The following is a 144,179-nucleotide window of genomic DNA, read 5'->3' as shown; positions in this document are numbered from 1 at the left end:
TACATTATACTCGCAGGGTGTAACCTCCTTAGTTTTAGAAAGGTTTAGCGAGCGTTGAGCCGCAGGGCCATGAATACAACGAACTAGTATATACTATGAATGAATTCGAGGTGGTTAAAGGGGGGAAGCAGATACGAAGCGCAAGCCGTAAGAAATTAAAAGCTGAGTCCTCCTGTCTCTCATTTCACATTAGCAGCCACTGGCATGTACATTGAGCACTATCTGACAGGAAAAGGCTGCTACGTTATACTTGCTGGGCGTAACCCCCTTGGTTTTAGAAAAGTTTAGCGAGCATTGGGCCGCAGTGCCATGAATACAGTGAACTAGTATATACCATGAACTCAAGGTGGTTGAAGGTGGGAAGTAGACCCGAAGCGTAAGCCGTAAGAAAGTGTGCGTGTGCCACCTCTCGTTTAGTCCTTGGAATGTCCACTGAATGGCGGTGCTTCTATATGAGGAATATATGATAAAAAGGTGCGAGATGGTGGGACTTGGAGTGTTCAATAGATGGACTAACGGACACACAGACAGATGCATGGATGGACGCATGAACGGACGCAGGGGCGGATGCATGAACGAACGCAGGGACGGGCGCACGAACAGACGCATGGACGGACGAATGCTTCGCCCCACTCTCCATCATTCACTCCGTGGATATGCTGCCATTTTTTTATTAAAACGCTTTTTATGTATGTGTGTATGTATGTATGTATGTATGTATGTATGTATGTATGTATGTATGTATGTATGTATGTATGTATGTATGTATGTATGATTGATTGATTTGTGGGGTTTAACGTCCCAAAACCACCATATGATTATGAGAGACGCCGTAGTGGAGGGCTCCGGAAATTTCGACCACCTGGGGTTCTTTAACGTGCACAAGTATGTATGTATGCAATGTATGTATGTATGTATGTATGTATGTATGTATGTATGTATGTATGTATGTATGTATGTATGTATGTATGTATGTATGTATGTATGTATCCTTTCCTTGGTCAGTTTATTTAAATTAGTGTGAGCGATCATTTTGAGAGTCTACATTGGCATCTACTCCTACAGTGGGTGTGAGCCACAGTGACTGGGTGAACAACAACAAGGTCAGCTTGTTTTTCTGTGCGTCGTGCATATTCTGTTGTAGCGTCTGCTGTAAAAACGAGGTTGTATTTGGAGCCCTTGGTATCGTCACTACATGGTCAGCCGCATGGCACACAGAACTACGAGCAGAAGTGATGGCTGGTTGACGTTCGTGCTTCTCGTACTGTGGCTGGCGTCTCCTGGTGCTTTGGAATACGCGCAGAACCAGACCATCGGCAACAGCAGCATCATGATTGAGGCGTACAGCGACGACGACTCGGGTTCCTCGTGCCTTTTCATGTCCGGCATCGGTAGCAGTATTTTGCGCGGGATCACCGACTCGCCCGACGACGCCTACGTGCTCGAAGAGGCCGTTGATAACCCGGACGCCGGGGCTGTCAAGGAGCTGGTCACGTATCACCAGCGGGGTGTGAACGTTTTTCTCACTGTCCTCTGGGGTGTGGTCATTTTATTCAGCATCTTCATGATTGCGGCCATCATACAGGTCTTGTTCATCTTGTGTACGGGCACGTTTAAGCACTTCGTGACTGAGTCTAATGAAGGCGCTTACATTTTCTGCGTCATCATCGTCGCCATCCTGCTCATCGTGATGATTGTCCTTTTAGTCTTTCTCATCGGATGCCGCGGTGCTCTCGCCTACAGCACGGCGGAAAAAGTACCGGCCGTCTACGTCTTGACTTTTGACAACCTGCGCAAGTTTGTCCGCTTGTCGGCGACGGAACTGAGCATTGCCGCCGACCGGAAGCCGAAGGTCGAGCGCGTGCTCGGCGATGGCTTTAACCAGGCATTCGGTGATTTCGTTGCGAAAATTGTGAATGCAGACGGTGGGGTACCATTAGTTCGTTTGGTCTCTGAGTGCATACCCAAGAATGTGCGCTCCAGTGAGGCACAATTTGCCGACGTTGGCGTTTGGCTTCCAGAGGAATCGGGCGCGCTCTCCGAGCACTGTGCTCGTATACGTCATACGCAAAGGCAGCTTTTTGATAAAATGGCGAGGAAGGTAGCAGCCTCTACCGCAAAGTATCGTCGAGAACTTTCGGAAATTTTGAGTGAGCTTACTTTCGCGGTTGATGCGAGTGATGAGAGTGCGGTGCAACCTTCCGTTGAGAGCATCGATCGGCTTCAAAAATCTGTCGACGACTACGAAAGCAGCAAGGGTACTTTCAGCACACTTTCTGGGGAAGCTCGCGATGATTTTTTCTGGCTAAATATATTCCTTTTAGTTTGCTTGATCGCCTTGATGGTCACTTTGCTAATGGGTGCCGTTGTTCATAATAAGAGAGTAAAACCACAGCGCAGGAGCAGTCTGTCGCACGTGATCGGTTTTTTGTTTGTTATTACAGCTTTCCTTTTTGCTGTGTTTGTCGTCATTTCCATATTCACCACGATGTACCTGACTATAGTTAGCACGCTCGGTTACTGTTACCTTTGCGCGCCGTATATGGACGAAAAATATTCCGTTCTCGATGATGCTTTAGAACGGCTGTGGCCGTCAAGTAATCGCAGCTTTCTGTTGTCTAAGATTACACCTTCCAAGATAATGGGGAATTGCGAGAATGATTCTATTTTGAGTATGATTATAAGTCCCAAACTGGCTCGCCGGAAATATCGCGCTTTGTCGTCAGTCGTTTTCCCAAACCTTGGAGCGGTAAAGCAACTGTACACTAAGTACGAGTCGAAAGAAAACTCACTTCGGTCCAACCAAGACACTTTTGTTGATGATGTGGACATTGTTCCGTTGAACAACAAGGCGTGCGTTCCAAGCGCACCGTTGTCGAACCTAAGGTCCGTTAGACCGTGTAGGAAAATTTCCAGGAACAGTTTAAGGACTTGGTTGAGCATAGACTATGCCACTGTTCGACCAAATAGGGCTGACGCAGAAAACGCTTTACTTCGCGCGTCACCGCTTTATTTTGGCCGATTCGTGGAGCAGATAACGAACGCAGTAAATTCGTTGTCAAGCACAGGAGGTGGACGCTGCTCCACTCTTCGCTCCATCCTATCATCGTTCATGGATGTGGTCTGCGCTTACGTTCTCGAACTAGTCGGATACTGGGCTTCGCTAATGCTTGTCACTCTGGCTGCCATAATCGTCATACCATTTTGCTTCGCGCTGTCCAAATATTTCTTCCGTACCGGGAGAAAAAGGCCAAAAGAGCGTCCAATCGAAGAGTCGAGCGCTGTGGCAGAGTCATTTGCCGCAGAAGACGCGTCGGGCGGGTTTAGTGAGTCCCAGACGTACACTACTCAACAGGAAACTACACCCGAGGTCACACGTCGCGTGATGTACCAGTCTGAAGCAACGCGCACCTACAGTCCTGTCACGTTCATCACTCCAACTATTTCACGCCAGACTTCCTTCACGTCGTTTTTGTCAAGAATCCCACTGCAGCACATTCACAGAATCCACTCAGAAATGAGCTCCAGTCCTGCTCCAATGGTGTTGCCCGCGAGTACAGTGTGCCACCATCACCACAGTCACCAACACCACTACCATCCGCAGCTGCCCGTGATGACCGCGCCGGTGCACACACCGTCTTGTATCTTGAGTGTTCCCACTGCCCCAGTGATACTGCGTGCCCCTCGCAGTTCTCTAACGGTGAAAAAAGTGCATTCTCACACAGCTGTTGGCCTGGACCAGCGTCGTCATTCATCCGGCGCCGCAGTGGCCTCAACTCACCATGTAGGGCCTTCGCCTTCGGTCGTGCGGACGGTTTCTAAGACGGCTGTTCTTGCGTCACCCCCCACAACGGTTCTGGTACAGCCACCAACTGTTGTGACGCCGCCCCCTGCGGTTGTAGCACCGGCTCCGACCGTCCTCACGCAACCAGCAACTGTCCTGGCGGCGTCACCGACCGTAGCGGTGCAGGCGCCAGCTGTGCCGTTGGTCGTGCAAACGCCTCCTCCCACACCAACGGTAACAATGTTCTTTTGTCTTTTTCTTCGGATACAGAGGCGCACGTCTTGTCTTAAGTTAAGTTAACCTGCAGTTTGCTTTGCTTAGTCTGAGTCTTTTACAATATTTCGCGAAAGGCTCACCCGGCGGCCAGTTTACAAGAGTGGGGAGGGTAATGTAAAAACCAGAAAAACACTGTTTAGTCCAATGAACCTCTGCTGTGTGTGTGTGTGTGTGTGTGTGTGTGTGTGTGTGTGTGTGTGTGTGTGTGTGTGTGTGTGTGTGTGTGTGTGTGTGTGTGCGTGCGTGCGTGCGTGCGTGCGTGCGCGTTTTCTGTCGCTGAATCTCCTCTACTTAATGACAAAACCACAAGACAGCAAGCGTGAACTGGTGGAGTACGCGGTCCTGTGTCTGACGTGTGCTTCAGATCTCTGTCCTCATTAAAGCGGGTCTTGTAAACATTTGTTTTTGTTCTGGCGTTAAAGCTGTACCCTATGTGAAGCTAAGTTCTGTAAGCATGAACATGTCAAAGTGAAATATAAAACACACACTCTCTCTTTCTCCTCTCTGTGCATGCAGTATTAAAAAAAAAACAGGAGTGTGCGGAACACCTCGGTTGTTTCAACCATACAAATTGTCGCAATAAATACCCCGAAGGTCAGGCTAAATAATAACTTCGCTGCAAGTTTCATCCAATCAAGACAAAAGGTGGTCCTGTTTGTGTAGAGATTCGCTCACCTGATAGTGCGGTGCATTGGAAAACTTTTTATGATATCATTTTATTACTCGTGACTTGTGCAACGTCGGTTTTTTTTTTCGGTGTTGCTGAAGCGTGCAGCCACACTAGCGGTGCACATTGTCTAAATCGCACTTGTCAATAGTGAAAGAGTGGCCACCTGCGTACAGTGAAAGCGTCTGTAGCTGCTGCCTCTCAGCAGATGCTATGTTCCACAAATATTTGCCTGTGATGCATCCATGGGTCTATAGCATTGGGCATGTCCATTTATGGTCTAGTTGCGCCATTCGTCTGTATATTCCCGTTTTTAAAGAAGTGTTAAGCGTCAGCTCGAAAAAATCTAATCGTCTGTTGAATCAATCAAGCGGCACGCAGTTGCGAACGAGAACTGGACAGAACGGTTCTCGAAAGAAGAAAAGGACGGAAACAGTGAAGCTGCATTGTCAAGTATATAAGCGGACGCATTTCCCTGGTAAGGAGATTAATCGACGTCTGGCGTCCGTGCTCTCCGTTATCTATGTACAGGGTTACTCCACACCAAACGTCCCGGCCTTTCCTTTACGCGACCACAAACAGAAGTTTACCGACGGTGGGATTGGAACTTTAAGCCTTTATTACTGAAGCCTGTACAAGTGCACATGTCTTATCGGGATGAATCGATCGGCTTTTTTTTTTAATTTCCCACATGCAAGCCATTGAGACGATAGGCGCGTTTTCGAAGCGCGGGCAGTTTTCCACCGGTCTCGTCTTGTATACATACACCACTGAGTTGCGAGATCTTCACCATCACTGACGGCACTTTTGATCGCTCATGGACATGTTCGCCCTTTCATAGGCAATGGCCACTTTTTTCCGCTTTCTGGTACTCGACCTCTTCAAAGCCTCATGCCTCGAAATAATGCTAACGCATTTCTCACGCAATCATGCTAAATATCCGCGTTCAAATTGGAGTCTGAACTTGGCTATCTTCAACGATAGAACGCTATCTAGTAAGGCTGGTCTAGCTGCCCTATTCGAGGAATTAGATGGTGTTCAATGAGATATAATAGGGCTCAGCGAAGTTAGGAGGATACGTGAGGCTTATAGAGTGCTGAAGAACGGACACGTCCTATGCTACCGTAGATTAATTGACAGAAAACAACTAGGGGTGGGGTTTCTTATACACAAGAATATTGGTGGCAACATATATATCTATAGAGACATACTATAACATCAGTGAGAGGGTGGCAAGTATCATAATTAGGTTAACAAAAGGCACAAGATGAAGGCGGTACAGGCCTTCGCACCTACGTCAAGTCATTATGATCATTTGGTTGAACGCTTCTATGAAGAGATAGAGTCAGCCATTAATAAAGTCACAGTATACTATTCTGATTGGTGACTTCAATGCCAAAGTAGGCAAGAAACAGGCTGGAGACCAAGCAGTGGGTGGATATGGTGTGGGATCTAGAAATGCCAGAGGGGAGTTATTAGAAGAGTTCGCAGAACGTAATAATTTACGGATATTGAATACCTTCTTCAGAATACGGGCTAACTGTAAATGGACGTAGCGAAGCCCTAATGGCAAAACAAAAATTAAATAGCCTTCATTCTGTGTGCACATTCATTGTACAGGATGTAGAAGTAGTTGTCAAGATCCGATGCAGGGACCATCCAATGGCAAGAGCTCGTACTCATCTAGATTTAAAGAAATCAACGACAAAAACTTATAGCAAGAAGCCAATTAATGAAATAACGGGGAGAGTGAAAGTACAGAAATTCCGAGTTTCACTTCAGAATAGATTAGAGGCACCAAACGAGGTAACCGACGTTAGCTTTGACACAATGAACAATAATCTTACTGGTATCATCAAACAGTGTGCAATGAAAGTCGGAGCTACAGTCACTAGACAAGACACTGGCAAACTATCTCAGGAGACGAAAAATCTTATTAAGAGATGACAAACCATGAAAGCGTCAAATGCAACCGACAAACTAGAGCATGAAGCTTTCGAAGTTAATCAATAGGCGTAAGGTAACCGACTTCAGCAAGCATAGCATGGAGAGAATTGAGGAGGCTGTAAGAAGCGGCAGAAGCCTTAAAACTGCGAAGGCAAACTTGTGCACAGGAAAAAATCAGATGCTATGCAATAAGGAGCAAGGAAGGCAAAGTCATAATCAATATGGATAGGATAGTCGAGGTGGCAGAGGAGCTCTAAAGAGAACTCTACACAAGCCAAAACAACCAGGATGATATCGTGAAAAACAATAATAGTCCAGAGGAATACGACATCCTACCAGCAACGATAAGGGAAGCAAGAAAAGCCCTAGAAGGAATGCAAAGAGGCAAAGCCGCTGGTGAGGATAAGGTAACAACGGACCTTCTGAAAGATTGCAGAGAAATTGTGTTAGAAAAGCAGGCCACCGTATATAGGAAGTGTCTCTTGACGGCAAGAGTACCAGAATCTTGGAAGAACGTCAACATCATCTTAAGCCATAAGAAAGGAAACGTCAAGGACTTGAAAAATGACAGGCCGATCAGCTTATTGTCCGTTCTCTACAAACTATTTACAACTATAATAGGCAAAAGAATTAACGTGACATTAGAGTTTAATCAACCAAAGGACTAAGCAGGATTTCGTACAGGCTACTCCACAATAGACCATATTCATACTATCAATCAGGTAATAGAGAAATGCGCTGAATACAACCAACCCTTATACATAGCCTTCATAGAATACGAGGAGGCGTTTGACTCAGTCGAGACATCAGAATTAATGCAGGCGCTGCGGAATCAGGGCATAGAAGAACCCTGCAGAAGCATACTGAAAGAAATCTACAGTGGGTCCACAGTCGACGTAATTCTCTATAAAGAAAGCGGCAGAATCCCAATAAAGAAGGGTGTAAGCAGAGAGACACGATCTCTCTAATGCTATTCAGCGCGTGTTTTCAGCACCCTAGATTGGTAAGAGTTAGGAATAAGAGTTCACGGAGAGTATCTTAGTAATCTGCAACTTGCTGATGACATTGCCTTGATGAGTAACTGATGACATTGCCTTGATTATTACAGAACTGGACACGGAAAGTAGAAAAGTAGGTCTGAAAATTAATCTGCGGAAAACGAAAGTAATGTACAACAAGCTCGGAAGAGAACAGCGCTTCGAAATAGGTAATAGTGCACTTGAAGTTGGAAAAGACTACGTCTACTTAGGACAGGTAATAACCACGGAGCTGAACCACGAGATTGAAGTAACTAGAAGAATAAGAATGGGGGGAGCACATTCGGCAAGCACTCTGGAATCATGACTGGTAGATTGCCACTGTCCTTCAAGAGGAAGGTATATAACAGCTGCATCTTGCCGGTACTTAGCTACGGAGTAGAAACCTGGAGGCTTACAAAGAGGGTTCAGCTCAAGTTTGGGACGACGCAGCGAGCGATGGAAAGAAAAATGATGGAAGTAACCTTAAAAGACAAGAAGAGGGCCGAGTGGGTAAGGAAACAAACCGGGATTAAGGATATCATAATTGAAATCAAGAAGAACAAATTGACATGGGCCGGGCACGTAGCACGAAGGTAGGATAACAGCTGGTCATTAAGGGTAACTGACTGTATTTCCAGAGAAGGCAAACGCACGAAGGGGAGACAGGAAGTTAGGTGGGCCGACAAGATTAAAAATTTTGCAGGTATAACATGGCAACGGAAACTACAAGACAGGGTTGATTGGCGGATCATGGGAGAGGCCCTTGTCCAGCAGTAGGTGTAGTCAGTCTGATGATGAAAAGGGCGGAATTATCACCCTATATAAGCGCGATTCATGTTGCGCAGTGTACTAAAAAACTTGCGCAAATGAACCCAAGAATACAACGTTTTTGTTTACTGCGGCTATGTGCAGGTCGCCACGAGTCCCATAGGTACGGGTCCAGCCGAGAACCAGCAAGCCGCCACAGCACACATGACCATCAACTTCTACGGCAGCCCAGCCGGCGGCACCTTCGGGATTCCTATGACTGGCTACCCAGCGAACTACCTAACGGCCGCTGGCCAGCCCTACTACTACGCCGCTACCCCCGCTGCTACACCAGCTGCCACACCGGTGTTAGCACAGCCGGTCGCATATGCAACAGCTGCCCCTGCGACCCCCGCTCCAGCTAACACGCAGACGGTCACATACGCTGTGCCTGCCAGCCAGGCGACTGTGCCGTACGAGTATGTGTTCGCCTTGTCGCAGCAGTCGATTTCGACGGCCAGTGTGTCCAACACACAGTCCGTAAGCATGCTGCCAGCAACTGTGCTGAGACCGGCGACTGTGGCGACTACAGCGGTGGCGAGCGCGCCTGTTGTAGTGCAGCCTTCTTTGCGCGTTTCTTCACTGACGAAAGTGCGAACAATGCACCCCTAGATAGGCTGATGGCTCTGATTAAGAAAGGGCCTTTTCTATATAAGTGAACGAGTTCTTTTCGGCAACAAGAGAGTGCGAACGTACATGAACGATATGAACAAACGTGACTTCATGAAGGTGACCCGTACATTTAATAATATTGAAAATGTGGGCACTGGTTACCTCTGACTGCGCTTCATTGAGGTTCATCCTGCGAGTTCTTTACTGTATACAGTTCTGCGAGAATGCCATTGACGTGTTATTCAATCCTGCAGGATGGTAAATTGCGTTATAACTGAGAAAAATACAATGTCCCACGCATTTCATTTTACTGTTTTTTTTTATTTTTGTGCTTTAGGACCTCAAATGTGTGGAGCCGAGGAAGCCTCTGTCTGCGTAGCGTTTTTTATTGACATCTAAAGTGTAGTTAACAATTTATGCTAAAGTCGAACTCGCTTTCATGTCATCGCTGAAAGGTGCGCATTGTCGCACTTGTTCGCAACTATTTCACGAAATTTTATTCCTTTTAGGTAGACTTCCGCACTGAAACTTACTATGCAGGGTGTTTCAAGAAGTGTGTCTAATATTGCTTGAAAATCAGAGAAGCATGATATTTGGTCGCTGTCTGCACAGTTTCTTTTTCCGTAGCGGTAGGCATATTAAGAGGGTTGAATACATTATCTGGAACAGTAATTGGGATAGTTAAATTGAGTAACTTCTTAATTAGTAAAGGTGGGCAGTCAAGTCAAATGAGAGAATTGAAGTCCTTGATGCGAAGAACCAATTGCCGCTTTCACATTTTGTAAAATCTGCCTCTAGCAATAATTGCGGACTAATGAAAGTCTCCTAAGTTCTGCGGTGAAACCGAAACTAAAGTACCGAAGAGCGCAACAAGCAGAGGACTACAATGACTTCACTGTTCAAAACAGCGGTTAGAGGGCTGCAGTCCTTCCCCGTTCACCCACACAACGAAGTCGGTTGATGGTTGATGTAACAACGCTCCCCCATTTCAATTGTGCTCATTCACGTTTCGGTTTCGCCACGGAATCGGGAAGAATTTCATTATTTCGCACTTATTACTAGAGGCCACTTTTCGAAAACCTCGAAGCGGCAATCGGTTCTTCGCATGAAATATTTCTGACTTAACGACCCAACTCCACCCATTAAGAAGTTAATTATTTAACTCTCCTAATTACTATTCCTAATGGTGTAGTCAAGCCTCTTAAAGTGCCTGCCGCTACAAGAAAAAGCAACTGTCATGACAGAGAGCAAATGGCGTCATTTTCTGATTTTTCAGCAATATTGGACACATTTCTTGGAACACCCTGTGTGTAGCATTTCAGATACTTTTCTGCACTTGAAGCTTTGTCACATCAATAAGGTTATTTTTTTTAATGCCAAATATGCAAAGGCGAAAAGAAATTCGCAACATATACCTGCAAAGATGCACTGTGATATCAATCGATGATATCCCAGCTTTGAAGATAATATTCGATATATCATTAGATGATTCGAAGATATCATTCGATGATAACCGAAGCTTTGAAGCTTGTCACATTTTTTTTTGTCATGTGTCTGTCCGTTCTCGTCAGCACACGCTTTTTTCGCCTCGGTTCTCAAAAAAGGCGACAAACTTCAAAGCGTGACAGCTCTGAAAAAAATACGAATAGTCGTTTCATCTCACGTCCACAAAGTTTCGCTTATATAGGCTGAAAAACAACGACCAGCGCGCCAGTGTGCGCGCATTTTTCTCGGCACCATGAGAAGCGGCAAAAGCTGTGAAAATAAGTCAATGTACCTCGGGCTAATATTGCACCATTTCATGTCACGCACAGTTTATTTTTCGACCTATCTATCCTACCATAGTAGTATGTCACTCGATGCTACTGAAGTCGAGACAAGGTGCACTGGCCTGTTTGCGGCTGCACCTCACTATTTGATCAATGCGTTTTAATGGCACATCAAGGGTCCGAGTTATCGAAACAGAAGCAGTAGAAATTTACAATCCGAGCTTCTTCTATCGAATTATCACAACATGAGTGTTTTTACCTGCCCTAGCTCTATGGCAACCATGTGCACATGCTTTACGCAATTAAACTCGTCTCCGATATGACTCGCTTTCTTTTCTTAAAGGAGCTCTGCAACACCTTTCGAACACAATGACAAAAACGCTGCCGGTCGGTGGTCGAGGCTCCTGTGAACATGATTATGTCGGCGTCGTTACACAACTACGAACAACCGGTCATACATATATAACGTATGCCACTGTTCAACGTGTGTATTTGCGTACATTTATATATCAGCGTCTTTCCTAACGTTTTGCTCTAGAAATTACAGCGCAGACATCTTCCGACCACATGCTCCACATAACAACGATTCCCATGGTACGTGATATCTGCCGAACTTATTAATTTATTTATGAAAAAACTCCACCTGAATTTGCATGGCCTAAAATTGCCGCGCATGCACTATTTATTTATCTGCTTTATTTTAGAGGACTAGTGTTGAGCAGTGGGGTTTGCCCAATTTCTGTGGCTCATACACCTGTTATTGTTGACGAGGCAACTGTTTACGGATTTAATTAATTTACGTTCTGTCTACCAGGGCCATAGCTTCGTCAGCCAATTTGATCAGTTCGCCAGCTGCTGTTTCAGCCCAGTCTGGGTGGCCACAGTCACAATTTTCATGTTTGAAGGTAAAGACCGTCCACGATGATGATAACTTTTCTATTTAGTAGGTAACTGTTCAGGGTGTCACGAATGGCCTTGGCATATGCAGTTTTGCGGTAAAAACTGTAGTCATATTGAATAATGATGAAGCCCGGCAGCTCAGTTCGCACAAGTACTTCATTCCCACCAAAGTGTTAAGTGGCTAAAAAAGAGGAGGAAGTTTTTCGACAACATGTCGCTGCCCTGGCGTCTGTCGCAACTGGAAGCCCGAGATTTGACGTGAGCAGGACGGCGCAGCCGAAGGCCGCTGCTGCGCGCCATGTCGCCAGGCGGTATCGGCCTGGCGCTACTCTCGGCGCTTGTTCCATCCGTCTGGGCTAACATCACAGAAGCGGACTACAACTTGACCACCAGCGGCGGCAGCAGCAGCGAAAACATCGAAGCGTACAGCGTGGAAGAGGAAACTTCCTCACCCGTACTGACCGACATTGGTACCGGTATCCTCGCAAGACTCGTGAATCCACCGTACGACGCATCATTGCTTGAAGAAGCCGTTGCTACACCCACGTACGACGCCGTCAAGGAGAACATATCCTACAATCAGCAAAGCATAGGTAGCTTCCTCACCTTCCTGTGGGCTGCACTGGTGTTCTTCTGCATCACCACCATTGTGAACACGTTGAACCGCTGCATGGTTTTCTTCTCCGGCGACTTCAGCCAACGAGTGTCCTCCAGCTACATGACCGTATTTGTGTTTCTTCTCGTCGTGTTGTTCATTCTATTCGTGCTTATGACGCTGTTACTCGTGTCACTTGTGAGCACGCGCGACAGCATGGTCGACAGCGTAACGGAGAAAGTTCCGGCTGTTTTGACGTCCACATTCCAAGGCCTTCGAGGATTCGTCAACGTGACGGTGGCTCAAATAGCACAAAACAGGAAGACCGCGCGCATGCCGGATGTAGGAAGCGTCTTAGGAAAGGGGTTCGACACTGCCTTCAAGTCCTTCGTCGCCAATAGTGCAGCGACCGATGTCAGGATTCCGTTGAATCGCGTGAGTCAAGAATGCGCGAACGATTTACGGTACCTCGGTTTTATAGAAAACACGGGTGAATATGGCCGGTTGGACGCAAACCTCAGAGCTGGTGGAGAGAAATGTGCCCCGCTCCGTCAGTATCAGGAACAGCTTTTTGACGATGTATCTCATGCAGTGGCCACTGTGACAAGCAAGGATCGCCAAAAAGTTTTCGAAATCATAAGTGACTACGCTTCTATGATGGATGAAAGCGATTGCAACGTGGTACCGTCGCACAACAGCATCAACCAACTCGAAAAAGAAGTGCATGACTTTGAAGACAGCAGTGGTGCATTCAAGTCTCTGGCAAATTACGTTGAATCCGATCTATTCTGGATTGTCATCGTGCATGCTCTGAGCTTGTGTCTTCTCGTCGTGGGACTTCTCACAGGCGTGTGCACACACAATAGCAACACTGAACCGCATGAAAGGAGTGGCTTATCTCACCTTATCGGCTTCGAGCTCACATTGACAGCGTACGCTTTCACGTTGTTCGTTATACTTGGCATATTGGTGTCGATATTCATGACTATCGAGAGCACTTTGGGGTATACCTACTTTTGCGAGCCTTATCTCGGTAATAATTACGTCATCTTGGATGATGCTTTAGAAAGGCTGTGGCCAGCTAGCAACCGCAGCCATTTGCTGTCCAGAATTGTACCTTCTGAAGTTATGGAAAACTGCAAAAATGATTCAGTTTCTATTCTCGACTTGGGTCCGAAACCGAGCCATGGAAGGATTTCTCGCCGACAAGGCGTTTTGCTCCCGCGGTTAAATTTGAAGTTCGTGTTACAAGAATTGTCTTCCCAGCCTGAGCACAAGCGTGCTAAACATTCATTTTCGCTTGCTGGAGACGCTATTCCATATTTTCAAAAACCTTTGTCTGGTGAAGCCAAGTTTTTCACCGAGAATCGAGTGGACACCATGAGTTTTCGGAGCAAATCGTCTGACCTCTGGAATAAAGACAGTGACCCAATAATAAACAAAACCGTCGTCAAGAAGATAGTGCTCCCTATGATTCCTTCGTACTACAACCATTTTTTAACTAATCTAGTGAACCTGGCTATTCAACCGACCGGAAGTGCAATCGCCGGACGGTGTTCCATTCTGCGTGCTCTTTTTAAGTCTTTCATGGACGTTGTTTGCTACACCTACGTCCTCGAATTGGTAGGCTACTGGGCATCACTTCTACTGGCTATATTTCTAGCCATGCTGGCCATACCATGCTGTTTTATGTTAGCCAAGTATTTCTTCCGCACTCAGCGACCCATCCGTGTAATCCGAAGGTTCAGAAAACCCAATAAGACTACACGCTCTCTATCTGAATCACTAGAGCGGGAGGAAACTCCCGAACAAGACGAGGGTCGTCAGTTACATCCGCTTGAGAGGCTTCTGCAGATGTACGCAAAGAGCGAGTTGCCACCGGGCATGACGCGAAGAATCACCGCCATGTCGACCAAGAACAGATCGCTGTTGCCGCCACTGGGGCCGCTTATGCATCAGATGGCCTCTTTCTCATCGCGGTTGGCCCAATCGCCGCACCGACTCCATGCTGTACACTCTTCAACGAGCATCATCGCCACAGGCGGTGGTGCACCAGTGATGGCTGCAATGCCTGCTATGAATGTAGGGGTGACCGCGGTCTCACAGCCGGCGATGAGCTCCATTCCGTATAGACATTTAGTCGCTAAAACCGTAAGCAACGTGGCTTCCTCCTCGGTGCATCGAGCTGACCCTCTTACGCTTGCCCAGCCACACTACCACGGCCAAGTGTACACGAGCGTGGCATCGTCGTCCCACCAGGCTCTTGTGCCGCAAGTCCACGCACCGCCGATGTACAGGGTTCCTGTGGCTTCGCCTCAATCACAACCTGCTCTCATGGCGCAACACATATCTGTGAGTCGTTGATTCTATCGCATGTGACGTTACCAGATACGCTCGCAAAGATAATGCACTTGGGGTAGGTTTTCATACATGCAAGATCCCTCTTTACGTAAGGCAGAGGCACTTTCGTTTGTTGTCTTACTGAAAAAATGGGACTTAGGTGCCCTTTAATAGCGTTCTTTTTTGAACACTGTTACAATAAGAAAAGCAGAAGTATTAAACTGCGTCTAATTTTATGATTTTAGTTATTATTGACATAAGTTCCCCGCTCGCGTGCCTGTAAGCTTTCAACGTTTCCGTTACACAATAGGTTAGCGCTTCTTGGCTATCACATGCATACAGTGCGCGAAGTCCTTTCAGGCTAGAGGTATGCAAGTACTACATGCAGTTGCAACAAGCTTGCTAAGTAGCGGAATTAAACGAAGATATCGCTCAAGTTTAAAAACTTCATTTGATTTCAGATAAAGTAGGGAAGGAAAAGAGAGAAGCCGAAAAAGGGTAGTGTCAGGCGTTGAATCTCTTGGGTGGAAAAAAAAATGGCAGATGCCATGTACCTTGGGAATCGACGTTATGTGAAACATACGGAGGAAAGGTGACTGCGTTGTAATCAGCGAAATGTTACGAAATGACGCTAAAGATATGTACAAATGTTGTACGCACAGACGTATGTTGAACAGTCGCATTTTCACGCGTGTGTGCTTGAAGGCGCTTATTGTGAGGAGGACGGGGTGCGTCGTCACCAGAGAAAGTACATATATAATAAAGGCGAACCACGAGTCAGCTGATGTCAGTTTGTCGATTTCAGTTATGGCGCATGCGATCACTGTCGCGCGTTGAAACGCTACTTTTGCGCACAATGGCGGTAAATTAACAGATAATGTGAAGTGATCCTGTCTGATTGTTTCGCAGTTTTCGGCCTTGCATCGCTGAGCCGTGGCTTAGTGGTGGCCCAACAATTTTGCGTTGCAAGCATGGCGACATGTATTCACGACTGTCTCCGATAATCAGAAAAAGGGGAACTTGAGACAAGACAATTTTTGATGAACAGTGATAGTCGTGGTAGACGTCAAAAATTGTGCAGTAATGACCGAATAAAATTTTAGCATTAAGGTTTTAATTAACGACATGAGGAAGCACGACAAAATGTACACTTTAATGCAGTACGTGCACTGTAAAAAACGGTTAGAAGGGCAAGAGTGGGGGCTAGTTGGTTGAACATTGTTGAGACTCACACCGCGCTGGAATTAAACACACAAATAAAAGACACACTGAAGCACAGGTAGGACACACACGAGCGCGAACTAACAACTGTTTATTCGATGGAAATGTGACACACACATATATAGGTTGAAAGGAGAGAAAAAGAAGAAAAAGAAAGAGCGTGAACATGCGCACTGCCCACCAAGATAAAGCGCCCATCAGTGCTAATCAAATCCAGCCTTGTCAACTATCTAAAATGTCTACGTAAAAAAGTATATTCATTGTTTGACAAATGAATAGATGGCACACTAACACATTTGTCCTCACCAAACCTGCGCATCATGAAAGCTTCAATGATTTCTCTTTCCCTTTTGTCTTCTGATCTGGATAAAACAATGGTCTTTTCAAAGTTCGGCTTACAATGACACTTCATGCAATGGGTAGCTAAGTTACTGGGGTGACTGATTTGCTTGCAGTTATAATCATGCTCGCGTAAACGTGAGTTAAGGCACCTACCAGTTTGCCCAACGTACCAATTTCCGCAAGGCAAAGGAGTACCATATACAACATTTGTTTCACATGGAACAAATTTGTTAACATGCCTAACCGAACATATGTGGTTGTTCCCTTGGTTGCCGCTGTTTACTTGGTGACAAAGCGAAATTAATTTGTGAGGTGCCGTAAAGGTCATGGGTATGCCATGCCTACTTGCAATTTTTTTCAGTCCATGCGAAATGCCGTGAACGTAAGGCATAACAATAGGCCTCTCCTCTGGCTTCTCTTTTATTCCTACGTTCGTGTTGTGCGTGCTGCCGATGGTTTTTAAAAGCCTCTCGCCCAAGGCTGTGATTAAGGCATCAGGGTAATCACTGTCCCTAAGTCTATCAATCTGCTTCATCAAACTACGTGCAACCATGTGGTCACACGACTTTTGGCAGCTGTTTAACATGCACGCATATGCAACACTTCTTTTCACAAGCTTGGAGTGACCCGAGCTGTAGCTTCCCAGGAATAGGAGGAAGTCACCCAGTGTCGCATCGACAGGGCACATCAACGTTTCTGATGTAGAGCTACCACAAGAGGTACGGTCCATTCTTGACAAAGGTCCAAAATTTGCGATACAACCTTGTTGCAAACCTTCAAAACTTTTGAGCTTCGTTCACGACGTGGCACGCAGGGTTCCAGAAGATGTGAAGAATGCTTGCATTGTAGAGGGCATCAAGTGTGTAAACAAACACCCTTTGCGCAGACCGAGAGGCGAGAATGTGAAAAACGTGGTAAAATTTTTAAAAGACCAAAATTTGACGCTACAATTGTCGGACAAGACGGGAAGATTTGTTGTTATGGCGGTAGACCGACACCTGGTTAAGGCTAGAGAAGCGGTTGAAAAGAACTTCTCAATAGTGGATCTCGATGGCGCATCGTTGCAGAATGTTCACAAAAAAGCCGTTAGCTTGTGTAAGCGACTGGGACTACAGAAGCTGGAAAAGGACCTTAAGGGTTGCAACGGGACCACATTGAGACCCTTCTTCACTACCAAAACGCACAAGCAAGACAATCCCTTCCGGATGATCGTGGAAGATAAAGGTACTTGGCAGCACATTTTAGCTAGATTTCTCAAAGGAATGTTGGAACTCATCGCAGTGGAAGACCCTTTTGGGGTGAGCAACTCAAACGGTATTATTGAATTCCTAAAGAAGGGACAATCAGTGACGTGCATATCTATAGACGTCAAGGACATGTACTACAACATCCCACAAACTGAGGCCATTACTACGGTGCAGGAAGGCATTGACACTTACGGGGTTGTTAGATTTCAAAACGAGTGTGGGATTAGTGTTCGTAGTTTTTTGGATTTGCTGCGCCTTTACCTTCAGTCATTGTACGTGGAATTCAATGGATCCATTTTTGTTCAGAACGACGGTATCTGCATCGGCTCGTGCTTGGCGCCGATCTTATCGAATTTGTACATGGCGAAAGGAGATCGTGAATTGCAACCCCGATTGCAAGGGTACGGCGTTGTGGCATGTTTCCGCTACGTTGATGATTTTTTATTATGTTTCCCTAGGTCGAAATGTGCCAACATAAAACCCGAAGTTTTTGTCGCGATGTTTAAAACAACATTTCGTGGTCTTGATTTCACTTACGAGTTGCCCACAAGTTCTGGCATAAAGTTTTTAGACATCATGATTTCGCAAGGTGAGGGACACATGTGCTGGGAATATGACGTTAGAGGTGATAAAAGTTTGTTAAGCTACAGCTCGGGTCACTCCAAGCTTGTGAAAAGAAGTGTTGCATATGCGTGCATGTTAAACAGCTGCCAAAAGTCGTGTGACCACATGGTTGCACGTAGTTTGATGAAGCAGATTGATAGACTTAGGGACAGTGATTACCCTGATGCCTTAATCACAGCCTTGGGCGAGAGGCTTTTAAAAACCATCGGCAGCACGCACAACACGAACGTAGGAATAAAAGAGAAGCCAGAGGAGAGGCCTATTGTTATGCCTTACGTTCACGGCATTTCGCATGGACTGAAAAAAATTGCAAGTAGGCATGGCATACCCATGACCTTTACGGCACCTCACAAATTAATTTCGCTTTGTCACCAAGTAAACAGCGGCAACCAAGGGAACAACCACATATGTTCGGTTAGGCATGTTAACAAATTTGTTCCATGTGAAACAAATGTTGTATATGGTACTCCTTTGCCTTGCGGAAATTGGTACGTTGGGCAAACTGGTAGGTGCCTTAACTCACGTTTACGCGAGCATGATTATAACTGCAAGCAAATCAGTCACCCCAGTAACTTAGCTACCCATTGCATGAAGTGTCATTGTAAGCCGAACTTTGAAAAGACCATTGTTTTATCCAGATCAGAAGACAAAAGGGAAAGAGAAATCATTGAAGCTTTCATGATGCGCAGGTTTGGTGAGGACAAATGTGTTAGTGTGCCATCTATTCATTTGTCAAACAATGAATATACTTTTTTACGTAGACATTTTAGATAGTTGACAAGGCTGGATTTGATTAGCACTGATGGGCGCTTTATCTTGGTGGGCAGTGCGCATGTTCACGCTCTTTCTTTTTCTTCTTTTTCTCTCCTTTCAACCTATATATGTGTGTGTCACATTTCCATCGAATAAACAGTTGTTAGTTCGCGCTCGTGTGTGTCCTACCTGTGCTTCAGTGTGTCTTTTATTTGTGTGTTTAATTCCAGCGCGGTGTGAGTCTCAACACTGTAAAAAAATTCGCGCGTAGCAAGCGCGAGTGGGAGTGGTTTTTTTTTTTTTTGCACGCTTTGTTAGAACGTGGTGTGCTTTCATGCTAAGCAAATCAGGCTAGTTATCTGCGACTGGCAACTTTTCTCACGCTTAGATAAGGTGTTAGAGAGAAGTTTAGTTACTTCATGCGGTAGCTTCCTGCTACTTTAAATGCATTTCTGACCGTTAGCAGTCCTAAAGAATGAAAGTGGAAAGCAGATTGTTTTTAGGCTATGGGCTTGGTGCCTGTTTGGAGGGTGTATATATGCTCGGCATTGGCTAATAACGAATATTGACTTTCACTTTCGATCTTTTATGTGTGTGAACTATAAAACGCTACACTGTGGCAGCAGGAAATGAGCTTGCTAGCCGCAATATAATTAAGGATATATTGTTATAGTGCAGATAGTCACCAAGAAATACGAGGCAAGCTGTCATTAACTCACTCGCTACTCTTTCTGCGTTGCACCCAACAGCATATATTGCGTGTCTGCGCACAGCTCAAGATCGGCAGAGCGTTTTGTGCTTATGGTGCAGCTAGCAAGCTCGCGTTAGACTGTCGCAGTGTAATGTTCTATAGTTGACACAAGAGCAGGATGAAAACTGAAAGCCTATTTTTTTAGTTAGCTAATTCATACTGGAAAACCAGTATATTAGAGCCTTCAGGCAACCGCCAACCGATAACAAATAAACCACTACAAATATTATCTTCTTTCAGTTTCCCTTTTAAACACTTTTTGACAGTCATAAACACATGTTATGGGAGAATCTGGCATCAAGTAAATAAAAATTAACTTTTACACCTAACTAAGCACCAGGAAGGCCTCCAGTCACTGATCGAAAAGCCCCGAACGGCAATTCTGGCGTTACATCTTCGTTGTGCACCGTGCAAAACTGAGTAGAGTTGGTGGAATGAAAGCGTTATGAATTCTGTCTGAAACTTCACCAGTCATACATCAAAACGCCATAGAAGGCAGTGCAGGACGAAATTTTATACAGCATTTTGCACAAGTGCACCTGGTGAATTTTACAATTAAGCCACTGATGTATATTCTTTCGGTGCCATTACTTATACACACGGTCGTCAAGAAAATTGAGTGAGGGATTTAGCGTGAAGTGCTCTGAGGCTTTACAGTTTCTGTCAAATTAAGAATTCATAAATGTAGTTAAATAAAACGAAAATTTCGGGAATGTTAAATTTGAATGAAACTTTTTTGTTTTCAATAACTTACAAGAAAGGTTCTTTTTATAGATGAGCAATTCTAGAGAAAAAAACACACAGAAACTGTAAAATTGGCGCTATAAATAAACTTTTGATGGCACTTTGAGCAGCACGCGAACTTTGCTCTGCATTTAACTGAAATGAAGCGTAGTTTCATGAACGAATCCTGCCCCCTTTTTTTTTTCCGCCTACGGAATTTCGTTGATGCCGGCACATTTACCGCCTGCTTGAACGAAGCCAAGCAACTGCGAAAAGCAGCCCGATACGCAAGGTCCTTTACGTAATACACACACAAAGCACCAATGATTTTTTTCAGCGACGTGCCTGGTTTTAACTTCAGGGTTTCCCTCTTTGCCGCATACCAGCTTCTTCACTTCACCGCGCACCGCCGCTGACCCGCAGGTCACGGGATCGAATCCCGGCTGCGAAGGCTGCATTTTCGATGGAAGCGAAAATGCTGTAGATCCGTGAGCTCAGATTTGGGTGCACGTTACAGAACACCAGGTGGTAGAAATTTTCAGAGCCCTCCACTACGGCGTCTCTCATAATCATATGGCGGTTTCAGGACGTTAAACCACACATATCAATCAGTTCACGTCACCGCGCGCAATGCACCAGCCAACAGTGTCTACGGGTTAAACCTGGGAAAGATAAAAATGAGAAATCATTTTTGCACCTGATGGAATGGACCATTCTAAAATTTCACATCGTACAAACTACAAATTCGTGGCAATGATTTTGTCGAGAAAGCTCACATTGCGATTTTGATGTTAAATCTCCCAATACCAGTCCATATGCTGAATAGTGTTAGAGGAATAAGAATGTTTTAATCTGTCTCTGACCTTGCCTCTCACAAGGTATTTTATTCACCACTGAAATTGGGGTCATTTTGCGAGCCTCCAGTGTCGCCCTCCCGTGTCACCACTGCAGGTAGAAATTCCTTTAGGTGTTTGACATTCTCCTCGAGCGTGCTTGAAAATCTCAATTCACTTTCGAAGGCACGCTGAAAGAGAACACGTGGAATTAAACTTAACGAAGGCAGAATACAGCGCACAATGAGCAAAACTTCGTGGCTCTTTGTTAGTTAAGTTATACAGGGGCATTGGGGGCCAGCAAAAACATGTATCCGAACGAACCTTGACGTTTTACTTCAAGTACATTAGAACACAGCTTGATACTAATGTGAAGTTCGGAGATCATTGCAGGTCTACACAATACACTAAGAACATCACTGTTCAGAAAATAGATGCAAAATGTATAAAGAGATATTTCGAATTAATTTGCTTACCCGGGCATTCCAAGCGGCCGTGAAAGGCGGGCGAGTACCCACAGCACGCAGTTGGCAGAGTCGCGTCGTGCAGCGCGAGGATTCCGGGCAGTCGCATTACGTGTTCTTGCATCCACCGCGGAGGAAACCACACAGGTCAATCCATGTCAAGCTATTCGTAAAACTGCTCCTCTTTCGCCACGTCTCAACCTCACAAAGCGAGCCCGCCACACAGCACACGCTCGAAGGGGAGGCAGGCGCTTGCCAGAGACGGCGTACAAAGCACCTGCTAAGTCAATGGATCCAACGGCTCTAACCCCGTTTTTTTTTTTTTCGCCTACAATATATACTGAAACGAGCGCCGCCTTTGGAAGGCGCAGAAGAAGAAATAAATGGAAGGAGGCGCAGGTCACAGCAGCCAGTCCCGCAGAAACGTATAGCGGCGACATCACATGTCTGCCTTGATTGTAGCTTCGACGCGGTGGTCTAGTGGCTAAGGTACTCGGCTGCTGACCCGCAGGTCACGGGATCGAATCCCGGCTGCGGCGGCTGCATTTCCAATGGAGGCGGAAATGTTGTAGGCCCATGTGCTCAAATTTGGGTGCACGTTAAAGAACCCCAGGTGGTCCAAACTTCCGGAGCCCTCCACTACGGCGTCTCTCATAATCATAGCGTGGTTTTGGGACGTTAAACCCTACATATCAATGAATCAATGCCTTGATTGTAAGCGTGGCGAGAAAATGTGCGATCGGCGGCGCGGACTTTTGCTTAGCGTGAGTTTTTCGTTTCTCACGCGTAGAGCCCCGTATCACGCGTAAAATAAAGCGAATATTCGTTTCCTCGAACAGCGTCACGCTTGGGTGGTGCAAAAAACCACGCGTAATTTGGGTAAATGGTGCTGAAAATGAATTTTACACCGCCGAGGAGCGCGTTTCGCGCTTACAACGCACGAATTTTTTTAAAGTGCACAGAGCAAGATTTGTTTACGTTGTGATGACAACTTTGTAACACAAATTTCAGCAAGAATAGACCCAAAATACTAAACGAAGAGCACTTCTCTAATTAACTGATTTTCTTACAGTACGTTTTTGCCTTGTTTTGTTTTCATACTACGAAAACAAACTATTGTCCGCTGTTGCTTAGTCAAAGCTAGCTAGTCTCCTACCCCGTATATATTCGGTAATGCGACACATACATCGCCGCCGCACGCGGTATTTTGGCGGGTTTTCTCCCAAGCTGGGAACCGGTAAATAGAACTCTTGTCTTGTGCATTTTCGCCGGCTTACTGTCGCAGGCTGTCTGCGTTCCCGTACAACCAAGTGTTTCCGTTCAAGCGGGCGTGCCTATCCAGGTCAGCGCGCCTTCGGCCAGGTTGCTGACGCACACCGCAACCGTGTCAAACTCTGTCGCGCCGCCAGCCGCCAGCATGATGGCCGTGGCCCAACCACCATCCACCGTGGTCTACCGCGAAGCATACCCAGCTAAATCTTACGTTTTGCGGTCGCGGGGCTCCATGGGGCCTTCGCTAGCGATGGCAGCGCCACCTGTGTACGCGGCACCACCACGCCTCCGAACCGTGTCTGTGCTCAGCGTTTCGACATCCAGTAGCAGCGGAAGCGTCACGGCTGTGCAGGGAACCATAGAGCCCCGAAGAACCGTCATGTTTGCCCGACCGCTGAGGACGCAGTCGGCGCAGGTGATCGAAACCCGCATGCACCGTCGCTTGTAGCATCCTTCAAACACCCACTGACCGCAGCGGTGTCCACCAGACACAGCTAGCCGCGCATACACAGCCGGACACCTCATCAAACGAATGGTTATCGAAGAGGCTGTTCCTGAAAAGAACCTGAACGATGAGAAGCCCTGCCACCACATTTATCCCACGTTGTGACGCTATCGCGGCTGTCTTCCTTGTTGCCAATGTCGCCTTTCAAAGAGTTGTCCTTCAGAAGGTCAGAGATACGGTCACCATGCGGCAATAAAACTGCCAAAAGCCACGCGCGCGCTAACAGCATCGGTACAACCGCGTTTTCACGTCCAGTGAAAGGGTATTCATTTCAGCAGTGCAAGTGAAATTCTCCACAACGTCAACGTAGAAATTCGAGTGCTCAGCACATTGGCGAAGAGCTCCTTCCATTTTCAGAGTCATTTCACTCCAGCAAAGCAATGCCCCTTAACGCGACAACATAACCGTACCCTATACTGTATACGGACAACCGCACATGCTTCTGCCGAACGGGCAAACTGTTGTTTCTAGCTCACATAAATGTGAAACGGAGTACATTTCAACTCGTACTGTAGGTATATGGATGCAGTACATATATAAATTTTACCAGATTTGCATATTAAATCATCAACACGAACAGTTTACGACCTCGTTTTGCATCATTCTACCATGGTTTTGCCGGATTCAGCCATTATTATTATTATTATTATTATTATTATTATTATTATTATTATTATTATTATTATTATTATTATTATTATTATTATTATTATTATTATTATTATTATTATTATTATTATTGAAAAGACAACCAAAAGCACTAAATTTTACTCTGCGAAATGTTAGCCAACACACCACTATTAGCGTGCATGACACTTTCCCCACTTTATTTGCATATTGTTTTGAAGCAACTACAAACAAAACCGAACTGCTATAGCGCAATCCAGTGTTTTCTTTTTAATGCTTTCGGCACTCTTACGACGCTTCCAGCACTTTCCAGTATCTATCTGCTGTTTGTAAACAAACTGGCATGCATGCGTCGAACGGTCTGCCCAAGAAGACTTCTGGTGCGGCACTTCCGGCAATGCATTTAGAAGGGTTCCCGCAGTATTTTGTCTAGTTGTTTGAGTTTTTGTTTCTCTCCTACTTCTGCCGCATTCATTCAGATGTGTTTAGGACGATGAGGGGCTCGACTACGATGCATGAAAGAGGTACAAGCAGAAATTGAAGTGGCCAGGAGAAGAATAGCCTTATCCACTGAATAGGGAAGCTGTAAAATTCAGCTTTTCGTTGAAGATAAAGACCTGCATTTTGTCACAGCCGCGGACACATTTATGTAGTTTGGTCCAGCCACATAATTAACATCACAATAAAACGCTCAATATCGCGCCCTTGTAACACCGGGTGTTTTGACCGGCTCCGATCGGAATTGGCTGCACTCATAATTCAAAGTGTCCTGTGTGACTGAAATAATTTAAACATACTCATTATTATGTGACGACTTGGGGGGGGGGGGGGGGGGGGCTGAGTCACTCGTACTACTCTGGCTTACTCACGAGTACACTCTGCTTAATAAAAATTTCTAGCTTGCCCAAAAAAGCAAAAAAAAACACCCGTTTGTAGCACGAAGCCACAAGAAAATCCGTGCGGATTTCTCAGAAAGAAAATCCTATTAGTTGCCGAAAAATTCGTCCTGGTCCGGGGTTCAAACGCGGGACCAACGCCTATCAGGTGCGGTCGCTCTGCCAACTGAGCTAACCAGGAAGATAGCAATCGACAGCGCGAGTACGAATTCATCGACAACTCGAAGCACATGAACACAAGTAATGCGAATGAGTTCTGCGGAAACCTGCAAGGTGGCGGAAGGGTTAAGAAAAAAAAAGACAACCACCTGTTTGTAGCACGAAGCCACAAGCAAACCCGTGCGAATTTCTCGGAAAGAAAAGCATCTTAGTTGCCGAAATAGTCGTCCTGGTGACTTCGTGCTACAGAAGGCTTGTCTTCTTTCCCTTTCATAACCCTTACGTTAGCTTACGGGTTTCCACAGAACTCATTTGCAATAATTAATTAGGCCACCTACATCTACAGTACACGCTCACACCAAATTATAAATTCGTCCGAATGCGACGACGTCATTTGGCGGCAAAACGACACGCGATGAGTCATTTGCTCCCACCGATGCGAACCCATGGCACTCAACGTCAAGAGCAGCCAATTTTCGGCCTTCGCACCGGTTTTTTCTACTATATCCGGATAATTGTTACACGGGTGGCTGCGACACATAGTATGGATTTTTCGATGCCCACTTTATTGCGTAACTCGCACGGGCTGGCCTGAAAGAGCTTTCGAAAGTGTTCAACCACGCAATACACTGAGCTACGCCTGTCAGATTAAAGATCAAGTGTGGCCGAGTGCACGGCAGCTCATCGACAACAAGTGATCACCAGGCCGCCCACCGCTTTAGAGTACAGTGTCGAAAGACAAGAAGTCACCCCCGAAGAACTCTCGGGCGAATCCTGGCAGGCATCAGGCCTCCGCTCCCAAAACCAAGTCCGAGAAGCCTTGCGCTTGCCGCCGCCACAGCTAAAGGCACGTGACACGACACTGACAAAACCCCGACGAAAACACGAGGCAGACGCAAACCATCGGCCGACGAGTCGCCCGCCGACGAAGTCGCCAGGCCCCATGGTCACACTAGGCCGACGACGACGCCTCTAAAGACAACATTTCATCGTAGTGTAACATTACTAGACTGAAAACATTAGCAAAACGCATCCGCAGACTTATCGTCGGCGCGTCTTCGGGAGATCGGTGGTTGAGCGAAAATTTGTCCCATATGCCTGCTTCAAACGACCACAAAACGGGCATTCTTGGGGGAGTTAACAAATGCGAGGCTTCCGCGGCGTCTAAATAGGCAGCTCGAGCAGCCAACGGAAGTCTTTTCTTCGCTTCCCTATTGTCCCCCCCCCCCCCCCAGTCCCTCGTTACCATGGATTATGACGGGGGCTGCGCCACGTATAGCCGAAGAGGGACAATGACAGAGCAGGAAGCATGACTAAAGATGAGGTGCAGGTGTGCAAGTTTTGTCGGTGTCGCTGTGTGTGCCTCCGATCTGATAAACAGACGATAGTTATAGCGCGAGAACAAAACGACGACACAGAGACAAGAAGGACACGAAAGACACGAGCGCTCGTGTCCTTCGTGTGCTTCTTGTCTCTGTGTCGTTATTTTGTTCTCGCGCTATAACCATTATCATGCCATACCAACTAGCCCAAGCTGCCACACTTCTGACTACAGAATTGGCCAACGAAAGACTGTGAGCACGACAAGGTGCGGGCGGGATCTTCGAAAGACCACCCACGGGCTGTTTGTGTCTTTGCAGTGTACATAGGTCGACGACAAGAGAAAAGACACTCCTAAAGACAGCCCGCAGACCAAAATCAGTGTCGTGTCTCTTTAGTGTAAACGCGCCTTAAGCCAACTACCACGCCGACTTCCCAGCCGTCATCGTCGCCGTCATCGTCGCCGCCACCGAGGCGAGCAAGTGTCTCGACTCCACAGCCTCACCGCCGCGCTCCACTTCCCTGTCTCCCGGCCGACGCTATCCACATCGTTGGCCGCCCAAAAAGTCCTGTGGAACAAGCTCCAGCCTTGACACTTGTACACCATCTTGCTGCAGCAGTGTGCCTCCAAGAGGTACCGCCAACACCTCGCGACACGTGCCGCGGGTCCACTCTGTCAACAAAACTTTTGCGCTCAGCGTCACGGACTCTGCTCGCGCTCAAGCCCACCTTCGCATAACCTCAATCAGCGGTGCATTTATACACACCTCTTAAATTCGACACCACGCGGTGCTCCGGCTCGCTCTCGGAGCCACAGGTTGTTGTCCTAGAGCAAGAAAACGCCTTCCTCTGAAAGCAGCGAACTGCACGAAGTGCTCCTCAGGAAGCTATAGCAGCTCGCTCACGACGTCAACCTTTTCTTACTCACCAACCCCACGCTACTAACGCGCATCGGCGACAGCATCTGCCACGACACCACCCCGGACCCCACGTTCTTCCGCACCGTGCGTGACGCACGCTGGTACAACACGCAGCAGTCCCTCGACAGTGACCACTATGTCCTCACAATTCAAGCGATAACCTCCCTCTGCAAGCTGCGCCAACACGCAGCCCGCCACACAGGTTGGGACGCGTTCCGAGATCGCCGGCTGCACTTCGCCCCCTCCAACATCAAGGTCCTTTCGCGATGACCCATCAGCTGCTAGCGGATGTTGACGCGGTCACCATCACGGAGCAAGAATTCGTGATCACCATCTCGATCCCCACCATGGTGGAACATCCAACAATCGACTCCCGCCTCACCTACCCGTGAGCTGCCGCACGGCACTCGCCAACCACTGGCATGCGCAACGTCACAACCGTCATTTACGCCGCCAAATCGCATACCTCGATCGTACGATTCAGCAACACACCACCGCGCTTGACAATGGGGACAACTCTTCTCGGAGCTCTCCGGTTAGTTGAGCTACAAACAATCCTGACATCTACGCCACCTCCTCGACCCTGTTACCGCCAAATCGGACGCTCAGCAGCACTACGAGTGGTTCTGACAATACGGTTACCCATATGCATATCAGCCATGGTGGGGGGGGGGGGGGGGGGAAGAACGTGAGGTTTTTCCTCACTCAGAAAAGTTGGGAGGGGTGAGCCACGGCCGCTGGATGAAAGAGCGCTCATCCAGCGGCCATGGCTGAGCACCCCCACTTTCTAAAATGCTTACTCTTGGCTGCACGCTGGAGAAACCAACAACTAAGGCGAAGTTTTCCGCCACAGCAGCAATCACTCAATTGTGTTCTTACGGGAGATTGAAAATGTATCGAGGCAATGTTACAACATAGTGAAATTTCGCCAACATTTCTACTGTGACGATTTTTCTTGTAGGCTCTTTGCGGGGCGGGTCACCTATGCGATGCTTGCGCGCCTTGCGCTGTAGCACTTCAGAGTAGGCAAGCGATGAACAGGGGCCCTATAACATCACATCAGTTCATGCTTTTATTCTGCTTTGACTTGTCGATGCAGCTATGGATGGAAACGAGCAAACTTTGTATGGACCAGTCAAAGCATTTGCTGCTTCCGGAAAATTATTTTCTTTCTTCGAGAAGGATATAGCATCACCGCAGCTCTGTCGACGCTGTTGTGAAGCGATGAGTGTGACGAATCGTTTTTGATGTTCAGGTTTTTTTTTTTTTTGTACTGAAACGCCAAAAATTGTTTCCGCTTTAGTCTCTGATAAACCTGATCAGCCTTGCTTATGGTAACTAGGAGCCATGGTGACAGCTTGCAAAGTGGCCATGAATAAAGCATTGGACTCGAGCTCAGTGGGAAGCCCAGCTTTTAAGCTTGCCCCACAACTTGACCCATCGAACCAGGGAGAAGGTGAAAAATCGTGATTTTTAGCACTACGGAGGCTTAGTTAAGAGTCGGGCTAGTTGGTTTTCCCTCAACTTTAATTGTCTTTTACATCTCAAAATACACCTCGGACAGCAAAGAAGCACACACGTGCAGTGCTGCTTATTTCTCTTTCTCTCAGCAAGCATAAGCTCGCAGAGAGGTATACACGCACAAACTATTGAACTCCATTCTGAATATTTTATTATGCTCATAATACATTTCGCCAGCTGCTATAAGTAGCCCCAACTTATATGATTGGCCGCTAGCCTACACTTGAATTACAGAAGGAGACGCTCTTCGGCTTCGTGACATCATGTAACAAGCAGGCGATTTTATGGCACACAGAAAATTTCGAATGCCGAAGTACCAATGGCAAACAATATGCAGAATCGAAAATAGTTCATTCTCTTATTTTTTTACGCGGTCGTGCATAAGGGCCATTACGCGATAAATCATTTTCGCGTCATTCGTTCCCTCGCGTAACAAGCTGGTGCTGTGTGCATGATAAAGACTGTTTACACCAATCATGCACAGCTAACGGCCATTCCGAAAAGAAGCAACGAGGGTTAGTTTATTGTTATAATCGCCCACATTTTGTTCTTTCAAAGAAAATTTTGTTTTTACCGTTTGTATTAGCTTATTTATGCAGGTCCCTGGGGGCCCTTCAAAAAATGTTGTCATAATACAAATACAATGAGTAAACAATATTTAAGCCCCTAACACCACAAATCATACCTTTTTTAAAGAAAAGGGTTGAGAAGTTGATAATAACAGTAACATATTAATAGCAATACTATTATAATTGCACGCTCCAGAAACAGAGTTCTGACTATTAGCAAACAAGGTCAATTATAATACACACAAGCCTAAATATATGCAAGAAAGTGTAACACTTATTATGAAAAAAATATAAAAGCAATCATTGTCTAAAAAATATGGTTGATACGTCCATCATAGGATTCGGTATATAGCACGAAAGTAAAACGCGCCTTTACAGGGGTAATTAAACGTTTACTGTACATTGATAAAGGAGGGTTTGCCGAATGTTTGTTTTGGTGTTTGGCAGCTATAGCCCCATCCAACATGGATGTATCCTCGTTGACGCTTGGTACATCTCCATCCCGACGACTAACATCCATGATAAATTTATTAAACCATTATGGTATCTGTAGATGTTAACCGCCAAAGCAGAATCAGACAAATAGGCGCGATTGCAAGATGAGCGCCGCATATTTGACGCAGAAATTGCTACTGGCGCCATTTCTCGACCTGTTAAAGTGCGAATGAACTTAGTGGTATCCAAGAAAGCACGTCGCCTCACCTCTGTAGCCCGGCCGCGGTGTTTCTCGGGGCACGTGTAAACGAGGAACGCGCTATTGCATCTCCGTGGGAAGGCGCGTGTCGCAGGGCTTTTTTTTTTTTTTCGTTTTTATGGATGCTATGAGTGATACCAACGCTTGCGCTAAGGTTGCCCCCTCGCGGTGCGTTAAAACATTGACAAAATCGCACTTGTACTGAAAACTCGCCGCATGGAACTGACGCGCGTGACCGTTGCGCAGTAGTAGATAGCGTGCTCGGACCTTGGGGTGGCAGATTGAGAAGTCATCGGTTCGATGTCCACTAATGGAACTTTTTAGAGACGATAGTCTTTCTTGGGGACCTTCGACACAAAAATTTTTGTCTGTCTGTCTATCTGTACATTTGTCTGTTTGTTCGCCATAACGATACCTCAAATGGCCAACCCCATCCGCAGTGCCCACCAATATTGCTCGAGTTTCAGCGCTCATACGTGTGATACTGTCAATTAAAAATCAATTATTGCGCATATCTGAGGCACCATAACAACACGTCAATATTTTTTATGTGTGGCTTTATACTAGAGAAGGCATGCATAAGTAATTCTAAGGCAATAAACAATTGTATTGGGCCAGTTGGTAAGGATCCATCTTGCTAGGAAGCGCAGCCACTATTACAAAGAACACACAACACAAGCGCTTAACTTCAACTAACCGTTTATTACACACGTCAGAGTTTATAAAGGGGATGAAAAGAGAAAAAGAATGAAAAAATGAATAAAAAAGAAGAAAAAAAAGAAATAAGATAAAAAAAGGTAGACAACAAAAAGCACACGTGCCAGTCCCGTACATTACTATCCGTTATTGTCTATCACCCCATCCAAAAAACATAGTTCTTTCAGCGTGAGCGAGATAGAGGGTGCACTAACACAATCAAAATAATCGCGTGTCATTTCAGCCGCTTCTGCTATCAAACGGGTTAACAAATCTCTGTCTCGATACAGCACGCACGTGTTATCGAAATAAGGCACACAACCGCACTCCTTACAGTGGATCGCCAAGTGACCATCAGTACTTATTGTGGTGTTCTTTTAGCCTTTCATTAATGCATCTTTCGGTTGTTCCCACATAAACAAGACCACATGACAAAGGCACTTTGTAAACAACCGACTGTGCACACTCAACATATTTATTGCGATGCTTAATTTGGCAACCTTTCTTTTCTTTTGAAACAGGACAAGTTTGGCGACATATTCTGGACAGTTTTTCAGGAGCAGACATAACCACTCGGACGCCCACCTTATTACCAATCTTTTTAAGATTGTGTGCCACACTATGGATATAGGGGACAACAGCCGTTTCACGCTGCTGCAGGGATCCCTATTTTGTTTCTTTAGGTCCCTATGTAGCGATTCAGCGACGCTTATAACCACTCGTTGCGGGTAGCCTGCTGCCTTCAGTCGCAAAACCTGTTGCTCAAAGCTCTTCTTCATGAGGTGACAACATGACTTCTTCAACGAATTAAAAAGGCACATTCGTGCAACAGACCTCTTCACTACTTTGGTATGGACAGAATAGAAAGGCAACAATGGCTTTTTGCTCCTGACCTCATAAAGCCAACAAACGTGGTCATCTTGAAATTGCAACGACAGATCTAGGAACCTGAGCGTATCACCATAGGGCACTTCATGTGTGTTCCAGCACGTTTCGAACGGTTTCTCGTCACCTGGAATTTCCATCGCTGCAACGAAAAATCAACAGGAAAGTATGTTTCTGAATATGCGCCGTGGTATTGCTTGTGTAGCGTACGTAGTTGAAAGTTAACGTGTTGTCGTACGCAGGCAGTGTTGCCGACTATGCCTTCAGTGTTTCATGAACACTGAATGCATTATAGTCCAAATATACTTGTGTTTCCAAATATACCTGTGTGTCGCGGTATTGCATGTGTAGCGTTAGTAGCTGCTATAGTTGGCGTACTTCGCGGGTTGCGATGTGAATAAAATCATACCTTGAGTGTTTCATGTGTTAGTCACAAAGAAGTGTGTAGTGCACGTGTCAAGCTCTTAATCACAAAAGTTTATTTTGCTTGTTACTTTGTAGTGTCGTACTGGTGTTCTGATGTCACAATTTATTTCCCAAAGTCATGTTCGAAAAAAGGCCCGTTGTGAGGTCGACATTCTGTTTGAAACTTCAGCAGAGTGTGACTCTGTAGCGTCACATGCACCGTATCTCCAGCGCCAAGCACGAGACGAAAGTTGTGGCAAAATACGCAGCACTCGAGTAACTATGCCTATGCAGTATTCATTGGGAAGCGAATCGAGTGAAGTAGGATTGAAACTCGGTAGTGGTGGTGACATTGATAGCGACAGCACAGTGTCGGTGAACTGGATCGATGGAGGCCTGGAACATCAGGATAGCGTTGGGCAAGGAGAGTGCAACCTTCTCAATGTCTTTCCTGGATCGAATGCTTTGGAATCACGAGGAACAAAAGATTGTGATGTCAGCAGTGATTCACCTACCTTTGCGAAAAGTCTGGCCAAGTGGGCAGTGGAACATAACATAACTCAGCGATCATTGACGCCTCTCTTGCGGCTCTTAAGGTCACATGATTGCTTCAGTGGCTTACCAAGAGATGCTCGTAGCTTGTTGGGAACCCCCCGTAACACTGCTGTTGCAGCAGGTATTGTACAACTGTCTCCTGGAACATACTGTCATTATGGGCTCAGGAAAGGGCTGGAACACATTTTGGGCTCCGCAGAGTGTGTTCCAGATGTATTACCCCTTTGTTTTAATATAGATGGGCTTCCTTTGGGAAAGAGTTCGAAGCAGCAGCTTTGGCCAGTGCAGTGCTGTGTCTGTGGTCCAGACTTGGCTGATGAGTTGCAAAAACCTTTTCTTGTAGGCGCATTCGTGGGTCCTTCAAAGCCAGATTGTGCTAATGACTTCTTGAAGCCATTTGTTTCCGAGCTGAAGGAGCTGCTTCAGTCTGGTATATCGGTGTCTGGGAAAGCAGCAGAAATCAAACTCAAAAGCATCATCTGTGATGCGCCGGCTCGAGCTTTTGTATTCCAGATTAAAGGACACAGTAGTTACTATGGTTGTCCAAAATGCACAGCAGAGGGTAGCTTTCATGAGAAAGTAGTTTTCTCTGCAACAGTTGGTAGACCTAGAACTGATGATTCATTTCGTCAGCAGGAGGACATGGATCACCATCTGGGAGTGACAATCTTGACTGAGCTTCCAATAGACTGCATCACTTGTGCACCACTTGATCCAATGCATCTGTTGTATCTTGGTGTGATGCGTAAACTTGTGAACCTGTGGTTTTCAGGACCTCTCAGTGTTAGAATTGGGCCACTAAACCGAATAGAAATATCAAAACGCAGCTGTTCTCTTGAAAAGCACGTTCCCCAGGAGTTTGCACGTAAACCAAGGTCATTTGATGAAAAAGACAGGTGGAAGGCCACTGAGTTCAGACAGCTCTTGCACTACACTGGACCTGTGGTACTTGAAGGCAGCCTTTCTGCTGCTGCCTATGCTAATTTCTTGACACTGCACGCAGCATCAAGTATCCTTAGCACACCTTCTCTCTGTCCTGAGCATGCAGACTATGCACAAACTCTTTTGGCGCATTTTGTCAGAGGCTTTGTGGAATTGTATGGCGCGTCAAATGTCTCGTACAATGTTCACTGTCTTTTGCATCTTGCTGCGGATGCGAAGGTGCATGGTACTTTAGAATCTTTTTCAGCATTTGCTTTCGAAAACAATTTGCAGATGATCAAAAAGCTTCTTCCCCGGTCAGGCTGTCCCCTTCACCAATTGTACAACAAGTTAAAAGAAAGTGACAACCTACAGAGCTTTTCCTCATCATGCACTGTTGATGGATATGAGCTGCTTGGTAGCCATGATGCAGCTGTTACACCTGCAGGTTGTATGAACCCTCAATATAAGGCAGTCAAGTTTCATTCTTTTACGGTTACTCCTAAAGCAGCCAACAACTGCTGCAAAGTTGGAAATGCGATTGTCCTTGTTGGTGCTATAGCACACAGTAGCCAAGATGAGAACCCTTGCATTGTAGGAAGGCATTTTCTAGAAGTGAAACCACTGTACACTTAACCGTTTGACTCTACTAGGCTCAGTATTGCTGTTGTTGACGGGCTTTCAAATGTCCAGTGCTGGTCAATCACTGACATTCAAAATAAGCTGGTTATCCTTCCTTACCATGATAAGTGGTTAGTTGTACCTTTACTTCATACGAGCTAGCTGGAACACCGTTCCTATGTTGGAAGAATAAACACTGTTTATGTTCTAGCTCCTGGCTAATTTGTTGAATGCAGGCTACAGCAATGAAGAACTGAAATTTGTGCCAATATTCTGATAGAAAGATATTTTTATCTCTCCTGAAAAATGCATTCAGCATAGCGATGTTTCTTAATGTTTCCATTTAAGTGAGTGTATTAAAGGGACACTAAAGCCAACTATTAAGTTGATTGTTGAAATAGCGGTTCATAAACCTTTTAGTGCTATTTTTGTGCCAAAAAAGGGCTTATTTTGAAACAAAATTCAGTTTTAGTCACCCGCATCAGGTTAGAGCACCTCAAATTATGCGCCTCAAAAACAGAACCGACTTGCGTCTCTGTTGCCGTGTACAACAATCGCCCAGCTTTACTGTGCAGTCGCCGACACGAGTAGACAGAAAGAAACCAGTGGGATCCACAGCAGCAACAACGGCCATTGATAAATTTACTGCAATTGGCTCTGGGACGGCAGATGTGCTTGGTTTAACTGCGCCCCGATAGATGGCACGACCTGTCCAGTTTAACCACACAAAAATTGATTTTTCGAACTACTCGCGCCACTCTCTTTAGTAACATCTGGCGTTCTTTTTTTTCATGAATCAAACAAAAACGAACAAGCAGCATTTTATTGCGTCTCTTGGTGCATAGAAGGTTCTTTGTTTAGTGCAGCTAGATCGATTACTAGTGATTAATTTTAGGCGGTTCGTCTGACGTCATTGGTATCATTTTGAGAATGTCCTTCTGTGGCGTTTGTATTCTTGTGCATTAACCTTAATTTTACAGTAAGTAGGGCACTGCTGTTGATATTGTCGATTTAGAGGTTGTCATACATTGAGCTTTCACTCTGATGTAAATTGTTATTTACTTTAGAGTCCCTTTAATGCTGGAAGTATTTAATAGTATTTCAATAAAAAAAGGTCATGCTGCCATTATGTCATGTTGTAGCCTCTGCTACTAAAAATTTCATACCACATTTATGGTTTTGTTACTCTTTGTTGAGGTTTGGCAGATGAGAATTTTCTTATGTGTCCACTGAAATCTGAGAACACACAAACAAAAAATGGAAATTATCGCATGATCTTTAGAAAGAAAATTAACTAGTCAATGTTTATGTTCATTTTTTGTCTGAGAGTGGTCACAGACAATTTTTTACAGATGCGCTTTTCCATTGTGGAGTTTACTGAAGAGCAAGCAGTAGCTGTTGTGCCCAACATATGGATCGTTGGTGGCAAATGCTATTGGCCACCAGGACCTGGCTGCAAGATGGCAACTGTTCAAAAAGCAAAAGCCCCCAAGAGAGACTGGAAAAGTTACAGCATTGTGGTGAAAGCTACCTACAGTACGTTTATTATAGATAGCTTTAACTTGGGTATAATGCATTGTTTCTCTGAATGTGTGGGTTCTTATAGGCACATATCAAGAGGCTCATAGAAATCTGGATTAAGCTCAGTATTCTGATGTTGAATCTGGGCACCTTCAGAAACGGAAGGTTAGACTGACCTTTTGGCTTACCATCGTGCTACCCGTATTGCATTTGTGTTTTTTCCCCACTCCTCAAACCTGCTTTGCAGTTTTGAGACAAAGCCCACAGTCTGTTGTTCTGTCTTTTTAATAAGGTGTCAAAGCCAAGTCGTTACATCAGCGATGATGAAGTGCCTACTTTTCATTCACGCTCCGCTGGTTCAACTAGGCCGTCTGTAGATGAACGTAAGTTATCATACAAAGAGGTTATTCTCTTTTGTAACATTCCTTTTTGCATGCAGGAATGGAGAACACTTGTGCAAATGCTTGAGATGAATTTCATGAAGCAAACCAGCTGCAAAAGGTTGGCAACCAACAGAAAGGAGAGGTAAGTAGCAGCTTACCCTTTCACAATACTATACTATAGGTCTCTCTTTGTTGCTACGCTCGTTCAGTGCTGCATGCATATTTCTTTTTAAGATGTCGAAGCCAATCCACACTTCCAGTGCTTCTTTGGAACCCCCCAGCAGCTTTCCTGGCCCATCTGGTTCAACATGTAAGCAAATACGACCTTAAGAGTGCTTCTTGTTTGACATTGTTTTCAATTTGCAGACAGAGACTGCAACACTCCGGCAGAAAACACTGAAGGTAATTATTCACATTTCTGGTCTCATCTTAAGTTCACTAACTATTTTGCAATACTTTGCAGATCTTTCAAGTGACTCTGATGAATTAGAAGATGATTGTGGTAAGCATTACACTCCCCTTACGGTGGAGAGCATATGATGAATAAGCTATGAAATTTACAAAGTTTCCTTAAAAAAGGTGCCATTGAAGCATGTAAATAAGCTTAGCTGTATTTAAACCTTAACTTTTTTAAGCTGAGTTGTAGGGCTGTTAGGAGCCCAGCTCAATAAATTGCATAGTTTCCCATGAGTGGATATTTAGTCATCCCTATATTATGCACAGCTGGGTGATGTTGCAGCACTTTCTTTTCAGAGATGCTGGATGGCCAGGAGACTGAAGCTGGCATGCGTGACTCTGGTAAACTGTGAAAGCTTCTCGTTAGCCATGTGTTTTCAGTTAATATGTTCCCCGTTAAACTTATTGGTCCTGTACTGACACTTTGTTAACCAAACCTGCATTGAAAATTTTCATGTTTCGTCTGCAGCCATGGCTTCACCTCCTGCTCAGGCAAAAAACAAGAAGGCGCTAACTCAAGAGGGTACGTTCGTTATCAACTAATGGTATTTTCATACATATTGTCTCTTTTAAAGTGCAACCTCGAATGCATGTTCATGTTGCCTGGTGCAATGTAGGGCTAGTGTACTTGAGAAAACTTTGTGAGCTGTTTTTTGTTGTAAATACAGATTTTTCCATATTCACTAAAGTAAAGCTTGTGTTATTTCCCCTTTCCTTCACCTCCATTTATGGTAGCGAACTGAGCCAAGCCTGGTTAACCTCCCTGCCTTTCTGTTTCGTTTTCCTTTCTCATTATATTCTTACTTCACATGTGTGCCTCACTGTTTAGGCATATATGGAGTTTCTGTAAAGGACTCCTGACACCGAAATATAAAGCTTGAAATGTTTGCGTTCATTGATTGTCTAGCTTACACTGACATTACTGACGAGCACATCATTCCAAATTATAGTGGTGAACATTGTCCTTGAAAAATTTCACTTTGGTTTTTGCATTACCATTATTATTCATCTGAATAGACAGCACATCTGGATATTGTCACTAGTATGATGAGGATAGGGTGTCCTATAATAACGATTAAGGAGAGTATTCTCAGTCTCGCAGACAAGTGTGCAGGGTTTTTCTTCCCTTTCTTGTGTGGCTGCTGTCAGTGTGGTTCTGGCTGTTGGCACCAGTGCATGGCTTTTTTAGGTAACATAGCACGGAATTTTTTTTTCAAAAGGGCACACTTATGATAGAAATGTTAGTGCTCGTTAGGTGCGTGTATTGTATCGTTTAATTGTTTATAGAAATTTCTATGCTAACACTTCCCTGCAGTGTCACACCCTGACTTCCACCAAAGAACCATATGCACTTTCAAGGCCGCCAAAGTGCGACCACACCTGGCCATCCACGTCGTCCGTCTCTTTTTGTGTATGTGAAAAAATTTAAGCACTGTTCCGGTTCTTTGCACAATGTACCAGCTCGCCCAAACTTCAACGTTAGCACATCTGGCGTCATGGCACTCTTCTGTTAGGTCACTAGTTCATAATTTTAGATGGGGGTTATGATTGATGATGTCGTGATGGATTGTAATTATACTTGGATAGTTATGATGCATTACAATATTTGAAGTTTACTTTTCGAATTATCAGAGCTACAAATTGACACAAAAGTCACAAACAAAGATTGGTTGTCAGGGGTTTGCAGGCTTTTTGTACCATTTTATTTCAGAGTTCCAGCATGAAGTACTTGTGAGGCTGACAGTGCTGCGAATGGTTCAAAAGCAGCATGGGGAACTTCTACATGGGCTGATCGGTCGGTTTCGGTCCAATGCTGCTAAAGGAAATGCACCTTTAGTTTCCAGCCCGTTCTCAGAGTACGAGTCACTGAAACTGTTCGATGACAAGTTGACTGGCCAGATGAAAGATACGCTTGTAAGTGCATTGAGATTGTGTGTTGTGTGTGTTTTGATATCTGAGGGCCACCTAATATCTTCATTCTTTTCAACACTAGAGCAGTGTGTAAAGCCTCAGCCTCTACTGAATAGAATTTTAATTTGTCTCCTAGGTTACGTATACTTATAGAAAATTTGAAGTAATCGATGTATTCTATTATTCAAGCCTGTATTTTCATATATTCATGACATATGTGCAGTTTTCATTGCGTGCTTACGATAAGTGTATTGGCTTGCCTCTATTTCAGGTGGAAGAGCTCGCGAACAAAGGTGGCACCAATGCCGCTGCATGCACAAAAAGAATTCTCTCATACCTACTTTGCAACAAACTCGCAGCACAGTTTTCATGGTTTGGTAAAAAGGGAAAACACCAATTCAGCCAGCTCCGTCTCGCTTCTTGCATAATAAGTTAGTGTTTTTCATGTACTTGATTGAGCGCCTCTCTTGTTTCCCTGGTGAAAGAGGTGTCTCTGTTCAATTCAAATGAGCCATCAGATGACTGCCATCCAGATTTTTCTTTAACTGTTTGAAGCATCGTGTTTTTGCTTCTATGTTTATAGACAGCAGGGAGGTTAACCAGAAAGCAGTTAATTGGCTACTCTATGCCAGGTTATTGTTCTTGTAGTGTTGTTACTGGTGGATAAAGAGGGGGGGGATTCAGATGCCCTGACACCTTCCTCTCCTTCATTCATGGAAGCCTAGTGGGTGCGTCGCCACCCAGTACTGTTAATAAATCACCTTAGTATTTAGTCCCTCTTAAAAACTGATGAAAGAAAGGTGAAAGAAAAATGTCTTTTGGTGTGATGAGCCTGCTGCTCGTAGTATTGCAAGGGTTCATGGCAGCCCAGACACGGTTGCATATCTATACCAACCAATAGAAAAGTTAAATATATACATTATTTTGAACATGGAAATAGAGTTAATGTCAATGAAGGAACAACATGGGGAATATAATCACAGTGCACAAAATATTACTAAATAAGTCACTTTCACTTACAAATTTATTACAAATGTAAAGCTTCAAGTATCGGACTTCTATATAGCTGCCCCTCCCCCTGGACAGACTCTTGTATGACAATTGTCATCTGAGAGGAAATCAGGCTGTTGGCCAAATCAGGCTATTGGCTTGATTGAATTTTTAAGTTGGTGTCACTTTTTTCTCTCAATTAATTATTGCTTTGACTTTCTCAAAAGTGCTGTGCAAAAAGTTCATCCTGCAGATGAATTCACCATAGAAGCAGCCGTTCGAGAATGGTTGCGTCATGCCCCAGCAAGGCATAGGAATGCAGCAAGAGGTATATGCATGTTGCAGTAAGCTTAAAGGAAGTGACAGTTAATTTTTGCTGTGCCCAGTTTTTTTCTGTCGCAATCGAAGCTCGTTGGTCTCAGTATCCTGTCGGTGTGATGTAAATGGAAAACACTGTAAAAAATTTTGTATAAGCTGTGTGGATTAGTTCGTGCTTGGAAAACGAGCTAGAAACAGTGAGGTGTGAGCATGATAACAGTCATATGCCAGCATTTGTGTAAGTTAGTAGGCTATATCAGTAGTTCTGCTCATCCAGTGGAGGCACCTGTTTATGGTAAAACTAGTATACAGCTTTTTTGAATCTCACATAAAGACCACAGTATATATAATCGCTCTTGAGTTTGCCTACAAAAGCACTAGAGTGGATCTCCATGCAATCCCAGACACCACAGTTCACAGTAGGTGTGCTGCTCTACTGTTGCCATAACGGCAGCTTTGCTTCCTAGATTATTTCATCTCATTATGCTATCGAATAAATAAACTGCACATGGCTGTGTGGCATAAGGACCACATTTTTAAAGAACAAGTATAATGCATTAAATGACAAGAAATTGCATATATATCTCAATTTTGTGTCACATAGTACCAAGCCAACCCTGCATAAGTGGTAAATGCATTTTTAAACAAAAATTTATGTCGCACTTTATACTTCCTACTTAAATCACAAGCGGCATGGTCAAAATAGTCACGAAAGTTTAGTTTTCATTTTTAACTAAAATCTTCTGACATGTTCCGATGAATTTGTTGATCAATTTATTAATTGAGTTTCTCATCATACTTGGACGTTAAGTCGCCTCTGAGAAAGTTTCAGCAAGTTGAATGTTATCTCATAGCTTTATGGCACCATGTGGCAGACAATTACGCATACACTGGAAACTCAAGTTTGTGTCCAGTGTAGCTTTTATCTGTTGCACTGTTGTATGAGAACATCGCTTCTTTTTGTAGTAGGATGTTTCGAAACTGACATTTACATGAAGCACAAATCACTGAGATGTCTTTGTATGTATTAATACTCATAAGACCCGAGGGCATTTCAAAGTGCTTTTTAGGTTCTAGAGGTAGCTATACTTACATATGCTGAAACGAGTAACATCGTTATTGCTAATGTATGCAATAGTCATCTGCATTTGCTGTGTGTCTGAAGTAGGCATTATCTTTCTCAATTATTCTGCTAAGTTCAGGAGTGGAGCATCACAAGCCAAGCATATTATTTTTTTCATGGTAATATAGAGTATCAGTACTGCTGGTATGCTGTTGCTTGGAATGTCTTATAGTATTTGCTTTCACTGTTTCTGGATAGCTAATATTGATTCTCTTTTTTCTTGTATTCTTAGGATCAACTGTTTGTGACCAGTAGCCATTTTGCATCATGAATCTTTCAAGTGGACCTTCTATTCAAAAGGAACTTCATTGAAGATTTTCGTGGAGCAATTTTTTATTCAGATTACTTGAAGCGTTCAAGGCGAACTTTAATGAAGACCTTTATATTGTAATTTTTCATTCAAAAAACTTAGGGCTTTTAAGGGGAACATCGTTGAGCAATTTTTCATTCATGTCACTTCAGACCGTTTTAAGTGAACTTCATTGAACTTTTGTACATTTTCATAACATTGAAACTTTCAAGGGGAACTTCGTCAAGAATTTTTGGTCAGCAATTTTTATTCACATCTCTTCGAAGCGTTCAAGGCGAACTTCATTGAACTTCTGTACATTCTCATAACTTTGTAACTTTCAAGGGGAACTTCGTCGAAGATTTTTGGTCAGCAATTTTTTATTCACGTCACTTCAAAGCGTTAAAGATGAACTCCATTGAATAATTTTGTACAATATTTTTTCATTCACATACCTTCACTTACATTCAAAGACTGATTTAAATTTATGTTCAATAAATGCGTTTGAAAACAATGTGCTGTCTCTTGCAATAAATCTCTAAGGTCTTAAGGACCCAGCATAAACATGCAGGTTAGACGGCAGCTTGTGCTTGATGATAATGCCAGGCTGTTTGGGCTTTCTTTACCAAGTATTGCTAAAATTTTGTGAATGAAAACTTTTTTTTTTCTATGCACATCCTCAGACTTGCTGCGTGTATAGTTCTGTGTGCCAGAGGCCTGCGCTCCCAGCATCAAAGTCGCGAGGCTGGCCTTACTAATTAAATTTGATGTCTGACAGCAATCCGACCAGCTTCACGTCTTTGATGCTTTACCGCATGTAGTTGGTTTGTTAGACCTGCAGTCTCATGCCAGTCTTGCTCATTGCTGCTCGGCTGTACTTTATAGTGTTCGATAACCAGTATAAAGTACAGCCGAGCAACTATGAGCAAGACTGCCATGGGACTGCAGTTCTAACACACCAACTACATGCGGTAAGTGTGAACAGTGCATGAAAAAAGCTTTTATTTAATAAATGGCAATGTCTACGTATATCTATTAAATGTCCATTCAGTGACCATTGTGCAACGTACCTGCAACCTTGCTCGGACGAGCATTTTATAGTTGCGGGTACATCTAATCTTCGTAATTTAGATTTCTATGGATATCTAAGAGACGTTTATTATGTCCATGAGAAACATACCATAGATGTCTATACAATATTTGTGGTTCACTGGGAACTTTGGAGGTATAGCATGAAGAAAGTGTGAACATTCTTTGTTTCTTTCGTCCAGAAATTGTTTTTGTTTTTCAATTTGTTTTGATATATTGTTTTTCATTTACACACATGTCTAACATGGTGGTAAATGAAAGTGGGTGAGGAAAAAAAAGTCGCACAGACGTGGCTTGAGGGAGACCTCACCCCCTTAGTGCAGTATGGCTACGTAGGGCACATAATACACGTACTTGTATAATACACTTATACATTGACTATAAAGTATAGCAGTTATACAATTAATAGATAAAAAAACAAAATTTAACATTTGCAATGTCGATTACATTACTCAAACGAAAGTGGGAACAAAATAGATGCACACTTCATATGCAAGAAATATAAAAAAAACACATAACACATCATTAACTTCCTGAAAACACTATAGAGAGGGAAGCACAATAACACTTTAAATTCTGACAATAATGAATTCCGACAACAATTTCCAGTCATTGGATCCGAGATTGCAGACATTTTTTTATTCAACTGCATCCCACTAGATGGCATCACATGCACAGTGTAACTACGTGAAAGTTAAATTTTCAAACCACTCGCGCCATTCCCCATAGTAACGTCCGATAGTTCTTTTTTCCATGAATCAAACAGAAATGATCAAGCAGCATTTTATTGCTTCTCTTGATGCACGGAAGGTTCTTTATTTAGTGCAGCTAGATCGATTACTAGTGATTAATTGTAGGTGGTTCGTCTGATGTCATCGGGATGTCATGAGAGAATGTCCTACAGCAGCGCATGCGTTGTTGTGCATTTACCTTGATTTCTCAGTTAGTAGGGCACTGTTGTTGATAATATTGTAGTTTTAGATGTTATCATACATTGAGCTTTCACCCTGACCTAAGTTGTTGTTTGACTTAAGTGTCCCTTTAAAACAGATGTTATACGGCAAAGTTTTTCGAGTATTGAATATACATAATCATCCCATTGCATAGTATTTGTATAATGCACTCCTAATACCTCTACATAATGCACAAGCTCTATATTTGTAGATCTATAGACTAATGTTTGATTTGAAGGAAAGCTTATGCCTTTGATGCGAAAGATTACCCCTTTTGCTTTTATCGTATTCTCCTTTAAACAGTTTTCTGCAGACCAATGGGGCAAACTGCACAGGAAATTATTTGCCATGGTAATTAAACTATTGTAAGAACTGGATGAAATAAAAATGTTTGTGTCATCTGTATAAATTGAAAATTTTGCATTTTCATTTACAGAAATATCATTAGCGTACAAATTGAAAAGCAATGACCCAGGTTGCTGCCCTGTGCGACTCCGCAAAATATTTCTTTGATTGTGGATGCATTCTTGCCTACAGAAGCAAGCTGGAGTCTTCTACTAAGATAGGATTTGAGTAATTGAAGAGGAACGCGTCTGACGCCATATCTGTCTAGCTTGTGGAGTAGGATTTTGTAATTTATGTGATCAAATGCCTGTGTAAAATCAACAAAGATGCCTAATGTTAATAGTCTTTGTTCAAAGTCCTGTAATATATATTCTTTTTGATCAAGAAGAGCTAGTTCAGTGGATCTGTTCTTATGAAACCCATAATGAGCATTTGAAATTATCTTGTGTTTTCACAAAAGGAAGTAACATGTGTCAGAAGTATTTTTTAAAAACCTTTTAAAAAAACAGGCAGGATCGATATTGGGTGATAATTTTTTATATCTAACTTATCACATTTTTTTTAAAACACTGCTACATTTGCGACTTTCATATTTTGGGGAAATTTATCTCTTGATGTATGCAGATTATAAATTGGTGCCAAGGGGCTATGTCATATACAACAAACTTTACAGGTTTAATTTGTAGACTGTCAGCATCACAGCTGCAAGATGTTTTGAGTTTTAAGTAAACAGAACGTATATCTGAAGGCATGAATGGCTGGAAAAATATCGAGTTTTCGTTTGGTGCAATGCACACATTCGTAGCATGGTAGGATTGAGGTCAACGTCTCTGTGTACAAAAAAGTCGTGGAAAGCATTTACCAAATCTTCCTCTACCAGCAATCTATCGTTTAAACTAATCTTTTCAACTGCGTTGCGCCTTTCTTTTCTATTCATAAGAACATTTAGTCTGCTCAACAGTTTACCCGAGTCGTCCATGCGAGACGAAAACATCTGCAGACAGTAGGCATTGCGTGCTTTCCATAATTCTTTGGTTAGTGTGTTACGAAAAGTCTTAGCAGGTTTTAAATAAAGAGGCTCTCTAGGTTTAATAAATTTGGCATATAACTTATAGCACTTCTTAATTATCTTCCAAAGAGCATTCATTAATTATGGCTTTCTTAGACATTTATTCCTTCTAGTTATTTTATGAACAAAATGTTTTTCATAAGCGTCAACAAACCTACTAACAAATACATTATAAGCAGATTCAGCATTTTTTTCTTGCAAAACATCATCCCAGTTAATTTGCCTCAACTCTACTTGAAAAGCTGTTAGGGTATCCAAGGTTACTTTCTGGAAAGTTTCTTTTGTGCCTCTGTGCAAGGTCTTAGCTACTGTAGTTTTGAGAAACATGCTGATAGGCATATGATCACTTATAGCACTACCCAAAACAGCACTTGTAATGTACAGGGAAAGTAATTCTTTATAAATAAATCAAAAATACTCTCCATGTTTACTGTTACTCTAGTGCTAGAGTGAATTGTGTTTGTACTACAACCATTTGCGATTACTACTCTTTCAAAATATTCGCATTACAATCTCTCCCAATAACTAAATTAACATGGTTTTCATTTGCAAATGACAACAATTCATCAAATAAATCGAGAAAATGAGCAAAAATGCCATCACAAGGATGGTAGCATACAACAAAGATGCCTTTTTCTCCTCGAACACATAAAACTTTATACTAATCGTCCTTCATTTGCTAAAAATCATCAAGTATGTGACAAGTTATATGGTCCGAAATCAGTAAGGACACACCTTCCTTGCATCTTGATAAGCAATTGAGGTAGGAGGTTTTTTTGTGAGGAAGATGAAATATGTGCTTGCTATTTGTTGACCAGTTTTCGGTTATCATGACTATGTCACACAGCTTATCTGACCCCGCGAAGAAGCTTTCTAATTCGACTATTTTGTTAGAGATGGATTGAACGTTGATATGAACACAGCTAATTCCTTTTTGTTCTTTAGCTTCGACGTGGGGAAACTGTTCTTGTTCAGTGTGCGACCCTAAGTGATCCATGATGCTGTTGAAAAATCAGCAGCAAGGAACCTTAGCAGGGATCGTCAAGTTTGGACAGTTCATCCTCATGCTTAATGACAATTGCAGGGGCTCCATTTTCTTTGCGCACAAGGTGATGTCCGTTTTTATAACATGCGTACCTGTATCCGGAATGTTTCGCCCATTCCTTAGCAGCAGCCAGAAGCTTTCTGGATTGAGTTGTTATGTTCTCAGTGCTGAAGAATTATATCGAACTATCTGATCCCTTCTTGGCCAGACAAGTGTTGCATAGCTCCTGACACGCGAAGCGCATGCCGCGTGTTCTTCCCAACCGAGTTGGCAGTCTGCGCATAGAGAAACATACTTACATAAAGAGCGGACACTCCCATAGGACCCTGCGGCCCAGCTACTGCACTGCTTTCAGCGCCGCGAGTGGTTGGTCGGACCCGATAATGTCTTCAGCGTAAATAAAATAACAATTTTTTTTCTTTCCTACGCTGGGATTTGAACCCGTACCCTCATGCTCCGAAAGCTAGTGTCTTTACCACAAGACTATGCACCCATGCCTCGACTATGGGAATACATGTACAGTACATCTAAACCACATGAAGTGTACCCTTTGTGCAAAACAAATACAGAAAGACAGCCCTTTTTAATTAGACTTTACTGATTTTCGTGGTAGCGCATTAAGTGTCCTTAGTGGGACATGATGTAGAGCGGATATAGAAAATCTCACAAGTTAATAAAATTTCTTCTTTGCAAAAAATTGATGCCAAAGTTGGGCAATAATTGTCCACCTGAAGAGGCTATTATACGTGTTAAAATGGGAGTAAAAGCGAGGATGGGTACGCCATTTATCGGTTGGTTAGACCCTTTCTTGCTGGGCCGTGAATAGGCTCCGGTGGCCGCTCTTAATATTGTATATTTCTCTATGGTCTGCGTGTAGCCACAACGTCCCGTTCCGATAAGCACTCGATGTCATGCCGGTGTGCTATTTCGTACACCTTGAAAAGCAAGTTCCCACCCTCACCCTCAGGAAGTTCATGTATACTATGTTCAGGCACCTACTATGCCACTTAAGGGCGTCAATATTATCCTGAAGCTTACTGAGGTTCTTAGGAGCTTTAGACTTTTCCATTTTTTCCACCTTTTCCTTTATATTTTTAATGTCTTGTTCAAGAGAATCGAGACGTGTCTTAATTTTATCAAACTGATCACATAGCATCTGGATAGATTGCTCGATGCCACTTACCTTACTAGGCATGTCCAGAAGCAAATTTAGTTTCTTGTCCAATTCAACCAACTTTGCCATGATTTCTGGATCCTTTACCTGAAACTGCGTAGGCCCCGCACTTTCGCTCCCTTTTCCTCGGCACATCTGACATTTCCAATACTTCTTTAGAAATTTTTCTTTTAAAATTTTATTTTCTTTGGTTGTTCTTTATTTCTATTCATTTTTGCTCTTTATTTCTCTTTCTTGCTCTCCATTTTTCTTCACTTTTTTTTTCTCTCTGGTTCTCACTAGCTTAATTGCTGACACGGCATTGCATTACCAGATGAAGGATAGGGTAGCGCGTTAAATTGAAGAAGGGTATCCCATTCACAAAGCAAGTAATTCTTGCATCGCGAAACCATCGGTCACGTTACTTGCCTCAGATTTGGACTTCTCGGAAGCACCCTTGAACTCATATTTGTTTAATTGTGGCTTTTGAATGCGTATTCACTTGAACACACATATAATCGTTTTTTCAATAAATTCTGAGTTGATATTTCGTGCCTGGTGCGCATTACTTTCTCATTTGTTATTGTTCTTTTGCACATGCCTCACTAAGATTATTCTTCCCTAATGGCAAAAAAAAGTTTGTTTCGTAAAATTGGCTGAGTGATACGCAATGTTACAAATCTCCGAAATGTTGCATTAAAATTGCGTGTGCACATTAAACAGTGCATTACTGTGGGCAAGTTTTTTCGGTATTGCCGAACAGTGTCTCTTTCGGAGCGTAATTCAAGAAGCATTCCCGGCGATCAGTTTGGCGGCGGCTTTTATTGCAGTTTCCGACATGGATTCATTTGCCTTTAATGAATATTTTCAATTGTAATATAACCATGTCGAGCTGTTTATACAAAAGTACACCTATCTGGGAACTATTTGTGGATAAAAAAAGTAAGCATGATTGGAAATAGATGAGAGCCTTCGCAGGTTGGCAGTCTTCTAAGACCAGAAAATTGTGGACTATCTCCCTGCTAACGTTGATCAAGTCGCGGGGCAAGCCTCAAAGCTGGGCTTCCCTCTGTGTGCTCGAGTCAACTGTCTTACCTATCGCATTGTTGCAAGCCACCCCGATTGTTTAAACCTACCATAGTATAAGTTAGGCGAAGCTGGTGAATTGGAGACTAAAGTACAATCCCCTTTTAGCTCTCCCAACTCGGGGCCCTCAAAAACACGTCAAGGCTCTCACCGACTTATGGCAGTTATAAGATATAGAGCAGTTGCCATTCAATTCGTTTACTAAAAAAAGATAACGATTTCTTTAAGGCGGGAACAGCATTCAATCGGTCCATGAAGGGTTTCCTATTTGGTTCCCGCCTGCACCTGCGTCACCTGTGATGTAGATTTCAGGTCAAGCAAACCCCAATAGAGGCATGACAGAGTGGCCAGACGTTCCAAAGCTGCTGCTGAACGGTAGCTTCCTCTTCAATGTCCGAGTGCAAGATGCAAAACTGTTGCATTAGCGGCCCGCAATGCTGGAACCCTACAATGCATGGTCGCGAGACATGGGAAAAAAACATTCTCAGCAGAAAACTAGAAAAAAGTATGTCACGAAATTTCATTTTATATATTGACGTGACTGCTGATCTGAATAAAAATTTTACCTCAGTTCAGAAAAAGAAAGAAGACAACCACCCGTTTGTAGCACGAAGCCACAAAGAAATCCCTCAAATTTTTCCGAAAGAAAAGCCTCTTAGTTGCTTAAAAATTTGTCCTGGTCCGGGGTTCGAACTCGGGACCAACGCTTATCTTTCCCCGTCTTATTTCCCTTTCTTGACAATGACCACTACCGCAACGGGGGGCTCCGCCCCCATCACTATTCTCAGTGGGGGGCTAGCGCCTCCCTTGCCCTCCCCGGGAGATACGCCTATGTCCAGAAACTTTAGTTTGTCATACCCAAGTGACACATGTTGTGCTTAAACAACAGGCCCGAGGTTGTTCTATGTGCCGTTCAATCGGTGTGCTGTACAAAGCATGCACGCATGTAACCCTTACCGCATATCATCTCCTAGAACTTCGTACTTTTTTTCGTTCATTTTCCTCCTCTCACTTATCCTTAACTCTCCTTTTGTCGTACTCATCCTTAACTCTCCTTTGTCGTTCTCCCATTGTACGGTAGCCGACCAAGCATATGCCTGGTTAACCTCCTTGCCTTCCCTCGTTTTTGCCTTCCTTCTATGGTACTTGAATTAACATACCCATGATACACATTTTCATGTTTCTTTGCAGTCTTTCGGTGATTTTTATTCTGTTCAAGGGTTTTTCATTATCTCTTTAAGCTTACATTCTTCCATAAGCTTCTGTCTCTTTTTCTACTGGTAAATTACAATTTTACACAGTCGAAAACCTCACTCTCAGAGCGAGAAGACGCTCGATAAGTGAGATAACGCACAAAATAGAAATAGAGGCGGCAACACCACCGGGTTCCCGCACCAGCTAGTGATGACGTCATTCATACATTTTGGTGGCACTTGCTAGTGCCTACGATGTCGTTTACTGGTAAATAAAGATGTTGACGCTTTAGAAAAATTTAATTGAACCAATGTACCCAAAATACACAGACACACTGATATCCTTGACGTCACACTGACCCTCACAAAATGATGTTCAGCACGAAATTCGAAAATAGAACTTTGACATTCATTTCCTAGTCTAAAAATTGTCTTATGATGGCGAACTTAATGACAATACTGTTCTAAAGAAATAATTGCAACAGCCTTTTGCCACGTCACCTGATGCTTTGGGCTATCTAACAATATTTGCAAACACGTAAACTGCATTGCTCTATGCAGCGTGACAGATTTAGATAAACGTTTACTGTATACTGGTCCTCAACAATTCACCAATTTTGTTTGATTAGCAGGTCTGTTAATTTTAAAAGATAACTGCCAGTGTGCATTTTCATTTAAGGTTTTTTTATTATAGCGTCGAACGAACCCTGACCAGCGTTTCATTGGGACCTGAACTGGAATAAGTAATAACGGATAGTGATTCGCCAAAAAGCGATTAAGCATACAGGATGTAGATGCTTAACAGATCCAAGATTTCTTGAAAAACTGCAGGGTGCAGCTAACGTGGTTGCTTGGGCGAGTTGGTACGACATGATTCACATAAAAAACAGCGCCAAAAACGAGAGACTAGAAAAAGAAGGAGACAGACAGCGGCACTGAACTTACAACAAGATTTATTTGCCAGAACTGCACAATATATACTTGGGCAGCTTCTAACAAAAAAAAGAAAATACAAAACAAACAATACAGAATCCACCTAACAACCACATAGTCATCTTCACAACGCACCATGAGCAGCACGTGTGCTAACGTGCCGAAGGAAATCTATTTCTTTTAATGATAGCGCAATCGAAGGCCTGCTGACACATGCACTGCCCAGCCTTTCTATTTCTGAAGCCTCATAAATTTCACGTATCAACTGGTCCCGATGCCGCCTGATGACGGTACAAAGTTGAAAATCAGGGACACAGCCGCAGTCTCGGCAATGAATGCCGAGATGGCCCGAAACTGTAGAGGAGACGTTGTGAGCGTGCTCTTTCAGCCGCTCATTTAAACACCTGCCTGTTTGGCCGATGTACCACTTGCCGCAAGACAGGGGTGGTGAGTACACCACTCCTTCAATGCATGGAACGTACTTCTTTCGATGCTTGACTTTGCAGCCTCGCTCGCCCCTCGAACCAGGATTCACGGCTCTGCACAACCTAGCCAGTTTTTCTGGGGCAGAAAAAACCAGGTCTACGTCGCACCTGCTGGCTACTTTTTTGAGATTGTGGGTGACGCCGTGGATATAGGGAATAACGACGAAGTTTCGTTTCCCACGTCCCTTATCCTTTGTACGGTTCTGAGCATTATTTTCTGGGCTCGTTCTGATTTCTCTGAGTAGGCACTCAGCAACGGCGGTCAAAACGTACATCGGGAAACCAGCTTCTGTAAGGCGTTTAGTTTGTTTATTAAAGCTGGACAGAATTGTGTGATGGCAGGACTTTCGCAAAGCGTTTGTGTAGCAAGTCTTAGCAATAGCGCGCTTCACCACTTTCGAATGTGCTGAACCAAAAGGGAGGATTGACTTGTTGGCGCGTGGCTCATAGGCCCAACACACGTGGGAAGGACTCAACGTTAACATTAAATCTAGGAACCTGATGGCTCCTCTGTCCGGAACTTCATGTGTTATAACAAGCGGAGAAAGACACTTACTGAAAATTTCTAAAATACTAGTCAAAGGCGGACCATCCGAGGAGGTTCCAGCTTGAAACAACACAAGGAAATCGTCAACATAGCGGAATACTCTCTTAACAGATGTGGATCCCAAGCAATTCTGAATGGCACGATCACGGCTGGCTAAAAATAAATCACTCAAAATGGGCGCAAGGCATGATCCTATGCACACCCCTGGACGTTGCAAGTAGATATGATCGTCCCATTCTGCAAATGTCGACCTCAGGTAATACTGTAGCAGTTCCATAAAACCTTCAACAGATATGCCTACTGCATTCTGGTAATTCACAACGCCAAAACTGTCAATGCACCCGCGAATGCAAGCTAGAAGCTCACTGTGTGGCAATGAGTAGTACAGATCTTTAATATCTATTGAGCATGCCTGGTAGCCATAAAATTTGTTATCTTTCAGCACGGAAATCACATCATCGGAACTTTTTGCTAGGAATGGATCGTCTATGCTTAATAACATCAGTTTTCCCTGAAGAAATTGTGCCAGTATTTTTTGCCACGAGTTGGCCTCTGATACTATAACACGAAAAGGACAGTCAACTTTGTGCGTTTTCGCGTTAAAGAAAATTTCCATGCTAAGGTTTTTCTCGCCATCCATCTTTTTTGCCAAACCATCAAGATTCAATCTTTTACAGATACTTTTTGCATAGTTTTTAACCTTCGGAAGCGACACATTAACTTGGGGCTGAAAAACAGACAAAAGCGCTTCACCTGCTTTTTTCTTATAGATTTCATTCGGAATAATAACAAAACCTCCCTCCTTATCTGCTGCTACCAAAGACAATGACTTATCCTTCAGGAACGTTTTTACCTTCTTTACAGGAACCCTGGTTAAGCCTGCTCTATGGTTACAAAGAATGTCACAACCCTCAGAAACACACCTCTCGGCACAGTCAGCAGGTACCTTCCTAGAAATGCTGCGGAGCAGGCCCAGAAGTTCTGCCCTTGACCTTCTTGGTTCAACCGCATATTTGGGGCCACGGCTAAGCACACTGCGTATGTTCTCAGGCACAGACACATTCTCCAGAGAATGCAGTCCTTCCTTGCTCGGGGAGGGCTTTTTTGGCAGCGAAGCTCGTAGCTCAGTCAGCATCTGCCGCCAACGGAATTCCGCCGCGGCATTAGCTAGGTCAAGGTGATCGAACCACTTCTTGCCTCTATTGTTGTTCGTAGTCCCTTGAAGCGAGAGAAACAAACACTGCTTGTAGAAACGAGCTTGTCGGTGCCACTCAGAACTAAGGACCTTGAGGAGTCGAAGACCGTGCCCCTGCGAAGGTCTGAAACCGCCGAAGAGCAGCAGAATGTCGGGGGGGAGTTGTTTGTACCGGATAAGAAAAGAAAACTTTCGGGCATTGCACACGGCGTAGACGTACATGGCGACGATTACACATGGCTGAACGGTGAAACAATTAAAAGAGCCCAATGTACTAGAAATGAAAGTAGCTAACGTGGTTGCTTGGGCGAGTTGGTACGACATGATTCACATAAAAAACAGCGCCAAAAACGAGAGACAAGAAAAAGAAGGAGACAGACAGCGGCACTGAACTTACAACAAGATTTATTTGCCAGAACTGCACAATATATACTTGGGCAGCTTCTAACAAAAAAAGAAAATACAAAACAAACAATACAGAATCCACCTAACAACCACATAGTCATCTTCACAACGCACCATGAGCAGCACGTGTGCTAACGTGCCGAAGGAAATCTATTTCTTTTAATGATAGCGCAATCGAAGGCCTGCTGACACATGCACTGCCCAGCCTTTCTATTTCTGAAGCCTTATAAATTTCACGTATCAACTGGTCCCGATGCCGCCTGATGACGGTACAAAGCTGAAAATCAGGGACACAGCCGCAGTCTCGGCATTCCTAGCAAAAAGTTCCGATGATGTGATTTCCGTGCTGAAAGATAACAAATTTTATGGCTACCAGGCATGCTCAATAGATATTAAAGATCTGTACTACTCATTGCCACACAGTGAGCTTCTAGCTTGCATTCGCGGGTGCATTGACAGTTTTGGCGTTGTGAATTACCAGAATGCAGTAGGCATATCTGTTGAAGGTTTTATGGAACTGCTACAGTATTACCTGAGGTCGACATTTGCAGAATGGGACGATCATATCTACTTGCAACGTCAAGGGGTGTGCATAGGATCATGCCTTGCGCCCATTTTGAGTGATTTATTTTTAGCCAGCCGTGATCGTGCCATTCAGAATTGCTTGGGATCCACATCTGTTGGCGCTCACTGCAGAGGCGGCCGCATACTCCGCACAACTTTCCGATGCTAACTGGGCAGACACCTGTTCGAAGGCTGCAAACCAGATGAGCTCTAAGAGTGCGTGGCGACTCTTTAGAAGCCTTCTCGATCCCTCCACCACCAGGGGAGAAACGCAACGCCAGCTCCACCGTGTTCTGCATGCATTTCAGGGCACTACGGATGAACTCGCGCGAGAACTTTGTGACCGCTACATCTGCCGCACAATTGATCCCGCAGGCCCAGCATATACGTATTCCGGCGCCCCTAACACCGAGCTCGACGCCCCATACACGCTTTCTGATTTACGATTTGCACTCACGAAAATGCGACGGGGCACGGCCCCTGGACGCGACGGAATCACAGTATCGCTCCTGGCAAATCTTCCCGACCAAGCACACCTCTCGCTACTCCAGCTTATAAATTCGATATGGGACGGTTCTCCGCTTCCAACGGAATGGACCACATCGGTCGTGACATTCATTCCCAAATCGGCAAAGTCCGTTAGTATTGAGGCACTGAGACCCATCTCACTTACGTCTTGCGCAGGCAAACTCATGGAAACCATGGTTCGCGAACGCCTTTCAGCCTACTTGGAGGCCAGGAGCACCTTTGCCGACACGATGTTTGGCTTTCGCCCGCATCTGTCGGCGCAGGACGTCCTGCTCCAGCTTCAACACGACATCATAGAGCCGACTACTATGCGCCATAACGATAAAGCCGTGCTCGCTCTCGATCTCCGCGGGGCGTTCGACAACGTCAAACACAGCGCTATACTCGCTAACCTGTCTACCACAAACTGCGGGCAGAAGACTTTCAACTACATTCGCGCCTTTCTATCACATCGCACCGCCTTCATTCGCCTTAATTCTACCGAACACGGCCCGTACTTATTAGGCACGCGGGGTACACCTCAAGGGGCAGTCCTGTCTCCTCTGCTTTTTAACCTGGCGATGATGAACCTCCCCTCTCTTCTAAGCGAGGTCGAGGGAATACAACACGCACTATATGCGGACGATATCACAATTTGGACCAACACCGGCTCCTTAGCGCAAATCGAAGAACGCCTGCAAAAGGCTGCCCTTCTGGTGGACACCTACGCAGGTTCATGTGGCCTGGAGTGCTCTCCAGCTAAATCGGCTCTTCTTTCAGTCTCTTCGCTACCGCCGCCTCAAATTTTTCTTCCGTCCGGGCCCATCCCGTCAGTGCAAAATATTCGGGTTCTTGGCCTTCACCTCACATCGTCCTTGGATCCAAAGGGCACAATATCAGGCCTCAGACGCACCAGCGAACAGGTGAGCCGCATGATACGGCGAGTTTCTACCAAGCGCGGCGGCCTCCGCGGGTCTCAGTCCCTCCGATTGGCCCACGCGTTTGTGACCAGTCGCGTCCTCTACGCCTTGCCTTACCTTCGCCTGCGTCGTCGACACGAGCACCAGCTGGACGTCCTTCTTCGTTCAGTATACAAACGCGCTCTGGACCTACCTATTGCAACTTCCAACAGCCGATTCACGGCTTTGGGGGTACACAACACCTTTGCAGAGATGCGCGAAGCTCATCGCGTTAACCAAATCAATCGACTGTCGCAGACGCCTTCAGGGCGCCGTCTTCTACACAGACTTGGCCTTAACCCGATATCTGACCAAGACCCTCTGCAGCCGATACCAGAGCTCTGGCGTCAAAAGCTATGGGTGGAACCTCTACCCCGTAATATGAACCCTGACCTCCATCCTGGCCGTAGGCTAGCACGCGCCGCGGCCCTTCATACGCGACACTCCGATCGTCCTGGTGTTTTCTACGTGGACGTCTCGGGTCCCTCCCCCTCGGGTCACTTCACGGCTGCCGTGATTACAGAGGGCAAATACGTAGATGGCCTCTCCTTTCGAGCAGACACAGTAACGCACGCTGAAGAGGTTGCCATAGCTTTGGCCGCCTCTCACCCTGCCTCACGCACCATCCTGACGGACTCGCGCTCGGCCTGTTCTCAGTACCTTCAGGGTTCCATTGCTCCGCTGGCGGCTAGCCTACTACAGGCAGCCTCTTGGCGCTTTAACCCTCATCCCATTCGTATAGTGTGGACCCCAGGCCACTCGGGCCTGCCCGGCAACGAGGCGGCAAATGCCGCTGCCCGCGCTTCTTCTGTCCGGGCCGTTGCCCCTCCATGTCCCGAGACGGAATCTGGCAATACCAACCTGACGCGCTTTCGCGAAATTTTGGCTTATTACCGGGCTTCGCGCCGCCTCTACCCGGACCCCGCACGCGGTTTGGAGAAAGCGGACGAACGACTGCTGCGCCGCCTGCAGACGAACACTTTTATCAGTCCGGCGGTCGCCAGGCACTTTTTGCCGGAAATCAATGGCACCTGCTCGACCTGTCATGTGCTCGCTGACACATATCACGTCGTAGCATCGTGCCCAGTTAATCCCGTCCCTTTCTCATCCCCTTTTCCTATCCCAACTAGAGAGGCTTGGGAGGAGCACCTGCTCGGCTGCTCTACCTTGGCTGCACAACGCTCCTTGGTGGAGCGCGCACGGGCAGCTTCCAGCTCCACTGGCGTCCCGGAATAGGGTCTTGCCACTCTAGCACGCCGATGGGCCACGTCGGCACTCTCTAGTAAACTTTTTCTGAAATAAATGTTTTTTACCACCACCACCACATCTGTTAAGAGAGTATTCCGCTATGTTGACGATTTCCTTGTGTTGTTTCAAGCTGGAACCTCCTCGGATGGTCCGCCTTTGACTAGTATTTTAGAAATTTTCAGTAAGTGTCTTTCTCCGCTTGTTATAACACATGAAGTTCCGGACAGAGGAGCCATCAGGTTCCTAGATTTAATGTTAACGTTGAGTCCTTCCCACGTGTGTTGGGCCTATGAGCCACGCGCCAACAAGCCAATCCTCCCTTTTGGTTCAGCACATTCGAAAGTGGTGAAGCGCGCTATTGCTAAGACTTGCTACACAAACGCTTTGCGAAAGTCCTGCCATCACACAATTCTGTCCAGCTTTAATAAACAAACTAAACGCCTTACAGAAGCTGGTTTCCCGATGTACGTTTTGACCGCCGTTGCTGAGTGCCTACTCAGAGAAATCAGAACGAGCCCAGAAAATAATGCTCAGAACCGTACAAAGGATAAGGGACGTGGGAAACGAAACTTCGTCGTTATTCCCTATATCCACGGCGTCACCCACAATCTCAAAAAAGTAGCCAGCAGGTGCGACGTAGACCTGGTTTTTTCTGCCCCAGAAAAACTGGCTAGGTTGTGCAGAGCCGTGAATCCTGGTTCGAGGGGCGAGCGAGGCTGCAAAGTCAAGCATCGAAAGAAGTACGTACCATGCATTGAAGGAGTGGTGTACTCACTACCCCTGTCTTGCGGCAAGTGGTACATCGGCCAAACAGGCAGGTGTTTAAATGAGCGGCTGAAAGAGCACGCTCACAACGTCTCCTCTACAGTTTCGGGCCATCTCGGCATTCATTGCCGAGACTGCGGCTGTGTCCCTGATTTTCAGCTTTGTACCGTCATCAGGCGGCATCGGGACCAGTTGATACGCGAAATTTATGAGGTTTCAGAAATAGAAAGGCTGGGCAGTGCATGTGTCAGCAGGCCTTCGATTGCGCTATCATTAAAAGAAATAGATTTCCTTCGGCACGTTAGCACACGTGCTGCTCATGGTGCGTTGTGAAGATGACTATGTGGTTGTTAGGTGGATTCTGTATTGTTTGTTTTGTATTTTCTTTTTTTGTTAGAAGCTGCCCAAGTACATATTGTGCAGTTCTGGCAAATAAATCTTGTTGTAAGTTCAGTGCCGCTGTCTGTCTCCTTCTTTTTCTTGTCTCTCGTTTTTGGCGCTGTTTTTTATGTGAATGCAGGGTGCATTTGCCTTTTCAACCCTCCCTAAAAAGATCTTATGATTCACAGGTTGCAGAGTGCACGGTTATCATGACAACAATGCTGGCAAAAAATTACTTTAACGGAGTCAACGTAATAATGTAACAATTATGCAGAGACATTATGAAAGGATAACAGAAGGGCCGGTTTTGACAAAAATTTGACAGATAACTTAAACCATTAAACTGGTAATAAGTTGAAAGAAATGCTCCGTTTTGTTTTTTAAAGCATTGACTGTCATGTTGTAATTCTTAGCTTATTTTTATAACACTACTTTTGCAATGTTTTATTTCTTGGTGTTGTTTGCCTACTTTGAATATTTGCTCATAGTTCTTTGGGTTTTTTTTTGCTGTTTGTTTCTGTCAGATATTAAATAGTCTTGATCATAGCCCATTATATCCATTACAGACTGTAGGTGGAAGCAGCCTAGGAAGACTCCGTCTTCAATATAACACCACATAACAATAAAGTGGCAACTATTTTAATGCTTTTCCTTGTTTCCATTTATTTACACTCAGCAGATCTTTCTGCCAACACTTCTCATCCTCCTAAGCTTTCTTCCCATTGTGTTAGTCTCTTGACCAGGTGTTTTTTTACATTTTCAAGCGTATACTTTTCTAGAAAATATTTCTGTAGAATTTCCGAGTTTCCGGTCTGCTGCATGCACATTTCCCAGTCAATCATGTCATCATTGTAGCGCCTTTTGTCCTCTTCAGCTCTCCGCTGGTAGACCTACAAACAAGCACAGTTACTAGGCATTCCAAGCATTAGGGCAACTTTTTAGTTTAAACAGTCATATCACAGCGAGTGGCACATCTCCTCTTAAACAGTCATATTTCAGCGTATGGCACACCAATTAAATTGGTAGTTACTTAAATGCCGCTATGTGAAATCACACACTAGGAGGCTCCAGGTTAACGTTGACCTCGGAAAAGCTCTTAATGCCCCACCCATTTCACCCTCTCAAATTCATATATAGGCAAATAATAGAACCTAACCCATCAGGTAGAGGCAGGAACGAGGTGCGCATCCAGCACAAGCTAAAGAATCTAGATGTAAACTGTGCTATGGCAGGCAAAGAAATAATTTGGTGTGCAGAGAAGCTTTGTCTGAGACTTCATGTAAGCTGTCCTTTGAGCAAAATAAAACAAAAGGTGAAGCACAGTATTATCTTTCAATAATGATTAAGGGCAATGGCAGAAAAGCAGACTGCACCAAGAAGAGAGTAAAGTTTTTTTTTTCCCTTCTTCTTTAAGTCCTTAGTTGGCCTTTCAGGTGATTGTGAGCGTATGATCTGTGCACTAGAGATCATTCACCATGTAAAAACCTGGTGAGGGGCAAGTGTGCAAGGAAATCTAATATGCAAGTGTTTAGACCAAATAATCGAAACCATACTTGTACTAAAGAAAAGAATGCCAAAACTGCTGAGCTAATGATGGTAATGTAATAAATATATGCTGTAACTCTGTCTTCTTACAATGATATGAGGCTGAAGATGATAGTGTTGGCCCAATTATGAGGTGCTGCTCTGAATGTAATCTGAATGAGAGAAAAGTGCTATTAGATATAGCACTTGTCTTGTCTTGCTTCTACCGTCTAGGCCTTGGTATTGCACTACTGCTCTGTTGGAGATATTTTCAGTAACACTGCAATAAAAAGCAAATGATCTAAGGTGGACGGAAGGAAGGAAGCAAACAACGGGAGAAACCAGGGATGTTAACCAGAAAGACATCTGGTTGGCTACCCTGCATTGGGGAATTAGGGAAGGAAAAGAGGGAAGAGAAAAAAAGAAAAAAAGGGAAGGCAGACAGTAAATTCACTGCAGCGGGTAGAACTCCACCACAAGTAAGAGGCGTTCACACAAACCTGTCGTCCTCAAAAAACACAAGAGGGCTTTCACAGCCTTGTGAGCTAGTCATAAAGCAGAACTAGCTCTGCGCCTTACCCACTATAATTTACAAGCTGAGATTACACAACAGAATCTCTTCCAGCAATTTCACTAGGATGTAAAACGATACACTTGTTGCTCTATTTTACAAAGAATTGCAACTGCCTTAGTATAGAATAGAACCCTTGCTGTATGGTATAAAGCCACGTGGAAGCTCAGCCTGACAACTTAAGTCAAAGTGCCAAATGAGCTAGATAACAGAGTATGAAACCTTGTCAAAACATAGCAGGCATTGAGTATTGAGTATGATAGCATGGCAACATTCCAGTCTCTTTTCTGTTTCACAACTACGTTTTTGTGAACTGGCTCAAAGACAAAAAGCATGCTTATTAAATGAATCAGCAGCTAGTGATGAGCTTCAAAGAGCCAAGAGTGCATAAGCGTTCCATATTTATCCTCAATGAGAGAAGAACAGTCCAGTTCAATCTTCGCTGCCTCACATATTGCACATGGATTGTATTTTGTACAGTAACCATCATATCTGACTGCAAACAAATCATTGTTGAATCGAGTACTATGTCTGTTCTGTCTTCTAAGATTTTGTTACTCAAGATTCTGCTCTGAAAACGAAAAAAATCTGCTGAAACATCTGGTTAGATGCTCCAAAACATTAGTCTCTAATTGTCCGTTCTTACCAAGAACACTTTTCGCCATTTTATGTAGCTAAAATACACACAAGCATGACAGTAAAATTGGCAATGCTCGTGAAATCATGCATCACTTATATCGGCCACAGATGGTGTGCAATCATAATTTTTTCTATACAATGTACGATGTGAGTGCTAATTCATATGCAAAAAGGCAAACTAAAATCACATACAATGTTGTACTCTCAGACTGACTTGTTGATAACAAACTTGAATAAGACTTTCACAAGCATATTTGAAGTACCAACATATTAAAAAATTAACTACACATCGACAGCTTATTACACACTCATTTAATAAAATGCACAGATTTTGTTTTGCTCAGCCTTTTTCTCTTGTAATTCTAATCTGAGTTGCTAGTGAAAGTTACCAGTTTCTTAAGGTCACTCGTGTGAAGTTTACTACCTTTGAAACTCCTTACCTGCTTTTCACACTCGGAAAGGGCTTTCCATTTTTCTGCTAGAACTTTTGCCTGTTCCTAAAGCAGGACCAAAGAAAAAACTGATTAAGTTACTGGTAACTTGATAATGAATATGTGTAAGTACTTACAGCAATTTTTCGGTTGGGCTGTCTGGCTTCAATGCAGAAAAAAGTATATGCCGATCGAGGAAGTCCTGGCTTCTTTAGCTGTCGCACCTTCTGAAAAGTCAAAAATGGAGAACTGCACATGTTAGTACTGCCCTCGGAGTGATGTGAAAGTGGGCATAATCTACATTAAATGGCACTGGTATCTGTTGTCACAACAACAGATGTAACAATAAAAACCAAATAACAAGAAAAGCAGCTCACTGCCTCCAGACGACGACTCCTTCTCCTCAGGAGTGGGTGCTTGGCTTTTTGACCAGATGCCATAATCTCTTCAATATTCAAACTGGACAGATCTTCATTATACTGTTTCTCTTGTAGTACCATGGTATCCCTTGCTTTTTTGGCATACAGCTGAAATGTCAGAAAGATAAGCTCAGTAACAGTAGCATTAATTAACTATATCACACATGCTGTAGATGCTACCCTTGCCTGTTTTGTATCCTCATCTACCGCCTTCCATTTTTCAGCAGCAATTAAGGCCACCTTTCGGAAATCTTTTCCTGCAAATGATAAACTGCTTAAAGTGACTTGATAGAGGTAAAATCCTTGATACAAGTAATAAGCATCACCTGGCATTGTAAGTTGGTTGGCCTGCAGCAATACAACTAGCTTATCACTACCAACATAATTAAGCAGTGTTTACTGCAATGCACAAATGACTAAATATAAATATTTATAATAGAACAAATCTATCTATGGAGAGAAGCTGGAAATTCCAAAGAAAAATGTGTTTCCTCTTTACAATCATCCTCACAATAAAAAGAGCCATCATGGCAACTCACGATCACAGCAAGATTGAAGAAGCCTATAATACATTTTCAAACATCCAATAATTATTTTATGACAATGATGACAAAGTTATGTCAGCTCACTGAATCAGATAACTAAGAGAGAAACTTTTTTCAGAACTTGGTAAATTCAATGACATTTTAGGACAAGCTCAGTGAGGTGAAGCACCAGGAACCTATAACAAACCAAAAAGCCAGGGAAAGGGCTGGACAAAGTAAACTCATCATAACATTGTAATGCAACTTCTGCTAATACCAGTTGTCAGTGGAAAAAGAGTAGGAAAGATTATTGGACTATACGGCATGTCAAGCAATCAAATAGAGAGGTGTATACTGAAAATCATTGACCAAACATAGAAAAGAATTGTTGAATGTATAAAAGATTCCTAACAGTACTGAAGGAAGCAGAGAGAGGAGGAGTTAATTACTTTGGGAGCCAAACTGTAAACACGCATAGCATTACGGCATAGATTGTAAAACAAAAAGGTCTACTAGTCACAGCAAATACTCTTCATAAAGGTTTTTAGTTGTAAGTGAGTGCCAATACTTTAATGGAGACAGTTAGAGCCTAAATTATTGAGCACAAAATCCAGTCACCACCAACAACCTTCATACCAGCTTTCAGTGAAGGAAAGAGCATATACTGAACCAATTCTCAACCCACTAAGCACATGGTTAAGCTTCAAACAATCTTTAAGCTTGTGACCTCAAGCAAGCTTAGGTGAATAAAGCACCATGACATCATGATTGATTGATTGATATGTGGAGTTTAACGTCCCAAAACCACTATATGATTATGAGAGACGCCGTAGTGGAGAGCTTTGGAAATTTAGACCACCTGGGGTTCTTTAACGTGCACCCAAATCTGAGCACACGGGCCTACAACATTTCCGCCTCCATCGGAAATGCAGCACCATGACATCCATCAAAGATCAAACGGATCCAAGATGTACCAACAGGACATGGTCAAAATATCGGGACGTGTTTTGGGAAACTTCCAGATGGCCCTGCGACATACAGACCTGTCCAACTCTTGTAGCTAATTGAACTTATCTCACTTTCAAAAACATGTCTTTTTTGATGTGAGAATACTAATATCCTATTTTCACCAGCCTGCTTACATGAACAACAAATTAACCACCATGAAAGTATTGGCTCCAAGTAAGAAGACAATAAATTGCAAAAAAGGCAGCATACGCCATGGACTGTATTGAAATTCTTCTGTAAGTAGTGTAAATGCACTTGACTACGGCTCATGGATTTCACAATGTGGAATTTTTCGTGCCTGCAAAGCACCAAGGTCAGCACCAGTTATTCCCATGTGAAGTTTGGAAGGTGCATAGATCACTAAGGCACAGTGTTGAAAGAAATGTAAGCATGCTGCACAAGTGCTTGAATGCACCGTATCCTAAAGAACGGGCGGATAGGTAGTACTCGGAGAAAGATTTCAAGGTGCAATCATGAATGAAAAGTGTTTTTTCATTATTATTTATTTACTTGATGTAAAGCATCAGATGTGAGAAAAGGTCCACAAAGTGATGTTGGTTCAAGAAAGTTGGTAGATGCATGAGTTTGTCACTGAAAAAATTTAGTGCAAGCTTTTCCATATAAAAAAAAAAACGCTGCTTCAAACCAAGCTGACGACTTGCTCAATTTGATGCTCAACATGCAAGAAAATAGCCATCAAGTCACATTAAAGACTACACTGCTGCATAGTCTACAGAGGTTAAAGGTCATAGAACACATAATCTATAAGCCTTTTAAAAACTGCTGTTGCAAAAGCATGACATTAAAGCCATACAAGCTACTTAGTTGTTCTAAGTACCATTTTAGGTAAAAAGGCAGTGCTATTGCTACCTGTCAATGGCTAGAGTCTAAATAAAGTGAAAATAGTTCTGCTCTGTAAAAGTAACTGTATGTGCCAGTTCACTGTAGTGGTTGTCTAATGAGGTCTTCTTTAGACAGTTATAGTGAATGCAGAACCAATGAATATATTATAGTTTTAAGAAAAGCTGGCGATGTCTGGGGAATGTTTGACTTCACAACGTCGTATTTCAGCAGTTGATCAGCAATGGTATGATTACATGATCAGTAACAAACTGGCTCATGGCATAGTGGTGCTTGAATAAGTGTGCCAATGTGTGACCCACGGAGGCTCTGACAACCAAAGCGAGAGATGACATTTTTTTTAGGAAAGTAAGAAGATTAGCACAATGCCAGCTTATGCCACGGTCATTGATGAAGCTGTAAAGTACTTTCATGAGCAATATGAGTTCGAACACACGAGCACGTGGCAAATAGCCTCGAACGCTATATCGGCTGATTCGCAGCGGCCGTTGTCGGAAGCTAAGTGGAAAAGGCACCCCTCTTCTGGTATCTGTTGACACTTCCGCCTAAGCATCGTTACTGCAAAACAGCGGCTTATTGCATGTTAGTGGCTGTGGTAATATGAACTCACATAACGCACACAGTCACACCGAATCACCCATGTAGCTGCTGAGATATCGGCTGTGACGTAGGCTGCCTTGATGCCACGCCTGTATTATATGTAGGCGGTGTCGGATGCGCATTTTCGTGCATGTCTTTCACTCACTTTGTTTTTCGTGCATTTTTCTTCGTGTTATCATCGCTAGCAGCAGATTGCACGCAATCATCAGCCATTTGCCCGCAACGCTAGCGAAGCGGGAGTGCCAACAGACAGTGGAAGACCACCCCTCCTTTCTCGTTCGGTTTCGGCAGCGCCATCCACGTATCACGTTATCTTGGTTTTGATGCCACTTGCCACCACGTCGCGTGTTCGAGCTCATATTGCTCACGATAGTACATCCATCAGTTAAGCAGGAGATGGCGAGATGCAAGCTGGTATGGAAATTGGTGCACCCATTTCGAACAGTTGGGATGTCAATACACACATTAATAGAGGGGAGACAATCAAGTGAACGGAGAAGCCCAAAACATTCATCTTGCAGCTATCTTACAGGTTAATGCAGCAAAATTTGAACGAAGAGCCCTGTGCAACCCTACCAAGCTGAGCACAGCAAATGTCATAAGGCAGAAACGATCATATGACATTGATTGATATGTGGGATTCAACATCCCAAAACCACCATATGATTATGATTGATGCCGTAGTGGAGGGCTCCGGAAATTTCTACCACCTGAGGTTCTTTAACGTGCACCCAAATCTGAGCACACGGGCCTACAGCATTTTCGCCTACATTGAAAATGCAGCCCCGGCGCGGTGGTCTAGTGGCTAAGGTGCTCTGCTGCTGACCCGCAGGTCGCGGGAACGAATCCCAGCTGCGGCGGCTGCATTTCCGATGGAGGTGGAAATGTTGTAGGCCCGTGTGCTCAGATTTTGGTGCACGTTAAAGAACCCCAGGTGGTCGAAATTTCCAGAGCTTTCCACTACGGCGTCTCTCATAATCATATGGTGGTTTTGGGACGTTAAACACCACAAATCAATCAAATCATTACATTGAACATGCAGCCGCTGCAGCCGGGATTCGATCGCGCAAAAAAGCTAAAATTGTATGGTAAAAAAAAAGCATATATAAGTGCATGCACACAAACTGCTACAACTTACAGCCTCTTTAGTGTAAGAAGCATATGAGCATATGCACTGCAAATACTCCAAGATTCCTTTCTTGTGGACGAGGCATATCGTCATTCAGTAGGGAGCAAAGCAATTCAGTGATTCTAGACAGTACAATGTGACAATAAGCTGTCGCATTATTAGGTACATTTCTTGAGTGTACATTTCAAGGAATTGTCCTGTTTTATAATATACACCATAACTACATTACTGAAGCTAGACATATGTGCGCAGTTTTTTTTTTAAGCTGTATTGACAAATTAGACAAAAATTTCGGCTGCAAGCTCACAGAGACTCGAAACCAGAGAAACAAAACACCCCTAGTAAGACCAGCTTTAGCGACTTCACACGACCTATGCAGTCAATGCAGTCAAGTGGGAAGGGCTAACCAAGAATAAATGTTAGCAGGGCACAGTAAATGCATCAATATCACAACTTCACCCCGGTGATAGCTGGAGATCAATATCAATCGTAAAGGTGGTGGCAATGCGAGTTGCATGACTACTTGAAAACTGCGGCCGCCGCGAACGTCGTGTTGCTGCAAAATTTTACTGTATTTATACATACTACTGAGTTACATGAAGCTGAGCAGTTCACAAAAATTCCAAACGTGCGACGTTCTAACTGACACTGCTAACAGGTCAAGTCATCCGTGCCTTTTCGTTTCCTTCAGACTAGCATGTCTTGCGAGCAAGCAAAATCGAGATCTTTGAATATGTTACCTGGGTTTTCTTTTTTCAACGAAGGCCAGATCGTCTTCAGAAATAAGTTATAACCAGACAGGCGCTTCGGACGGCAGGGTAAACTAGCTTTGGTCGAGAGTTCACGAAAAGATAGCCACGCTCTTAACATCTGTAGTTCAAAGGTGAGCTGTTTACACTATTTTGGAGAGTATCGTTTGCCTGTTATGTTACTCCAGCCACAGGCTGTGCTCCAGCGTGCATAGTTGCACGGACTGCACGCGCCACGGCCTACTACTCGCAATACACGACCGTCAATACACGACCGTTGCTACCGTCCTCCATGAAGATCCTTCTAGTACACTCTATCCATGACACGCTTGCGACTACGACCTTGGCTTGGATAGCTGATGCTGATGACCTCTGATGGATGGCGCTTACGGGCCACAAAGGGGGATGGGCCAAGAACCGGGCGGCAGGATACTTAAATGAAACTAAACTGAAAATGAAGCCAATCTGAAAAAGTAGCTTAAAATAATACTACCAAAAACAAAAATGTGTGCTAAGCAAGCGGTCAAACCATCTTTTGTTTTTGAAAGACATAACTACGATTTATAAACTAAAGATCTGAAAAGGTAGTGGTTCACTAGCATGGTAATCTTTTAGTTGCGTTGATGTAATCAAACACAGCGGAGCATACATCCCTGTGGATAGCTTAAACGGCTTGGACGCAGGGGCGTGGGTTAAGTTTTTTCTTCTTCTCCTTCTTCTCTACTTCTTCTTCTGGTCATCTGTGCCTTGCGTGCACGAGCACGGTCATTGATACGACGTGGCTCTCGTTCTTGGTCGACTGTTTTATTGTGATAAGAGGTACAGTACAGTAGCAGGTTTGACGTGAGTCTGCTCGTGATGAGTTCTCCAAGAGCATTATTCAATGTCCCGCTATTTTAAAAGTATTTTGGTTTGGAGTTGCTCTACAAATCATGTAATGAGAGTTTGCAATCGAAACAGGATGCTCTGATTGTTCTAGCTCACTATCTCCTTGTAAAAAATGGCAAACTTTGTGCAGGAACCGGAGAAATGGTAAGTGCTTTCAATCGTTTGCTGCCTACTTTAGTTTCGACTGCTACAGCGTTAGGACCATTTTGTTAGGATAATTTCCACACAAGCGAAAAAAAAATTGTAGATATGACTTAGGCAGAACTGGTATTCAACGAATAATATAATTTGACATGGTTTAGTGCGGCGTGAAAGCCTGAAAAACAGAGGTGAATATTTCACGATAAAGCAGTTTTGTTATTGCTCAAACTTCGCTAATATTTTGTAATTTTTTGTGTTTATGTTTCAGTGCTTCATCACTTGTGTAGAGGAAAAAAACAATTGTGTAAAGGCATTAAATTTGTTGTAAATTTGTGTCGTTTGTATTGCCACCTACTGGCAGTCGGGGAAAGCATCCGCTGTTGGTCAAGCGGTTGATTTGAAGGTGCTGTGGCGTGTACTTATTTTTCTCTCATAATCCCAACATGACAACGTGAGATATGGCAGTGCGCATTAGTAACAAGAATGACACAAAATAATAGGCACACATACGTGCTTCTGTATGTCTTCAGTGTTGTAGTGCTTTCTTTATGTGCTTTGACACATACCATCACGCTAATCTAACTAGCCCACCTGCACATATCACTGTGTGTGTAGTATGCACATAGTTAACCACATATATATATATATATATATATATATATATATATATATATATATATATATATATATATATATATATATATATATATATATATATATATAGCAATTAGCATGACGTCTCTTATGTTGTATTAACCGAAAGGAAAAAAAAATATAATGCTTTGCATTGCTTGTTCACTATAAGAATTGCCAAATATTGTATTTATAAAGAATATGTTTTGTTGGACATTATTCAATGAAAAAAAAAAAACAAATGTTGCTAGAGCAAACAAACCTGGCAAACCTCCCCCCACCGATCCTGTATTTTTCTTGTTCATCTTTTCGTCCGTTCCTCGATCTCCAATCAACAAAACAAAATAGTCCCTTCCTCTCCTTTTTCTCTTCACTCTTATCCTGCATAAGGCACAGTGACTTGCATATTATACGATAGTAAATAATTATTTCTAAATAATTCATACTAATTACCTTATGCCTCAAACGAAATTTCTTTCACATTTTTTTAAAATGAACTGTACAACAAGAAGAGTAAAAACAGTTAGCATTTTCTCACAATTTTTCTTAAGGCATAACTGTTCCTGGGCATTACCGGGTTAATTTGTTGCCTGAGGTCACTCGAGCTAAACTAAGCAGATTTTGAAATCTTGTCTGTATGCTTTTGTCTGCACATAGTATGTGTTACGTGTTTCTATTTGATGGCAACATAATCTCATAACATTTATATGAAAGAAGCAATCACACAGTACCAGAAACACAAAGGCACAAGCAGGGGACATTTTTTTAATAAACACCACCTAGTCTGCTGTACTAAATCTCTCCAAATCAATTGATATATTAAAATTTCAATGGTGTGGTAAGTGGAACAAGAAATGAAACTTATTATGCCCTGCTTCATTTTTCAATAAATCTTATAGTCGAGTATACATGTGCGAAGATGTCATTCTTGTGGTATGTTGGAGAAAACAAAGACTGAATGTGCTTGGAAACGACGTTTTTTTTTTTCCCACTGCGATTTCAAGTGGTCAATGGAAAATACTTGTGAGTGCTGTGTAGTTGTAGTTGCCGGGTGCAACCCTGCCAGACAACTCAGACTGACCCATGCTGCTTAAATAATTAAGGTTTTCTGCTGCTACGACTACTCAACCGTACTGTGAGATTAGATTATTAAGTTCACTGAAACAGCTTCAAACTGTTATGGACCATGCCTAGAGGAGCAAAACGGAGAAGCGAGCGAGTTGGTACTGATTCATTAGGGCATAAATACAGTGCAAAAAAAGACGAGGACAAAAAAGTCTACACCACAAGCGCTTAGTGACAACTGAAAGCTTTATTACTTGAACCGAAAATATATAACATACAAACTTGATGCTGGGGAGGAAGGTAGGAAGGGGCTGCAGGAGGTGTGTTCTTGTTTTAGTTCCTTGCCTTTTGCTTTGCCCACGAAGTGTATTCGGAAGATTTAGTGGAGCGTCAAGCTTAGATATTATATATTTTCAGCTCAAGCAATAAAGATTTCAGTTGTGAAAGCACTTGTCACGTTCCTTTTATTGTCCACGTCTTTTTCTTTTTTTTTGCACTACATTTATGTTGTAATGCTTACAGGATAATACTGTTGTGTTCTGGCTTTCGGTTTCGGAATGACATGTGAGGATGCCAGGGGGCGCTGCTCTGGCATCCAGGGTTGGTGGGATGAGGAAGTTAAGAGAGCATAGCAAAACGTCAGGAAGCCTTTAGGGAACACAGACATGCTAAGCAGCGGGGTGAACCGACAGATGATGTTGAAAGAAAATGGGAAACCTTTCTAAGCTGTAGAAGGGATGCATCCCTTCTGATCAATGAAAAGATTAGAAGAAAAGGAGCTCAGTGGCTGGCAGAAGTACATAAAAAAGATAGAAAGGCAGCTGCGAAATTTTGGAACCATCTAAACTCCCTAAGAAATCAGACGAGCCGAGAGCAGAGGTTTATAACTACAGCCCAAGGTGCTAGGCTAGAAGGGGACGAAGCTATTGAATATGTAAGAACAAGGGTGACAAAAAAATTTCAACAAAGAAGTGCTTTATGCACCACAATAGACAAGGACGAACCAAGTGGTGCAATGGCTCCATTTTCACAACGTGAGTGGGAAAGGGCTGAGAAAAGGGTTCCGAGTAGTACATCAACAGGTCCAGATGGCATTCCAATTATGGTGATAAAGACATTAGGTCCGAAGTCTAAGCAGGCTTTGTTAGAGGCAGTGAGCAAACTAATAATCGATGGGGAAGTTCCCGATGGATGGAAGCTTAGCAGGATGAGCATGATCTATAAAGGGAAGGGGGACAAAGCTGACATAAACAACTTCCGTCCCATAACAGTCACATCAGTGGTCTACAGGCTGGCGATGCAGATTATAAAGGAAAGACTTCAGGCATGGATAGAGGATGAGGGGGTGCTGGGAGAACTGCAGAATGGGTTTCGGAAATACAGGAGGCTGGAAGACAATCTGTTCTCACTGACGCAGTGCATAGAAATAGCAGAAAAGGAACACAGGCCCCTGTGGCTAGCAATTTTGAATATCAAGGGAGCGTACGATAGCGTGGTTCAAGAGGAATTGTGGGGAATACTGGACGCACTAGGCGTGGAACATGTAGTCACTAATCTTTTAAAGGATATCTATAAAGGTAACAAGGTAGTTATAAAGGGGGAAAAACAGGTATCCAAGCCTGCAGAGGTAAAACGGGGGCTTAGGCAGGGGTGTCCCCTGTCACCCTTATTATTCATGATGTACCTACAAGGATTAGAGGCCAAATTAGAGGGAAGTGGACTGGGCTTCAACCTCTCTTTAGTCAAACAAGGGAAACTCATTGATCAGGCACTACCAGCATGAATGTACGCAGATGATATAGTGCTAATGGCCAACAACAAGGAAGATTTGCAGAGATTGATGGACATCTGCGGTAATGAGGGAGATAGGTTAGATTTTAGATTCAGTAAGGAAAAATCAGCAGTCATGATTTTCAATGATAACGAAGGTAGTGAGCTTAGAATACAGGAGGTCACGCTAGAGATAACAGATAAATACAAATATCTGGGCATATGGATAAGCAATGAGACCGAGTACCTGAGGGAACACGAAATATACATGACGACTAAAGGTAACAGGAATGCAGCAGTGATGAAAAATAGGGCACTGTGGAATTACAATAGATATGATGTTGTGAGAGGAATATGGAAAGGTGTCATGGTTTCAGGTATGACGTTCGGCAATGCGGTCTTGTGCATGAGATCAGAAGTTCAAGGAAGATTAGAAATTAAGCAACGTGGAATAGGTAGGCTTGCTTTAGGAGCTCATGGGAATACACCAAATCAGGGAGTACAAGGTGATATGGGATGGACATCATTTGAGGGCAGGGAAGCTAGCAGCAAGATAAAATTTGAGAAGCGATTGAGAGAAATGGGGGAGGAGCATTGGGCTAGGAAGGTTTTCAGCTACTTGTACATGAAGAATGTCGATACAAAATGGAGGAAGCGAACCAGGAAATTGACTGGTAAATACTTAGAAAACAGCAGGTGGCCAAACCAAAAAGAACTGTCGGTTAAGAAGAAAGTGAAGGAAACTGAGACTGACATGTGGAGAATGGGCATGATTAAGAAGTCCGCACTTGAGACCTATCAAACCTTTAAGCAGGAAATTGCTAAGGAAAGGATCTATGATAATACTCGGGGTAGTTCTCTACTGTTTGAGGACAGGACGGGAGTACTGCGAACCAAGACATATCGGGCCAAATACGAAGGGGTAGACACAGTATGCAGTGCGTGTGGAGAGGAAGAAGAAACTGCCGAACACTTGATAATGTTCTGTAAAGGGCTTCACCCTATAGTTCAGGATGATGGCGCAGAGTTTTTCAAAGCACTGGGATTTAGGGACAGCGAGGGCAAAATAGACTTTAAGCGGGTAGACTTAACTAGAAGAAGGTTATCTGATTGGTGGCTAAAGTCAAGGCACGAGTGAAAATTAAACCCTTCACTGCGAAGTACGAATCCTCAACTTCATTATTTAAAGAAAAAAAATAAATCTAGTTTTTGGTTCATTAAGTATTACGGCTTGGTAGCGCTAGCCACCGCCTGATCTAAAGGGTACATTCATCCATCCATCGGGTTTCAAGGCGACTGTAAAATAAAAACAGTGTGTGTTGGGTAACCGTAGAGTGCGGTTGTTGTTCTTTCCTTCGGCGTTTCGCCACAGAGAAAGAAGACAAGGGCGGACACTCCGCGAAACCTGGCCTCAAGAAGTGCGTCACGACTACGTAACGAACTAGTGCTCTCACCAAACGTCAAAGAGCGCAAGCGCCAAAAAAAAAAAAAACAGTTATAATCAATGCAACAGAATTGTTTTCACAAATTAATAATTATACGCCCAAATTTGGTATGTTCTTTATACATAAAAACGATTTATTCAACACACCTTACGCGATTATTTTTCTTCAGCCGTACTGTCATAAACACCATCTACCCAGCGACACGCCCATGCTACACATGTGGAGAGGATTTAGGGTAGGGCAACCATTTTATATAAATTTCAGTTGCAAGTCCAGCACTTGTCTTGTAATGGTCTTATTAAGAGAAGTAATGTACGTCAACACGGAAAGAACAGAAAGGAAACAGTCGGCACATTCACATTTCCCTATGTCCTTGTCTGCAAGCATAACATTTGTCGATTTTGAAAAATTGCCCGCAGCTTCCCTCGGGGGAACACTGAGGAGGATGCGGAGCATATAATTGGTTAACGGGGTGTTAAAGTGCGACTTACTTGGGTCGATGGCTAAATTGGTTAACGTGGTTGTGAAATGGGGTGTTAAATTGCGACTTACTTGGGTCGATGGCTAAATTGGTTAACGTGGTTGTAGGAGGGGGTGTTAAATGAGTGAACACGTACACACGTATGCGAAAGGACGGCGCTGGTCGAAGGGACGTCGATCATTGTGTTTGTGGATTCGTTGGAATTCATTTCACCGCGACCTTGGACGTCGACGCGCCGTACAAACCAACCGAGGAGCGGCAACTGAGCGAGCGAGCGCCGACCTTGAGTATATATACAGTGCGACGGCGCATGCACTGTCAGCTGTTGAATGTTCTCGAAGGAGAAGCGCGCGCGCGGCACAGATGGCGACGGCGCGACGGCGCATGCGCTGTCAGCTGTCGAATGTTCTCGAAGGAGAAGCGCGCGCGGCACAGATGGTGGGCGACGGCGCGACGGCGCATGCGCGCGCGTCAGCTGTCGAATGTTCGTGAAGCGGTGCGGACGGCGCACTACAAGGCGCGAGTATAAGATGCTTCCGCATCTAAAAAACAACTTTATTAAGTCCAAAGTTGACTTGGGGTAGATCTCAGCTCCAGCCTAAGCATCAGCCATCTTAGGCTCTGGCTGCTTTCTTGGTTCGCCGGATGGCCCATAGTTGTAATGCAGAATTCAGCAGTGCCTCTTCTCAGCACACCCTGTGGTTGACACTGCCTTGTCGTGGTTTGTGTACTTTGTCATCTAAGCTGAAGCACTCTTATAGTATGTGGCCCTGTGTTGCCCTAGCAGTATAACAGGCATAAAAGATAACTGGGTTTGGGTAAGTGTGTTTTTTGCAAACGCCGCCATTAGTATGTGGCCCTGTGTTGCCCTAGCAGTATAACAGGGAAAGATAACAGGGTTTCGGTTAGTGTGTTTTTTGCAAACGCCGCCATGCAACTGCCTACTTTTTATTTAATCTGTTGTGTAGTGGTGGATGTTGGCATTTCCTAGCTTGCACTGCTGCATTATTTCATTGTAGCTAGTCATGCGTTCTCCCAACTTCCACAGTCGCCCGCATGTGACTGCGGTCAAGGCAGAACCTGGGTTCGCTGCGGTTCGTTTCCTGAACTCTCAAAACACTGCGTGTGCCACCTCATTATGGCCAGTGGGGTTTGTGTGTGTTTGCGTGGGAAGGGGTTATATAACAAAAGTGTCATTTTTGCTTTGGATTTCACCGTTGTCAGTAGGATTCGTAGCCCCTCTCGAAAGACCCATCTATTAGCATAGTTATGCATTTTATGATAAAAAATTAACTAGCCCGACATTGTTTTTGAAAGTTTCTGTTCTTTGTGTTCATGTTTACTTTCTGTTACCTTCTACCGCTTTCTTTTAACATTGACAATGAGCAACCATGATAGTATAGTGGTTACGAAGCTGTGGTGCTGACCGAAGAAATGTGGGTTTTATACTGGCTACTACGGTCGCATTTCAACAAAGGTGAAATTATTGAGGCCCATTTACTTAAATTTAGGTGTGCATTAAACAACCCGAGGTGATTGAAATTGCCCTCCACTATGGCTTGCCTCATAGTGATGCCTTGGCTTTAGCATATAAAATTTGAGCCATCACTATTACGTTTTGACAACCATGTGTCGTCAAAGAAATTTGAGTTATATATTTTCTCCTCATTTGCTCTTAACATGTTGCCATGAGAGAAGTGAAGAACAACAGCCTTGAAATTTCTTGCTTGACATGCAGCCAGACGTGTAACCTGGAGTTGAAGTGCATTGTGTGTATCACAAGACCAAAGCATTTAATACACCTTGATGCATGCTCAGGCTTTGTTAAATCCTATATGTGCGTCCCTCTCCTGTAAACTGTATTATTTTGTTGTCTAGTTAGGTTAAGCTGGATATATATTTTTTGTAATATTTCTAGATATGCGATAGATTCTTCTGTGAGCTTGTGTTACCTTCGGCTAAACATGTGCTTGTTACCTTACATTTGTGTAATTTCCCACCTGCATGGTCCTTTGCGACTGCAGTATACTGTAAATAAAGTAAAATAAAATAAATAATAAAAACACATTTTTTTTCTACTTCTCTACAGTGAAAAGTTTTGACAGCTGACAACTACAACTGATGTATAAACGGTGAACTTCATACAGATAGCACAGATTCCACATTGCCATGACCGTACTGTGAATGTAACTGTTTACGAATGAAATGTGTATCAAGACATTTGTGATGTTACAAGACACATGATGGCACTCATTTGACAGTTGCTTTATTTGAAGAAAATTTGATTTGACACTACTTTAATGCTTATGTTATTTAAGATAGTAATGTCCTTGGTCTACTTACATTTTAGCACCTCTATTTTGCAGAGTTTGCACAAACTGCAGAAACACAACTAATTTTTCTTCAACAAATAATTTAGGACCTTTAGTGACCAGGCATTCTCGTACTTAAAGGGACAATTAAGTCAAATAATTTACGCCAGAGTGAAACCTCAATGTATGACACCATCTAGAACGATAATATCATCAGCAACAGCGCCCTACTTACAGAGAAATTAAGGTAAATGCACAAGAACACATGCGCCGCAGTAAGACATTCTCAGAATGATCCCGATGACATCAGACGAACCGCCTACAATCAATCACTAGTAATCAATCTAGCTGCACTAAATAAAGAACCTTCCCTGCATCAAGAGATGCAATAAAATACTGCTTGATCGTTTCTGCTTGATTCATAGAAAAAAGAACCGCCAGATTTACCAGCGGGAAATGGTGCGAGTAGTTCAAAAATTCAATTTTCGTGTGGTCAAACTGGACAGGTCGCACCATCTAGCGGGGCCCAGTTGAACACAACACGTCTGCCATCCTTGAGCCAATGGCGGCAAATCAATCAATGGTCGATGCTGCTGCTGTGGCTCCCGCTGCTTTCGGTCTGCTGCTACTAGTGCAGTAAAGACGAGCCACGTTGTGCACGGCAACAGTGACGTGAGTCGGTCCGCTTCTTGAGGCGGGTAATTTGAAGTGCGATAACCCGATGAGAACCACTAAAACGCGATTTTATTTCAAAATCAGCCCTTCCTTGGCACAAAAGTAACACTACGAGGTTTCTGGACCGCTATTTCAACAATGAATGTCGACTTAATAGTTGCCTTTAGTGTCTCTTCAATGAGTGGCCCTTACACCCAGTCGTGAACTCCATTTACGGACAAGTTTTTTTTCTGTACATAATCTCCAACAGTACATTTTATGGCGTGGCTCACAAAATAAAAGTTGAAAAAAATCTGCATTTGGGCACTCGTAGTCTATTTGTGCTGTTCAAGCATTTAGAGCGAATGTCCACATGTATAAACTTATACAAAGCAAGTAGAAAGCCGCATGAGCAATTTAGTCATAACTGAGGGAATACTTTACTTGAAAACCGCTATGTATTATGTATTTTATAGATCTCATGTCTGAGCATCACTTTCTCTTCGATAGAGCAAGTGAAGCCTGCTCTGAAAGCTGTTATTTGCAGCACAGAACATTTATTTATCTGTACTTACCTACTTGACTTCTGTCTGAAACAGCTGTTGCTTCATTCTTAAAGGGTACTGACACAAAATTTTGAAGCCGAGATCGCCCGTGGAATTGATTGCCGTGAACATGCATGAATCTGCACTCGTGAATCCATTAATCTGCAGAATATCAACAGCGAACATAGTGTGCTAATGAGGTCGAGTGTTGCACTCGCTAGATGTGATAGTCACTCGGCGGCTTTTAGTTTTTGGAGCTCTCTCAAACCAAAATTGAGACTGGTTGGTAATGAAGAGCCTGTAATTATCTGTCGTGCGACTGCAGCAAATGTTGTGTCATGTTATAACTGACAGGCCCCCGCAACACAATGCATAAAAAAATGCAAGGCCACAATTTTTTTGTGAGTATTCCTTTAACATATGACCATGAATAGGTTTGCTATCTGTCTGATTTTAGACCGGCCACCATTAACTGGTTTTTCGTCATAATATCACAACTATTTATTATTTTCTCAGGTGTTTTTAAGTCTTAAAGTGTAGCCACTGCTGAAATACTAGAGCAAATTATAGCATGAGTATGTATATGTGAACATCTTATATTTTTGTGGGATATTCATGCCCCATATATACATATTGACTTTAGTTTAAGTCTACAATGTTTCTGGCTTTGTGAATTCAGATGAAAAGAAAGCTTTTTATGGGAAAAGTACAGAGCGATAAGCAAAACCTCAAAGTACAAGTGTCATTCCAATCACGTGTATTTTTATGGCAGCAATAAGACAAGCTGGTTTTCTCAGTCTTGTGTTTTTGTGCACATGTACATTAGGTTCATTTCACTCAAGAAAAGCAATGTTATAGTAAATGGCACTGCATGCCCAGAACTTACGGGGTCTATTGTTTAACATTAATTTTTTATACAGTTAATCCATAACCCCCCTCTTAAAGGGCCATTTTTTTTTTAAAGGTGGCAACACTAGCTTTCAATTAAGAACACATCAGTTCTCAATATAGCATTCTATGGTGTTTTGTCTGTATAGTATGCAGCACAAGCTTCTGGCTGAGATGTGTTAAAGTTTAAACACCCGCTACAATAAGACAAGGCAAGAATGTGTTTCACAGAAATATTGCTGTATAGTCACTGGAAGTTGCATAAAAGTAATCTGGTTGAGGTCATTCAAATGAACATGAACCATTAGTAAGCGCAAATCAGACAATGAACATCGTAATGTGACAGAAGATCTTGGGGGCAGGAGGTGTAGTACCAAAGATGTACATGTTATTATGGTATGCTTTGCAAGGATGGCTTTTTTCCCCTGTTTGCAATTTGTAGAATGTGCTTTTTATTACTGCTGTGACTAAAACATGTATTTGTGGGTGCTTCTGTAGAACTTTTCTTTTTTGGTTTAGACTCATGCAAATACCTGAGAACATTAAATACCTTATAAGGTATTTTGCTGCACAAATACACACTATATCTATTGGAACCACATGAACATCCCCACATAGTTTAATGTACAGAATTCATCTAATCAAAGTTGGCCTTAAGAGAGGCAAACTATACAGACGTAGTCATGCATGTAGACGTAGTCATGCATATAGACGTAGTCATGCATAGTATATGAGGCACATTTGTGAGTACCACAAGAGGAAATACGAAATCTGAGCTAGGCTTACTTGTGATGTATAAGTTCCAGCCTCACCAATCGGTATTTAGCGAACAGCAGTTTAGTCAGATATTGTTTTAATGAGCCCTCGTATTTGGTGCTAGCAAGTTTAGCACACTTTTAAAGATTGTTCTCTTTCATACTGACCAAGAATGTGCACCTGCTCACACAAATACTATATAGAATGCACATGTACTATTGGCGTCAAATTAAACACGAACAGCGTCAAGCATTCGCTATGAATAGTGCGCGCCGTCCAGACATCACCTTGAACAGCTCTGAATATGTACAGTGCTGCTAAACTGAATGTGCGTGCACATTGATGTGTGATGACCAAAGGGTGTGCACTATGCGATTATCAAGGCTTGCCACCTTTGCATTTCATTTGACCCTGATAATTCATATGCAAAATGAGGATAAGGGGTGATTTGCAGCATAAATGCACATCGAGAAAGGAGGCACTGCCATAGGCTGACCCCAGAACTGCATAATGGTGCCACAACTATGTTGTATGCTCACAGATTTTTTTTTTTTACAGGAAACTTGTGCAGGCAGATGATGTATACATACTTACAAAGAAAAAGTGTGAACCCTTGAATACCTGAAGGCATGAGATAATGCAAACCTCTCATGCTCTAAAGCAAGCTATGAAGGACAAAAATAGTGAGACAATACAACCAGTTAAGAACATAGGCAGGTACTGTTTATTTAACTTATTTAACTAGTCTTTTACTTTTTTTTATACTTTCGATTGGAATCATCAAATTTTTTCAGTGATTTGGATATGGTAACATACACAAAATTCACTGTCAAAAACAGCAATCGAAAAATTTAACATACACTGTGTACTTCCAGTGCAGTACAGGAGATATGCACAAGAATAAACCTTCAACTACATCAGGACAATATGACCACCTAACAATAAGAACTATAGCATATGACTAAAGTGAATCATATGAGCAGTACCACTAGTTCCATAGGAACTTAGTATTTTCATCCCTAGTGTTTAAACATGGTATTAGGATGAGCTCCACAATATTGTGACTGCCACCATGAAACATCCCGCTTTCAGATACAAACCCTTGGAGTTTTTCTCTCTCTCTCTCTCTTTTTTTTGACAGCAATAAGCCCCTACATCGCTTTGCAAAACAAAAGTATATGTACAAAGCACCCTCCTCACATATATAATGTGCTGAAATGTGTGGTGCCAAAAAAAAAAAAAAAGGCTCTCTAACGGCACTAGTTCAAAAAGTTTGAATAAAAAAATTAAATCTCTGGTGTATCTATGCAAGCTGAGCAGTCACCATAAAATGGCTAAGCGAAAAAATTCGCAATTAAATATTCAATACACTGCTGAAATTTAACTGTAGGCATCAAAAATGTCAAGAGTATACTAGGCAAGCAGCAATAATGCAAACAAGTTAATGCAGGGTAATGGTAATGAAGGCAGCAAAGATGGAACAGCGTGCTAAAATATGCAACAGTCCCTGAAGAATGAATGTGTATTGGTAAACACAGGCAGAGGAAGAAAATGAGGAAAAAAATATTTTGCCCTGTTTTTTTTCCCTGCATTTCTATGCGACAGTCTTGCGAGCAGAGCCATGCTTGCTCCTTCGAATTTCACGAAGGTCTTCTCTTAGGTCATTCAGCACGTCACTTTGGCCTTCCTTCTCCAACCTATTTGACCAGATCTTCATCTCTTGTTCATATCGGATCCTGTCCTCATCAGCTTTGTGTACATATGCCTGGGGGAAAGAAAAAAAAAAAGGAACCACCACGAGGCCTGTTAACCTTGTGTGTTGAGGTTCTTCGAACTGAGCATTCATCATATTTAGAATCTTTCAGAAGCACATGGCGGCTGGAATTCAATGAGTGAAATGCAAGAACAATAATAATTTAACTGTTCAGGTTTAACGTACCAAAACCTCGATATGATTAAAGAGACGCCATAGTGGAGGCCTTCGTAAATTTCGACCACAGGGGGTTCTTTGACGCGCAGCCAAATCTAAGTACATGGGCCTCTAGCACAATCACCTACATAGAAAATGCGGCTGCTGCAGCCACGGTTCGATCCCACAATCTTCTTGTTAGCAGTTGAGTACGTATTACAACCACTAGATCACCGTGGCAGGTAAATGCAAGAATGCTTTGTGCTTAAGCTTAAGTGCACGTTAAAGAACCCAAGGCTGTTAATATTGCCAGGTTCTTTTCCTCAAATTTTGTTATTGCCCCGTAACACTGTACGTAATTCTCAGTGTAAACCGTGCCTGCAGTGTTCGAGAAGCTTCGAGACTGTAGTAGATCATTTCGTTAAGACTACGCCCACTCTGCAAACATTACAGATTATTCTGGACCTACGTGGCTGCTAGCAATAACGCTAGAATATTCGACGGCACGTGTATAAATGCCGACACACTTCACCGCTTGTCAGTTGATCAACGACCAACGCTCTGTTCGCCGTTACCAATGCCAGTGTGTGTTGCTGCAATCTCACTTTTCGTTTGTTGGCCACAAGTTCAGCCCAAATAAACAGTTTCGTCTTCGATCTAGTCTGCTCCCTTCGTCCACATCATGGCTCCGTAACAATATAATTCTGGGGTCCCCTACTAGTCGATCATAATTAAAAGGTCAAACCTTGAAATTCAATATTAGATTAAGTAAGAAAAAGTTGACCAAGATTTTGTACAGGCTATAAAACATGGCAGTGAATTATGAGTCCATGAAAACATAGAGTCAAATCAAGCCTTCATTTTTTGCCATTTTTTACTGCTATGCATGGACACGCTTCGCATGCGGTACTGCTGCATGTTTAGTTTCTAGTGATTGCTGTCACATAACTGATTTATCTTGTGTTTCTAGCTTCGTAAAGCGTTACTATAAGAAACATTTCCATCCACTCTGTCACCAAATGAGTAACACTGCATGAATTTCATTCATTGAGACATGTGAAAGCTGACAGTATCTTACAAAGTAACCTGACAAATGATTAATGTGAACTTGAGTTTTTTGTTGTTGTTGCTTTATTGTCCCTTAAAAAATATATTTATTTTAAAAAGCTATCAAAAATATGTTATATCTAAAATAATTAGGAAACTGTACACCTGGGAGAAAGAAAGGTGTCAGTGGGTTAAAGTAAGAGCAAAGGCCCAGGATGCTATGGAGCTTGTTTGAATTGGTGAATTGGGAAGGACACTGTCTTCAGAGAACACAGGGCTTGGATTGAATGAGTATACCAAAATTACCCTTTTTAAAGCCTAAATTAAGACTCAACTTTGCTTAGTCAACATAAAATCTGAATAGAAATGACAGAGGTGGATGGCAACACAGGACCAAATATCATGTCATCAAAATAATAGAAACACAGATGGATTCCATTTCAAACCAGGCAAATGGTTGCATAAAATCTGCACAAATGTTGCCATGATATTACAGTGAAAGCTCGTTAATTCGCACCTCATTAATTCGAACTTTCGGGTTAACTCGAACTGATGGTCATGGTCCGGCCACAATGTATAGGCGTCTATGAGTTAACCAACTCGTTAGTTCATGCGCGCATCGGCTCCTCTATTGATAATTCGAACTGCGCGCCGCTGCGTGGTAGTATTTTTATGCTTCCGCCGCAAGCTTTTACGGCTCTACGATAGATGGCGCAAGGGCTGAGCGCAAATCAATCCAATCCAATCTAGTGCCTGGATACGTGGCCACGTGGCGTCATTGCACGACTGCGACAGGCTACGCGTGGGTGTTCTGTGGGCGACTGCGCGCGCTCTTCGCATCGTGTGGTGGTCGTGTTGGACGCCTCCCCGTGTGCTTTGTGTGCCACACATTCAGTCGCTAGGCCTCGTGTGCGTCAACGCTACGAAGTTGTTCAGTGCCGTGGGTTTTGTGACGGTGTTGCCTTCGACTGCTGGACCTAGCATACCGCACTTAGTGTACATGACTTCTCGCGGAAGAGGACAGAGCGCCAAAACGCTCAAGGAAAAGGTAGAAATCCTTTGTGAAGTGGACTGTGGGAAAACAAGCAAGCTTGAAATCGCAAGGAAGCATGGAATCCCAAAAAGCACTCTTTCAACATATATCAAGAATAAGAGAGCGATTGAGGAGGCCTACGCAACTGATGCGTTCACCGGCAGTCGCAAGAGGCTTCGCTCAGCGAAGCACCCCGAATTGGAGCGCGCAGTGCTCACGTGGATCAAGGAAACGAGGAGCCAAAACATCCCACTGAGCGGCCCTATCGTTATGGCGAAAGCAGCAAACTTCGCGCTTCGCCTCAACATAGATGATTTTAAAGCTTCGGAGGGCTGGCTTCATCGTTTCCGAGAGAGACACGAGATTGTGTTCCGCACTGTGTCTGGTGAAGGCAAAGAAGTCAACAGCGAGACATGCGCAAAGTGGCAAAGCGGTGCTTTGCAAGAACTGCTTCAAGAGTACTCGCCCCGCGATATATTTAATGCCGATGAAACGGCATTATTTTATAAGCTGCTGCCAAGTAAAACGTTGACGTACAAAGGCGACACCTGTGCTGGCGGGAAGAGAAGCAAAGAGCGCGTTACTGTCTTGGTCGCAGCAAACATGGATGGTACAGAAAAACTACCGCTGCTGATCATAGGGAAGGCCCTGAAGCCTCGTTGCTTCAAGAACATCCGCACACTACCGGCAGAGTATACAGCCAACAGCAAGGCATGGATGACGCGGGAAATATTCAAACAGTGGCTGATAAAGCTTGACCGCAAGTTTGAATTAGCTCACAGAAGCGTGCTCTTGGTAGTCGATAACTGCTCAGCGCACGTGGTTGATGTGGACTTGAAGGCGATCAAGCTCTCGTTTCTGCCGCCGAACACAACGGCAGCCTTGCAACCAATGGACCAAGGGGTCATTAAGAACTTGAAATGCTTTTACAGGCGCCACATGTTGGAGCGTTTGGTGTTGTGCGCCGCCGGTACAAAAGGCTACGACGTGACGCTGCTCTCGGCCATGCATATGTTGGTGCGGGCCTGGGATCAGGTCACGGCAACAACTGTTGCCAATTGCTTCCGCCACAGTGGCTTTTGTGTGGCCATTGAGGGCACAGCGGGCGAGCTCGATGAGCGTGAGGCCGACGTCATTCCTGCCGGACTGCGGGATGCGCTGGGGGACGTGAACTTCGGCGACTACGTCGATGCAGATCGCAGTGCAGTGGTCTGTGGCACTATCACCGACGACGATATCATCGCCCAGGTGACTGGCGAGGAAGCACTCGTCGTCGACGTGGGTGAGGACGAGGAGGATGAGGCGCCGACGCGTCCGACAGCTTCGGAGGTAATGGAGGCTATGCGTGTCGCGCGCCTCTTCTTCAGCTTCGAGGAAGATGAAGAGGATGCCTTCCGCCACGTTCGCGCATTGGAAAACAAAGCGATGGCAATCACTTTCAAAGAAAGGAAGCAGAAAGTTATCACAGATTACTTTCGCAAATAAATATTTTGTCTCATCTTCAAACAAACCGATCTCAATTCTTGCTGTTTTTTCAGTGAATTTCGTTAGTTCGAATTCGGTTTAATTCGAACTCATTGGGCATCCCCGCGAAGTTCGAATTAACGAGCTTTTACTGTACATAGCCTTCCCAGGATGACAAAGCTTTTGTTAGTCATTTGAGCAGAGCCACAGCAAGTAGCCTGTATCTACGGGTATGATGCAAAAACTTTCTGCACATTGCATGTATGTTTGTGCAGTTAGATCTCAATGCTTCTGTACTACCTAAAATTCAAGGGTAGCATCTCCTGTGCCGCGTGACGCAGCAGCCAGTCCCATACAGTAGTGGCTCCTGTGCCGCACGAAGTGAGATCACTTAAAAAAAAATAGCTTAAAGCTATTAAAATGTACAAATTATTTTGTATAATGCATTCCACCAACAAAAATGTTATTAAATAAGCGGTTGACAGGTCAGTCAATGTTTATTTGTTAAATAAACACATAACACAAGCATTTTAAATCTAGTGGGGGCCATGGGGCACTGCAGCTGCAAAAGATAACAGTGGCAATGATGGTAGCTTCGATGTATGGTGGTGACAACAACTTTATTGAAAACTGGCAAATTCGTGGCCTGGGACTAGGCCGCCCCCGAGGAGGGCCGGAGACCCTGTCTCCTTGCTGCCTAATAAGCTTGCTGGATGGCCCACAGTTGATCCTGCACGTTTGAGTTGCGCAGCGTGGCCCTCCACCGTGCCGCAGCTTTATCTGGGCGTGTGCCATGAAGTTTTTCAGTATTAAGTACCAATTATTGATGTTGGACGCACTGAATTTTTTAGATTGCAATGTCAAAATGTGGTGTTGTCGCAAGTGAAAGTGTCCTTGCTACCGAGTACCTCATTTTGCTTGTCGGGAAGGGTAAGGTCGACGATAAAATAAATGTTTTTGCACAGTTCAAGTGTAAATGTCCGGACGCACATGAAACCTCAGTGCGGCTACAAAGTGTTTTTACGAAGCTTAATTGTGATCTCTGAAGGCCAAAGCTCCTACATTGCAGGCCTCTTCGCTATGGGCGAACACGTACGGCCGTTCATATCATTTGATAGATAGATGCTGCTGTGCTGTCACAGACCATGCATGTTATTCAGCAAGGCAGACAAACTGTTCAGCACTGTTTTGCAGGTAAGTGAGCTAACGCAGTCGGCAGTTGCCCTTGGGCATCTTGGGCAAGTGCAGATCACTTAGAGCATTACGGTGGCACGTCAGTATTTTGAAGTGGCCTGCCGATTACCTCGTGAGATGGTGACGGTACGCTGAGCGGCATAAAAAGGTTTCCTGTTGCATATTCAGCGTAGTTACGGTGCGGTGCACATTTGTTATCAGAACTTTGATAAACCGTGCAGATCGAGATTGTTGATGCGTGTACCGGAGAAACCGATGCAGCCAGCTGCATTTGAATTTAGCGTGTCCTCCTCCGTCTCACCAATAAAGACAATTAATTTGCAAAACAGTTTATTATAATAATATAGTCAATTCTACGAGGGTAATCAAGGGCCTGTAGACAGCACCACCAGCAGCACAGCAGCAGCAAGTCAGGCTGACATGAGGCTGATTAGGAGGCACAAATGTTAAAAAATACTTGCGAAAAAAAGAACTGCAGTGGGGTTTGACCTAACGACCTCGCCCGTCCTGCATGTGCCATGCTAGCTAACTACGCCACAGCTGCTGGTCGGTTCGGAGGGTTTAACAAGCCGGTTTTGTATTGTTGTCACTCTGATGGTAACTTTAACGGCTTCTATCGTTATGCCTAGGCATAACCCTAGACACTACAACTATTCAAACGAAGCGCCTAGCCAAAAAACTGCATGACGTCACTTCCGTGCGGTGCAGCAGCCGTTTCTGTGTGAACGTGGCTTGTGCACCGCACGGCGCAGCAGTCTCTTCTAAATTCCTGTGAGGGTATATGCAGTGCAATGGCTAAGATGTCAAAAGTACATTCACAATTTTTATAAACTAAAATAAGCTGCTTTATCTCGACAGGTATTCGCTAGTGAAGGCATATAAAGCAGAAAATAGCACTAAAAATAAAGCTTCCCAAGTTTACATACCGTAAGAAGCACATCTGATTTTCGAAGCAGATACACATGTTTTACATTTTATCTATTTATGAGGCACAACTGAGAAATTCAGACCCTAAAGTGTCGCCATTGTGTAAGAATGTAAAGGTCAAAGGAAGACCATGCTTGTGTTCAAAATCTTAAGGCGAGGGTAACAGAAACGAAAACATTCCATGGGCAACAAGCTATGTGCTAACCTCATTCTTTTGAAAGGGAACTAGATCTGGTCAACAGCCGATTGCCTTGAACCCTTTAATACAAATGTTTGTCTTGAAACTTTTAATTGAGCATTAACGATCAGAATTTACCAGCTGCCTTGTTGCTACCCATGTTTTACTCGTGAACGAAGGCTGTTCGCACTAGTGAAAGTTTCCTGGCTCCAAAGAAGTCATAATTCATGTGTTACATATTCACTACAGCTGGCGATAACAAGTAAAAAATTGGTAACTGAAAAAAGTAAGGAAACGCTGATGCATTACCTGCTAAGCAGCAAGTATTTGTTGAGGAGAAAAAAGAAACATTAGCACCTAGAGACTAAAGGAAATCTTAAAAGAATGAGATACACACTGATCAGTATTAGTGCTGGAAGTAGAGGATAGAAAAAGACTAGTAACAAATCTAATTTAACATACAACAGCATTTTTTCATACCAATAAAGTGAATGCTAACCAATACCATTCAAGCTCACCACCTCTATCCTTACTTCCATCCCACATATCCAACATATTGGCGAAAGTTGCCAGTGAGTGTAGCTCTTGAGAAAGTTTACCTTGGTCACTTGCATCATGCATGTAACTTTGAAAGTATTTGCCAAAATGGCTGACCTGTTTCTTTTCTTCGGGCAGCTGCTTCCACATGGCACCAAGTTGAGTCATCATCTCCTGAAGTTCAGAAATAGAGAATGCAGAACCATTAAGGCAAGCATGTTAGAGAAAGCACTGCTTTTTCTCTCACTTTGAATAAACCATATAGCTAGTGTAGCAAAACAGCATTCAGTTATTTGTATCACTTTTTTTTTTGTTGACTGTTCAAGCACAACTTTCGAAATTAAGAAGTGAATGCTACAGAGGTACCTAGCCAATGCAGTTTTGACAATGAACTCATGCATTTTAACTTGGGATCTATGTATAATTTTGTATAAAGTCAGTCTTTCATTTTTTATTTATTTGTCAATAATGCCACAGTTAAGTTTTTGAAGCAAAACAACAAAATTTTTTAAATTAAATATTTTGAAGTAATTTCCTGGATTATATAATAATACAAAAGCCTGTGAATGTGATGGCTAAGAAATGAATTACACTTAGCAGTCTGAAAAGTGGCAGGAAGAAAAAGATAGAAGCTTGTGATGAAAAAAAATCTGTAAACATGGGTGTGTGCTCGAGCAGATGTTTTGACAAGTGGACTTGTCTTCTTCAAGCCTGAAATTGATTTCCTTGGCACTTGTGTGTAATGCTTCCCACTCCTCAAACCCAAGCAAAAGAAGGCGAGAGGAAAACTGCGGATGCCCCGCCTTCACTGTTGCTCTAAAAGTTTTTGGCATAGAGAGCTCACAAGACAAGCCCAAAGATAAAATACATAAGGACAGCGCAAGCAAACAGGTGACTGAGTGACATGAATGACAGGATGAGTCCCGAGAAGAGTAGCATAAGCAAAGGAAGAAAACAACAATAGGTACAAGTGGCACTTTTCTTATTCCACTGAAGGTTTTTCGAGTTCTGCACATGCAATTGTATATGACTTCAATTTTTATACACCCACCATGGTAGCCTAGCAGATAAGGCCCTGTAACTACAGTGCTCCATGACACAGGTTCCATCACAGGGAATGGCAGCTGCATTTTTATAAGAGTGAAATGCAGAGGAATACCTGTGTACTTATATTTAGGGGCATGTTAAAGAATGAAAGGTGATCAAAATCAACCTGGAGCCCTCCACTGTGGCACCTTATATTCCTATCGTGGTTTTGGCACTTAAAATCATACAAATCATTATTATTAAATTCTTATAGTGTCAAGTTTGGATATATTAAAAACTGATATTTGAAATTATTGCCTGTATACACCAGAGCACACCTATATCGCAGCCAGGCGCCTACGCTCCCGGCAGCGCACTCTTGCACTCAGACACAGGTCGGCGAACTCACTTATACGTCAACTCACTAAGACTAAGATCAAGCCATGAGTCTGAATGTGAGTATGTCTGAGTGTGAGTATGTCTGAATGAGTAATATGTTGGTGATCTTGAGTGCGAGTGAGTCTGGTCAAAGAAAATTTTCCTAAGTGGGAGTCTGAGTAAGCCCGACTAAAGAGAATTTTGGTGAGTCTGAGTGAGTCCAAAGCACCAAATATATTTCTTGAGTGAGTCTGAGTGAGTTCCACTATTTTTTGCCGACGTATGCACCCAGACGCCATTTCGTTCTGAAGTGGCAAGTCGTGTATTTATTGCACCAAGTTAACATGGAAGGCGGCTACCCTGGGACTTTAAAATACGTGAAAGCACCTGTTCACATCGCTTCTGCTTACAAGAAGTCATGTGGGCACCACTGTGTCATTTCTGGATGTGAAAACAACCAGCAGAAGTGGAAGAGATTACTCAGCACTGACTGTGAAGATCACAATACAGTTAAACCCCTTTATAAGAGGCAAGTTTCGGGCAGCGATTCCTGTCATTTATATAATATATATAAGCAGGGCACCACGTATGCATTTTCTTATCAACCCATATTTTACTATAGGCGCACTGGTGCCTCTTACACCCATTTGTCTTTTACATCAGTGTCTCTTATAAAGGGGTTCGACTGTATATTGTGGGAAACGTGCCAATGCAGTGTTTTTCAGATTGCATAGATTTCCATCCGCAACAAAAAATGCTGAGCTCCGTCGCCAGTGGATAATGGCAATCAACCGGATACACTATGAGCCCCAGTAAAAGTGTACAAGTAAACATATTGCGTGTATTGAAATGTGAAGCCAACCGTTTTATTTTACCGTGGTAATTTACATGAAGTATGCTTGTAGTATACAGCCCTAAATCATTTCTAAACTCTTTCACAGGCTCCATGCCAATAATAGGAGATATTACTACTCACGCATGCATGCACACACTGCGCACATTTTGTACAGATGTAATGGCATATTACCACGATTGAAACAAACGTGAACAGGAGAGAGCGTTGCTTTCTACTTAGTTGAACTGCGCCATGCCTTGACTACAGCTAGGCGAATCTATGCTTTCAGCCAGTGTCACCGTATACCACTATAAAATCTTGCTCTGGCTGGCGCTTTCGCACCGCATGTGTGTTCCGAGTGCCAAGCATGATTGGCAAAAGATAAGCAGATACGGTGCATGAGTGCAAGCCAAAGGAGCATACTTGCGCTACGGTGATGCCGGCTTAAGGCACAAGTTTTGCCTAGCAACAGTAGGCGTGTTGCGTTCTGTGTACGACTGAGTCGAAAGCCACGCTTTTCTGCTGTTTGCGTTTTTTCTACCGTGATAGTAGGTACATGATGAAGTGCTTCCATAGTGTGCAATGCACAGGCTGTAGATATCCCAGACTGTCGAAAAAGGTGTTTGTGACGTTTCACAAGAAAAAAGCACCTATTTCCAGGAGGCAAAAGCGCAAAACATGTTCACAGCCATGTTCGAGTTGGGAAGTTGCACATTTGATTTTAAGAGCGTTTGCTCACATGGCAGTTCAGGGTGTTGCTTCACCATGCTTGTATTAGATGATGCAACAAGCATTCTGGTGGCACCCACTGAACTCGCTGCGAGTAGTAACAGGTATTTTCAAAATATCACGTGGAAAAGTAGGCGTAGTGCAGCACAATGTGTGTATCAAAAATGTTAACTGCCTCTTTCAATATGAAGGTTATGCCTCCGTAAGAAAACTTCTCCAAACAGTACTGCAATCACACGGATAAGGTCCTATTTGTGCCTCTTTGATGTTTTTTCCTGCCAGGTCAAGTGACAGAAGTGATAGATAAGTAACTACATTTCTTTCGAATAAACTTTAGTTTCGAGTGGCGCTTTTGTTGTGTGCATTTTTTTGTTCTAGTGTCCGTGTCTGTGTGCGCACCCTTATTCAGTTAAAAGAAGCACTGCAATCACCTCTCATTTCATTAGAAATATTCATGCCAACAAAGCAGAACTGTTTTGGCATATGCTGCCATGAAGGCATTGCATCAGAAAGGAATTATATACTATGAGAATGAATAAGTAAAATGTATGCATAAAATTTAAGGCAGGGGCCTTATTTGCTCTTCACCATGACGAATTTGTTTTAGCATGCCTCAACAAAAGACAGGCATATATTGCAGTGAAGCATACTAACAGCAGTGAGAACAGTCATGAAGTGAAGCATACTAACCTGTGCCTGAAAGGGTCCCTAACCCACATAGAATGGAATGAAAAAACTTTATTTAATGAAAAAACTTTATTTAATGAAAAAGCTTTATTTCCTAACCCACATAAAATATTGTTTTAAAATGGCCCTGCGACACTTTTCCAAGTCACCATCGAGTGTGTTCTAAAGAAGTTTGTCGGCTCATGAATCGATGGGTGCAAAATTTTTTTGAATCGATCAAGTATAAGCAGGGCTGGTAAGGGTTCATCATGATGCTTGGCTTAAGCACTGTGATTCTGTAGCTACATCTTCTACTTGAGGCACTCTCAACAATCAGCCATTATTCATGAACTTACCTCACTGATAAAGAGGCAGAATGTCACACTGACCATTAACAAAGTGTAGCAAAGAATAAATAAAAAAAGGGGCATTATTAAATCATAGCCCAGAACTCAGCTCATATGGTTAGAAATATAACTTGGGTATATGAATCACTGAAATATTGTCACGGGGGTCGTGACGTGGCCGAAGACAGGAGACTTCGTGTTGGGATTTAACTGTTTCTTTGGGCGAACCTGTGCCCGGTAAACGGAAAGTCCAATTACAGCAGCAGTCTTGCACAGATAGCAGTCTTGGACTGATAGCGGCGAACAGAGCGTCAGCCTTCGATCAACAACTGACAGGTGGCGAAACGCGTCGGCATTTATACTCTTGCCGTCGAATGTTCTAGCGTTATCGCTGGCGGTGGCGTAGGTTCCAGAATAGTTCGCAGAGTGGGCGTGATCTTATCGAAATGATCTACTACAGTCCAGAAGCTTCTCGAAAACTGCAGGCGCGGTTTGCGCTGAGAATCGTGTAGTGTTTTGGGACGATAACAAAACTTGGGAAATGGAACGTGGCATTGCCCCCCTCTGAAAAAGGCATCGTCCCGATGCTTTAACTAAAGATGAAGGTACAACAATAATGCAAGAAAGTACAATGAATAAATTACGATACAACAATAATAATAAAAAAACACTGTTTCAGTTTGTTAACGCGCAGAAAACGGCTTGAGGCGCGCGACATGGACGACTTCAGGTCGCGATCAGGGTCGTTAGAGTTCGTAATGCCGTCAGGGACAACCTCGTAATCAAGTGGGCCGAGACGTCGAACCACTCTGTACGGTCCGAAGTACCGTCGCAGAAGCTTTTCACTTAGTCCACGTCAGCGTATCGGCGTTCACACCCAAACACGTTCACCGGGCTGGTATTCCACGAAGCGTCGTCGAAGATTGTAACGGCGGCTGTCGGTCGTCTGTTGATTCTTGATACGGAGACGCGCGAGTTGTCGGGCTTCTTCGGCGCGATGAAGGTACTCACTCACATCGAGGTTTTCTTCGTCGGTGACGTTGGGTAACATGGCATCGAGCGTCAATGCCGGGCTCCTTCCGTAGACCAATTTGTATGGAGATATCTGCGTCGTCTCCTGCACCGCCGTGTTGTATGCGAAGGTCACGTACGGAAGAATGGCGTCCCACGTCTTGTGTTCGACATCGACGTACATTGACAGCATGTCGGCGATCGTCTTGTTAAGCTGCTCGGTGAGGCTGTTGGTCTGTGGGTGGTACGCTGTTGTTTGGCGGTGGTTTGTCTGGCTGGATGCCAAGATCGCTTGAGTTAAGTCGGCAGTAAATACCGTTCCTCTGTCGGTGATAAGGACCTCCGGGGCGCCGTGACGTAGGACGATATTTTCGACGAAGAACTTAGCTACCTCGGATGCACTGCCTTTTGGCAGGGCTTTTGTCTCGGTGTAGCGGGTGAAGTAGTCGGTAGCTACCACGATCCACTTGTTTCCGAAAGCCGACGTCGGGAACGGTCCCAGTAGGTCCATACCAATCTGCTGGAAAGGTCGGCAAGGTGGTTCAATTGGCTGCAGAAGTTCCGCTGGCCTTGTCGGCGGTGTCTTGCGTCGCTGACAGTCCCGGCATGTCCTCACATAACGAGTGACGTCGGTGGTAAGACGTCGCCAGTAGTACCTTTCTTGTATCCTCGCGAGCGTGCGAGAAACACCGAGGTGCCCTGCCATCGGATCGTCGTGCAGGGCCTGCAGGAGTTCTGGTCGCAGAGCTGAAGGCACCACAAGGAGGTACTTAGCTCGAAGCGGTGAAAAGTTTTTCTTTTGTAGAAGACCGTTTCGTAGAAAGAACGACGCAAGTGCGCGCTTGAATACCTTCGTGACTTCGGCGGTCCTGCCTTCGAGGTATTCTATTAGGGCCCTAAGTTCCGGGTCGGCCCGCTGTCGTTCAGCGAAGTCGTCGGTAGTTATCGTTCCCAAGAAGTAGTCGTCACCCGGGTCGTCGGGTAGTGGTTGGTCGGCAGGCGCACAAGAGAGACAGTCGGCGTCGGAGTGTTTTTTGTCGGACTTGTAAATGACAGTAATGTCATATTCTTGAAGTCTCAGGCTCCATCGTGCGAGGCGACTTGAAGGGTCCTTGAAGGTGGCTAGCTAACACAAGGCGTGGTGGTCGCTCACAACTTTGAAGGGCCTGCCGTAGAGGTAGGGGCGAAATTTCGACGTAGCCCAGATGATGGCGAGGCACTCCTTTTCTGTTGTGGAATAATTGGCTTCTGATTTGGATAGCGATCGGCTGGTGTAACTAATAACCCTTTCAAGTCCGTCAGCCCTCTGCACAAGAACGGCGCCAAGACCTACGCTGCTTGCGTCAGTGTGTATTTCTCTCTCGGCGAATTCATCGAAATGGGCAAGTAACGGAGGCGTCTGGAGGCGATGTTTAAGCTCCTGGAAAGCGTGTTCCTGTGGCGTTTCCCACTTGAACTCCACGTCAGCCTTCGTAAGGTTAGTGAGAGGATCGGCGATGCGGGCGAAGTTTTTCACGTACCGCTTATAATAGGCGCACAGGCCCAGAAATCGGCGCACCGCCTTCTTGTCAGTGGGCGGCGAGAAGTCGGCGATGGCGGCTGTTTTCCGTGGATCGGGACGAACTCCAGACTTGCTGATAACGTGCCCCAGAAACAAGAGCTCCTCGTACGCAAATCTGCATTCTGGCTTCAGTGTGAGTCCAGACGTCTTGATGGCTTGAAGTACAGCTTTAAGGCGCCGAAGATGCTCGTCGAAACTCGAGGAAAACACGACGACGTCGTCCAAGTATACAAGGCAAGTCTGCCACTTCAATCCTGCCAGTACTGTATCCAAAACGCATTGAAAAGTTGCAGGCGCTGAGCAAAGGCTGAAGGGCATCACCTTAAACTCGAAGAGGCCGTCCGGTGTTATAAACGCCGTCTTCTCTCGGTCTCTTTCGTCGACTTCGATTTGCCAATAGCCAGTCTTGAGGTCCATTGACGAAAAGTACTTGGCGTTATGGAGCCGATCAAGTGCGTCGTCTATTCGTGGGAGAGGATACACGTCCTTTCTTGTGATTTTGTTCAGGCGGCGATAATCGGCGCAGAAACATAGGGTCCCATTCTTTTTCTTCACTAACATCACGGGGGATGCCCATGAACTCTTGGACAATGTCATCCCGAAGCATTTCAGCAACTTGTCTCTTCATGGCCTCACGTTCTCGCGTCGAAACCCTGTACGGACTCTGACGGAGTGGTCTGGCATTTTCTTCGGTTATGATGCGATGTTTCGTGATTGGGGTCTGCCAAATTTTTGATGACGACGAAAAGCAATCTTCGCATTGCAGGAGCAGGGCCTTGAGCTGTTCTTGCTTATCGTTTGGAAGTCTGGGATCGACGTCGAAAGCTATGGGAGGGGCTTGGTTCCTCTGAGCAGGTTCCGCAGAATCGGCGAGGGCGAAAGCACTGGTGGCTTCGACAATTTCTTCGATGTATGCGACCGTTGTTCTTTTGTTCACATGTTTGTACTCATTGCTGAAATTCGTGAGCATAACCGTTGCTTTGCCTCCCCGCAGCTCTGCAATTCCTCTTGCGACGCAAATATTTCGGGTGACCAACAGATGCTGACTGCCTTCAACGACGCCTTCCAAGTCAGGTGATTTAGGAGCGCCGACTGAAATAATGACGCTTGAGCGAGGCGGAATGGTGACTTGTTCTTCCAACACATTCAAGGCATGGTTTCCTGACGGCATGCGCGGCGGTAGTGATTCTTCTGTGGATAATGTTATCGACTTTGTTTTTAGGTTGATGACAGCACCATGGAGGCATAAGAAGCCCATGCCAAGGATGACATCTCTCGAGCAACGCTGTAGAACTACGAAGTCTGTAGGATAAATACGGCCGTTAATGATGGCTCTTGCTGTGCAGATTCCTGCAGGCGTTACGAGATGACCTCCGGCTGGGCGGATTTCAGGGCCTTTTCAAGCTGTCCTAACTTTCTTTTACTTCGCGTTGAACGACCCACTGATGACGGGATAGTCGGCTCCAGTATCGACGAGAGCGGTCACACTGTGGCCGTCGATAAGAACGTCGAGGTCGCTAGTTCGCTGTCTCGCATTACAGTTAGGGCGTGGCGTCAGGTCACGGCTGCGTCGGCTTGTTCCGCTGCTTCCATGTTGCGTCGTCAGGCCACCTTCAGTAATTGAGCTTTCGCCGTGAGGGCTTTGCCTGGTTGGCGTTGTGTTCGGAAAGCTCCGTCGCGGCGGAGGATCTTCGGTAGTTCGTCTCGCACAGCAACCGCACCTCCATCGGTTGCTGCCCTTAGTTTCCCGGATACGGGCTAGGAGACCGGCTCCGCATTGGGCCAGAGAACTGTGCCTGGGGGGGGGGGCAGTGACATGCGGCGGCTGGGCGACGGCGAACGAGAAGGACTTCGTGGTGTCCATTGAGTTTTTCTGTCAGGTAGTCGGCGATGTCACGTGGCCGTTCCCCTGGCTGCGGACGTGGTGCATCGACGGCGAAGCCACGTAGTCCCATCTGTCGGTACTGGCAACGGTGGTAAGTGTCCCCGGCCTCGCCACAGTGGTAGCACAGTGGGCGGTGGTCAGGGGTGCGCCAAATATCGGTTTTCCTCGGCGCACTGCGCTGGCCCGCTGGCGAACGGTAGGTCGTCGGTGGGGGTGGGGGCGGCGGTGGCGTCTGGCAACGGAAGTGCGATGGGGCGGCGTTTTTGCGTGCGCGTGGAGGAGGGGCGTGGCGGCGTGCTGCAGCAGCATAGCTCATGACTTGCAGCTGCGGCTCTTGAGGTTGAGGAACGCCCAGCGACTGCTGGATCTCCTGGCATACGACGTCCGCGATGGATTCCACGTGAGGCTGCGCTGAAGGAAGTAATTTTCGCAGCTCCTCTTGCACGATCGCTCGGATCGTCTCACGCAAGTCAGTGGTTCCTAGCGCTTGAATGCCGGCGTAGCTGGTAGACAAGAAGCTACGGTTATATTGCCGCGTGCGCATCTCGAGCGTCTTCTCTATCGTAGATGCTTCTGAAATGAATTCGGCGACCATCTTTGGCGGGTTTCTCAGCCCGACAAAGAGTTCCTGCTCTACTCCTCGCATAAGTAGACGGACCTTCTTCTCCTCGGACATGTCGGAGTCAGCGTGGCGGAAGAGTTTAATCATATCTTCCGTGAATAGCGCCACGTTTTCATTTGGCATCTGCATGCGGGTTTCGAGGAGAGCTGCGGCCTTCTTCTTGCGCACCACACTTGCGAAAGTGGTGAGGAACCTGGCGCGAAAGGCGTCCCACATTGTGAGGCTTCGCTCTTGATTCTCGAACCAGGTCCGAGCAGCATCTTCCAAGGCGAAATACACATGCCGTAGCTTGTCATCATCTGTCCAGTCATTGAAGATGGCGACGCGGTCAAACCTTTCGATTCAGCTTTCCGCGTCTTCCAGTGGCGAACCGCGGAAAGTTGGCGGCTCTTTGGGTTCCCGGAGCAGGAGTGGTGCAGGTAGAACCGGCGCTGACATGGTCGCCGTGGTCGACGTCAACGTCTTAGTTTTCTGAGCCTTGTCCAGTAAAAGCCCGTACTACGGTGGCAGACCTTGTTGCCTGCGGCTAACTTGCTGCTCGTTGCTGGCGTCGGTGTTTTCACGACGTGGGCTGGGTTCACGGCTTGATGGAGGTGTCCGGTACATGGAAGAAACAGCACCTCCACCAGATGTCACGGGGGTCGTGACGTGGCCGAAGACAGGAGACTTCGCGTTGGGATTTAACTGTTTATTTGGGCGAACCTGTGCCCGGTAAACGGAAAGTCCAATTACAGCAGCAGTCTTGCATAGATAGCAGTCTTGCACTGATAGCGGCAAACGGAGCGTCGGCCTTCGATCAACAACTGACAAGCGGCGAAGCGCGTCGGCATTTATACTCTTGCCGTCGAATGTTCTAGCGTTATCGCTGGCGGTGGCGTAGGTTCCAGAATAATCTGTACCGTTCGCAGAGTGGGCGTGATCTTATCGAAATGATCTACTACAGTCCAGAAGATTCTCGAAAACTGGAGGCGCGGTTTGCGCTGAGAATCGTGTAGTGTTTTGGGACGATAACAAAACTTGGGAAATGGAACGTGGCATGTCACACTGACCATTAACAAAGTGCAGCAAAGAATAAATAAAAAAAGGGGCATTATTAATTCATGGGCCAGAACTCACCTCATATGGTTAGAAATATAACTTGGGTATATGAATCACTGAAATATTAAAGACTCAGAAATAAAAAAAATATCTGAAGTAAAAAAAAAACTTCTATGGGCACTAAATGAAAATATCAAGTCGACATATACTGTTTAAATACCATTTGAGAAGCCTTTCACAGTCCTGGTATTGTGCCGAAAAATTTTCTTAATTTAACAAAAGGTCATATTTAAAGGGTCCACATACTCTATCATTGCCTTTTACTGCCCACCAAGGAGCTGACACCATCACATGGACAAGGTAATTTCTCTTACTTGCTGTTAAGAGTAAGTTTCCTGATTGAGCAAAGTCATCGAAGCACTGCACACACTAACGAAACTAGTGAAACATGAGTGTGCGGGTGACAAAACCTTTTGACCACTCAGATCACCTGTGTTTGTTGTCAAGAGATAGTGTCCTCAACTTTGTGGCCATGATGTGTTTTTGGCTTGCACTATATAATCTGCCACTCAAAGCAGCCATAAGCATAGCCTTTGCAAATAGCAGCTGCTGCTAGGAGCAAATCGCCACAGGGATGCAAATTCGTGCAATAGCTGGGCTAATGTCCAAAGATATTTTCCATGAGAATTAAATAAAAATACATAGCAACAATATATTCATTATTTCAATAAACTGCAATGATCCTTTATTGCGATAGCAATTATCTGGACACTCTCAGCTGGATTTTATCGCCGGTGTCGGCATCGACATCGGTGTCGTCGTCACTCATCGTATATGTATATATATATATATATATATATATATATATATATATATATATATATATATATATATATATATATATATATATATATATGTATATATATATATATATATATATATATATATATATATATATATATATATTAGTTATAAACTTCGAGAATAGTGCAGTATAGGAAACAAAACAATAAAATATTTATTTAATCCTAACAGTTTCGGCTGGTGGACCAGCCTTCTTCGGAGGATGTAAGTGAAATAATACAAGTTCCCGTAGCAGAGGGTCACCCTCACAGTTTAAAGACCCTTCAAAAAAAGAGAGAGAAAAAGACAAGCGGGCGAACGAGGTAGCAACAGACAACAAGAAGCAGAAGAAGGAGAGGAACTAGAAAGGAGCGACGGAGAGCCGCCGGAAACGAGCGGGTAATTCTGGCATTGTTACTTGGTATAGGTAAGACGCGCCGCCAGCGTCGCCTCCGCTGGCGGAGGTGACGCTGATTTTTCGAGAAAAAAAGTGCGTAATGAACGCACTTTTTTTCTCGAAAAATCAGTGCAAGGTTGGTCGCGTTCGGGAAGAAGAAAAATTCCAGGAATGCGAAAAGAAGGTAGGTCGCTTAGCCTTTCGCAGTTTACATATGTGTACACTGTTGGAAATAGCTTCTTTTTTGCACTTCAATGATCTTTGGCAGTTGATGGCGCTATCTTCCGTAAGCTGTCCGCAGGCCGCCCGCGCATGCCATAAAAACGTTTTGTGGCTATCTTTCCTCCTAATCGTTTAACCACAATGGTGGTATCTATTATGATCTCGAGGGGCGCCCAAAAGCGTGTGCTACGACGTCCTTTGCCAACTTCGTGGCAACTTCGCACGACGACCGTGACGCCGCCGTTAACATTGTATTAAGCACGACGAGATTGTGGTAGCAAGTAACCAACATTGCAGCAAGCTACTCCCAAAGCATCAAAACGAACCGTCGATAACAAGATTAATGACAAAATACGGCTGCCACCTTGCTTCTATATGAGAATTGCTTCTACACGTGGATAACAAGCGAACCAAGAATTGGGGGTGCTACCATGTTGCAGAAATCGTCACAATATTATCGGGACGACAAGTGATTTTTTCTGGTTTTCCAGAAACCTGTGACTTTATAGCGACGAATGACTCTTCGCGACAACAAATCCTGCCGTTGTCGCTGGAAAATCGCGTGCACGTGTTTTTTTTTTTTAGGGGGGGAGAGTGTGATTCTTAAGAAAAAGGTGGAAAGGTGAGAAAAAGGGGTGTGAAGTGCACAATAACTATTTCTCATTTGACGACACCTCAACCAATACACTCGCGGGGAAACAGGGAATGAAAGGACAGTTAGAGTGAAGAAAAAGAAAATTGGCTAAAAAAGAAGGGGGGGGGGGGGGAGGGTTCTGAAGAAGCGACAACATCGGTTGGCGCGGGAAGTTTGGTAACCTTCCCTGCTGTGTGCTTATCAGCTGCAATATCTTTCTGCACTTGCACTGGTCGTGAAACCAGTGAAACCCGCTGTGGCTCACAGATAAGGCAGGGGACATGCTGCGCACAGATAGAAAGAAAAGCAATAGGCGCGGGGCAACGAGCACAGGGGGGAAGGAAGCGAGCCGAGGTGGTTGATGGGGGATCGGCAAAGTAATAAAGAACAGAAGAAATCCAAGGGTGAGGAGGCGCCAGGTGTCGGTTCATGGGACTGCAGCGGATGGAATGAAGGGGGTGCAGTTATTACGTGGGCGTTTATTTTTACGACTGAAGTTGGGGGTGCATTTATTATGCGAATTCGTTCATTACGCGAGTACATGCGGTATATGTAAACGCAAAGAAGAAAAATAATCCAGAAAAAGACTCCGGTGCACGGAATCAAACTTGGCACCTGTGAGTCGCGAGTGCGAGGCGTTAACCACTGAGCCACTGAGGAGCACCTCCTTCAACATTCAAACAGCAAGCTATTTATATATACCACTTACCACTGCCAACGGGTATCTCGGGGAGAACTATTGTGTTTCAGCATTACGAGCAAGATGGCGCAATGAGGGCGCGTTGCAACACCGCCACGACGTGGCGGCATGCATTCTCATCTCCCACGCGTACTTTGCGCTGCGGAGAGGAAAGGGGAGATGCTCACTCGCGCACCCTTATTTCGCGGTGGGGAGTATCGTACGTCTTGGCTGGCATTGGATGATTCTGTTGTAGTTACTGGGTGCACAAAGATTACTGCAATCGTTGTACAGTCTCCGTTTGTGAAAATGACCCACTTTAAAGACACAGCGATGTAACAACTGAGACGCTTATTCGCGTTCATCTGTACCTGTGAGTACATTCCGTGAGTCATTTGTGTGTGAGAAACACGGGGCCCCTTTCGATCTGCTTGCCATTCTGCGCGTGACCTTCCAATTTGTTGCTATCAAGTTCATTGCTTCGTCTTTGCGGCAAAGATGTGACTTTTTTCATTGAGTGGCTTATTAACAGAGATAGAATAATACTGACAAAGGACATCATCGGGAAAGTACTACTAAATGCCCCGTTAGAGTCACATTTTCAGTCATTCATTTACTTCTCAAGTGTTAGACTATCACTGTAGCCCAAATTTTTATTTGTCCTTAGCATCCTTTTGTCTCAAAACACTTCATCCTGAAATTTCAGTGTGTGCACAAAAGACGTCACAGTGTAGGGCACAAACATAGATAGTGCTTGTTTGTTCACTACACTGTCCTTGATGATGATGATGATAATAACAATAATGATAATAATATTGTGAGGTTAACAACACAAAACTGCCATAGAATTACATGAGAGATGCGACAGTGGTGGGCTCCAGAAATTTTGACAGCTTGGGACTCTTTGAAGTGCACCTAAGTCTAAGTACACCGGCCTCGAGCATTTTCCCCTACATGGGAAATGTGGCTGCCACGGCTAAGATTCGATCCCACGACTCGCGAGTCAGCAGTTAAGCACCAAAACCACTAGACCACCATGATGGGTGTGTCCTAGTCTTTTCTGCATGGTGAAATTTCACAATAAATTGAAACCAACCACTGTGCAACCAACTCCCCCAAATTTTAGTTCAACTGTGGTTTAAAAAATTTACCTGTAGTGGCAGTGTTTTGACTCGTTCTACAGGCGCTGCTTTACAACAAATAGGGAAATATACTAGTGGTCATGTTACATGCTCTTTGCCTTCCCTGTGTCACCCCGTAACGTATTCGCTGTTTTACTATGATAAAGCATGAGTAGCATAAAAGTTTATATGCTTGCAGTATTATAACTTGCTTAACCCTCCCGCTTCCCCTCCACTCCTGGATTACAAGCTAGAAAAGGCACCTTTCGTTGCTGCATAAGAAACCATGCTTCAAAATTGGAGTCCTTTCTTTCTTTCATTTCCCTCCTTAACATGCATGAAAATGTACTTTAGAGCAAATAGGCTCTGCGGGAATGCCAACTTCATAAAAGGGGCCCTGCAACACATCTTCAAGTGATTATAAAATAGCCATACTATAAGAGTTTATTGACTTTTAAATCTCATACCACAAAATTTTTCTGGATCCATCAAGTACAAACGGAGTAACAGAAATTTGTCACAAGTTGAGAGTACTTTCTTTTTTTTTTTAAATCTCGAGAAGCGTGCTGAAATCTACATGAGGGAAGGGGAGGGATGACAAGGGGTCAAGAAGCTACATCAAGACTCACTGTGGTCTTGACTACCAGCGCATGTCAGCACCCCATGGCAGCCGCCGTGACTATTCAGCACAAAATCACTGTTGCTGAGCAAAAGTGGCTGAGCTCTGTGAGATACTGTGCACACCAGCTTTTTCTTACACTAGCTTGACTGATGAACAGAAGCTAAATACTGATAGCACATTTGGAAATAGTTTAATTTGACTAAATATCAAGCGATGTTTCTCAAGGTGTATCTTTAGTGAGGCAAGTTGGAGATTGATTGATTGATATGTGGGGTTTAACGTCCCAAAACCACTCTATGATTATGAGAGACGCCGTAGTGGAGGGCTCCGGAAATTTAGACCACCTGGGGTTCTTTAACGTGCACCCAAATCTGAGCACACGGGCCTAGGCAAGTTGGAGAGAGCAAGCATGTGCTGGCTATTGTACTCGTGGTCTTGGAAATGATATGTGCACTGGTACGTACTGTCAAAGTGGTCTCAGTATGAGACAAGTGACTGACTAAAGCACAAAAGGTTTGAAATAGCCCGAGCATGCCAAAGCTGCTGCCACCCAATGCTGTCTCACAGAAAAAAAAAAAAAAAAAAAACACCGAACAGTTGATTGAGAACAGTATTATAAAGATAGTTACTTTTTTCAGTGTTTCCGGACACTAAGTCTGTCTTTATTTGTCGGACTTAAACCAGAAAATATATATATTATGGAGAATGTTCTCACAATTAAGCAATCAGCCAGTGGCTCTCTGTCCTTCCTTTTCTCTATGCGGCCATTTACATCGACTAGGTAGTTTGTCAAGAGGACCTTGAACGATTTATCAAGGTATTTGAAACAAAATTGTAAATTCACTTCTGCATGCACTGCAACATTATTTGGCACAAATGTTCACAGAAGGCAGTGTTTCTTATGTCCAATAAATGTTGCACAGTCCCTTTAATATCAAACGGTGTGGGCCTTTAAAAAATGAGACAACCCCTCAGTGCTACAAAGGACAAGGGAGTCAATGATGCAGATAGGACAGGACCACTTAGACTGCTCCACCACCATCATGGTCGAACTAGGAGCAAGCTCCTAGTTCCACCATGATGAACCAGCAAACATCCCGTGCACTGCAAGTTTTACACATTTCACAGGTAGCCATATGTCCAGCCAACCCAGAGCCTATATGCACTTGATTTCATGCTAGTAAATCAGTGGAAGAAACAAAAATTATGCTGTAATACAAGTCTTACTCATTTTTCACAGCACAGTTGCCTTTCATCTGCAAATTTTTCTACCACACATACATTCCGTGGCTTATAGCTTTAATTAGAATAGATGAGAAGACCAAAGGAAAGTATAGAAGATGTTGCTTATAGCATTTATCATGCGAGTGAAAAGAAATTGAAAGAGAGTTTCTAAGTAAAATAAAATAGAGCATAGGACGCATCATTCGAAGGTCGCAGGTTCAGTCCCTGCCGGCAGCAAGTTATCCTTTCGCCCACTTTATTTTTTCTCCTTTATAGCAAAATAATCACTACAAACAACAACCTCCAAACTTTTCTTGGCCTTCTTGTCTACTCTCATTATTCCTGTTGAGTCTAACCAAGAAAAACGAGCCCTCAAATTTCCCCTTCTCCCATACATTTATAGCGAGGGTCTTGTTTTAGCAGGCCGAATACCTTCAGGTAGTATGCGAGGGACTATTGGTCAGTTGCTAGCCCGTAAAAAGATCCCATGCATTGTGACACTAGTAGGCAAAAAAAAGAATGTTGCACCCTCGCTGTCTGGTTACAAGTGGCACTGACTGATATTCCCACATTTGAATACACATATATACCCTACAAAGTCAGACGGGGGAATGACCACCGCCGTAGCTCAGTTGGTAGAGCATAAGGTGCTTTCCTCAAATTTCGCAGGTTTAGTCCCTGCCAGCAGCAAGTTAGCTATTTGTCCACTTCAAGTTCTTCTCATTTACATCATATTAACTACAAGCATCTTCTATACTTTCAGTGGCCTTTTTTCTGTTAGTTCTAATTAATGTTGTGTCTAACAAAGAAAAAAATAACACTTATTTCCCACTTCTTTTGTGCAACTTATACTAGCTACAACTGGCAGATGCAAGGTTATGCCAGATTAAAGATCGTACATGTTATCTTATGTTTCTGCCTACACTCAAGTATCTTCATAACAAAGTTGCATCTTAGACAAAAATAAGTTTGTTATATCAAAAAATTTGTTGTAAAAGTACATTTCTAAAACTATTGTGAGCGCTGACTATGTACTTCATCTTCATCTGTATGACCAAACCATTGTAATGATCATCATCGTATGTCACGCGGGCTGCCTTTCTGGCTCGTGCGTCTAGATTAAAAAGATAACCTGGTTGCTGCCGTACCGAACGTGGTCTCATAAGTGGTGGAGCGTGCTTTGGTTCCCACGTCCTCCTGCTCTACCCGTCACCCCTGGAGCTCCCGTCTGGTCGACGGTTGTGCCCTCAAGCAACAGCGATGGCAGAACCCAACGCGTCCGCTGCTGCAACCGCTCCTTCTCAGCACTTAGGCTTCACTACACCGTGAGTACCTCTCATCGAGACCCTCCGGTATTTTCCGGCCTTCGCAACGAAGACGTCGAAGAGTGGCTGGACAGTTATGATCGAACCAGCGTTTGTAATTATTGGGACGAGGCGCACAAACTGCGCTACGTTCCTTTTTACCTCGATGGCGTCGCTAAAACCTGGTATTACAACCACGAGAGCGACTTCTCCAATTGGTCGGCCTTCACGGGGCATCTACGTCAGGTATTTGGTACGTCTGCAGGATGCTCTGCAGTAGCGAAACAGAAGCTCGCAACTCGCATCCAGGGGGACGACGAATCGTATACGTCCTACATTGAAGATATTCTGGCTCTCTGTCGCCGAGCACAAAATGACATAACGGAGGCCGATCGCATCTGACATCTACTGAATGGTATCAACTCTGTGGCCTTCAATGCTCTCGTGATCCAGAATCCGACTACCGTCCAAGACGTCATCACTACATGCCAACACCTGGACGCGCTTCCTTCCATGCGCCTTCCACACGCCTCCTGCGACACTTGCTTTACCAAAGAGCATGAATTGCGGGCCCTTATCCGCACAATTGTCAGAGAAGAACTTCACGGCCTTATTCCAGGCAACCCAACCATTGCGTCTGTCCGCACACCTCCTCCCAACCTGCGAGAGATAATCAAGGACGAACTGGCATCAATGACAAGCGCTGCACATGCCCCGTCTCCTGTGCGCTTCCTAGTGCCTTCGTATGCAGAAGTTGCATCGCGGGCCCCTGCACCAGTTCCAACCGTGCCTGCGGACGTCGGATGCGACCATGTGGCTGCGATGACAACGCAAGTGTCAAAGCCACGCCACTATTCTACATGGCGTCCTCCGCGCGCCATCTGCTTCTACTGTGGCATAAGGGGTCATATATCCCATTTTTGCCGCCGCCGTCAGCAGGATGAACGACGTGGTTACTCAGCTTACGAGAGAGACTTTGCCCCGAGACCCGATGAATACGATCCCGCACCGTATCCATCCACCTCCCGTCAGTCGCCCTCCCCTCCACGGTCTCATGCTGGGCCTCATCCTTCTCGTTCATCTTGCCGCCGTTCTCTGTCACCGTTTCGGCGTACGTCATCACCCCTGCGTCCCGCGCCGATCTCTCTGGACTTGGAAAACTAGAAGGTGCAGTCTTTGGAGGGGAAACTGCTTGTTGTCGGAACGTTACAACTCCTTCGTCTCGTCCAGCTAATTTACTGCCTGTTTGTGTGAAAGGTGTTTTTGTTGACGCCCTTATAGACACTGGAGCCGCAATTTCGGTAATTGATCGTGAATTGTGTTTTCGCCTGCATAAAGAGCAAACTCCTTATGCCGGTGCCATGTTATGCGGCGCTAATGACAGTCCAATTTGCCCGACCGGGTTGTGCACTGCTCGTGTTCTCATCGATGGAATTTGTCATCACATACAATTGGCTGTGCTGTCTTCGTGCGCTCATCAGATAATCTTAGGCTGGGACTTCTTGTCAAGGCGTCTGCTGTAATTTCGTGTGGTCGGCCCCTCATTCGTATTACGGACACTGAGCTTTCTTCTGCTGCCGACCTTTCGTCGCCCAACCTTGTGACAGCTGCGGATTTCCTCCTGCCTCCCGCACAAGAACGTGTCCTTACGATCAAGTCACGAGACATTTTAGATGGTGATGCTGTGGTTCTTCCTTGCCAGCGCTGCATCTTTCGAGGGATCACCATCGCATCTTGTTTAGTGCGGTTCTCTCGTGATTATGCAAGCATCACGGCCAGCAACAAGATGCCAGAACCACTTCTTTTGCCAGAGGGGACCACTGTTGCCAGCATTACCGAAGAAGCACCGCTTTGTGTCGTCACTGGTTCATCTGCTTCGTAATTCTCAAAGTGTATGCCAGCGGAAGATGCATTTCCTGCTCTCAAGGCCACTTTGTGTGAACATCTCAAACCAACACAAACTGATGCCTTGCTGGCGTTATTAATGAAGCACAAAACTTGCTTTGACGTTTGTTCCGAAGGTCTGCGTCAAACAACAGTGACCGCCCATCGTATCGACACCGACGGATCCCGTGTGATTCGCCGCCGCCCTAACCGTGTGTCGGCCTCTGAACGCAAGCTTATAGAAGAACAAGTCAATGACATGCTCGCGCGCAACGTCATCAGGCCTTCGACAAGCGCATGGTCTTCCCCTGTCGTACTGGTGAAAAAAAAGGATGGCTCGGTAGGGTTTTGCATTGATTACAGATCACTCAACGAAATCACTCATAAGGACGTCTACCCAATGCCTCGCATTGACAACGCTCTTGATACTTTACAAGGTGCCGAATACTTTTCAAGTCTCGACTTGCGCTCCGGTTATTGGCAGATTCCAATGCACGAGTCTGATAAAGAGAAGACTGCGTTTGCTACGTCAGATGGGCTCTTTGAATTCAATGTGATGCCTTTCGGCCTGTGCAATGCCCCAGCCACATTCGACTGGATGATAGACACGGTAATGCGGAGATTAAAATGGAAGACCTGCCTTTGCTACCTGGACGACATTGTCATCTTTGCGTCCAGCTTCTCACAGCACCTGGAATGGCTAGACGAAGTCCTCACGTGTTTAGCTAAGGCCGGTCTCCAGCTCAACACTATGAAGTGTCAGTTTGCCAGTCACAGCATCAAGGTATTAGGTCACGTCGTCAGTAAACATGGCGTTGAGCCCGATCCCGACAAGGTTGCTGCGATACTGCACTTTTTATACACCAATCACACAGAAAGACCTCCGCAGCTTTCTTGGCTTAGCGTCGTATTTCCGCGGCTTTGTACGTGATTTCGCTACTATTGCGGCTCCTCTGCACAAACTTCTGACCACGAACGCACCCTTTGTCTGATCGGATGACTGCGAAGCCGCTTTTCACACCCTCAAGCGATGCCTCACATCACGGCCAGTGCTTCGCCATTTCGACCCTGCAGCACCTACTGTGCTACACACTGACGCAAGTGGACTTGGAATCGGTGCTGTCCTTCTTCAGCGAACCACACTTCCGAAGAACAAGTCGCGGCCTAAGAGAGCCGTACTCTGTCACCTGCTGAGCAAAACTACAGCATCACTGAGCAAGAATGTCTTGCCATCGTGTGGTCCGTACAAAAGTTTCGCCATTACTTATACGGCCGGCATTTCACAATAGTGACTGACCATCATGCTCTGTGTTGGTTATCGTCTCTCAAAAATTTGTCGGGACGCCTTGGCCGTTGGGTACTACGATTGCAAGAGTATGACTACAGCGTCACATATAGGTCGGGTCGAGAGCACCAAGATGCCGACGCTTTGTCCCGTTGCTCGCTCTCGCAAAGCACCGAAGTGTCACCTTCCATCTGTTCGTCACCGCCCACCAAAGTGACCAAACAAATGGCTGCTGCTTCGAAACAGTTAGTTGCCTCGGCGGATCTTCTTTCGTCCACAGATCTCGCCTCGCTCCAACATGCCGATACCTACTGCTGCACAATGATCGATCGGCTCACTGGCTTATCGCGTGCTCCAAACAGCCGCCTAAGACGACAATCATCGATCGGCTCACTGGCTTATCGCGTGCTCCAAACAGCCGCCTAAGACGACAACTTGCCCGTTTGAAGCTTCAAGAGGGAACATTATGTCGGCAAATTTACTATCCTCTCAGTAACCAATGGGTTCCCGTCATTCCTCGCTCACTTCGCCTGGAAGTTCTACAAGCGTTTCATGACGATGCGACAGCTGGCCACTTAGGGTTCTACAAGACCTACGACCGCCTCAAGACTCGCTGCTTTTGGCCTGGCCTCTCCACTTCTGTCGCCAAGTACGTCGCTTCCTGCGCGTCATGCCAGCACCGAAAACGTACCACGTCTCTTCCCGCGGAGCCATTGCAACCACTGCCGTGCCCGTCCACTCCCTTTGAATTTGTGGGCATACACTTATACGGACCTCTTCCGCTTACGCCAGCCGGTCACCGTTGGATTGTTAATGCCGTAGACCACCTTACTTGCTACGCGGAGACGGCAGCTCTTTCATCTGGTGCTACCTCTGAAGTAGCCAATTTTTTCCTTCGCGCCATTATTTTACGACATGGCGCACCGCGTCTGCTCCTTAGTGACCGTGGCAAGACATTTCTTTCACATGTCCTTGCTGAAGTCTTACAGGCCTCTAACACCATCCACAAGACCACATCAGCGTATCACCCAGAAACTAATGGTCTGACTGAGAGTTTTCACCGAACTTTGTCAGACATGATCTCTATGTACGTGCAACCGGATTACAAAAACTGGGACACAATACTTCCTTTCGTTACGTTCGCATATAACACTGCTATATAGCGTACGACGAATTTCAGCCCTTTTTTTCTCGTGTATGGCCGTGTACCGACTTTTGTTCTGGACACCACCTTTTTGTCCACATCTTCCCATCCATCTTTATCTCTCCCAGAAGAGTTCGCCGCTCGCGTCGCCCGCTGCGGTGAAATCGTCCGCGCCAACACTGCTACCATTCAGGACAAGAGAAAAATCGACATTGATGCGAAGCGTCGAGTTGTTGTGTTCCGCCCAGGCGACGAAGTCCTTTTGTGGACACCTGTTCAAGTACCACCTGGGCTCTGCAAAAAATTCCTTCACCGATATCTCGGTCCATACACTGTCCTGGAACGAACATCTGAAGTCAACTATCGCGCTGCTCCTGTCAACGCGGCTCCTGATCACCGTCACCGCCACACCGAGATCGCCCACGTCTCTCAACTGAAACGATATATTCGGCGTCCCAACCCTTTCTAACTTGCTGCCCTCTTTCGCGAAGGGGGGAAAATGGCGTGAGCGCTGAATACGTACTTCATCTTTATCTGTATGACCAAACCATTGTAGTGATCATCATCGTATGTCACGCGGGCTGGCTCACTGGCTCGTGCGTCTGGATTAAAAAGATAACCCGGTTGCTGCCGTACAGGACGTGGTCTCATACTATATCTATTGCAACAGTAATCTTCGTTTGCTTCTATTGTAATTGACATTTTGTTATATCCAGGTTCATTACATCGAGGTTTGGGTGTAGTATATTACAAACTAGTATTAGATTTTGATCATGGGTGCAAGCAGTGTGGCTGCGGCTACATACATGAAAACATGGTATTTCGCTTGCTCTGAGGCTAATACTGATGACACAATGGGAATCGCTGACCGTGACGACGCTCAAGCAGGATAAAAACTTTATAGCAGTGATTGGCTCCTTTCTGCAGCTTTTTTTAAAGAAACTAACCACGGTTAGGAAGTGTGACCCAAATCATGCCTCATCACAGTAAAAAGTGACCGTGTGACACCAGTATAAGATCTGCAATACTTTTCATATAGTAACAGCATAATATAAATGTCATGAATATAATATGCCAAGCATGACGTTACGGGAATTACAAGACGCTTACTTACATCTTTATTTAAAATGTGACACTGAGCTTTTTGACTACAAATACAAGCACTACCGTAATACAAAACTCTATAGTTTTTGTAGCACAGTCAACGTATAATTTTTTTAGTTTTATAAGGACTGCACAATTGCTTGAAAAAACAAATGCATGCCTTATACTGCCCTCAAGGGCTGAAATCGACAAATCCACTCGCTAATCATATAGCTCAAAAGACCTGCCTATACACTTATTAGGTATTTCAGTGCTCACATTCCAACTGAAGAAGGCAAGTGCACATGTAATGCATACCAGTATGTCTCATAAAGGTGACCCTTTCCATTCTTGGTATGCATTCTTTTCTGTGATATGTTATGTACCCTTCAACAGGTCAACACTGAAATGCAGCAAAGTGACTTACGAAAACTAGTATCACTCAACACTGAGACTCTTTTCATGCTTCAAAACCATAGGTGAAGATGGCTAAAGTAAAGTCAGCACCATTTTTGATAGTAGCAAATTATTTTAATTAAAACCATGACACTAAAGGACAGGATGCATTTTAGAACATATATAAAACCACGAAAGACAGTGGCTATGACTGCAGCAACAGCTGCCAGTAGAGTGGGGCACAGGAGTGCTGATTGAAGGCTATGACATAATTAGAGTGGCATTTACAGTTAAAAAGGCATCAATTATTGCTGTTTAAGATGACAAAGAATTTCAGCAACAAACATTTTAGACGTATTTATAAACTGGCTCTAAGGGGTGCCTTACTATTAAGGTGCCACCACCTAATCAACCACACATGTTCAAAAAATACAGCATCTGAAAAACAGTGATTATATTACCTGCCAGCTATGAAAGAGCCTGATGGACCTGTACAAGGTCAAATGCCTCTTTTCAAAGATAGCTGCAGGCCATTGTTTTTAAAAATAAACTAAAACTATACTACTGAAGTATCCGCATATGCTGTGGGAGGGTCCGGCACAGTACAGACACACTAACGCCACGACCCTTTCGTCGAAGCTCCATGAGGCTCTGCAGAGCCCCGCTCTTGATGACCAAACCTGGGCGACCCAGCACGCCCGTGAGGCGGCGTCGAGGCAAGCCCTTGACGTCCCCTCATGAGAGGCTTAGGCCCGGCCACCTAAACCTGCTGGTTTCTTATAATAAAGTTTATTCCTCCTTCTATACTGGAGTTCAACGACTCCAAAGCATTTATCTAAGCACCATTCCATTTGTCCATTTAAGTTATGTGGGTGCCACATAACCACGCTGTACAAATGCAACAGCCATGGTGCACACTCAACAAAACTTGAAGTGGCCTTGCAACACTTTTTCAGAACGGTCAGAAAACACTGCCAATAATTAGCCGAGTTTCGTGAACACGCAAGCCAAAAATTATAGCGCAGCATGCAGGTTAGAATATACAAATAATTTAATTGTTCCCACTTCTTACATATAGTTATTTATTCACTTTTTTTGCACTAATAATTCCATTAACTAAAATGCCATGTACCGAAATTCATGACCATTGGCTGATTTGAGCATCACGGGTTGCGTAGCTAAGGTGGCTGCCACGTGTGCACTCACATTGAAGGTAAGGAGCAAGTTTGAAGAAACAAAATAAATAAAAAAGTGCTCAAAGTCATGGCATGTGTGTGGTGTCATTTTTTCCCCATTGGCACCGCTCCTTGCTTAGCTTTCGTCATGCTAGTTGGGGCAAGAGAAGTGAGAAAGCAATTACAGTGTATGACAAATCTCTGTAACTCCCCTTGTACTTGATAGATTTCAAGAATTTTTGCGGCAATCGATTCGCGAGGCAATAAGCACCTTTAATAAAGCCATTTAATGGCTACTTGGAAAAGTGTTGCAGGGCCCCTTTGAACGCAACACAACATGCCTGTACAGGCAGCATCCATATTAGAAGAGGGTTGTGGGAAAATGTACAGGCAGTTAACAAGGCAATCCTACTTCGCAAAACTGGTGCGCAGGCCATAGATCACCCTTTTTATGCTATAATAATGACCTTGTTCAAATATAGCTGATTCCACTGTATTATGCCCATTAAACTGCACTACAGTATGATCGCATTATTATTTTTTTAAAGTTGTAAAAGTGCTCCTCATATTGTGCAAATGGAGTATTTCGGGGGCGTGAACTTGCAGATTGCTAATACTTGTATATTTAAATTATGGTACTTCTTGCGGCCATACTTCGACAAAATCAAATAAAGAGAATAGCCAATGCAATTCCCTTAGCATCTTTTAATCCCATAGAATGTTTGCACACATACAACATGAGCTCATCAGATGGACACATCATTCTTGAACATTCTGTGAAGAAGAAGATGTGCATGCGGCAAGTACTTGAATTACTGTACTGAAGTACAGTTCAAGTACTTTGAATTAGCAGTGCATGCTCACATTTACAGCCATTCAGTATTTTTTAAAAGGTGTTTTTGTAAGTGCTAGCAAATGAAAAAAAAAAAAAAAAAGCAGCAGCACAAGCCATATCTTGCTACAGTACCAGTGAAAATGTGGTGTTTGGCCACTTGGTTTGCTATGACAAAGCAAAATGGTAGCTCAGTAGAAGCTATAGAGCTAGTTGGTACATGCCACTTCGAGTAAATAAGACACATGACAACAGAATAGACAAGCACAAAAAACAGTGCAACAACACCCAGCTGACTGAAAATTTCAAGCCCAAACCTCCTTTCTTCTTCGTTATTCCATTGTAGTGTGTCTTATTTATTCAAAGTAAAATGGTCGTTACATAGGCTTGCCAGTATTGTCTAACTGGCTTTTGAGCATTATAAGTAACAGAAGAGGGGACACCACGCAGCACTATGTCATCCCCCCTTTTCCTATGTGTGTCAAACAGTTAATAGGTTCATTTCTGTAATGAGAACACAACAGTCCATAGTCAAGTAACTATTCAAAACAGATGGCACTAGGGTTAACCACATCAGTGATGAAACGCTAGTAATCTGCCACTAAAGAAACCTCGCTAGCTATTCTTGCTGCTGCCTTAATGTAGAATGCATGCCTACCTGTGGGGATGGAACCTCACTTTTACTAGGCAGCTTCCCTAGAAACCACGAAGAAATACTTCTGCCAACTGTACTCTGGAGAAAAGATGGAGTGATTGCAGATGCTTCATAAATTTAACTGCACATAAAAATAGTCTTTTTTTTAAATCTCTGCCACAGCAAATTCTGAACTACAGCATAACTTTTGTGTACTGCAGTGCTTACAACAACCTGCACCCAATAACTCGTCAGAATGCGGAGGAAAAGGAAAGAAGTACTGACTGAGTGCTTCATCATTTACCTGCCTCACCTCTGTTGCCAAGAAAGCAGTAGACTGTTCAGCCATCAAACTAATTAAAATGAGACTCTGTAAGTTCGCAGTAGATTATTTTTAAATTCTAAGCAGGAAATACAATAACAAAATTCATAGCCTTTATGATGTACAGTACTATTATTTTTAAATTCTCAGCAGGAAATACAATAAAAATATTAATAGCATTTATGATGTATGGCCATGCTTACAAGTTGTGGCTAAGCAAAAAAAATATAAGTACAATAATATATCTAAAAAATTAGAAAAATTTAAATTTATAATTTACAATGATATATCTAGAAAATATAGTCCCACTAAAGTTATTACAACTTGTGAATATCTGCTCTTATAGTTCAAACATTAGCCTCACCGACTACACCAGGGATTTCAAACACGAGAACCTCGGACCTATTGCTGGCGGCCTAGCATGCACGTGGCCGTATTTTCCCCATATATTTTTTTTATTTTCTCAGTAAATGTATTAATGATTTACACAGACACAACTGGGAGCAAGCATTTTTTTTTTTTTTTTGGTGAGACACCCAACGCAGTCACCATACGTTAAAACATAACCATGAAACGAAAACACTGTCGTATTTTAGAATAGCACTTGAATTTCATTAATTCTGGAGAGATCAGTATGGATATGTTCCTCGAAACCTGACATCATATTGCCTTAAGAAATGACCCATACATGAGTTACAGGGAACCTTTATTTTACATGGGAATATTAACTTACATTTTGTTACCACTAAAGTGGCTGCTAAGTCAACTAGGTGTCAAGGTGCAACATCTCACTGCAAACTCTTGGAAAATAATGCCATGAAAACTTGACGGTCAGCAGAGTGGTTGTTCATAGAGACGGCCTAAAGGAGCTGTTGTGGTAAGCTTGCTATAAATACATTTTATTAACTTTCTGGGAGCTGAAGACGCAAATATAAGCATCCCAAACAGCCACAAGATGGTCAAAAACGTACATGTGTATCATTACCTGCAAGTTTAATATGCAGGAATTTCTAATCATTTTCTTTGCTCAGCATGTGCTGACACATTTTTTGTTTATTTGTTTATTGATACTGTTAACTCTAGAAGGTTCATTACAGGAATGAATGAACAATCATATACAGCTCAATAAGAAACGTTTACGTGACATAAATGTGAACATGATCTTAAGGGCACTATTTATTTCAGATATGCTAAGAGTACAAATAGAAAAGAAGACAAAAAATGAAAAGCACAAATCCACTCGTGTCCACAGCGTGGGGTTAATAATTAGTGTTCAAGAACGCTGAATGACCTGAAGAGGCAAGTGTGTGGAGCTCGTTTAAGAATGCAGTAAAGGAAGAAGAGGAAAGCAGTGAATCAGACAGCATGTTCTGTTCATTAATTGCTCGAGGAAAATAGCTCTTCTTAAAGGAGTCAATTCGCGTCAATGGAGATTCAACAAACATACTGTGCCTGTGCCTGAAACGTGGATTCGGTGATAATTTGAAAAAGTCAGGCCCGTTAATCTTAAGCTTGTTATGAAGAATCAGGAAAAGAAATTGTTATCATAGTGCCGATACCTCTACATTTCTTTTATTTTTATGCTCTACTACAGCAGTACACTGGCTAGTTTCGGTTTCGTCCTTCGGCCAGCTCCCGCTCATTGCGCCTGCAAAGCTGTGGCTTTCTGGATTAGAATATTTCAATGGGTGACAGATTTTTTACCAGTATCTCGTTTATTGCTCTCTTGTACACGATTTCGCCTGCTTCCGTGTGAGCATAGACTGATACAAACAATGCCACTGTGGTTCCGTTTCCTGTTACGAGCACTTGCAAAAATCACTTCCCTTTGGTTGCCGAGAAAAAGAATGATTATTATAGGTTTTGGAATTGTTTTCGCTTGCCGGACCCGCTTACAACTACACAATTTTTTTCAGTGCGCTCAACCGTGCAGTTTGTTGCATTATGGAAGTGCACGCTGGTTTCTTGGCTGAAAAAGTGAGTCTAGTGGCGATTCCTCCAAATCGCTGCTCGACTATTGAACCAAGATCTGATTTAGTCAATGTCAGTCCATTCTACGAAGCATTACTTGCGAGATATAAATTCAAATGTTATAGAGCAAGAGACGTCTCAAAAGCATATGCGGCAATACAATGCTGACTGGAAAAAACGCCCGGCCTGCGCGGAAGGCGCAGCATAGTGACAGCGAAAGCTGGAAGAGCAGCTTTCCAGAGCCCTTTTTAAATACTGATTGGGCAACTGCTGCAATCACACATACTGGGTACCCACTATGGTATTATTAATAACAATTTCTGGGTAGTAGACCAGCATTCGCTATGCTATTTTTTGTAATTCTTCTGGGAAGCGTTGTATCCACTAAACACTTGCTAAGGGGCTTTGAGCCAATTGTTCATGCAGTGGCTGACAACGATAAGAAATTATGTCTGAAGTGGGTATGCGCCACAGTAAATAGGTGGTCAAAAACAAGCTTTTGTAATGGGTTGAAGCATTGGACGACCCACTCGTTACGCTATTCACATTGTGTGATGCCTCGTTCTTTTGCTGGTCTAAGACGCTTTATTACTCATATTAACGCAATTCCTTTCCCGACATGAAGCCTGCCTAAGGCAAGTTTGCGAACAAGTACCAAGCAATGGCGTGGCTCAGTGGTAGATTACTGGGCTGGCACGCAGCGGACTCGTGTTCGAGTCCTACTGTGTCCTGCGTACTTGGTTTTTCTTTCCCTATTTCGCGATAGTGATTACGAACACCGGCGGCGGCGGACCACTACGCCTCCGTGCGTGACCCGAGTTTTGATCTCATAACAACTTTCGCTGTAAAAAACCGGTTTTTCTCCCTTTGTGTTTCCAATTCATGCTCTTTCGTGCACTTATTTTTGTAAATCTATGAACTACACAGACGTTTATTGCAACACGTAAATTTCTAACAGTCATATATGTTTTTGTTTTTAAAATTTATCTTGCTGTTACTCATGAAAAAATCATTAGTAACATGTGACAGCACAAAATATTTTTTTTTGTCACTTCACGAATACCTAAAAAAACGGTTTAGAATATAAAAAAAAACTTTATCCGAAGAATTAAATTCAGCAATAAAAAATAAAAATTTCTGGAATGCAATTCCTTAACAAAATCGAACCTTGAAGGGTTAAATGGTTCAGTACCAAACCACTAAAACGCATGTGCAAGCTTAATCAACAACAGTAGTAACAAACTTGAGGTCAACATATGGCCCCTCCATGCCAAAAACATCAGTTGGTAAATGTCCTCAGCAATAATAACTTGAAATTGCGCATTGTGAGCTACATTTTGTGGTATTATGTTCGGCTCTCTTGTTCTCAAGGGACTCTACTACAAACTGGCAGCCTTTTCCGACCATTGCGAGGCCTCTTTAGCCCATTCTATATTGAAGACGAGTTGAGCTCATCTACACAATTCGTACTGCTGTTATCGAAGATGAGCTCAGCTCGTCCACCCTGAAAGAAATGTCTGCTAGCATTGCAACTAAGCTACTCTGATTCATTTTGCCGAGTTCTTTTTGGCTTGAACAGAGGGTGCAATAAAAAAATTTTAAACCATGCATTTCAGTCAAGAAGTGCTTGGATAGTGGTATCCGGAATTAAAAAACGGTCTCCTTCTCTAAGCGCAAGCTGGGCGTGCATGATGCCAACAGCTCCGTCCAAAAAGAAAAAGAAAAGAAATGCTTGTTTGATTTAGTATTGTTGAATTAAGAAGTTCAGTTCTCATGGTGTGAATGTGATAGCTACTTCACAAAGCAGCAATATTTTCTAAATTGTCAAATTTAGACACAGACTGTGTCTTAACGCATCTGAAAACACTGAAGGTGTTTTCATGCTGAACGCAGCATTTCTATGCCTGGGTTGTAACAAGTTTATACCTGCCTTTTAACTATAATAATCATTCTGTTCAAAAGTTACGGTGACACTAAGTTGAGAAATGACAAAGCATAGGTTATGTTCATATTGATTGCGCATAAGCTGTGCCAATCAGACGATAAGCATCCAGTGGCAGTCTCGCAAGAAAGATTGACAGCGCAAGCATGACTGCAATTCAATGCATTGGATTTGAACACAAGGAATAACATCAGTTTAGCGGTGCAAATAACTTTTGTGGTGATAATGCCCAATTTCCAGGAGCCTTGACATTCAAAAAAATTCATATTCAATCATTCAATTTTTTGCTCTAACATGATATCTGTCTGCAGCTGTACCAGACAAATTATGGCTCTTAAAGGGGTTCTGCAACACTTTTCCAGCATGGTCAGAAAACACTGCCAATCAGTGGTTGAGGCTCCTGTTAACACGCGATCCAAACAATATAGCACAGCATGTGGCCTAGAATTCACATTTAATTATCATATCCAGTAAAAATCCCTCTCTTTTCTCTCTACAAGTGATGCAATACACTCAAACGACCATGCCATACACCGAAATTCACAACCATGGGTTGATTTGAGCATCAAGGGCTGCATAGTTACAGCGCCCGCCGTGGGAGGCCGCCATATGCCTGTGCTCGCGATCTCACTCAGGGTTAGCTGCGCGTTAAAAAAAAAATTGTTTAGTCATGATGAGTGCGTGACGTAACTTGTTTTTCCTGTGCCATCTCTCCCTGCTTAGCTTCCAGCGCATTCATCAGGACGAGAAAAGAGAGAAAGCAATTTCAGAGTGCGGCAAATATATGTAGCTCTGCTTGTACTTCACAGATTCAAAAAATTTTTGCAGTGCTCGATTCTTTCTTTGAGAAATTATGCGATTGTTACTTGGAAAAGTGTTACAGGGTCCTTTGAAACCTGATTACAGGCAATTTTATAACCACGTTATGGTAATGGCCGTTTTATGTTATGGAGACGATCACACGTATGATAGTAGACATGCTTATCAAAGTGAAATTTTAAATAAGCAATAAAGCACAAAGCAAAACTAAAACCCAAACGAGCAGTATCTCTGTGTGGGACATGCTTAGATGTACTGTACAAGCTTGGGAGGCATTGAATGCATGCCAGTCAGGCCGGTGCAGAGAATGAAAATGTGTAGGTGAAGAGCCAGTATTGCTGCTGATTGCAATAGAGACAGCTATGATGTAAATGAATTCAAGAGTAATCGTGCTCCATTTGCATTCAACTTGCCACTATCTAATCTAGTTTCAAAAAGTGCCAGTAACCCATCACAGCACATCTTGCTACAAAGACCAAAGGTTATCCAAATCACCGATATTGCTGACCTAACTGCCGAACTACTTCCGCGAATGAGTGATGGTAACAAATCGAAGCAATAACAAGTGCATTTTTTTACATTAGAAGGCATAGCGACCACTTGTTAATCAGTCAATATAAAATGCAATTAATGCCTCAGTGACATCAAATAATGCTAGAACATAGCAAAACAAGCAGACTCTGCACACATGAGCACAATCACATCTCTGAATTGCACTAGTGTTACACTGAACATAAAGAATCGCAAATAGATGACCCTTTATTACTATGCACTATTATAGTTACCGTACTCATTAATCGTTCTCCACATTTGGTTATGCACTTTGTGTGTCTGATAAAACGAAATCTAGACTATGAATTTACGCATCTGACAGCTCATTTATAGATTGAGTAGCTTTTTTCATGGCATTCACTTACAGATGAGGAAGTTGTTTGGCGTGCTATGTCAAAGAGGTCATAGCTTGTCGCCTGCTTGGCACTAGTTAAATTGACAGGTATATATGTATGCAGGCAATAGTATTTTTTCTACCCTTAAACAAGTGTAATATGTTTTACCTAGAAGTAAATATGAGCATTTGATATGGCAAAGATTTAGGTTCATTGAAATAATTTTCGCGTGAGGCTGACTCCATTAAATTGAGGTTTAACGATATTTCAACTGGCATTTGAGTCAGGATGCATTACAAAAAAAATAAATTTAAATGGGTTAAAGACTTAGTTGCACCTTCACTGTAATCACTTATCACCTTCATTATATGTACTTTAATTTTTATGACCTCAAGGACTGTTTGTGAAAATCAGAGTAGAATAAATCAAATTAATAAATGCCCACTGCCAAGATTATACTAGTTTCTAGCACTGACAGTTCATGTTTTATGCACTACTTCACAACACAACTGGCTGAGCATGCTAGAACTGAAAAAGGTATAAAGAGGCACATAACTGAACAAAAAAAGAGGAACACAAATTATAGCACAGGATACTGCCACATGATTGTCACCGTAGTGTTCAGGCTTTTAATTCTTTCATATCATAGAAGCTCATCTAGCAGTCTTGGAACTTTTGGAAAATCGTGAACTGTCAGCGAACAAACTTACACAACCTTGCCATTAAGGTTAAACCAGTAGTGTCGACCAGTCTGCATTAGACAGCCTTGCTTTAATTTGCTTGCAGTAGAAGTTCATAAATACGTCAGAATATCAAAATGCACAATCAATTAAATCACATACATTACTATTGGCGAGGTTATACATGTCCACATGGAGTGCACATTAGGAACTTGCACAAAAATATTCTAGCACTAGAACTCATAACAAGTGCCTCCAAACCCTGTGTTACTATTATTATTATTAGTCAAAACACCCCTAAAAGCTCTGTTTACAAGGGCATTGAAAGGGAAGGAGCTAAGCATTAATTACAGAATATGTGGTGTGCTTGTTAACTTTCCATAGTAACTATCGTAAGTGAACTGCTGATAACTGCCAAATGAATGTCTATGTAGATAAAATTTTTCGGTCAACAAGAAAAACATGCATGCAAGCACACTAGCTGCTGTTCAACTTTGGTACCTAAATATGAGATGCATAAAAACCAATTGAGGGTGAAGTGTAAGCCCAAAGTATAAAATGCACAGGTACAAACCTTTGGAGGTTTCTCCTGTAGCTTCTTCCGCATTTCTGTAGAAAACAGCACATAAGCTGACCGAGCTCCTTTAGGTTTGTCCAGTTCTTTGAGTTTCTAGAAAATAAAAATGATCTTGCAACAGCTACATCAAATAAAATGCTTTAACAGCCGAGACAATATGTGGCATTTATTAGAAAAAAAAATTTAACAACCCATCCCTTCCTTCAGTAAAAGTTACCGTAATAAAATTATGAAATAAGCAACAACTTTTTCACAGTTCATTCAAGTGTGACAATTGCAGACACCTTTTGGTGTCTGCATATAGTTATATTGAATGATGGCTCAAGAAGTTGAATGTATCAGCCAGCTTCCAACATGCCGGCTCTGCACAATATTTGTTGTTGCTCAAATTATATATGCAGTTTTAACTGTCGTAATATACTACAGTTATATGACACAGCAAAAAGCAGGACAAAAAATTTTTGCGCAAACACATCTCCAATATGAAGGCCTTAGGCACAGTACATATTGAAGAGTGTATCTGTCAACAAACCAGAGAGACTTCAACAGATCAGATACTCACTAAAAGGAGTATTAGTAGTACATCAAGTTGACATGAAGAATACAAAGAAAAGCAAAATGCTGTGGTAAATAAGTAAGCAATACACTACTATGCTAGTTTGTTACATGTAAAATTTGGCACATCAAGGCAGATTTTATACTCACAGTACTACATATATTATATCATGCTTCAACAGATTCTATTAAAGATAATTAAAAACATGCAGTATGGACGTAAATTTTTATTTGACCCTTGGTGCGACAGCGGTACACATACATCCCACTTCTCTGTCTATAAAAAAAAATTTCTCACACATTGCAATTGGCGACTAGGTCACTCATATCTTACCTAGTCTTCATAATCTCGAGGAAAATTTTTTACAACACTTTCGAAAGGTAGAAGTAGTGTTACAATGGTCTTGAATTTCGATAAATTTTTCAGGAGATAGCTTCTGAATTATCCTCTTCTTCAGATAGAAAGAACCTATAAATCAAAATGCCAGATAATTTCCTCCTTTTCTCGTTTTTCAGAGAGGTGATTTTAGCTTCCAGTCATCACATGATTTTGTAAATCTAAGCAATCACTTGACCAATAAATGCATTGAAACTATGACCTGCAAAATTGTCATGCTCATCCCTCAGAACAATTGCAGATGCTGGTGTGTGAAAATATTTTTCTTGATATCATACACCTCCTGAAAAGTTGGAACATACTCAAGGACAACAGATGTACTCAACGATATAAACAGCCAATGTAAATACAGGCTCATTGACAAAAAAAATTGAATCATGCAGTGAAGTAGGCTTTATAGGAACAGACCACACCGCTATAAAGGCTCGCAAGAGGCGCAGGTGCAGGTGGTGTTCTACGACTCGAATGACATTGGCCCAACTTTCCTCGGCACAACTTGAGATATGATACTCTGTGCTACTTGATTAGGCCATTTGATCCCAACTACCCATTAACGCAATTGCGAGTGGTGCATTCATGAGTTAGTGGGACAATGTTGTCCCACTATTTGTAAAGACTCTCATGTGTCAGTGGGACATACATTTCCCACCTTTTTTTTTTTTTGCAAACCACCAGCTTGATTTTAATGAAATTTGTTTCATGCAATTACTTTGTAGTTTACATCAATATGCCACAGCCAGTTTTTATATTAACATGTCATAAAAATAGCAAACCCACATAGCATTAACTCAGAAGAGTGCTGCAACTTTATTTATCCACAATGTTGCTGACTAAATACCCTGTGACCCTTTGTTTCTTTCTTTTATAATAGAAAAAAAAATATTGGCCCGAATCCACATGTCACAATGTAAATGCCGTCGAAAGAAGATAGTCTTGCGTCTGGAGAGAGTGAACAAAATATTTATTTGATGTTCTGCGCAAGAAAATCTGTGAATGGTATTCTGCAGGCACTGCACTAGAGTGCCTCGAGCGTGCGGTGGAGGCAAACGAGCGCATCTAGGCACGTTAGACACAAGTGCCATCTGGCAGTTATCTTCGAAAACGAAGGCGTGCAGCCCGTGGAGAAAGATCCGCGCCAGTCTCGGAGGTGATAAGGTGTAGAACGCAAAGCGACGCGCAGGTGCCACCACCGTGACGTCGTAGCAAAGCGTTGGAAACACCTTTTTGAGCATCGCGTTGCACTATCAGTCCAGTGCGATTAAACGCTACATTCCTTAGAGTTACTTGTGTGTGTCTCTTCTAGTATAAAGGCAGACATAGAAAACATCGAAGCGTTGTTGTGGCACCTCAGATATGCACAATAATTGCTTTTCAATTGACAATCGCACAACTATGAACGCTAAACCTTGAGCAATATTGGTGGGCGCTGCGGATGGGGTTGGCCGTTTGATGCCGTTTGAGATATCGTTAAGGCGGACAAACAGACAAATATACAGACAGAGACAAAATTTTTTCGTCGAAGGTCCCCCAAAAAAACTATCGTCTTTAAAAAACTGTGCATGAAACATGCATCATAAACTTAAAAATCTTAAAGGGGTCATGGAAACCAATTTTACAAGTAATCATCAAATGATCTGAGTATTGGAGTTTATTGCTTCACAAAGTGATTGGCACAAGAATTTCTAGAATCCATCAAGAATGTGCAGAGCTACAGGAATTTTCGTTGCCCACTTTAAATGCTTTCTACTCATCTCGTTGAGCACTGGAAGCTATGCAGGGAAGGATGGCATGAGGCGAAAGTTACATCAGCACGCATCAGACGATGAACACGCGTGATTAAACACAATCACTCTTATCTATTATGATTCCTGTGTGTGAGTGTGCCTTACTGCATAATGTTAGCAGACTATAGAGGTCAGCAGTAGCACGCAGCGGCTTCCCATGGCAAGAAGCGTGTCTGATCCAAGCACCACTTTTGATTTATGACGACTACTGACCAATAGCATGCTATCTGCTATTCGACATCAAACAGCTTTGAAGTTTTGTGCAAAGGACGTGACAGAAATATTACTACTTGGTGTGTTAGACAGAAACCATGCCGGAAAAAAAAAAAACGATAACTTGAAAAGCATGCTGTAAACATGTAAAAGCTTCAAGATACATGAGGGAACCACATAATGTCAATACTGTATTAGTAACTGCATTGCACTAAGAAGGTGATGTGAAAAAAAAAAAAATTAAAGGGTGGGGTAAGGAGTTCAGTTGTAGTAACAGCGTTTCTCTATACCTTGCATTGTTAGTCAATGGAGTCACACATATCTGTTTTACCACAAAGCGAATCACTTGTTTTAGCACTTGTGCCATAGCAGTTGTTTCTCACACTGCTTATCATGCAAAAAAATGCTACAGTCAAACGCCTTTATAACAGGCGCTGTTGTAAGAGACAGTTGGGTATAAAAGACACCGGTGTGCCTGCATCAAAATGGAGGTTGATAAGAAGTCGCAAACATTCTACCTAGCTTATGAGAGGCACCTCATATAAAAGACAAGAATTTCTCAGAGGCGTATCTCCTTTATAAAGGGGTTCAACAGTATTAAGAAAGAAAGCTAGAAATACATAATCCTGAATCAATATCAACTATTAACATGCATGCTGTCCACTATTATTAGCATGCTGTTCTGCACATTAACAAGAACATTAATTGTACTGCTAACTTTTAGGCAGTTAAATTTACCAGAAAAATGATTGCTAATAACTTTCACGCTATATAAAAAGTGTATATAGTAAAACCTCGTTAATTCGAAACCACTGGGGCCACGAGAAATCTTGGAATTAAGCAGATTTTCGAATAAACATGACATACAAAAAGTGGGATGCAAGGAACTTGGAATTATTCTATGTAATCAGGGCTAGTCGTTTGCTGTGACGTCTAGTTTGCGGCTCCAAGGGTTATGTTTTCCAGCAATACCTGGTCTTATTTTTGCTGCAAACACGGGAGAACGGCGGACCTCGCGGCTGCCACTGGGCAAAAATTAGGACGCTGTCCTGATTAAGTGAAATGCGCGCCTGAGGAAAACAAAACATCTTCACTAAAACACAGCATCTACATCGCCAGCTTCTTGTTGCGTCAGCACGTCATCATGCGACCATTCACCCATTCTTTCTGATAAAATAAAGAATTTAATAATGGCCAGTGTGACGAAATGCGCAATGTATTTTGGCTGGAAAACATGATCATTGAAGCTTCCGAACTTGGTTTTCGAAGTAGGCGTTGCAGGCAAAAACTCCGCCAGCAGTGCAAGTGTGCAAATTGCTGGAGCAACCCGGAATCGAAGGTTCACGTAAATGGTGAATTCGGCCAGATTGTCCTTTTTAATTTCTTCACAATCCCAGAAAGAATGGATACATAATGAAGTGCTGACGTTGTGAGAAACATGCAATATGCTGCATGTCTGTCACCAGGTTTTCCGCAGGCACACAATTTAGTTGACCATGAGGCAGTTTTATTTTATTTTTTTACCTTTTGTATGCTGGAAGTAGCAAGGCGGGAATGCTGCAGCTGCCACTTATCAGTATCACTACATTGCATTGCCTTGAGGCTCTTAAGGGCCGTCATTTCTGCGAATCTACGGCAAAACCAGTATCGGGAACTGGCAAATGGCACCCAGTTATCGAATTAACCAGACTGGTGCTGACCACCGCTTCAAATTATCCACTCAGACTTACACTGCAAAATACGGGACCGCGGAAATATTTTGAATTAGGTGAGATTTCAAAATAACCGAGTCCAAATTAAAAGGTCTTGCTGTACTTCTGATGTACTTAAAAGTCTTCCCAAGTGAATTAAAAAATGGTGACATTTGGGACACCCACCACCATACCCCTGATGTATTAAAAAATAGATACTACACAAAATGTACACCAAGAAGAAGCGTATTCAGGCAAAACATGTCACTCAAATGGGCAATCATAAAATATCAGCGAGGACATGGCAAAATGTTTTTCTATAATGTTAACATGCCAGTGGTCTTAATACCATTGGCAACAAAGTTGTGGAGAACATACTCACATCATTCAACTTCCTTTTAGTGAGCTTCAATTTCTTGTCCAGCCTGACGTCTTCAAGGGCTTCCTTCTGCTGCTCAGTCAATTGAGAATCGTAGGCAGCCTTTTCTTTCTGATACTGCTCAAAGCGTTCACGAGCTAAAGCAGCATATTTCTGCAAAAATGAAGTGAATAATGTGGTTAAGAACTTGTAAATCTTTGTCTACAAACAAGTTTACAAGTGTGAAATTACTCACATTTCTTGTATTATCGTCAGCAGTTTTCCATTTTCCTGCAACTGCCTTAATAACTTCAGTAGCTGTGAGGGCTGCCAATAATTAAAGAGACAAAACAGATAATTATTTCAGCAACCTAAGTAGCCGCTAAATATGACATGGCATGTCAATTTTCCAGAATGTATATGAGCACAAATAGCAAAAAGTCAAGACATTTCTGAAGAATCAGCCCATGAAAAACACAGTGATTTCAGAACTGTTTAATGTATATGATATAACGTACCACTGATGTAACTTCTAACGGTAAAGTTTATCTAGTGACTGAACATGCAAGAAAACATGCACATGCAGAACAAAAGAAAAAAAAATGACAAGGCTTTCAGCTTGCGTGATGTTCAGATATAACAGAAAAGTAAATACTTTTAGTTTCCGTAATAGTATTACATAATTTTAATGCATACATAGGAATCTATTTCAAGTGGTTGTTGAAACGCTGTACAAAATGTGTTGCATAAAACTTTTCTTGTTTTCTTTCCTGGCAGTGTAATCTCATGCAATCTATACCTGTGTGCAAGCTATGCTGAAATACAAGCACCAGTTCATGTACCATATATGCACACACTGGACATTGGAGCAGCAGTGCGCCGAGGACAAAAGCAGTGTATAACATATGTGAGGGAGGAATGGTTAGGGTACGCATAGACAAGAAGTATGGTCCTTATGTAAACTAATTTAACACTTGTGTACTACAAGTTGCCAATGCACATACATATGGCCAAGATTGGGAGATGCTAAGTATTAAAAAAATATGGAAATTCAAAGAAGCAGCCTTAAGTCCTTAGCAGTGATGGAAGAGACATTTTTAATTTTGGAGCAGATTCCGGAGCAGAAAAAATTGTGCTTTGGAGCAGCCATAGGTGCTTTTGGACCAGAAAAATAATGCTAGTTTGGAGCAATTATTGACGTTCTAGGAGCAGATAGCAAAATATTCCAAATTACTCTTGGAGTTTAAACTGCCATCTGAGCTTCTGATAGATATCAATACTTATCAAACATATTACACATACAATAATCACTTGAAGTAGCGTGAAACAAATAATAAACACTAAGATGAGATACCTATATTTGAAACACCAATACTTGTGGTAGAAATCCTAAAAAGCTATAAAGCTAAGCACTAAATAAAAAGCGATAAAGCTGAGTCATTGCCACATGTATATATTGCAGAAGCAGCAGTCTATAATCACTGCATGTTTTGATAATTCACCAAAACAGACAGCCTAGAAATTTTCAACAGTACCGTAAAATAAGTTAAATGAGCTTTACACTTAAATACCACTTCTTGAGATATAAATTAGCTCAAAGCTGCTAAAGTAGTGAATCTAATCAGTCATATATCAAAGTTGTCATAGGAGCAGTTAGTAAACATTATGATGCTAAACTAACTAAACACACATTTCATAAAAATAGTCTGCTTGTAAGATATAGAAGTCCACAATGTTAGTACATGTAGCATTGTCAATATGCTAGTATACAGTCAGTTTTTGTTTTCGTTTAGGCTCATTGGATGGCCACGCGATTGAACTTCACTGTTTTCAGTTTTCCGACTCCATTTTGGAGCAGGTTTGGAGCAAATTACCAACTAAAATTGCAGTTTGGAGCAGGATGGAGTAGCATTTCTTTTTTAGAGCAGTACTTACATCACTGACTTAGCTACTTAAGTGAGAGGTCTGTATACTTTACCTAGGAGCCAAAATTATGCATACGTACAACATTATTAATTATTTGCTTCCTATTTGATAATGCGGAACAGAGGTCTGCGTAATCGCATAACTTTGTTGGGTCATAATTCCAAGCAATATAAATTTCTAAGACAACACTTAGTAGAAACATGCATCCCATGCATGCATGCATGTGACGCAAATAAACAACAAAAATGATCTAGGATCTCCATTTCCGTTTGTCACAATGACATAAAGCCAAGTGACCCCGCTACGGTGGTCCAATGGCTTAGGCACTCGGCTGCTGATTCGCAGGTCGCGGGATCAAATCCTGGCCGGGGCAGCCGCATTTTTGATGGAGGCAAAAATGCTTGAGGACTGTGTGCTTAAATTCAGGAGCACGTTAAACAACCCCAGATGGTCGAAATTTCCGGAGCTCTCTACTATGGTGCCTCTTATAATCATATTACGCTTTTAAGACATTAAACCCCAACAATTATTACTATTATAAAGAAAATTTATGATCAAAACAGAAGAGAGCCATAAAGCAATTACTCAATCGAGATGAACAATTATAAACAAAAAAATAACAGAAAAAAAGAGAAAGAAAAAAAATCTGCATAAAGAATATGAATTCACATCTTCGCATTACAGGTGAAGAGAATTTGGCTCTCTCTTACACACACAAGCACATATGCACGCAGCAAACACAATTTTCCCAGAAGGGTTGTTCAGCATTATGATGTATAGCAATGCTTGCCTAATCACCTTCAAAGTAGGTCACTTGTACGCACAAACACTTGCTCCATTGCTCCTTCTCACGTTAGATGCAACAACAAAAGGCTTCTTCAGGATTCTGCCAGAGCTTACCCATTGCATTCACTTTATGTACTCCACTATTGCGAAATGTATCCCCTTGAGGCCTAATTTCAGAATATAGAACAGTCAGAAGTCACAAGAAATGAGATCCAGAAAGTATGGTGGTTGAGGAACGAGCAAGATGTTACTCATGGCAATGAAGTGCTGCATATTGCAACGAACTAAATAAAAAACAGCCACGAATCGATGTCTTGCTCACCCCCAGACCAGGAAGCAAAGTCCTCTTTTTTCTCCACTTCCAAGCCATTTCACGCTACAACAGTTTGCTGGTGATGAGCGTTGAAAAAAAAAAATGAGAAAGAAAAGATGCTACCACAGAATCTAACAACTGCGTCCTAAGGAAAATAAAAAGGGGGGGCTGGTGTCACAGAAGTACTCAATAAAGAAAGGAGTTAGGACACAAGACAATCAAAAAGAAACAAAAGTGACAAAAAATAGTCATTGCATGGTAAGTCCACGTTCGATTGATGACGCGAGAAATGTGGCTTGAGCCTTGAAACATGCACCACATCACTTTGTGGAAACCGATGGGAACGTCTTGAGGTGCCCTCAGGGAGAACTTCGTATGTAACATCACTGAGCCAGCGTTGAACTTTGTACGGGCCGAAGTAGCGCCGCAGCAGCTTTTCAGTGACGGCGCGTTGAGCGAGCAAGGCAGCGTCCGAGTTGGGGAACATGCCCAGGTTGTTGGGAAGGAGCATTGTCTCGAGCTTTGTAGTGACCTCTCGACCAGGAACTAAGCGAAATGGCGTGAAACCTGTACTCTCTTGGACTGCTGTATTGTAAGCAAAAGTTACGTAAGGGAGTATATCATCCCAGTTCTTGTGATCAACGGCCACATACATTGACAGCATATCTGCAATGATCTTGTTCAACCGTTCAGTGAGTCCGTTTGTTTGGGGGTGATAACCTGTGGTTTTCCGATGTTCTGTACCACTTAGTCTCAGCACTTCTTGAAGCATCTCTGCGGTGAAAGCTGTCCCACGATCAGTAATTATCACAGCTGGCACTTCGTGATGAAGAACGATGCTGGTAACGAAAAACTGGGCGATTTCGGCTGCAGTAGCCTTGGGCAGGGCCTTTGTTTTGCTGTAACGTGTTAAATAATCGGTGGCAACCACAATCCACCGGTTTCCAGATGAAGATGTGGGAAACAATCCGAGCAAGTCAATGCCAATTTGATGGAATGGTGTTTTCCGCGTGGCAATAGGCTGTAGTAGTCCTGCTGGTCGAAGAGGTGGAGTCTTATGGCGTTGGCAGTCGCGGCGTGTGCGGACGTACTGCTTGAATGTCTTCGCAAAGCATGGCCAGTAGTATGAGCGGCGAATTCTTTCCAAGGTGCGCGTGTAGCCAAGGTGTCCGGATGATGGTTCATCGTGACAAGCATGTAAAATATCGTCCCGAAGCGAGGTCGGCGCAACCAGTAGGTAAGTAGCCTGGGTATGGTTGAAATTTTTCTTATAGAGGACTCCATCCCTGATGCAGAATAAGGCTAGCGAACGTGCGAAATTTCGAGGAAGACTGCTTTTTCCGCCTTCGAGGTAGTCAATCAGCGGGCTTAGCTCCACGTCGGCGCGTTGCTGTTGAGCCGAGTCGGTTGCTGATACAGAGGAAAGGAATGTATCGTCCTATTCAACGTCCGCGTTCGTACCTCCAATTGGCGCACGTGAGAGACAGTCAGCATCGGTGTGTTTGCGTCCTAACTTGTGAATGACTGTAATGTCAAATTCTTGCAGCCGAAGGCTCCACCGTGCCAGAGGACAGGAAGGATCTTTGAGGTTGGCGAGCCAGCATAAAGAATGGTGGTCACTAACTACCCTGAATGGTCGACCGTACAAATAAGGCGGAAACTTTGTTATAGCCCAAACAACAGCTAAGTATTCTTTTTCTGTTACAGAGTAGTTTTTCTCTGCAGATGATAGTGTTCAACTTGCATAGGCAATGACGCATTCTACGCCATTTTGCCATTGAACCAATACAGCTCCAAGTCCGACGTTGCTGGTATCCGTGTGTAGCTCTGTGGCAGTGTTGCCGTGAAAGTGACCGAGTACAGGTGGGGCTTGGAGACGGTTTCATAGCGTGTCAAAGGTGTGATGCTGATCCTGACCCCATACAAACGGTATGCCTTCTTTTGTAAGTTTATTTAGTGGCTCAGCGATTTTAGAAAAGCCTTTGACGAAGCGTCTGTAATATGCGCACAGTCCCACAAATCGGCGGAGATCGCGCTTGTTAGTTAGGACAGGAAATGAGACAACAGCTTTCGTTTTCTCAGGGTCTGGGTGTATACCGGCGTGGCTGACGTGACCAAGAAACTTCAGTTCCTTGAAAGCAAAGTGACATTTCTCAGGTTTGAGAGAAAGTCCAGCTGTTCGAATCGCCTGAAGAACTGTCTGTAAGCGCTGTACGGGCTGCTCAAACGTGTCTGAGAAGACGACCACATCGTCAAGGTAGACCAGACACGATTGCCATTTTAGCCCAGAAAGAACCGTGTCCATCATTCTTTGAAAAGTAGCTGGCGCCGAGCATAAGCCGAACAGAAGGACCTTAAACTCGTAGAGTCCATCAGGAGTAATGAAGGTAGTCTTTTCGCGGTCGCGCTCATCAACAGAAATTTGCCAATAGCCGCTGCGTAGATCCATGGAAGAAAAGTAATGAGCCTTGCGAATGCGGTCCAGCGAGTCATCTATTTGTGGTGAAGGATACACGTCTTTCTTCGTGATCTTTTTCAACTTTCGGTTGTCGACGCAAAATCGCAGGGTACCATCTTTTTTCTTTACTAACACAACAGGGGACACCCAGGGACTGGTTGATGGCTGGATGACATCGTCCTTGAGCATCTGCTGGACCTGTTGGCGTATAGCGTCTTGTTCGTTTTGCGAGACTCTATAGGCGTGCTGTCGAATGGGTCTCTCGGTAGGCTCGATGATGATATGATGCTTGGCAAGCGGTGTTTGGTTCACTTTCGAAGTCGTAGCGAAGCAGTCCCGAAATGAGTTGATTAGCTTCAAAAGACGTTCCCGTTGTGCGGACGGTAGACCCTGGTTTACATCGAGAGTGCTTGCGAATGTCATGGCGGAATGGTCGCACGACGAAAAGGCAGATAATGTTGAGAGACCATGGACGTTAGAAATATCCTCAAGGTATGTGATCGCAGTGTGTTTGGTAAGATGGCAATACTCCTCGCTGAAATTCGTGACTAATAGGCAAGCCTGCTTCCTCCTGGTCTGAACACTACCTCGGGCAACGCAGATTTGTGCAAAAAGTAGGGACAAATTTCCTGCCGCAATTACAGCATTGGAGACGTCTTGGTCAGATTCAATGCTGATAAAGAGGCTGCTGCGGGGAGGCAGAGTAACTGATTCGGAGGATACCAGTAGGGCAGCCTTCGATAAGTGGGTGTTTTTAGGTTCAGGATGAAATGAGTCCTCGAACGACACCTGCAAGTCTCCTAGGTCAGTAATTGCGCCGTGTTCGCGAAGAAAGTCCAGTCCCAGAACGAGTGGACGGGTGCACACAGGTAATACGAGGAAAGACCCTGTGAACATCGAAGCATGGGCTCGAAAACAGGCTGTGCACATTCCAGTAATGATGAGGTGGCCTTCTGCTGTACACAACGGGGGTCCTTGCTAAGGGGTAGTTACCTTCCTCAGTTAAGATGCCAGGGCGCTGCTCATAAGCGAATAATCAGCACTGGTGTTGACGAGGGCAGTGACGAAGTGATTATCGACGTATACGGTGATGTCGACGGAAACAGTCTTATGACTTTCGGAAAAGACTGAAAAATCAGAACGGTCTTCGTCGGGTTTTTGAGTCGAGGGAGGCTCTTTGACAGTTCGTTGGGATGCGGCTTAACCCCCAGGAGCCGCGGTTTCTAGTTTCCCCTGTGGGGACTCTGTGACCGGCCTCTGAAAGGAGCATAAGATGACGATGGAATGCTAGGTGACGTGGGGCAGCGAGGTGATGGTGATCGTGATTGGGGGCGTTGACCAAGGCGAGGAGCTTGCTGGCCCGTAAGGTACGCTTCGATGTCGCAGGGGCGCTCACCGTAACGCAGGCACCGAGCATCAGGGTGAAAGCCACGGGGACCAAGTTGGCGGTACTGGCAATTGCGGTAGATGTGACCTGCTTCGCCACAGTGGTAGCAGAGTGGACGGTTATCTGACGTACGCCACACGTTGGCCTTTGTGGCGTTCTGTCGTGATCCAGACGGATGATAAGCGGATGCACTCGGAAACCTTGAAACGGGTGGCGGAGCCGAAGCGGTGCCCTGGAATCGATGGCTAGCCTGATCCATTGTCCGCATAGTGGGATCAGGAGCATGTGGTGCAGGAGATCGCAGGGCCGCTGCATAAGTCAGCACAGGGGCCTCAGGCCTTGTTGGTACAAGTGGGGTGACCACCTGTCGGATCTCATTTCGGACTAAGTCTGCGAGAGCATTCACGAGTGGTTGGTGTCCCGCTGCTTGGATTTGGCGCAGCTGGTCTCGCTCGACGCTTATGAACTCTGCGAGGGCATGCCTCTCGCTGTCAGCCCCGATAGAGCATGCAGCAGTGGGGACGTCGTGGCGTTCATACTGTGACGACTGATGCTGGAGAGTACGCTCCATTGTGCTTGTCTCATTTATGAACTCAGCTACAGTTGTCGGTGGATTGCGCACGAGTCTGGCAAAGAGCTGCTCTTTTACCCCACGCATTAAATGACGCACCTTCTTTTCCTCGGACATTGCAGGGTCGGCATGCTTGAAGAGTCGAAGCATGTCCTCGACAAACATCGAAACTCTCTTGTTAGGTCGTTGGTACTGAGATGAGATGGCCTGCTCTGCTCTCTCTTTCCTTTCAGCGCTGTGGTACGCATAGCGAAACTGTTGGCTGAACTCTTGCCACATTCCAAAGAAACCCTCGTGATTCTCATGCCACGTTTTGGCAGAGTCTTCCAACGCAAAGTTAATTCTCCGCAGCTTGAGAGCTCCATCCCATTCGTTGATGTTGGCAACTCGATCGAAGTGGTCAAGCCAATCATCAACATCCTTATGTCTCCATGAAATGAGCGTGGTGTTTGCGGCGCGTGAAAAACATGCGGGAGAAAAGAATAGGCGTCGTTGGTTTGACTCGCCTGGTTGGTAGTCGAGGTTGCCATCTCGTCTTGAGAGAGAGGACCGTATTCGGGAGATAGTCCTCGCAGGCGGCGACTGCTTCTTGCCGTGGGAGCTGTAGCTGTCTCCAAGTAGCTCGGTGTGTCGGCTGAAAATCTGGAGCCGAGGCGCATTTACCCAGCCCCTCCACCAGTGCCACGAACGAAATAACAGACAGCCACAAATCACCGTCGTGCTCGCCCCCAGACCAGGAACCAAAGTCCTCTTCTTTCTCCACTTCCAAGCGATTTCACGCTACAGTTGATGGCTCATACCCATTACCTGTGACAATATAGAGAGATGTAATTGCGATGTAGACACTACTTGTCTTGCCATTCGTCCTGTCGCATCCTTCGAATCGCATAAACACACCCTTTGCAAAACTCTCATGTAAGAAGGGCCAGTAAAAAACTGTTCAGGTGGTAGGAACTCATGATGCACCAAAACGTTGATGCCAAAAGAATACAATGAACATCACTTTGACTTTCGCTCTGATGATGTGTGATTTTGTTCTGGCATGAGAGATGCAGGTACGTGCCACTGCAATGATCGCTATTTTGTTGTCAGACTGTAGGTGAACACTCAAGAGTTATTACCAGTAAGAGAGAGAGAGAGAAGACTCAAGAGTTATTACCAGTAAGAGAGAGAGAGAGAGAGAAGAGAAAGGCCGGGAGGTTAACCAGATATTGGCATCCGGTTTGCTACCCAGCACTGGGGGTGGGGAAATAGGGGCAAGAAAGAGGGTGTAGAGAGAGAGAGACAGACAAAAGAAAGAAAAAAATGTACGTGCACTCAGGAGAAAAAAATGTACACAAGAAGGGCGTCCTGAATACAATCATTCAGAAATTTCAGTCGATCAAAAAAAGCACAGTAACGCTTGCAGGGCCTTTTTCTGTTATGTTGCATCCTGGCGATAATGCAAAATTCTTTGCTCCGGCGGAGGTTGATTACCAGTGACAGCCTGCTAGAACATCTGGTCCTATGAACTCATTTTAAAGAGCCCACCAGAGATAGCCAAGCAACATTCCATCTGATCCACTTTGAACCACCTCAGAACAAACCTCAGACAAATGCATCTCACCTTCAAATCGATTCAGAAAATGGCAGGCATGCGTATATATATTGTATATACACACACATACATATACAGGGCGTCCCAGGTAAATTGAACCAGGGTTAAAAAATATGCCGGCACACGCAATTACGACGCGACCAAATGAATGTTACTCACCGTTGCCTGGAGATAGACTATTTTTTTGTGCTCAAATATTGTTTAATTAGATCTGTTTAATTAACTAACTTTTCAAGAAACAAAGATGGATAAAAAGTTTCAATGAGAAAGTTGAAGATCGGTTTGCAAAACGTCCAGATAGTTTTGAATTTTATATCTGTTAGGTAATAGTGTTCTTCTGCTGATTACAAATGCCAAGGAAATAAAAAAAATACCACGTGACAAACCCGCTCGCACGTCAGTGTGCACGACGATTCTAGTGCTCTCTAATGTTATGCGTACAAACAACCATAGCATTTGTCCCATTGTGCTATCTCGGCAGGGCCACAACAATGGTGGCGGCTTTACAATTAACATGTTTTGCTATCGGCCACAAAAACGTTAACCACTGTGACTGCTTATCGCTATCATGACCGGGGCGAGGAAAGTGTGTCATTCGTATGCGGAACGTTAGAAAGCACTAGAATTATCGTGCGCACTGACGCGCGAGCGGGTTTGTCACATGGTATCTTTTGTATTTCGCGAGCATTTGTAATTAGCAGAAAAACACTACTACTTAAGAGATATAAAGTTCAAAACTATCTATTCGGACGTTTTGCAAACCGATCTACAACTTTCTCTTTGAAATTTTTTATCCAACAGATCTAATTAAACAATATTTGAGAACACAAAAAATAGTCTGATTGACTCCAGGCAATGGTGAGTAATATGCATTTGTCGCATCATAATTGCATGTGCAGGCATATTTTTAAACCCTGGCTCAAGTTACCTGGGACATCCTGTATACTATATTATATATACACATACATAGTCATGACCAAAAATGACGCTAGGGTTCGGGTGTGTGGGCAGCTAGCTGGTAGTAGAAGAGGAAGACGAGATAAAAGAACAGCCAGCCCAGCGTTCTCGCATTGTCTCTTGTCCCTTACTGTACAATGACGCAGTCTATGAACTACAAACGCTAAGCGCGTACCCAAGGGTCACTGCTGCTGTGGGCTTTCCTTCTCGTGAATGCCATTCACGGTAATGCGATCATAGAGCCAACAACCCTCCTACTCCCAGGAGCACATATGCCACCATTGTAGTCAGCACCACATCAGAAGACTTCGCAATAGTCATTGGCCAAGCATGCCAGCTCCATCGATGTGACACCGGCAGAGAGAGCCAGCATCGGCCATTCAGGCGACACAGTGTGCGAACTTGCTGACGATGAGAAACAAGCCATTCTGGTTTCAGGCATAGCCTGACTGCCACATGGATCACCATGAAGTCGTTGCTGTCACCATCGAAATCGCCACCAATTATTCGGGAATGACCAGTTCAGTGAAAATAACGAAACTCCATCAGACAACTCCAACGACATCGGCGTGAGATTCAGTAATAATTGTGCTCAAGCATACAGACGTGGTGCCCAGAGCCAGTAGAGATCATCTTTCGCCACAGCGACTGCAAAACAAAGAGTGATAACAGCAAGAAAACTGCAGGCACTTTGCATCATGATGATCACGTCCGGTGGTCTGTCCGCGCTCACACTCATTCTGCGCTGTGCAAGCATTGTCGGGATCGGCACGCAAATGCACACCAAATCACTGCCAGTGTTGCCCACCCGAGACACTTCTATCAGATCTCCAAAGAGAGCTGCAGCGTAGTTGGATGAAGCATCGTCAACAGCTACGTGCGCTTGAAGTCATGGCTAAGTGTCATGCCCACGAATGTTACTAGGGTTCGGGCGTGTGGGCTGCTAGCTGGTAGTAGAAAAGGGAGCGAGATTAAAGAACAGCCGGCGTGTGTGTGTGTACTTTTTTTCCCTCTCTCTTGTGGCTGACACTTAGGCGAGACATTTGGGCCTATTCTCGAAATAATTGCTTGGCTTCTTTTTTTCAATAAAGTTGCTTCTTCAGTATGTCGGTGGACTACATTTTTCACTTAAACATTAGCAGCATTTCTTTTTGTTTTGCAGCTTTTTCTGCAACCTTAAGAGGAGGTACACTGGGTACTAGGTATGGGCTACTGAGTGTGACTGATCTTGACAAAGCCAGAGACTTCCGCTACAGCTTTTGCAATGCTCACTGAGTAAACTGGATCTTCGTCATGAAGCAGGCAGACACAATCATAAAGATCATTTGCTTCTACTTTATTGCATCATGCAGTTCATGCAAACTCATGCACAAAGCTGATGTTGAAACTTATATGTAGATCTCCTAATGGATATTGGGATGTGCCAGAGGTGAATATATTGCCACCCACATGTAGTGGGTCGACTGCAAGAGCGGCTCTCAATCTGGAGGAAAAAAAGAAGATCGCGTGCTTCTTCTCCGCTCAAGAACCAGCCACGACTGACGCATCGTTCTAGAGCTAGCTACTCCGTGGTCTAATAAACCCCCCAGTACTTGTGATTCATCGTGACAATATACAGGACGTTTTAAGAAATGTGTCCAATATTCTTTGAATATCAGCAAAAGGCACTATTTGCTCACTGTCTTCAGCGTTGATTTTTCTGTAGCGGCAGGCATCTAAGAGGGTTGACCACATCATTGGGAACAGTAATTTGGAAAGTTAATTTGATTAACTTTTCAAGTAGTGGAGTTAGGCAGTTGAGTCAAATAAGAAGAACCCATTCATGAGAAGAACCCATTCTCGTTATGAGATTTCGAGAAAGTGGCCTCCAGTAATAACTGCAAATTAACAAAATTCTCCTAAATTCTGCCATGAAACCGAAACCGAAATGCAAGAGCTAAACTGCCATATTCATCTGAGACATCCGAAATGAGAGAGCATTGTTATATCAAACATCAACCAACTTTGTAGCGTGAGTGTGTGTGCAATTAGAGCACGCATGATGCACATACATTAACGAAAGGGGAAGAACTGCAGTTATGTAACCATAGTTTTGAACAGTGACGTCATTGTCGTCTGCTCGTTGCGCTCGTCGGTCCTTTGGTTTCGGTTTCACCGCAGAATTTAGGAGAACTTCATTAATTCGCTGTTATTACTAGAGGCCATTTTTCCGAAATCTGAAAATGGCAATTGGTTTTTCCCATGAATATGCTCAATTCTCCCATTTGGCTTAACTGCCTAAGCTCACTAATGAAAAAGTTAATTGAATTACTTTCTTAATTACTATTCTAAATGATGCCTTCAACCCTTTTAAGATGTCTGCCACTACAGAAAAATTGGCAGATCCCACGTACAGTGGGAGTCGATGATCTGCGAAGCACGAATGAGGAAGGTTGACATGTCCTTTTGAAATCAGCACAATGTTACGAGGTGGAGGTAAATGGTGCCGTACATGACTTACGTGTCATGATTATCATGTTTGGATATGTGGTTTACCTTCGTCATCTATTCACGTCACGTTATACCAAAGTTAGTATATGTGGAGCTAGCAAAACAGCCGCGAGCATGCTATGAGCGTGGTATGTTGTCATTTTCTTAAATGACATGCTTGTCAGCATTATCATGTTTGCACCAATCATATACTTTCGTAATCCGTTGACGTCACGTAACGCCAAATTTGCTATATGTGGAGTTAGCAAAACGGCTGCGAGCGCATCATGAAGGGCCCAATGTACTCCCACGTAGCGTTGACGTGCGTGCACACTAAGCACAGCGGTGCTACGTTCGCAAAACGCGAGCTCTCTATGGTCTGACGCTAGGCACCACCGGAGAGGCCAGCGTCCGTCGACGCGGCCCTACGGCAATTGGCGCGAAATGCGACATGCTGCGTATCGCGCCAATGCCTTACCCAGACAACACTGCCTCTCCCTCTTTTCGTGACGGAAAGATGCCAGACGCGCTGAAACGCGCATGCATGAAAGCAACGCAGCGCTGACTGGTGCCTGGCATGGCAACGCCTGTGTGACGCGACGAAATGGACGCTACGGAGCACGCGCACCACATCACGTCGAAATTTATTGGCGCCTTGACTGTGGTATGTACTCATGTTCTCACATGACACGCATCTCATAATTGCCACATTTGCAACAGTCACATACCTTTGTCATCTACTGATGTCGCGTAATACAAAATTTGGCATATGTGAAGCTAGCGAAACGGCTGCAAGCACCTTATGAGCGTGGCATGTATTCATGTTGTTACATGACACGCATGTCATGATTTTTATATTAAGGTCGGTCACTTGTGTTCGTCATGCAATCACGTCATACCATACCAGTTTTGCTACATGCCATGTGAACAAAACCACTACAAGAACTGTAGGATCATGAAATGTAAATCATGACATTCATGACATACATGTCATGATTTTCATGTTATGACTAGTACAATATGTTCTTCATACAGTCATGTTATGCCATACCAAGTTTGGTATTGATACCATTATCGAAACGGCCAGGAGCGCTAGATGTCGTAGGCGGCTAGATAGATAGATAGATAGATACGCTCAAAGTCACCAAAACTCCCTAAGAAATGCTTCGCATTTAAAAAGCAACGGTGAGGACAGCGAGCAAATAGCGACTTTTGCTGATTTTTAAAGAATGTTGGACACATTTCTTGAAATACCCTGTATACATGAAAGAAGGTCACAGTGAGAAGCAGCAGTTATGCTGAGCTTTCGTCTTCCGGGGACTGGCATTAATCAAAGCCAAGGAAAGTATAGGAGACATCGTAAATATAAATGTGAAGAAATTGAGGTGGCCGAAATGAGAACTTGCCGCCAACAGACCCCGAACAATATTTCTGGCTACGTCACTGCCAAGGTGGTGTTGACTCATGCTGTGATAGTAACCCCACTGGATTCATGGTATGCTTCACCGAGGAGTATGTTGGCATTGGAGCAAAGCTGATTTTCAGAATCTGCTGTGGCCCCAAACAAATTGACTCGCAGCAGCGGCTCTTCGCAACAGTGCTTCGAACATGTACGATCATTGATAGATTAAGGCTTTACTTATTGCAGTTTCGCATATGCCATTAGAGCAAAAAGTTGGGAAAATAAAACTTCAAAGGATTTCAACATCTAAAATTTAAGACATTCTTACACGGTGACTCGATGGGGCTTGTGGCAGTGCCATAAAAGCATCTGAACTTTCAAGAATGTCCAAAAAATCTGCAATCGTGTCAGCCTTAGTACTGCTGTGTGAGTTGTATTTCCCATCCAATATTGTAGTTGTTTTGCAACAGCCTGTTGTCGCCCTATTTAGCTTTTTTTTCATACAACCTGCTTATAACAATTCCCAGTTATTATAACAATGGGATTTTCATGGTACTTGAGTAATGTTACAAGTGGGCTCAACTGTACCTTCCCCCATGTGTGTGTCAACATAATAAAATGCCAACAGATGTAAAACCACGGTGGGCTAGTCAAAGAAAGCTTTGTTTTAATAAAATAGATCCAGCTTAAAAGCTGCTGCGGTAATTGCCTATTTAAATCTTGACAAGGAATGTACATATACCTACCTTTCATATCTTCTTTTATGACAACTAAGGCTGTTCTTGCATTTGATCATCAATACTAAAGAGTAAGAACAGTCTGTAATAGACTTAATGATCTGGGATACATGGACTTTTGCAGAGACAACCACGGGGTTCTCAGGAACTATTCTTCATCAATGGAAAGAAGTGGTAATTAATATAAGTAAAATATTTTGTGGGACATACAATTTCAGCTAGAAAACATAGATTTATGCCAAAACCACGTTGCCTCCAGAAAACCACTGCAGATGCAGGCCCAATGTATGCCAATGTTGGAAATGCATGTTTCATTTCATTTTATTACCTTAAAGACCCCATTGAAGGGGTATTACATAAGGGGTGGGTACATATATGAAAACGTGAAAGCCATTTTTTTTTTTTTTACAATGCAAGGTAATTTGTTACGGTGTTCAAAAAGGTGGTAGGACAGGTTATGGCGGTGACTTCGTTAGAAAGGCCGTTCCAGTCCGTAGCTGCACGAAAAAAGAATGAGGACGAAAAAGTGACGGTGCGCATATGCGACCGTCACTTTTTCTATGTTGATCTATGTTTTCTATGTTGATCTATGTTGATAGATATGTGGGGTTCAACGTCCCAAAACAACCATATAATTATGAGAGACGCCAAAGTAGAAGGCTCCGGAAATTTTGACCACCTGGTGTTCTTTGACGTGCACCAAATCTGAGCCCACGGGCCTACAACCGTTTCGGAAATGGATGTTAATGGACACTGTTTTGAAACATGCCTTATTTATGGTGAGATACAGCTAAGCCTGAAAACACAAACTGAATGTTTGCTGCTGTCCTAAAATTAGTTAATGCTACTTCTGTCAAACTAGCCCTCTAGAGCAGCTTATTTATTCATTTCACAGTGTCACTTAGCCATGTAGGCAATATATCATCACAATGCTTCAATTGGTGCATTTTTCCATCCAAAATTTTAAAGGAGTACTCGTTAGAAATAGTACAGCACTACTTTGAAGTGGCAAAGACAATCAGTCAAGACTGCTTCGACATACCGTCAGTGAGAGTATGTCCAATATACAGGGATGTCTCACAAAGCAAACACATGACTCAATAAACACCAGGCAAGGATAAAAGAAAACACAACTACGACAACACAGGTGGCGTGCTTACATTTTCTTTCATTCCAACTTGGTGCACATCTTTCTAGCTGGAATTATGTTTCATGGCAAATGCCAACTAGATCACGAAGTTGTTCTTTTACAGCAGAGATGCAGTACCGTTCCCACGTGGCATCCGAAGTCAAACAACGGTTAAAGAACACCTCTAAAGATGCTGCTTTACACATATGAGAAGGCTATTTCACCACTAAACTTTGACAACCAACGATCAACTTTTTTGAGACCCCCCCCCCCCCCCCCCCCAGTTAGAGAGAAATATGACCCCATTTTCGCATAAGTTGGCTCATGTTGAAATCAAACCTTGCGATTTCCATGGGTGTCAAGTCAAATCAAGTTTATTCTACTTCAGTGAAACAAAGCCGAGGTACACAATTCAGCTGCCTTGTCATCGCTAAATGATTATTCAATAAGATAGCAGGCTCAAAGTACACTCAAGATTATGAAATCAACTTCCTCTCAATTAAAGGTTGCGAGCGTTTAGGAAAGCCAGTAGATGGAAACTTACGCGGAATTATTGAACTAGCTTTGAACTATGATCAGTGACATCGATTTCCGAGTAAAGTTTTCTGTAGAGTGAAGATAACAAACGCTTGTTCAAGGCGATTAGTCCACGATTACTCGCGTCAATTTCACAACTGCAGACAAATTGCTAAGATAGCGCCTATGCAGACGTTTCTAAAGCAAACACACGACTCTTGCGAATCACTATATTTTGCACACCTGGGTTTTCCTTGAGTACGATCTTTCTGGCGTCGGCCGCGAAGAGAATGAAGCCAGAAGGAGGCCGCTTCGGCACTGGCGGTACGGTGCCAGTACTGCTGTGCTTTTGTGTCGCAAATCCCCGAGCAGAATTTTGGGTTAGGCGAGCGCAGCAGCTGGTCGCCCTGTGTATGGAACAGATAATTAGACGAAGGGTCCGCTACATTTAAAGGGCTCAGGCAAACGTATTGGACAAATACAATGCACCTAGAGCTGACCGGATAGTATGCATGTAAAGTTCGCTTAATTAGGCAGAAGAAAAGAACGCTAGAATTTTTTATTTAGACTGAAAGGAGTAATGAAATAGAACAGCTCGTACGCCTAAAGGTGACACCGCATTCTGGTACAATATCACTAAAGTAATGTAATACAAAATTAATCTTTGCGTTATCGATAACGAGAGCAGTCATACCCTATGCTACGTCCGATAATATGCTTATTTGAAAAGAACCCTTTTAACACAGCCGACATGCTCAGCGCCATTTTTTCCCCCCACTAGTGGCAGTGTTGCCCACATTGAGAAGATGCTTCCTTATGGTCGTTTTTAGACGTACGTTAGGCTAGAGATTTCTCTTCAAAAGAAAAAGAAAGGATCAATAGTATTCAGTGTCAATGTTTCAGGAAGAAATAAAGGAAGAACAACAAGAGAGAAGGCAGGAAGGCCAACCAGGCACATGCCCGGTTTGCTACCCTATGCTAGTGGAATGGGAAAGGGGCAGTATAAAGATGAGAGAAAAAAAGAGAAGGAAAAGAGGAGAAATTGTCAGTACAAGGGCTGACAAGCTTTCAGAAATTTCAAAGTGGCTATAAACTGCAGGAAGGACTCTTTGACTCGACCTCTTATTTCCACTGCTTAAAAAGTTCATTGTTTTATGAGTATAATGACAGCCGTAATTATTGTTTGAGTGCATCAGAAGATATGACTTCAGCCGCAGTAAATTGAGCGCTGCAGGTAGCACGCAGATGTCTCATTTCAGTACTTTTTCAATGATATATTCGACACATTTATTGGGAAGACACTATGGTTCAAGCTCAAAGGGCAGCCCAAGCTGGCAATATTTTGAACATGTCTCGAGGTATTATCCTGTGGCCTTTCTGTATTATTGTTCCACAAAATAATAAAAAAATATGTTAAACGTAAGTCAAAAGGGACAAAAACGAAACCAAAACCTGACTGATCGAACTCCCTTTTGTGCTCAACGTTGTACTAGTTGTACGCTGTAAACGCAGGTGCGCCGTTACAAGGTCAGGGCAAAACAACCTTATTCATGCTAATACCACTGAACAAGGGAGCCGATTCTCATAGCTCGTTTTCTGCGAGTGAAAATGCAAAGTACAGGTGGTCATCGAGTGCAGGTCACTTCCATGAAGCGCTCCCGCTTTGATTAAAAGACAGACGTCTCAAAAGCAAGACCACGTACAAAGCATGCCGACGTTCATATTTATTAGATGTACAGTAGACTACTGGTGTAGGTATGGTATGGAAGGGGGGGGGGGATTTCAAATTTGACATCACTACGATTTTTTCAGTTTTGCTAGCGTATAAAGGCACGAGCACATATATTAACACACGTGCGAACATACAAAAAGTGTGGTGGGACCACTCTCAACCCCCGAAAATATTTCTGATTACGCTCTTGCAGTAAACAAGGATATATTAACGTGATGGCGTTAAAGAACATCATTTCACAGAAATTCCGGTGTCAGCGTCATTGGTTTGTGAGCGAAAACCCCTCACCTTGTCCGTCGACAAATCGAGGAAATGATGCAAATATATATATATATATATATATATATATATATATATATATATATATATATATATATATATACCAAAAACAAAAGTGATGCTGGGTCCGGGAAATATTATTCGTATAGGAAAGAAGACGCACGTACGAAGTTATTTTATTTGACGTTTCGGCCGTGGGTCCGGCCTTCATCAGAATCATCAGATTCTGATGAAGGCCGGACCCACGCCCGAAACGTCAAATAAAATGACTTCGTACGTGCGTCTTCTTTCCTATACGAATATATATATATATATATATATATATATATATATATATATATATATATATATATATATATATATATATATATATATATATAAGGGAAAGAAGTGTACACCTTGGGGCTCGTTTTTCCGTGTTTTGACACAATAATAATGAAATCTAACAGACAATAGTGCCAAGGAATGCATAGGGGAAGTTATTAGACTTAATTGTAATGTAAATGTGAAGAAAGAAAAGTAGGTGTTAAGATAACTTGCCGTGAGCAGGAACCGAACCTGCAACCTTCGAATAACGCGCTCCATGCTCTACCGCTGAGCTACCTCGGCGGCTATCCCCCCAGCCACTTTATTGGGCTTATATCATATAAACCCAATAAAGTGGCTGGGGGGATAGCCGCCGATTCACATATAAATTATATGTGAATTTAAACGTAGGAGTGTCCGTCAGCGCCACATACAAACTGCTGGGTTTTGATCACCCTGGAGCTTTGGAATCGCAATTTACGGTCCATTATGCCTACCGACGCAAGCGCCGCCTACTGTTATCTGCGCCGGTTCTCTGCGTCTGCGAGATCCCCCTGTTTTCTCAGGCACAGAAGACAAGGACGTTGATGACTGGATTTCTATGTACGAGCGAGTGAGTACTCACAACAAATGGAATGACGCCACCAAGTTGGCCTACGTCTCCTTCTACCTGTCGGACGTGGCCAAGCTGTGGTTCATAAACCACGAAGCAGAACTCCCTACGAGGTCTGTCTTCAAAACGAGCCTCACACAAGTTTTCGGACGGCCTGAGGTACGCAAACTCCGTGCCGAACAACGCTTGCATACTCGGTCCCAGCAGCTTGGTGAGAATTTCACAAGCTATATTGAGGACGTTCTGGACCTTTGCAAGCGAGTCAACGAGTCGATGTCCGAATAGCTTAATATCAAGCACATCATGAAGGGCATTGAGGACGACGCTTTCCAAATGTTGCTTTCTAAGAGTCGTCGCACTGTAGTAGAACTGAGCGAGTTATGCCACAGTTTTGACGAGTTGCGCAGGCAACGTCTTTCCACCCGACGTCCCTCGGTGCTCGACGACTCTTTGTCCAGCCTGTCCACCCTTGGCATAAGAGAAGACCATGCCCCTCTTCTCTCCAAGATCCAAGAGTTCATCCGCGCTGAGGTCGCTCGTCAACCTATCTTTGATGTCCTGTGTACCCGATCAACCACGCAAATTGACGTCTACACTCCGCGACTTCAATCAAGACCAGGTCGCACAAGTTCTTCCTCCCGCCCGTGAACCACCGCCAGTCGCCGCACCTCTCACGTACGCCGAGGCCATTGCTCGACCTCGACAGCCTGCGTTCCAGCCTGCGTTCCAGCGCCTATGTATTCGCCGCCGCCCTTTTCGCCACCGACCTATTCACCGCCGCCTATGCCGATAAAAGTAAACTTCTGGTGGTTGGTGATTTTAACCTACCAGGCGTTGACTGGGATCGTATCGAATCGGGTGCCGGTTCTGTACGTGACGCAAACGTTCTTTTTGATTTGATGCCTGTACACAATCTTGTACAAGTAGTTCGCGAGCCTACTAGACATGGAACCGGTATCGACTCGCTCCTTGATCTCGTCTTTCTTGATCGTTCCTTTTCTAATTACCATGTATCTGTCAAGCCTGGCCTATCTGACCATGATATTGTGTCTGTATACCTTTCGTTGAATGTTAAACATACGCCTGACACGCATGCACCTGTGTTTGTGAAAGATTTTGCATGGGCTGACGATATCAGTGTAGTAGAATATCTTGAATCTTGCTTTTGTGAATTTCGCGCAAGTGATGTCCTTGAGCTTTGGACCAAGTTTAAAGCCATGTGCTTATTCTGCATAGATCAGTTCATACCAAACAAACGTGTAAAACCAACTAAACACACACCTTGGATGAACAGCCGTACCATTCAGTTAAAACGTAAAGCCAAACGATTACGGAAAAAAGGAGCTGCTGCCGTTAATTTAACCACTGTTCGTACAGCTCTGTCAGAATCTATTACAGAGGCAAAGAAGTTTTATTTCAGCAACACTTTACCTAACTTTATAAGGGAAGATACACAGAAGTTTTGGAACTTTATTAAGGAACAAAAGAAATCGATAACGAGCATTACCCATGACGGTACTGCAATAACTGACCCCAAGAGCATTGCTAACCTTTTATATGCCCACTTTCACAGTGTCTTCTCCCCGCCTACTCACCCTTCTTTTCAAATTCCACGGTCCTCCTTTTCGGATATCAATATTTCTCAACAAGGTGTGCTTAACATGTTTCTACGATTGAAGACGAAATCTTCCGTCGGTCCTGATGGCATTCCCAACTCCTTCCTCCGGCGTTACGCTGGACCACTAAGCAAATT

General features: G+C 43.8%; 3 protein-coding genes across 6 annotated transcripts; 1 reads left to right on the top strand and 2 right to left on the bottom strand.

Annotated features, from left to right (window-relative positions):
• Window positions 1-11,795: 11,795 nt before the first annotated feature.
• On the top strand, window positions 11,796-24,028 carry LOC142776019 (uncharacterized). Its single transcript, XM_075878816.1, has 2 exons — window positions 11,796-14,728; window positions 22,960-24,028. The coding sequence occupies exons 1-2, from the start codon at window positions 12,080-12,082 to the stop codon at window positions 23,392-23,394; spliced, it is 3,084 nt and encodes a 1,027-aa protein (XP_075734931.1). The 5' UTR covers window positions 11,796-12,079; the 3' UTR covers window positions 23,395-24,028.
• Window positions 24,029-57,776: 33,748 nt separating this feature from the next.
• LOC119187754 (transcription factor A, mitochondrial) lies at window positions 57,777-65,881 on the bottom strand. Its single transcript, XM_037435830.2, has 6 exons — window positions 65,600-65,881; window positions 60,924-60,994; window positions 60,696-60,845; window positions 60,456-60,545; window positions 60,328-60,384; window positions 57,777-58,043 (listed from the first exon to the last, which is right to left on the bottom strand). The coding sequence occupies exons 1-6, from the start codon at window positions 65,727-65,729 to the stop codon at window positions 57,852-57,854; spliced, it is 690 nt and encodes a 229-aa protein (XP_037291727.1). The 5' UTR covers window positions 65,730-65,881; the 3' UTR covers window positions 57,777-57,851.
• A 12,006-nt stretch (window positions 65,882-77,887) lies between these two features.
• Window positions 77,888-140,299, bottom strand: LOC119187790 (transcription factor A, mitochondrial). 4 transcript variants are annotated; one of them, XM_037435875.2, is made up of 9 exons: window positions 140,191-140,299; window positions 139,740-139,903; window positions 123,505-123,575; window positions 123,273-123,422; window positions 118,248-118,343; window positions 111,077-111,151; window positions 86,527-86,599; window positions 85,593-85,649; window positions 77,888-78,951 (listed from the first exon to the last, which is right to left on the bottom strand). In XM_037435875.2, the coding sequence occupies exons 1-9, from the start codon at window positions 140,259-140,261 to the stop codon at window positions 78,932-78,934; spliced, it is 777 nt and encodes a 258-aa protein (XP_037291772.1). In that variant the 5' UTR covers window positions 140,262-140,299; the 3' UTR covers window positions 77,888-78,931. The 4 variants fall into 4 exon arrangements, with proteins under 4 accessions (XP_037291772.1, XP_037291770.1, XP_037291773.1 ...); XM_037435873.2 differs by lacking the exon at window positions 86,527-86,599; XM_037435876.2 differs by lacking the exon at window positions 111,077-111,151.
• Window positions 140,300-144,179: the final 3,880 nt, after the last annotated feature.

Source organism: Rhipicephalus microplus, chromosome X (assembly GCF_043290135.1).
Source record: "Rhipicephalus microplus isolate Deutch F79 chromosome X, USDA_Rmic, whole genome shotgun sequence".
NCBI lineage: Eukaryota > Metazoa > Arthropoda > Arachnida > Ixodida > Ixodidae > Rhipicephalus > Rhipicephalus microplus.
This window is presented reverse-complemented; position numbering and strand designations above follow the sequence as displayed.

Coding starts and splice junctions, on each gene's coding strand:
- LOC142776019 (XM_075878816.1), top strand. CDS start 12,080: ATGTCGCCAGGCGGTATCGGCCTGGCGCTACTCTCGGCGCTTGTTCCA. Junction 14,729..22,959: donor TCATGGCGCAACACATATCT/GTGAGTCGTTGA, acceptor TTACTGTCGCAG/GCTGTCTGCGTTCCCGTACA.
- LOC119187754 (XM_037435830.2), bottom strand. CDS start 65,729: ATGTTAAGAGCGTGGCTATCTTTTCGTGAACTCTCGACCAAAGCTAGT. Junction 60,995..65,599: donor GTTGAAAAAAGAAAACCCAG/GTAACATATTCA, acceptor TATCATTTGCAG/GAAAAGATTTCCGAAAGGTG. Junction 60,846..60,923: donor TAGATGAGGATACAAAACAG/GCAAGGGTAGCA, acceptor CTGACATTTCAG/CTGTATGCCAAAAAAGCAAG.
- LOC119187790 (XM_037435873.2), bottom strand. CDS start 140,261: ATGGCGCTGAGCATGTCGGCTGTGTTAAAAGGGTTCTTTTCAAATAAG. Junction 123,576..139,739: donor CGTACTCAAGGAAAACCCAG/GTGTGCAAAATA, acceptor AATTATTGGCAG/CCCTCACAGCTACTGAAGTT. Junction 85,650..111,076: donor GTGAGGTTCCATCCCCACAG/GTAGGCATGCAT, acceptor TCTGAACTTCAG/GAGATGATGACTCAACTTGG.